Below are 144,179 nucleotides of genomic sequence, written 5' to 3' on the forward strand. Positions count from 1 at the left end.
AGAGTCCTCTCCCCATCCCACAAACCTCTTCATCTGCCTCCAACACTCTCACTCTATCTGGGTGCCTCCTCTGGCCTTTAACCTGCACTCGACCTGTTCATTGAGAATTTTCGACATGACATAAGTTTCCTTAGGTTCAAATAGGTGAGGGCAGCAGAGAAATTATTTCCCTCTGGACTCCACATTCCCAGATCCAATGCTGACTTTGTCATTAACCTGCCACCAAGGGTGGTGCTATTGCTTGTTGTCTGGTGTACTGACATCGACATCGTGGAGGCTGAGAGCCAGTTTTAAGACATCTCCTCCTGTCCTGTCCTGTAACATGAGCCCACGATTTAGCATTTTGTCCATGACTGTCACCAACCTCATCTCATCTGGGGATCTCCCCACAACAGCCTCCCAGGCCATATCCACCAACCCCATAAGCTCGTCAAGATCCCCAAGATCTGCAACAGGAATGCACAGGCAAACCATTTATTTCTGCCTCACAGAACTTATTTCTTTCCACATCGACTGTATTTTTTTCTCCCTTGTCTAGCCCCTCCCCACTTACATCTGCGATTCTTCTGACACTTTACATCAGTTATGAAGTTTCTAGTTCATGGACAGCAGCACTCTCTCTTCAACACGGACGTGTAATCCCTTTACACATCCATCCCCCATCAGAATGGTCTCAGGGCCCTCCATTTCTTCCTGGAAGAAGGGCCTGAACCGTCCCCATCCACCATCCCCCTCCTTCACCTGGCTGAGCTTGCCCTCACTTTGAACAACTTCTCCTTTAACTTGTCTCATTGTCTTAAGGCCAGAGGGATGGCCTGGGTACTCACACAGATCCCGGTTCTGCCTGTCTTTGTGGGGTTCATGGAACAATCCATGTTCCAGTCCTACTCTGGACCCCACCTACAACTCTTCCTCTGGTATTTCAATGATATCATCGGTGCTATCTCCCTCTCTTGGAGCAAGTGAGGACTGCAGATGCTGGAGATCAGAGTTGAAGAGTGTGGTCCTGGAAATGCACAGCAAGTCAAGCAGCATCCAAGGAACAGGAGAATCAACATTTCGGGCACAGGCAAACCAGGATTATGTCTGAAACGTCAATTCTCCTTCTCCTCGGGTGCTGCCTGTTCTCTGTGCTTTCCCAGCACTACACTCTTCAACTCTACCTCCATCTCTTGTCTGGAATTGAAACAAATGATCAATTTTATTTCTAATTTCCACCCTGCCCTCACATTCACATGGTAAAAACAATGACTGCAGATGCTGGAAACCAGATTCTGGATTAGTGGTGCTGGAAAAGTACAACAGTTCAGACAGCATCCGAGGAACAGGAAAATCGACGTTTCGGGCAAAAGCCCTTTATCAGGATGAAGGGCTTTTGCCTGAAACATTGACTTTACTGCCTCACATTCACATGGTCCATCTTCAACACCTCCCTTCTCTTCTTTGACATCTGTGTTTCCATTTATAGGGATAGGCTGGCCACCAATATCCATTATAATCCCACCAACTCTCACAGTTACCTTGGTACCTGCACTTACCTCCCATAAGGACTCCATCCCACTGTCCCAGTTTCTCCTTCTCCATTGTAACTGTTCTGATGATGCCACCTTCTGCAGGGGAACCTCACAAATGTCCACCTTTTTCCTCAGCCAAGGATTCTCCAATACCATGTTTGACAGGGACATCAGTTGAGTCTGTCTCATTTCCTGCACTCTGCCATTTGGGGTATCGTTATTTACGCTCTGCATTATCATCAACTCGCACTATACCTGGAGGGTTTCCCTGGTCCTTGCTAATCACCCTGCAATAACTCCACTGAGTATCCCATTATCAAGATATCCTTCATTTACAAGTGAAGGGTTCTTAACACTGATCCAACTCCCTCAAAGCCAGCTCAGAGTGAACAGAACATCTGACACTCCTGTCAGCCAGGACTCCCTGATTGGGCCAGGTTAACCGCCCCAATCTGAGAACTCATATTCTATGAGGTCCACCTGGCTGACCTCATTCCAATCACTACATCCCTCCTTCTCTGAGTCCGAGGATAGAGGCTGGTTCTTATGCTTGTACCTCCTCCTGACGTGTTTTAGCACCAAATCAGGTCCCTCTAACTCTGCCTCTGATGTGGGTGGCAGGTAATTAGATTACTTACAGTGTGGAAACAGGCCCTTCGGCCCAACAAGACCACACCGACCCGCCGAAGCGCACCCACCCAGACCCATTCCCTACATTTACTGCTGCATCTAACACTACGGGCAATTTACCATGGCCAATTCACCTAACCTGCACATTTTTTAGAGGAAACCGGAGCACCTGGAGGAAACCCACGCAGACACGGGGAGAACGTGCAAACTCCACACAGTCAGTCGCCTGATGCGGGAATTGAACCCGGGTCTCTGGCGCTGTGAGGCAGCAGTGCTAACCACTGTGCCACCGTGCCGCCCACTATACAGTAATGTACAGTAATGTACAGTAACTTGCCTCTCGGAAGAAATTCATTCTCTTCTTTAGGCAACAAAGTGTCAAAGCGGTGACATCTGATGTGTCCATCTTAGATTTCGGGATATCTTCAACGCTTGATGGAGAGGGAGGACCCAGAGGTTCCGGAACTATCAGAGAGGCAGTCAAGCCAGGCACATTCTGCTCCCACAATATGTGCATGTTTGCAGCTTTCATATGGTCTATGTGTTCATTCAGGACAATTGCTCCATCCCAAACTTTTGATATCACTGGACCTGACTTCACATCGGCTATGTCTGTTACCCAGGCAGGGCCATTCCTGTAGTCCCCACACCAAACTGCATCTGCTGAAGGAAATAGTCTGTCTTTCTTAGCGGAGTCTTGTGTCCGACATTGGTGTTCCTAATGCTGTTTCACCTCCCCTCCAGGTCCAAGAAGATCAGATTTAAGCTAGTGCAGAGTCTTCTCTCCATTAGCAACCCTGCTGGAGCTATTCCAGTAGTCACACGAGGGGTGGTTCTATAATCAAATTGGAACCGGAACAGTTTAGTGTCTGGTGAAGCTGCAGGCTGTTTCTTTAAGCCTGGCTTCAAAGTTTGGACTGCTCTTTCTGCCAGACCATTGGATGATGGATGGTATGAAACTGACCTTATATGTTGAAAGCCATTCAATTTTAGGAAATACACAAACTTCCTGCTGGTAAATGATGGCCTGTTATCTGTGGCCAATACTTCTGGGTGCCTGTGTATAGAAAAAGGTGCGCTCAGTTTTTCTATCATCGTCCTTGTGTTTGATGAATGAACTCTATGCACATCCAACGACTTTGAGTGGGCATCCACAATGACTAAGAACATTGAGCCCATGAAAGGACCTGCATAATCGATGTGTAACTGTACAAGGATTACCTGGCCATTCCCACAATGGTGGGGGAGCTGCTGGTAGTAATTTTTATCCTTGGCACTCTGGGCACTGCCTCACCAATGCAGCTATGTCTGCATCCAGTTCTGGCCACCAGACATAACCTCTTGCGAACATCTTCATTTCGGAAATCCCTGGATGATCCTGGTGGAGTACAACCAGTACCTTTGCTCGGGACAATGGCTGTTGCTCCCCATAATAATATGCCATCCCCTATTGTGATCTGGTCTCTCTGGGTCCAAAATGGTTTCAATTCTGGTTGTAACACCCTTTGGTTTCCCCCCATCACCACCAGCTGTTTCAGTTTGGCCAGGACAGGATCTTGTTGTGACCAAAGTCTGATATTGTCAGCTGTGACTGAATGTGTGTCCAGAATGTTTAAAACCGTTATGGACTCTTCCAGTGGTGGTACCACTGGTGGTGAATCAGCCAGTGGGGGGCAGCTGAATACATCCACATTGGCTACTTGGCCTCCTGGATGGTGTTCCAACTTGTAATTATATGCATTTAGTTTTAGAGCGCACTGGTGAAGTCAGCCTGAAGCGGCACGGTGGCACATTAGTTAGCACTGCTGCCTCACAGCGCCAGAGACCCGGGTTCATTTCCCACCTCAGGTGACTGACTGTGTGGAGTTTGCACATTCTCCTCGTGTCTGCGTGGGTTTCCTCCGGGTGCTCCGGTTTCCTCCCACAGTCCAAAGATGTGCAGGTTAGGTGAATTGGCCATGGGAAATTGCCCGTAGTGTTAGGTAAAGGGTAGATGTAGGGGTATGGGTGGGTTGCGCTTCGGCGGGGCGGTGTGGACTTGTTGGGCCGAAGGGCCCGTTTCCACACTGTAAGTAATTTAATCTATGGGTGGCATAGAACTAGCAGGAGTTTGTGGTCCATTATTGTTACAAATTTATGTCCGTAAAGGTATTGGTGGAACGTCCTCACTACAAATATAACGGCCAAATCTTCCTTCTCTATCTGGGTGTATTTACGCTCTGCATTAGCCAAAATCCTGGATGCCGACATTATTGGGCGTTCCTCTCCATTGGGCCATCTATGAGCTAATACTACCCCGGTGCTGTACAGGGAGGCATCACATGTCAATATCAGATTTTGGTTAGGATCACAGTGTGCCAACTCCTGGGTGGATAATAACTGCTACTTCACTTTCCTGTAAGCTATTGCTTGGCTGCATGACCATTTCCAAGGATGACCCTTTATTAAGAATCAATGCGAAGGTGTCAGGATGGAGGAAAGGTTATGTATGAACTTTCCATAATAATTCACCAGCATGAGGGAAGACCTAAGCTCCAGTACAGATGTGGGAGCCTTTCATCTTCCAATGAGTGTAATTCGGTCTTGTCAATTCTGTAGCCCACAGAAGTCACTTAGGGTGCCTGGAACACACATTTTTTTTCTTCTAAGGCATACTCCCCCCTGCTGAATGGATTGTACAGTTACCCAGTGAGTGACCCTTTCACCCTGCTGAATGGAACGAACAGTTACCCAGTGAGCGACCCTTACCCCCTGCTGAATGGATAGTACAGTTAACCAGTGAGTGACCTTTATACCCTGCTGAATGGATCGTACAGTTAACCAGTGAGTGACCCTTCCAGCCTGCTGAATGGATAGTACTGTTACCCAGTGAGTGACCCTTACACCCTGCTGAAAAGATTGAACAGTTACCGTGTGAGTGACCCTTACCCCCTGCTGAATGCATTGTTCAGTTACTGATTGAGAGACCCTTACACCCTGCTGAATGGACAGAAATTGCACAACTGAAGCTGTAATTTATCCAACGATTTTCCATTGCTGATTGGAATCTCTCTTTGTGATTTATTTGTAAAAGTTTTGAATGATGAATTTCAGCTGCTACCCCTCCGCCATGGAGCCAGCCTCCACCAAGACTCTCTCCTTGTCTTGAACTCACTCCCTTTCTCTAATGTCTCTCTTCTTTTCATCCATACTCTCAACTGCTGAATACCCACTTTCCTTCCTGGCCCCATTATTAGCTGATTTTGTTAATAGTTCCTTTACGATAGATACTGTTCCCCAATTTTCAAGTCAGTTAGCGGAACACCACGATCTATCCTTCAATCCTCACAAATGGATCCCATTTCCTCTCTCTCTTTTCTTGCCATATGATCAGATTAGATTCCCTACAGTGTAGAAACAGACCCTTCGGCCCAACAAGTCCAGACTCTGAAGAGTAACCCATGCAGACCCATTTCCCTCTGACTAATGCCCCTAACACAATGGGCAATTTAGCATGGCCAATTCACCTGACCTACACTTCGTTGGACTGTGGGAGGAAACCGGAGCACCCAGAGGAAACCCACGCAGACACGGGGAGAATGTGCAAACTCCACACAGACAATCACCCGAGGCGGGAATCGAACCTGGGACCCTGGTGCTGTGAGGCAGCAGTGCTAACCACTGAGCCACTGTGCCGCCCCCTTGAATGTGCTGTTGACAAGCAAGTCTGTGCCAATCTTTGCCAAAAGAGATGTGTGCAACCCTTCAATCAGGTTTATCCCCACCCCACAGTCACTGTTGTCATGCCTCACTGACAATGAGGCCTGTTATTCCTGGAGTAGTCATGAAAGGCAAAGATTTTAAGAGTATGCAAATTCCCCATTTGCCTGACTTTTAGTCTCAGGTTGACAGAAAGCGTGGATCGTGTTTCTTGATAACAATGATTATTCATTACAAATAAATGGATTCTAATAACAGATAAGCAATAATAAAATCGTCATATAGCTCTTCTCGTTAAAACTGTGACCCCCTTATAAACTCTCCCTCTCTACCCACACATACAAACAGGGAAAAAAAACAACATAGAAACGTAGACAATAGGTGCAGGAGCATGCTATTCAGCCCTTAGAGCCTGTGCTAGCATTCAATACGATCGTGGCTGATCATACAATCTCAGTATCCCATTCCTGCCCTCCCCCGTACCCCTTGATCCCTTTAGCCCCAAGTTCCATGTTCATCTCCCTCTTGAATCTATCTAATGAACTGGCCCCAACAGCTTCCTGTGGGAGAGAATTCCACAGGTTCACAATTCTCCGAGTGAAGAAATTCTTCCTCATCTCAGTCCTGAATGGTTTGCCCCTTATTCTTGGACTGTGACCCCTAGTTCTGGACATTCCCAAGATCGGGAATATTCTCCCCACATTCTATCCAGTCCAGTCCCATCAGGATTTTATATGTTTCTATGAGATTCCTCCTCATTTTTCTAAATTCCAGCGAGTACACACCAAATCGAACCAGTCTTCCCTCACGTGTCAGTCCTGCCATCCCAGGGATCAGTGTGATGAACCTTCGCTGGACTCCCTCAATAACCCGATTGTCCTTCCTCAGACTAGGAGACCACAACAGCACACAATACTCAAGGTGTGACTTCACCAAGGCCCCGTACAATGGCAGTAAGGTATCCTTACTCCGATACTCAGAATCTCTCACTGTGAAGGCCAGCGTGCCATTAGCTTTCCTCACCGCCTGCTGCACCTGCGTGCCAACCTTCAGCCACTGTTCCACCATGGCAACTAGATCTTGTTACACCTCACCTTCTCCTAAACTGCCACCATTCAGATAATAAGCTGCCTTCCTGCTTTTGCCACGAAAGTGGATAACCTCAAATTTATCCACATTATATCGCAATTGCCAAGTTTTTGCCCACTCAGCCAGTCTGCCCAAGCCATCCTGCAACCTCCCAGCACATTGCCACCCAACTTAAGGTTGTCTGTCAGTTTGGAGATATTAGATTAGATTAGATTAGATTACTTACAGTGTGGAAACAGGCCCTTCGGCCCAACAAGTCCACACCGCCCCGCCGAAGCGTAACCCACCCATACCCCTACATCTACATTTACCCCTTACCTAACACTATGGGCAATTTAGCATGGCCAATTCACCTGGCCTGCACATCTTTGGACTGTGGGAGGAAACCGGAGCACCCAGAGGAAACCCACACAGACACGGGGAGAACGTGCAAACTCTACACAGTCAGTCGCCTGAGGCGGGAATTGAACCCGGGTCTCAGGCGCTGTGAGGCAGCAGTGCTAACCACTGTGCCACCGTGCCGCCCAAATGGCGTTCAATTCCTTAATCCAAATCGTTAATGGTCTCCCAGCACCAAACCTTGCTGTGCCCCACCCGTCACTGCCTGCCACTCTGAAAAGGATCCATTTATTCCAACTCTCTGCTTCCTGTCTGCCAACCAGTTCCCTATCCATGTCAATACATTACCTCAGTTACCATGAGCTTTACTAATTTCTTGTGCGGAACCTTGTCAAAAGCCTTTTGAAAGTCCAGATGCATATCTTCTACTGAATCACCCTTGTCCACTCTCCTGGTCACATCCTCAAAACATTCTGGAATATTTGTCAAGCAGTTGAACCCATGCTGACTTGGCCCGAATCTGTCACCGCTTTCCAAATGCTCTGTGTTACATCCTTAATGATTAACTCCAGTATTTTCCCCACCACCAATGTCAGGCTAACCGATCTATAATTCCCCATTTTCTCTCTCCCTCCTCTTTTAAAGAGTGGGGTTACATTAGCCTCCAATCCATCTGAACTCTTCCAGTGCCTACAGAATCCTGGAAAATGATCACCAACGTGTCCGCTTTTTCTAGGTCCACTTCCTTAAGTACTCAGGGATACAGTGCATCAGGCTTATCTGCTTTCATTAATCCCATCAATTTCTCCATGCCATTTCCTGACTAAAAAGGATTTCCTTCAGTTCCTCCTTTATGCTGACCCTCTGTCCCGAGCCTTTCCTGAAGATTATTTGTGTGCTCCTCAGTGAAGACAGATCCAAAGTATTTGTTCAACTGGTCTGCCATCTCCTTGTTGTCCATTATGAATTCACCCAATTCTGACTGCAAGGGACCTACATTTGTCTTCACCAGCCTTTTTCTCTTCATATATCAATAGAAGCTTTTGCAGTCAGGTTTTATGTTTCCGCAAGCTTACTTTCATATTCTATTTTCCCTGTTTGTCCTTCTCTGCTGAGTTTTAAATTTCTCCCAGGATTCCGGTTTGCTGATTTTTCTGACCAACTTATATGCCTCCCCTTTGGTTTTAACACTATCCCTGATTCTTTTGTGAACGAAGGTTGAGCCACCTTCCCTGTTTACGGTTATGCCAGACAGGTACAATCGTTGAAGTTCATCCATGTGTTCTTTAAATGTCTGTCATTGCCTATCGATCGTCAAACCCATAAGTATCCTTGGCCAGCTTAACCTTGCCAATACATGCCTCATATCATCAAAGTTAGCTTTCTTTAAATTCAGGTGTAGTTGGCAGAGGGAAGGACTGTGATCAGAAAGCTGCTTAACTCAACAGTGAGTTCTCCAATTTCAAATAACCTCCGCCCCCATCCTGAACTCCCTTCCCAGCCCCTCCCCCTCCCTTCCACCCCCTCCCTGCCACCTACCGGATTCATTCCTCCTCTTGACCAACCAAGTTGTACCCTCTACCTGTCTTCACCTATTCCCACTTCACCACCCTGCCCCCTCCTCCCCCTTTATCTGCAGCTCTCCCTACACCCACTCCCAGTCCTGAGGAAGAGTTACGCCCGAAATGATGACTTCTCCATCTCCTGATGCTGTTTGGCTTGCTGTGTTCTTCCAGCCTCCTGCCCGCCTACTTTGGATTCCAGCATCTGCAGTCTTTTTATTTCTAGATTTCTCTTCCCCAAATACTTTTACTTGGTTACAGGAGACACAGAGTGACTGATTCACACTTGCAAAGGTCTCTGACGTATTGACTAAGTGGCATGTTTTCTACTGCAGAGCAAAACTAGCCCCTTCCCTGAGAGGTTGATGTCTTCTACAGGTTGCACAGTTGTCAATCACATAGCTGTTGGCAAGCAGTACTCTATTGTCATTGATTAGTGTTCACCAATCCACAGACCAATCAGCTATTTGTCACTAGCCAAAGCTCCATTCATACACAGCCCTTGCCCCCAGCTCAACTACAAAGATTTTTACTATTCCCTGAACATGCAGCATGTTAACACTCCTCACAATAAAGTCAGGCTGTTTTATTTTAAAAGGTGCAGCAATTCCTTCTACAATCTTTGCTTTTCAAAATAGTTCTTTTCCAATTTCACAAACAAAATTAAAACAAAATTGTCTTTACACAGTAACAACACAATCCTTATCGAAGTTACAACTTATTTCTTATGTAACTTTCAAAAGCAATTCCTCTATATCTTTCTTGACCCAACTGCACGTTTTGACAATGATGATCTCACCATCCTCCTCCAGGGCCTCTCCTCCATTATCCAACTGGATGGTTCTTCACTTACCTCACTCTCTTCTTATCTGTCCAGTTACAGACAGAGATGTAGAATCCTCTTGCATCATTACCTCTAGAATCTCTCCAGGAGCTAACCTGGATCATGTCCTATTTCATACCAGCATTTGCCTATTGGACACATTATCTGAAAATACAACCTTAGTTTTGACACACTTACTAGTGGCCCACAGCTCTCCCCCCTGTTCACTACTGCTCCACACTTTTTGCTTTGTTACATCATTTATCTGACATCTAACACAGGGTGAGCTGAAATTTCCTTCTTTAAATATTGGTAAATTTGAAGCCATTGCTTTCAGTACTCATCAAAAACTCTACTTTACAGCACCCTGTGGAATAAAATGTTACTTATACTGAGTTTGTGTGATCTGCCATAGAGTGAACTGCCATATATACAAATCTCATCATGGAATCCCTACAGTATGGAAGCGGGCTATTTGGCCCATCAAGTCCACACCGACCCTCTGAAGAGCATCCCACCCAATCACCCTGTATTTCCCATAGCTAATCCACATAGCCTGCAAATCCCTGGACACTATGGGGCAGTTTAGCATGGTCAATCCACCTAACCTGCACATCTTTGGACTGTGGGAGGAGCACTAGGATGAAACCCACACCAGCACGGGGGAATGTGCAAACTCCACACAGACAGTCGCATAAGGCTGGAATCAAATCCAGGTCCCTTGTGCTGCGAGACAGAAATGGTTACAACTGAGCCACCTTGGCACCTGGTCATGACATTAGATTAGATTTGTGGGCGGCATGGTGGCACAGTGGCTAGCACTGCTGCCTCACAGCGCCTGAGACCCGGGTTCAATTCCCGCCTTAGGCGACTGACTGTGTGGAGTTTGCACGTTCTCCTCGTGTCTGCGTGGGTTTCCTCCGGGTGCTCCGGTTTCCTCCCACAGTCCAAAGATGTACAGGTCAGGGGAAGTGACCATGCTAAATTGCCTGTAGTGTTAGGTAAGGGGTAAATGTAGGGGTATGGGTGGGTGGCGCTTCGGCGGGTCGGTGTGGACCTGTTTGGTCGAAGGGTCTGTTTCCACACTGTAATGTAATCTAATCTATGTGGAATTGCAGCCTGAATTTATAGGGTTCAAGAAGATGTTCTTTATTCCCACCCCACTGTAAAATGCAATATTTATTCAAGCCTGTTAATATTCACCAACCTGAGTGTTGACCTCATCTTACTACATGGTGTCAGTGGTGATCAGACCCATGGAGCTGGAGGCAAGTATCAAGGAGCGCTTGAGGTTATGTCTGGAGATGGCAGAATGCTGTAGGTGGAGAATGAGGCCAGCCCAGTGAATGTACTCCAGAGGGGACAAGTAGCTGAAACAAAGCTCAGGGTTGACAGGGTTGACAGTGAGTGACTCACTTCAGGCAACATCTGGGGACCTGAGTTGAAGAGAGGGATATGGTGTGCCAAAGCTCAGAAAGCCCATGGCAGGGACGACTGCAAGCAACAAGAAACAATGAATAACACAAGTGATGCATTAAAGAGATTCAAGGAAGAAGACTCTTTTTTTGTAGAAATATTCTGAAGTCCAAGATCACAGGCAATGCTTAGCTGAGGAAATGCCTCCGATGGCAACTAATAAATGCTGATTTTCTGTTTGAAAACATTTTGAGAAAGAGTGAGAACAAAAATCATTTCTTAGCTTTGAAGAAAACTATTATGTAGAAGCAAGCCTTTGCTGATGATATAGATCAACCATGGAATGTTATATTGTTACATGGGAACCTCTTACAGATCCTGCAGGTCAGTGTCACACAGGATGCCCTTATAGATCCTACAGACCACAGTGCTATTGAGTTCTGTGCAGGAACCTCTGATTTATCGTGGTCTCAAAGTCTTGTTTCTTTATCAATGTGAAAGCACTTCTACTCTCTGAGGGAGGTCCAGAAATGTTCTTGCCTGAAGAGAAGCTGTCATCCACTTCCACTCTGTGCTCCCTCTCTCAGACACAGACAAGAGTGCACACACATCCAATACATCCTACAAGAGAGCCCGTGACTGTTGCTTGAAATGTACACCTGAAAAACAAGTGATCTGTTGGGGGTGGATGGAGGGAGCAGTTGGAAATGAGAGTATGGAGGCATGTATTAAAAGGAAGAACATAAAATGACTCGAGGAGCTAATGTGCTGTGAAGAGTTAATTTAAAGGCACAAAGCATGTGCGTGAGGAGCTCTGTCACAGTGACATCAGATCATATAGAACTGGAGATTGAGTATGTTGGGTTCTGGAAGTTGTCCTCTCTTACTGTGCCTTGGATAAAGTCCTATTTCATAAAGCTTATTTATGTTCACTTCCAGGAGTGTAGACATCATCTCGGGTCAGTCTCATCTCCACACCTTGAGCCTATAGGTGTCTGACACTGAACAGGAACGTTCCCAACCTTGGTGTCATACTTGGCCACACAATAAGCTTTCACTGACACATCCATGCCATCATTAAAGGCAGTCCACTCCCAGCTCTGTAGAATTACCTAACTCCACTGCTTCAAGTCATCTACTGCTGAAATCCTCATTCCTGACTTTGTCACTTCTCACTTGACTACTCTGTTAGACGTGTTCTCAACTTCTGTCCTCTGTAAATGTGCACACCGAATGCCCTGCTGTCTTGTCCCAATTTTCATAAAATTCCACCTAGCTGTCACCTCAATTCTCTCTGATTTCCACTCTGACAAAGCTCCAACTTAAAATCTGCCCTCTGTGATTTCCACTCCCTGCTGGGTTTCACCTTCCTTCACTTCTGTCACCTCCTCCAGCTCTACAGTCTTTCAGTCTCTCTGCACTCACTAATGTGTGCCCCTTGTACATTTCCAGTGTTAGTTTCTGCACTATTGGTGGCTGTGGTTTCAGCTGCCTGACCTGACCCCCCCCCCCCCCCCCCCAAGCTCAGGAATTCTTTCTTTGAGCACATCTGCCTCTTCACAGCTTCCTTCACTTTTAAGATGCCCCTAAAAATGTGCCCTTTTAACAAAGATGTTGTCACTTGGCCTGCAATCACATTATATTACTGAGTGTCAATGGATGATTGATAATGCCGCTGTGTAGCACCCAGGGATGCTTACTCTGTTAAAGATACCACATGAATATAAATTGGTGTATGAAATAACTACAATGTGGATGTAGTAACGGGGTTAAGCTTTACTCAGTCCAGCGAATTTGTTTTGCCTGTAATAAATATGAAGTGACTTGGCATCCTTTAACTGAACATCAGCCAAAGATTTGTTGAAATGTTCAACATATTGGAATCCAGTGATGAATATATTTTTGAACTGAAGAGATTTGCAAGCAGCTTTTCCCAATGATGGGAGTTTTTGTTACTGGAATTTGCTGTTTTCAAGTGGCCTTAGTTTTGTGTTGCTTGGCCATTGTTTCAGATGTGGGGGTGGACCCCACATGGTGAGTCCTTACCGTACAAGATTACAAATTTCATCTCGCTAAATCTCGCTCTATGCAAGTTTGAGATACTTCTGAAATTCATTAAATCTCCACAATGTGGAAGCAGACCATTCGGCCCATCAGGTCCACACCGACTCTCTGGAGAGCATCTCACACAAACCCACACTACCCTATCCCAATAATCCTGCATCCCCCGTAGCTAATCCATCTAACCTTCACATCCCTGAACACTATGGGCAATTTAGCCTGGCCAATCAGCCTAACTTGCACATTTTGGACTGTGGGAGGAGACTCCCGCAGACTTGAAGAGATTCCAGACAGACAGTCACCCGAGGCCGAGAATCAAACCCAGGTCCCTGGTGCTGTGAGGCAGTAGTGCCAACCTCTGTGTCACTGTGCCACTCATTCTCAAGCAGGTAATCCCTAAGGTTTTCTGGTTGTCTTGTGAACATCTACAATTACCCAGCGTATTATTTCATATAATAAATGTGCATTAAATGTGGGAATTGCTGGTAAGGCTAGAGTTATCGCACATTTCATGTTGTCTTTGTATTTCAGACAGAAATTCAGAGTTAACCACTTTGGCCACATGTGTAGGCCAGACTGGTTAAGTAGGTTTTGTTCTCTAAGGGACACTGGAGCAGCAGTTTGGATTTTACCCATAAAGGACTGACAACTGCAGTCATTTGCCAAGGCTTAGTTTATTTTTGAAAACTGATTTCAAATTTGGCAACTTCCACAATGGAATCTGAACTCCTATTCTTGTAATTACGAGCCCGGTATCATAAATGGTACATTTACCAGAACCAGGAATGGTGGTGTCAAGTCCTATTATGCAATGCTGGCTAAGATTGGTGCGAAGGTGGTGCATATCATGAACAAACACCGATGGAAAGAAAGATGTGAAATATCATGTCTTTTTCAGCACAAAATGTTACTTATGAAGTTATATGACAGATTATATAATTATAACATAATGCATTATATAATTATATTTAATTATATAATTTCAAATAGATTGGACAATTTAGATGAACGCAGTTTCCAGTTTCTCATGGATCTAGAATGAGGAACCATAAATTCAAAAGAGTCATGTTATGGATTTAGTAGGGGATGTTGGAGCAATGTTGTCAATGACTTTAGACAATGGAATTCCCATTCCAAGACTGGAATTTGTTTCAGGAGCAACACTTACATTTAAGATTGGTTTGGATGGGCGCATGGTTAAGGAAAAAGGAAATATAGGGTTTTAGGAAGTGATGGAAAGATGAGAAGTATTTGCTCATGTGAAAGGTAAACATTGCCATGTACTGTAATAGGTTGGCCCTGTCTAGTGATTAAGCTACATAGGAATTATGGGATGGAAAACGACAGGGTTTGTCCTGGAAATTGTATGATACGAAGATAATGGGCTGATGGCGCACAGGAAACAGTCACCAATCAGTGCACAATGAACCCAGACATGACACAAGGAAAACTGCACGTTTGGAGAACTATGGGCCCAGAAATCACTTGCTCCTCTCAAATATCCCCAGTCAGCAAATGTCACGCAATAAATTAATGTTATCATGCGTCTGTGAATATTTTTGGAAGTACGCTGACCTAACACATAATTGTAACAATCGATAGTTGTTGCTCTCTCTATCTCTAGAGATAGTCACATCAACTAACAAACAGCTCAGGTGACTGAGTTTGCACGTTCTCCCCGTGTCTGCGTGGGTTTCCTCCGGGTGCTCCGGTTTCCTCCCACAGCCCAAAGATGTGCAGGTCAGGTGAATTGGCCATCCTAAATTGCCCGTAGTGTAGGTAAGGGGTAGATATAGGGGTATGGGTGGATTGCGCTTCGGCGGGGCGGTGTGGACTTGTTGGGCCGAAGGGCCTGTTTCCACACTGTAAGTAATCTAATCTAATCTAAAAATCTCTTTGAGATTCTCACCCAGACTCCCGACTGGCAGCATTTGCCACAATAATTCTCTGAGAAACTGATGCAGGCATGAAGATTAAATGCATTAACAGATTAACATGACTAGAATGAAGCTGAGCTCGGCCATTCATGGTTTGGTGAAAAGGCTGTAGATGCCAAGACCCACTGCCCTCACCCCAACTCTCCCCTGTACGCACCCCCATCTCCCCTGCCATCACTCCCACTCTCGTTCAATCTCACGCCCACTCTCCCCTGCCCTCACTCCCACTCTCCCCAGCCCTCCATCGGACTCTCCACTGCCCTCACTCCAACTCTCCCTGCCCTCACTCCAACTCTCCACTGACCTCACCTGCATCTCCCCTGCCCGAACTCCCACTCTCTCCCACCCTCACTATCACTCTCCCCCAGCCTCACGCCCACTCTCCCCTGCCCTCACCTCGACTCTCCCCTGCCCTCACCCCCACTCTCCCCTGCCCTCCTCCCACTTTCCCTGCCCTCACTCCCACATTTCCCTGCCCTGACTCCCACCGTCCCCAGCCCTCCATTGGACACTCCACTGCCCTCACTCCCACTCACTCCTGCTCACATCCCCACTCTCCCCCGACCTCATCCCCACTCCTCCCCACCCTCACGCCCACTCTCCCCCACCCTCACTTCCACTCTCCCCTGCCCTCACTCCTACACTCCACTGCCTCACTCTCTCTCTCCCCCGCCCTTACTCCCTCTCTCCCCTGCCCTCACTCCCACTCACTCCTGCTCACACCCCCACTCTCCCCCGACCTAATCCCCACTCCCCCCCGACCTCAACCGCATCTCTCCCACCCTCACTCCCACTCTCCCCTGCCTTCACTCCCACACTCCAGTGCCCTCACCCCCATTCTCCACTGCCCTCACCCCCACTCTCCCCAGCCCTCCTCCCACTCTCCCCTGCCCTCACCCACACTCTCCCCTTCCCTCACCCCCACTCTCCCCTGCCCTCACTCCCACTCTCCCCTGCCCTCACTCCCACTCTCCCCTGCTCTCACAACCACTCTCCACTACCCTCAGCCCCATTCACCACTGCTCTCACCCCCACTCTGCCCTGCCCTCACTCCCACTCTCCCCTGCCCTCACTCCCACTCTCCCCTGCCCTCACACCCACTCACCCCTGCTCTCACACCCACTCTCCCCTACCCTCAGCCCCATTCACCACTGCCCTCACCCACACTCTTCCCTGCTCTCACCCCCACTCTCCCAGCACTCACTCCCACTCTCCCCTGCCCTCACCCCCACTCTCCCCTGCCCTCACTCCTTTTCTCCCCTGCCCTCACTCCCACTCTCCCCTGCCCTCACACCCACGCTCCCCTGCTCTCACACCCACTCTCCCCTACCCTCAGCCCCACTCACCACTGCCCTCACCCACACTCTTCCCTGCTCTCACCCCCACTCTCCCCTGCACTCACTCCCACTATCCTCTGCTCTCACTCCCTCTCTCCCCTGCCCCCACTCCTTTTCTCCCCTGTCCTCACACCCACTCTCCTCTGCACTCAAACCCCATTCTCCCCTACCCGCAGCCCGACTCACCACTGCCCTCACTCCACATCTCCCCTCCATTCACTCCCACTCTCCCCGCCCTCACTCGCACTCTGCCCTGCTGTAACCCCCACTCTCCCCTACCCTCAGAACCAATCGCCCCTGCCCTCACTACCACTCTCCCCTGCCCTCACTCCCACTCTCCTGCGCCCACAATCACTCTCTCACCCACCCTCAAGCCCACTTTCCCCTGCCCTCACCCCACTCTCCCCTGCCCTCACTCCCACTCTCCTCTGCCCTCACTCCCTCTCTCCCCTGCCCTACACACTCTCCTCCACCCTCACTCCCACTCTCACCTACCCTCACTCCCTCTCTCTCCCACCCTCACTCCCACAATCCCCTGCCCTCCATCCCACTCTCCCCCACCCTCACTCCCACTCTACTCCGCCGTCACTCCCACACTCCCTTGCCATCCCTCCCACTCTCCTCTGCCCTCACACTCACTCTCCCCTGCCTTCACTGCCAGTCTCCCCTGCCCTCACTCCCACTATCGCTTGCTCTCACTCCCTCTTTCCCCTGCCCCCAATCCCCCTCTCCCCTGCCCTCAATCCCTCTCTCCCCACCCTCACTCACACTCTACTCTGCCTTCACTCCCACTGTCCCCGGCCCTCACCCCCACTCTCCCCTGACCTCACCTCCATCCCTCCTGCCCTCACTTCCACTCTCACCCACCCTCACTCCCACTGTCCCCATCCTCGCTCTTACTCTCCCCCCGCCCTCACTCCCACTCTCCTCCACCCTCACTCCCACTCCCCACTCTCCCCTGCCCTCACTCCATCTCTCCCCTGCCCTCCCTCCCATTCTCCCCTGCCCTCACTCCCACCCGCCCCTGCTCCCACTCCCTCTCTCCCCTGCCCTCACACCCCCTCTCCCCTGCTCTCACCCCCGCTCTCCCCTACCCTCAGCCCCACCCTCCCCTGCCCTCACTCCCACTCTCCCCCTCCCACAGTCCTTCTCTCACCCACCCTCACACCCACTCTCCCATGCCTTCACCCCCACTCTCCACTGCCCTCAGCCCCATTCACCCCTTCCCTCACCCCCACTCTCCCCTGCCCTCACTCCCACTCTCCCCTGCCCTCACTCCCACTCTCCCCTGCCCTCACTCTCTCTCTCTCTCCTGCCCTCACTCCCTCTCTCCCGTACCCTCACTCCCATTCCCCCTGCTCTCACCCCCACTCTCCCCTGCACTCACTCCCACTCTCCTCTGTTCTCACTCCCTCTCTCCCCTGCCCCCATTCCCTTTCTCTCCTGCCCTCACCACCACTCTCCCCTGCTCTCACCCCCACCCTCCCCTACCCTCAGATCCACTCGCGACTGCCCTCACTCCACCTCTCCCCACCACTCACTCCCACTCTCCCCGCTCTCACCCCTACTCTCCACAACTCTCGGCCCCTATTCTCCCCAACCTTCAGTCCCTCTCGCCCCTGCCCTCACTCCCACCCGCCCCTGCTCCCACTCCCTCTCTCCCCTGCCCTCACACCCCCTCTCCCCTGCTCTCACCCCCGCTCTCCCGTACCCTCAGCCCCACCCTCCCCTGCCCTCACTCCCACTCTCCCCCTCCCACAGTCCTTCTCTCACCCACTCTCACATCCACTCTCCCATGCCTTCACCCCCACTCTCCACTGCCCTCAGCCCCACTCACCCCTTCCCTCACCCCCACTCTCCCTTGCCCTCACTCCCACTCTCCCCTGCCCTCACTCTCCCTCTCTCTCCTGCCCTCACTCCCTCTCTCCCGTACCCTCACTCCCATTCCCCCTGCTCTCACCCCCACTCTCCCCTGCACTCACTCCCTCTCTCCCCTTCCCCCACTCCCTTTCTCTCCTTCCCTCACCCCCACTCTCTCCTGCCCTCACTCCCTCTCTCCCGTACCCTCACTCCCATTCCTCCTGCTCTCACCCCCACTCTCCCCTACCCTCAGATCCACTCGCCACTGCCCTCACTCCACCTCTCCCCACCACTCACTCCCACTCTCCCCGCTCTCACCCCCACTCTCCACAACTCTTGCCCCTATTCTCCCCAACCTTCAGTCCCTCTCGCCCCTGCCCTCACTCCCACCCGCCCCTGCTCCCACTCCCTCTCTCCCCTGCTCTCACCCCCACTCTCCACAACACCCACTCCCATTCTCCCCCGCCCTCACTCCCACTCTCCCCTGCTCTCACCCCCGCTCTCCCCTACCCTCAGCCCCACTCTCCCCTGCCCTCACTCCCACTCTCCCCCTCCCACAGTCCTTCTCTCACCCACCCTCACCCCCACTCTCCCCTGCCCTCAGCCCCACTCACCCCTTCCCTCACCCCCAATCTCCCTTGCCCTCACTCCCACCCGTCCCTGCCCTCACTCCCACTCTCCCCTGCCCTCACTCTCTCTCTCTCCTGCCCTCACTCCCTCTCTCCCGTACCCTCACTCTCATTCCCCCTGCTCTCACCCACACTCTCCTCTGCACTCACTCCCACTCTCCTCCACCCTCACTCCCACTCCCCACTCTCCCCTGCCCTCACTCCATCTCTCCCCTGCCCTCCCTCCCACTCTCCCCTGCCCTTCTCCCTCTCTCCCCTGCTCCCACTCCCTCTCTCCCCTGCCCTCACACCCCCTCTCCCCTGCTCTCACCCCCACTCTCCCCTACCCTCAGCCCCACTCTCCCCTGCCCTCAATCCCACTCTCCCCCTCCCACAATCCTTCTCTCACCCACCCTCACACCCACTCTCCCATGCCTTCACCCCCACTCTCCCCTGCCCTCAGCCCCACTCACCCCTTCCCTCACCCCCACTCTCCCCTGCCCTCACTCCCACTCTCCCCTGCCCTCACTCCCACTCTCCCCTGACCTCACCTCCATCCCTCCTGCCCTCACTTCCACTCTCACCCACTTTCACTCCCACTCTCCCCACCCTCACTCCCACTGTCCCCATCCTCGCTCTTACTCTCCCCCCGCCCTCACTCCCACTCTCCTCCACCCTCACTCCCACTCCCCACTCTCCCCTGCCCTCACTCCATCTCTCCCCTGCCCTCCCTCCCATTCTCCCCTGCCCTCACTCCCACCCGCCCCTGCTCCCACTCCCTCTCTCCCCTGCCCTCACACCCCCTCTCCCCTGCTCTCACCCCCGCTCTCCCCTACCCTCAGCCCCACCCTCCCCTGCCCTCACTCCCACTCTCCCCCTCCCACAGTCCTTCTCTCACCCACCCTCACACCCACTCTCCCATGCCTTCACCCCCACTCTCCACTGCCCTCAGCCCCACTCACCCCTTCCCTCACCCCCACTCTCCCCTGCCCTCACTCCCACTCTCCCCTGCCCTCACTCCCACTCTCCCCTGCCCTCACTCTCTCTCTCTCTCCTGCCATCACTCCCTCTCTCCCGTACCCTCACTCCCATTCCCCCTGCTCTCACCCCCACTCTCCCCTGCACTCACTCCCACTCTCCTCTGTTCTCACTCCCTCTCTCCCCTGCCCCCACTCCCTTTCTCTCCTGCCCTCACCACCACTCTCCCCTGCTCTCACCCCCACCCTCCCCTACCCTCAGATCCACTCGCCACTGCCCTCACTCCACCTCTCCCCACCACTCACTCCCACTCTCCCCGCTCTCACCCCTACTCTCCACAACTCTCGGCCCCTATTCTCCCCAACCTTCAGTCCCTCTCGCCCCTGCCCTCACTCCCACCCGCCCCTGCTCCCACTCCCTCTCTCCCCTGCCCTCACACCCCCTCTCCCCTGCTCTCACCCCCGCTCTCCCCTGCTCTCACCCCCACCCTCCCCTACCCTCAGATCCACTCGCCACTGCCCTCACTCCACCTCTCCCCACCACTCACTCCCACTCTCCCCACCACTCACTCCCACTCTCCCCGCTCTCACCCCTACTCTCCACAACTCTCGGCCCCTATTCTCCCCAACCTTCAGTCCCTCTCGCCCCTGCCCTCACTCCCACCCGCCCCTGCTCCCACTCCCTCTCTCCCCTGCCCTCACACCCCCTCTCCCCTGCTCTCACCCCCGCTCTCCCGTACCCTCAGCCCCACCCTCCCCTGCCCTCACTCCCACTCTCCCCCTCCCACAGTCCTTCTCTCACCCACCCTCACACCCACTCTCCCATGCCTTCACCCCCACTCTCCACTGCCCTCAGCCCCACTCACCCCTTCCCTCACCCCCACTCTCCCTTGCCCTCACTCCCACTCTCCCCTGCCCTCACTCTCCCTCTCTCTCCTGTGCTCACTCCCTCTCTCCCGTACCCTCACTCCCATTCCCCCTGCTCTCACCCCCACTCTCCCCTGCACTCACTCCCTCTCTCCCCTTCCCCCACTCCCTTTCTCTCCTTCCCTCACCCCCACTCTCTCCTGCCCTCACTCCCTCTCTCCTGTACCCTCACTCCCATTCCTCCTGCTCTCACCCCCACTCTCCCCTACCCTCAGATCCACTCGCCACTGCCCTCACTCCACCTCTCCCCACCACTCACTCCCACTCTCCCCGCTCTCACCCCCACTCTCCACAACTCTTGCCCCTATTCTCCCCAACCTTCAGTCCCTCTCGCCCCTGCCCTCACTCCCACCCGCCCCTGCTCCCACTCCCTCTCTCCCCTGCTCTCACCCCCACTCTCCACAACACCCACTCCCATTCTCCCCCGCCCTCACTCCCACTCTCCCCTGCTCTCACCCCCGCTCTCCCCTACCCTCAGCCCCACTCTCCCCTGCCCTCACTCCCACTCTCCCCCTCCCACAGTCCTTCTCTCACCCACCCTCACCCCCACTCTCCCCTGCCCTCGGCCCCACTCACCCCTTCCCTCACCCCCACTCTCCCTTGCCCTCACTCCCACCCGTCCCTGCCCTCACTCCCACTCTCCCCTGCCCTCACTCTCTCTCTCTCTCCTGCCCTCACTCCCTCTCTCCCGTACCCTCACTCTCATTCCCCCTGCTCTCACTCACACTCTCCTCTGCACTCACTCCCACTCTCCTCCACCCTCACTCCCACTCCCCAGTCTCCCCTGCCCTCACTCCATCTCTCCCCTGCCCTCCCTCCCACTCTCCCCTGCCCTTCTCCCTCTCTCCCCTGCTCCCACTCCCTCTCTCCCCTGCCCTCACACCCCCTCTCCCCTGCTCTCACCCCCACTCTCCCCTACCCTCAGCCCCACTCTCCCCTGCCCTCACTCCCACTCTCCCCCTCCCACAATCCTTCTCTCACCCACCCTCACCCCCACTCTCCCCTGCCCTCAGCCCCACTCACCCCTTCCCTCACCCCCACTCTCCCTTGCCCTCACTCCCACCCGTCCCTGCCCTCACTCCCACTCTCCCCTGCCCTCACTCTCTCTCTCTCTCCTGCCCTCACTCCCTCTCTCCCGTACCCTCACTCTCATTCCCCCTGCTCTCACTCACTCTCCTCTGCACTCACTCCCACTCTCCTCCACCCTCACTCCCACTCCCCACTCTCCCCTGCCCTCACTCCATCTCTCCCCTGCCCTCCCTCCCACTCTCCCCTGCCCTTCTCCCTCTCCCCCCTGCTCCCACTCCCTCTCTCCCCTGCCCTCACGCCCCCTCTCCCCTGCTCTCACCCCCACTCTCCCCTACCCTCAGCCCCACTCTCCCCTGCCCTCACTCCCACTCTCCCCCTCCCACAATCCTTCTCTCACCCACCCTCACACCCACTCTCCCATGCCTTCACCCCCACTCTCCCCTGCCCTCAGCCCCACTCACCCCTTCCCTCACCCCCACTCTCCCCTGCCCTCACTCCCACTCTCCCCTGCCCTCACTCCCACTCTCCCCTGACCTCACCTCCATCCCTCCTGCCCTCACTTCCACTCTCACCCACTTTCACTCCCACTCTCCCCACCCTCACTCCCACTGTCCCCATCCTCGCTCTTACTCTCCCCCCGCCCTCACTCCCACTCTCCTCCACCCTCACTCCCACTCCCCACTCTCCCCTGCCCTCACTCCATCTCTCCCCTGCCCTCCCTCCCATTCTCCCCTGCCCTCACTCCCACCCGCCCCTGCTCCCACTCCCTCTCTCCCCTGCCCTCACCCCCGCTCTCCCCTACCCTCAGCCCCACCCTCCCCTGCCCTCACTCCCACTCTCCCCCTCCCACAGTCCTTCTCTCACCCACCCTCACACCCACTCTCCCATGCCTTCACCCCCACTCTCCACTGCCCTCAGCCCCACTCACCCCTTCCCTCACCCCCACTCTCCCCTGCCCTCACTCCCACTCTCCCCTGCCCTCACTCTCTCTCTCTCTCCTGCCCTCACTCCCTCTCTCCCGTACCCTCACTCCCATTCCCCCTGCTCTCACCCCCACTCTCCCCTGCACTCACTCCCACTCTCCTCTGTTCTCACTCCCTCTCTCCCCTGCCCCCACTCCCTTTCTCTCCTGCCCTCACCACCACTCTCCCCTGCTCTCACCCCCACCCTCCCCTACCCTCAGATCCACTCGCCACTGCCCTCACTCCACCTCTCCCCACCACTCACTCCCACTCTCCCCGCTCTCACCCCTACTCTCCACAACTCTCGGCCCCTATTCTCCCCAACCTTCAGTCCCTCTCGCCCCTGCCCTCACTCCCACCCGCCCCTGCTCCCACTCCCTCTCTCCCCTGCCCTCACACCCCCTCTCCCCTGCTCTCACCCCCGCTCTCCCGTACCCTCAGCCCCACCCTCCCCTGCCCTCACTCCCACTCTCCCCCTCCCACAGTCCTTCTCTCACCCACCCTCACACCCACTCTCCCATGCCTTCACCCCCACTCTCCACTGCCCTCAGCCCCACTCACCCCTTCCCTCACCCCCACTCTCCCTTGCCCTCACTCCCACTCTCCCCTGCCCTCACTCTCCCTCTCTCTCCTGTGCTCACTCCCTCTCTCCCGTACCCTCACTCCCATTCCCCCTGCTCTCACCCCCACTCTCCCCTGCACTCACTCCCTCTCTCCCCTTCCCCCACTCCCTTTCTCTCCTTCCCTCACCCCCACTCTCTCCTGCCCTCACTCCCTCTCTCCCGTACCCTCATTCCCATTCCTCCTGCTCTCACCCCCACTCTCCCCTACCCTCAGATCCACTCGCCACTGCCCTCACTCCACCTCTCCCCACCACTCACTCCCACTCTCCCCGCTCTCACCCCCACTCTCCACAACTCTTGCCCCTATTCTCCCCAACCTTCAGTCCCTCTCGCCCCTGCCCTCACTCCCACCCGCCCCTGCTCCCACTCCCTCTCTCCCCTGCTCTCACCCCCACTCTCCACAACACCCACTCCCATTCTCCCCCGCCCTCACTCCCACTCTCCCCTGCTCTCACCCCCGCTCTCCCCTCCCCTCAGCCCCACTCTCCCCTGCCCTCACTCCCACTCTCCCCCTCCCACAATCCTTGTCTCACCCACCCTCACACCCACTCTCCCCTGCCCTCAGCCCCACTCACCCCTTCCCTCACCCCCACTCTCCCCTGCCCTCACTCCCACTCTCCCCTGCCCTCACTCCCACTCTCCCCTGCCCTCACTCTCTCTCTCTCTCCTGCCCTCACTCCCTCTCTCCCGTACCCTCACTCCCATTCCCCCTGCTCTCACCCCCACTCTCCCCTGCACTCACTCCCACTCTCCTCTGTTCTCACTCCCTCTCTCCCCTTCCCCCACGCCCTTTCTCTCCTGCCCTCACCACCACTCTCCCCTGCTCTCACCCCCACCCTCCCCTACCCTCAGATCCACTCGCCACTGCCCTCACTCCACCTCTCCCCACCACTCACTCCCACTCTCCCCGCTCTCACCCCCACTCTCCACAACTCTTGCCCCTATTCTCCCCAACCTTCAGTCCCTCTCGCCCCTGCCCTCACTCCCACCCGCCCCTGCCCTCACTCACACTCTCCCCTGCCCTCACTCCCACTCTCCCCTGCCCTCACTCACCCTCTCCCCTCCACTCACTCCCACTCCCCTGCTCTCACCCCCACTCTCCCACACCCTCACTCCCACTCTCCCCTGCTCTCACCCCCACTCTCCCACACCCTCTCTCCCACTATCCCCTGCCCTCACTCCCACTCTCCCTTGTCCTCACTCCCACTCTCCCCCACCCACAATCCCTCTCTCAGCCTCGTCACCCCCAATCTCCCATGCTTTCATCCCCACTTTCCCCTGCCCTCACCCACACTCTCCCCTACCCTCACCCAACTCTCCCCTGCCCTCACTCTCTCTCTCCCCTGCCTCACTCTCATTCCCCCTGCTCTCACCCACACTCTCCCCTGCACTCACTCCCACTCTCCTCCACCCTCACTCCCACTCCCCACTCTCCCCTGCCCTCACTCCATCTCTCCCCTGCCCTCCCTCCCACTCTCCCCTGCCCTTCTCCCTCTCTCCCCTGCTCCCACTCCCTCTCTCCCCTGCTCTCACACCCCCTCTCCCATGCCTTCACCCCCACTCTCCCCTGCCCTCAGCCCCACTCACCCCTTCCCTCACCCCCACTCTCCCCTGCCCTCACTCCCACTCTCCCCTGCCCTCACTCCCACTCTCCCCTGCCCTCACTCTCTCTCTCTCTCCTGCCCTCACTCCCTCTCTCCCGTACCCTCACTCCCATTCCCCCTGCTCTCACCCCCACTCTCCCCTGCACTCACTCCCACTCTCCTCTGTTCTCACTCCCTCTCTCCCCTTCCCCCACTCCCTTTCTCTCCTGCCCTCACCACCACTCTCCCCTGCTCTCACCCCCACCCTCCCCTACCCTCAGATCCACTCGCCACTGCCCTCACTCCACCTCTCCCCACCACTCACTCCCACTCTCCCCGCTCTCACCCCCACTCTCCACAACTCTTGCCCCTATTCTCCCCAACCTTCAGTCCCTGTCGCCCCTGCCCTCACTCCCACCCGCCCCTGCCCTCACTCCCACTCTCCACTGCCCTCACTCACCCTCTCCCCTCCACTCACTCCCACTCCACTGCTCTCACCCCCACTCTCCCACACCCTCACTCCCACTCTCCCCTGCCCCCACTCCTTCTCTCCCCTGCCCTCACTCACCCTCTCCCCTCCACTCACTCCCACTCCCCTGCTCTCACCCCCACTCTCCCACACCCTCACTCCCACTCTTCCCTGCCTCCACTCCTCTCCCATGCCTTCACCCCCACTCTCACCTGCCCTCTCTCCCACTCTCCCCTGCCCTCACTCCCACTCTCCCTTGTCCTCACTCCCACTCTCCACCGCCCACAATCCCTCTCTCAGCCCCGTCACCCCCAATCTCCCATGCTTTCATCCCCACTTTCCCCTGCCCTCACCCACACTCTCCCCTACCCTCACCCAACTCTCCCCTGCCCTCACTCTCTCTCTCCCCTGCCTCACTCTCATTCCCCCTGCTCTCACCCACACTCTCCCCTGCACTCACTCCCACTCTCCTCTGCTCTCACTCCCTCTCTCCCCTGCCCCCACTCCCTTTCTCCCCTGTCCTCACACCCACTCTCCTCTGCACTCAAACCCCATTCTCCCCTACCCGCAGCTCGACTCACCACTGCCCTCACTCCACATCTCCCCTCCATTCACTCCCACTCTCCCCGCCCTCACTCGCACTCTGCCCTGCTGTCACCCCCACTCTCCCCTACCCTCAGCCCCAATCGCCCCTGCCCACACTCCCACACTCCCCTGCCCTCCCTCCCACTCTCCCCTGCCCTTCTCCCTCTCTCCCCTGCCCCCACTCCCTCTCTCCCATGCCCTCACACCCACTCTCTCCTGCTGTCATTCCCACTCTCCACAACACTCACTCCCTTTCTCCCCCGCCCTCACTCCCACTTTCCCCTGCTCTCGTCCCCACTCTCCCCTACCCTCAGTTCCACTCAACCCTGCCCTCACTCCCACTCTCCCCCGCCCACAATCCCTCTCTCACCCACCCTCACCCCCACCCTCCCATGCCTTCACACCCACTCTCCCCTGCCCTCACTCCCACTCTCACCTGCGCTCAATCCCTCTCTTCCCTGCCCCCACTCCTTCTCTCCCCAGCCCTCATTCCCACTCTCCCCTGCCCTCACCACCACTCTCCCCTGCCCTCACCCTCACAGTCCCCTTCCCTCAATCCCACTCTCCCCCACCCTCACTCCCATTCTCCCCTTCCCTCACTCCCACTCTCCTCTGCTCTCACTCCCTCAATCCCCTGCCCCTACTCCCACTCTCCCCTACCCTCAACCCCACTCTCCTCAGCCCTTACTCCTACTATCCCTTGCCCTCACCCCGACATTCCCCTGCCCTCACTCACACTCTACCCTACCCTCACTCCCTCTCTCCCCTGCCCCCACTCCTTCTCTCCACAGCCATCACTCCCACTCTCCCCTGCCCCCACTCCCACTCTCCCCTGCCCTCACTCCCACTCTCCCCTGCCCCCACTCCCACTCTCCTCTGCCCTCACTCACCCTCTCCCCTCCACTCACTCCCACTCCCCTGCTCTCACCCCCACTCTCCCCCCCCACTCCTTCCATCACCCCCACTCTCCCCTGCCCTCACTCCCACTCTCCCCTGCACTCACTCCCACTCTCCTCCGCTCTCACCCCCCCTCCCCTACCCTCAGCCCCACTCACCCCTGCCCTCAATACCACTTTCCCCTGCCCTCACTCCCACTCTCCCGCACCCACAATCCCTCTCTCACCCACCCTCAAGCCCACTCTCCCCTGTTCTCACCCCCACTCTCCCCTGCCCTCCTCCCAGTCTCTCCTGCCTTCACCCCCACTGTCCAGTTCCCTCACCCCCACTCTCCCGCACCCTCAGTCCCACTCTCCCCTGCCCTCACTCCCACTCTCCTCTGCTCTCACTCCCTCTCTCCCCTGCCCTCACTCCCACTCTCCCCTGCTCTCACCCCCCACTCTCAACAACTCTCACCCCAACTCTCCCCTACCTTCAGCCCCACTCGCCCCTGCCCTCACTCCCACCCGCCCCTGCTCTCACCCCCACTCTCCCCTGCTCACACCCCCTCTCTCCCCTATCCTCAGCCCCACTCTCCCCTGCCCTCATTCCCATTCACCTCCGCCCTCAATCCCTCTCTGACCTGCCCTCGCTCCCACTCTCCCCTGCCATCACTCCCACTATCCCCTGCCCTCACTCCCAAACATACCCGCCCTCAATCCCTCTCTCACCCACCCTCACTCACACTCTACCCTGCCCTCACTCCCACTCTCCCCTGTCCTCACTCCCACTCTCCCCAGTCCTCAGTCCCACTCTCCCCTGCCCTCACTCCCACTCTCTCCTGCCCTCACCCCCACTGTCTCCTGCTCCCATGTCAGTTTACCTTCTTTCCACCACATCCCATACCAAGACTGTCAACTCGTATAATGAGCTGATCTTGTGAGAATTCCCAATTTTTTTCCTTCTTCTGACTGTAACAAACTCCATAAAAAACCGAAGCTCATTTCTTGCGGTACAACTGGGCGGTTAATGCTGATTTGGGTAACGATTGCTGTTGAACAACTAATTTGATCTTATTTTATATTTGTGGAACGCTCTTCAATTTTTCCATTATGATAATAATTGCAAGAGTTTTCATGACAGTGATTAAAAGATTTTTTTAAACATTGTACCTGATGATTAGCTTCTTCCTCAATGACAGGGATATGGCCCATTCATTACTTCATTTCGTATAGGTGTGGTGCCTAGAATGTTTTTCAGAAGGTGTCAAATGTCTTGAGTGCTGTTGGAACTGCATTCATGTCGGCTGGTGGGGACTATTCCATTACACTCCGGACTTGTGCCTGGTAGATAGGATTATGGTAAACATAGTAAATAGTAAACAGCAGGTCATTTGGCTGTTTCAGCCGCTGATCATTGAACTTTGTGCCCTGTTTTTGCTTTCTCGCTCATTCACATACAGGATAAGGGTGTCACTGGCTAGGTCAGCATTTATTGCCCATCTCTAATAGCCCAAAGGGCTGTTAATAGTCAACCACATTGCTGTGGGTTTGGAGTAAGTAAGGATGGAAGTTTCCTTCCCGAAATAACCTGAGTGAATCAGATTGTTTTTCCAACAATCCACAGTGGACTCCTTGTCATCGTTAGACTTTCAATTCCAGATTTTTAAAACTTGAATTCAATTTCCATCACGGTGGGTTATGAGACTTGGTCCTCAGACCATTACCTGGGTCCAGCGATAATACTACAACAGTCCAGTGTTAACGCCACAGGATTGCCTTCCCCTACCCTTCTCTCCATCCCTTTCAATCCCTTTCACCCGAAGAACAATATATAACTCCTTTTTGAAAACATTCAATGTTTTTGCCTCACCCATTTCCTGTGGCAAAGAATTCCGCAGGCTCCCCATTCTCTGGGTGAGTAAGTTTCTCCTCATCTCACTGCTAAGTGGTATACTTCATATCCTCAGTCGACGAACCTAAGTTCAGGACACCTCGGTCATCAGGATCATCTCCTTCTGCATTTACCCCGTCTAATCCAGTTCGAATTTTATTGCTTACATGAGATCCCCACCTCATGCTTCTAAACTCTGGTGAACGTAGTCCTAACTCATCCAGTCACACATCAATTCTACCATCCCAGGAGTCAGACTGGTAAACCTTTGTTGCACTCCTGGCATAGTCAGAACATCCATCCTCAGCTAAGGAGACCAAAACTTCACACAATACTCCAGGTATGGTCTCACCAAGGACCTGTCCAGTTGCAGCAAGTTATCCCTCTTGTACTCGAATCCTCTTGTTGTGGAGACCAATATACCACTTATCTTCTTCATTGCTTGCTGTCCCTGCGTGCTTCCTTTTAGGGAGCAGCGCACAAGTATACCCCAGGTCTTGTTTCATCTCCCTCTTTCCCAGACTATTGTCATTCAGATAATAATCCACTTTCCTGTTTTTGCTACCAAAGTGGATAACCATGTACTTATCAACATTATACTTCATCTGCCATGCATTTACCCACTCACCCAACTTGTTCAAATCACACTGAAGTATCTCTGCATTGTCCTCACAGTTCACCCTTCCACCCAGTGTTGTGTCATCTGCAAACTTGGAGACATTATGTTTAGTTCTGTATCTAAATCATTAATGTTTATTGTAAAAAGCTGGGTTCAAAGCACTGATCCCTGTGGTACATCATTTTGTCCATGGCTGCCACTTTGATAAAGACCCATGAACTCTTGCCCTTTGTTTCCTGCCTGTCAACCAATCCTCTACCCTTGTCCGTACACTACGCCTAATCCCATGCCCTTTAATGTTACGCTCCAATCCCTTATGTGGGACCGAACAAACACTTTCTGAAAGTCAATAGACAATAGACAATAGACAATAGATGCAGGAGTAGGCCATTCAGCCCTTCGAGCCTGCACCGCCATTCAATATGATCATGGCTGATCATTCCTAATCAGTATCCTGTTCCAGCCTTATCTCCATACCCCTTGACTACACTATCTTTAAGAGCTCTATCCAATTCTTTCTTATATGAAACCAGAGACTGGGCCTCCACTGCCCTCTGGGGCAGAGCATTCCACACAGCCACCACTCTCTGGGTGAAGTAGTTTCTCCTCATCTCTGTCCTAAATGGTCTACCCCGTATTTTTAAGTTGTGTCCTCTGGTTCGGCATTCCCCCATCAACGGAAATATGTTCCCTCCTGCCAGAGTGTCCAATCCTTTCACAATCCTATACGTTTCAATCAGATCCCCTCTCAGTCTTCGAAACTCCAAGTAAATCACATCCACTGCTTCGACTCTATCAACTCTACTAGTTACATCCTCAGAAAATTCCTGTAGATTTGTCAAGCATAGTTTCCCTTTCATAAATCCATGTGAGCTCGGTCCGACTCTGTCACTGTTTTCCAAGTGCTCTCCTATTAAATTTTTCATAACCAACTCTAGTAAGTTCCCCACTGCCAATATAAGGCCAACCAGACAATAATCCCCTGTGTTTTCTCTACATCCTCTTCTTTTAAATAGTGAGGGCACTTTAGCTATTTCCGATCTATAGAAAGTGTTCCAGAATCTGTCGAATGTTGAAAGGTGATCAGCAATGTATCCATTATTTCTAGGGTTACCCTAGAGTGTGGAACGGGCTTTGGGGGACCCGAGAGGTGAGTTATTTGCTGCATGGTTCCTAGCCTCTGATTTGCTCTTGTTGTCACAGTGTTTATCGAGTGAGTCCAGTTCAGCTTCTGGTCGATGGTAACCCCCAAGATGTTGGGGGATTTAGCAATGGCAATGCTATTGGATATCAATGGGCAATGGTAAAACTTCCACACTTGCCAGAGATGTTGTCTGGCATGAATGTTACTGCCACATTTCAGTCCAAACCTGAATATTCTCCAGATCTTGGTGTATAAGGGCAGTGATTGCTTCAATATCAGTGAGCTATGAGCACTGGACACACATCAAGCCATGTTTCCAGTTCAATGCCAGTGTGTAGTAGATGTCATGGAGCAGCAGGCTCTGAAGCACAAGTCTTCAGTTATATTGCCAGAATGTTATCAGGGCCCAAATCATTTGCAGTATTCAAGGTCTTCAGCCCTTTTTTGCTATTATGTGAAATGAGATTCAATTGGCTAAAGATTGGCATCTGTAATGGGAGGGATCTCAGGAGGAGGCTAAGATAGATCATCTAACTGGCTTCTGACTAAACATTGCTCTGATGTTTTGGGCCCTTCTATCATTATGAATGGGGATATTTGTGGGGCTTGCACCTTCTGTGAGTTGTTTAATTCTCCATTCGGATTCACAACTGAAAGTGGCCAGGCTGCAGAGCTTAGATCCGATCCAATGATTGTGGAATTATTTAGCCCTGCCTATCATTTGTAACTTCTGCTGGTTGACATGCAAGAAGTCTGGCTCATTCTTTAGGTAGGCCTGGTGCTGCTCCTGGCTTGCCCTCCTGCATGCTGCATTGCAGCAAGGCTGATATCCTGGCTTGATGATAATGGTTGAGTGGGGAATATGTCAGCTGCAGATTGTGCTCGAGTACAATTCTGTTGCTGTTGCTGGCCCACAGTGCCTCTTGGATGCCCAGTTGCTCGATCTGTTCCAAGTCTGTCCCATTTAGCATGGGAGTGATAGTGCCACACAACATGATGGAGGGTATTCTCAATGTGAAGGGGGACTTTGACTCTACAAGAATTGTGTGGTGGTCACTCTTACTGATACTGTCACAGCAGATTGGTAAGGATGAGGTCAAGTATGTTTTTCCCCTTGTTGGTTCCCGTATCACCCAATCTAGCAGCTATCCTTTAGGACTTGACCAGTTCAATCAGCAGTGCTAGTCCCGAGCTACTCTTGGTGTTGGACATCATAGGTCTCATCCAGAGTACATTCTGTGCCCTTATTGTCCTCAGTGTTTCCTCCAGGTGGTGTTCAACATGGAGGAGCACTGATCCATCCTGAGAGGTAGGGGTACATGGTCATCAGTAGGAAGTTTCCTTGCCCATGCTTGGCCTGATGCCATGAGACTCTTGGGATGTTGAATCAATGTTGACCACTCTCAGGGCAACTCCCAACTGAGTATATACCATTGTGCCACCACCTCTGCTGGGCCTGTCCTGCCAGTATAGTGGCAATATTGCTGGATTTGTTATCATGACCCCAGTCTATAACGTTCTGGGGTCATGGGTTTGCATTTTATCATGGCAGATATTGAAAGAACATTCAATAAAAATCTCGAATCAAAAACCAGCAACATAACAGAAGACTATCACAAAAACTCATCTAGCTCACTAATGTCTGTATCTGGTCTGACCTACATGTGACCCCAGACCCACAGCAATGTCGTTGATTCTTAACTGTCCTCTAAAATGGTCCCAGCAAGCCACCCAGTTCAAGGGAAAATTAATGACGAGCAATAAATGCTGGCACAGCCGGTGACCTCCACGTCACATGAACAAATATAAGAAAACACACTCAATGTTAGAATGGAGATGCTGCTGTCTGGAACATTGACTGGTTATGATTCTGTGATATGACCATGTCTGGCTGTTGCCTGACTTGCCTGCGAGACAGCTCTCCCAAATTTACCACTGAGCCCCAGATATTGGGAAAGGAGGACTTTGCAGGGTCGACATGGTTGTTCCCGCTGATATCATTTTTGGTGTCCAAGTCCCATGCCAAGCTGTCTGGTTTTATTCCCTTGAGACTTTTTGGCAGTTTGACACCTTGTGACTTGCTCGAACATTTACAGGGCCTATGAGAGTCAGCCACATTGTCACATGTAGGCCAGACCAGTAAGCATGGCAAATTGCCTTCCTGAAAGAGCATCAGTGAAACAATGTGTTATTACAACAATAGACAATCATTTCATAATCACCAATAGACTTTAGATTTTGTAAGGTTCAAATTCCACCATTTGCCATAGTGGGATTCAAAACTATGTTTCCAGAGAATTATATAGATCTTTCAATTCCTTGTTCAGCGATAATACCACTATCATTGTGTGACAATCCTGTGGCTTTAAGAGATGTGTTTTGTCTTGGTTTCTTTTAGAGACAGATTGGGGAACAGGTGTCGAGCAGTCTTTGAGAAGGTAGACAACTTGTGAAACCTTTGTTTTGTTTTTAAAGTTAGAACAATAGAAGCAGATGGAGTGGGTGTGATCAATCTCTGTGAATTTTAGATTTCAGCAGCAGTTGCTGTTAGAATCTTGAAGAAGTGAAAGCTAATTTTCCTTCTCTTGTTTATTGCCAAAAGCTGGGGATTGTCTTCCTGGGCTGCTTGATTGCATGTGAGACAAAATCTGTTTTCTGAATTTGCCTTTTACCAAAGGGCGAGTTTATGGGATGTTACTATATTACAACAGTTAATTAGTAATAGTTACTCTGTCTATTATTCTGTTAGGTTTTCCGATAGAATTATCTTATTCCAGGTTCTTCTTTCTTTTGTTGTATTTTAACTATAGTGTTTGAATAAAGTATGTTTTGCTGAACAACGAGTTAGTTTGACCAATCAAATTGCATTTGAAACACAGCACAGACATTTACATTTAAAATAAGAAACAGTTAGAGTCTAGGATACCTTCTTAACATATTTTGAGGGGATCTATTCCCCCATGACTTCTGCATATTGATTTAATCCAAAGTCCTTTGTAATCCTGTACCCTCCCATGTTAAACATTCCAACCCGTCCCTCTCAATACATCAAGTAGTGGGTCATCCAGTGGTGGAAATATTTTTCTAATCAATCTGGATGTATTATTACACACCTCTGGAGAGGGTGGGACTTGAGCCCGGGCCTCCTGCTTCAGAGATAGGGACACTGCTTCTGCACCACAAGAGCCCTCCTGCCAGCGGTATATGGCAGGTTTGACAACTTGAGGGCATCAGAGAACAGCTGTACTATGTTCTACAACCGATACAAGATTGCATCCAGAAGATATCTCAGTCCAGTAGGTGGCAGAATAGACCAAGGTACATCAGATGAGCCAATTGACATTGTCCCTGTTTAACGGTTAATGAGGAGGATAATAGCAGTTGTCAAAGAAATAAGAAAGGAGCAAAATTGCTAATGAGAGGCAGTGGGCTCAGGCAAGAGCTTTTCAAAGCCCTTAATTACATTGCAGGTCATTTTTTTGGTTGTTAATTCATGACAGTTGGCAATCAACTGATTTTGATCCTGACCCTCATTTAGAGTTCCAATTTGATTTGATTCATTATTGTCACATGTATTGAGATACGGTGATAAGTATTGTATTGTGTGCTAACCAGACATGTCATGCCTTGCATAAGTATGATTTGGAGGTGCCAGTGTTGGACTTTAGTTTATTTGGAAATACACCTGTTGGACTATAACCTGGTGTGGTGCTATTTTTAACTTTACATAAATACATCAGGGTAACAGAACAGATTCCAGAATATAGGGTTACAGCCACAGAGAAAGGTGCAGAGAAAGACCATATATTAGATCATTATAACAGCAGGGAATAAGCTGTGGTTAAGTCTATTGGTATGCGTTTTCAAACTTTTAAATTGTTTGCCTGATGGAAGGCAGTGGAAGAGAGTATAAACGGGGTGGGAATGGTCTTTAATTAAGTTGGCTGCCTTCCTGAGGCAGCAGGAAATATAGATGGAGTCAATGGAAGAAAGCCTTGTTTGTGTGATGGACTGGACAACAGTCACAACTCTCTGTCATTTCTTATGGTGTTTGGGCAGAACAAAGTGTTAAGTGAGCTGTTCACATGAAAACTATTCCCCTGAATCAGCAACTCTCCCCTGCTGTGACCTCCTTGTGGCGTAGGGATAGTGTCATGACCTCTGGGCCAGGAGGTTCAAGTCCAATGTACTCGAAAGGTGTGTAGTAGCATCCTTGAGCAGGTTGATTAGGAAAATAGGTTGATTAGAAAAGTGGTAGTGTCCCTACTCCTGGACTGGGAGACCTGGGTTCAAGTCTCACCTGCTGCAGAGGCGTGTAACAACATCTCTGAATAGGTCAATTAGAAAAATAAGTTAAATTTCAAAATAACTGTCCTGTGCTGATTGTGTCCGGCGTGGGGATGAGTCAGTGGGTGAGGTTGCTGTGGGAGGTTGGGTGTGCGCAGCATAATAAAGCAGTCTCTTTGAGCAATGGGTGGGAGATTAAGCAGCACGTGAGAACATGAGGCAATAGGCTTGTATAATAGGCAGCTGCAGGTATATAACATGGGAGACCTCGAGGCTTGAAATCCATGGAACAGCCAAGAAAATTCGGCTTTCCCCAGTAACTATCACAGGGATTGGCCACATTGGACTGAGAGTCATAAATAGTGACTTGACAGTAGTCAGACTGGGTGAGATAAAAACAAAGGGAGCTTGAGGAGGTATTAACTGCTCAACCTGACCACAATTTATACACCGATGTGAGATTCGTCCTGTTTTTGAACTGGAATTTAGAAACCAGCTGGATATCTGTATGAAAATAACTTCCGAACATGGAGATCAGCAGACGGTAGAATCTCTACAGTGTGGAAGCAGGCCATTCAGCCCACACTATCCCTCCAAAGAGAATTCAACCCAGACCCACCCCATCCCTGTAGCCCTGCATTTCCCATGGCCAATCCACCCTAACCTGCACATCTTTGGACTGTGGGAGGGAACTAGAGCATCCGGAGGAAACCCACACAGACACGGGGAGAATGTGTGAACTTCATACAGACAGTTAGCAAGGTGCAATCGAATGCTGGTCCCTGGCGCTGTGAGGCAGCATTGCTAGTCACCATACCATCCTAATGGTGCAGCAGTTTGGAAATGGCTTTCCCCAAAACCAAATTAAACTTCAATCAATTTGTAATGCTTTTATATTGCTGATCTTTTACCTATGAAACTTTGCTTTACCTATGAAACTTTACCTATGCAACATAAAAAGCATCACTTTTCTTGATTCTTTCTGTTCTGAGGACTCACAACAGACTCGAAATATGAACTCTCTTTCTCTCTCCATTGATGTTATTAGATCTGTTGAGTTTTTCTAGCAATTTCTGCATTTTTTTGCTGATTTCTAGCATCCTCAAAACTTTGCTTTTGTGTTGTTATTGTATTATTTTATTCTTATTTTTTGAAACTGAGGAACAAATATGTAGAGGGATCGCAGGTATAAGTAAAAATAATAAGGTTGTAATAGTAGATGATTTTAATTTTCCAAACACTGACTAGGACTACCATTGTGTAAAAGATGTGGATGGTAAAGAATTTGTTAAATGTGGTCAAGAAAATATTCATTATCAGTATGTGAATGCTCCTACTGGAGAAGAAGCAAAATTTGACCTTCTCTTGGGTAATAAGGCAAGTGACTGAAATGATAGTAGGGGAGCACTTGGGTCTAGTGATCATAATTCTATTTGTTTTAAAATAGTTATTAGATTAGATTCCCTACAGTGTGGAAACAGGCCCTTCAGCCCAACAAGTCCACATTGACCCTCCAAAGAGAAACCCACCCAGACCCATTTCCCTCTGACTAATGCACCTAACACTATGGGCAATTTAGCCTGGCCAAATCACCTGACCTCCACATCTTTGGACCATGGGAGGAAACTGGAGCACCTGGAGGAAACCCACGCCTTATGAAAAATACTTTCATAAAAATTAAAGCATGTAACTGGAGTAAGGCAAATTTTAATTGTATGAAACAAGAGCTTTCAAAAATCAGTTGGAGTAGACTTTGCAGGAAAGGAACATCTGAAAAGTAGGAGGTTTTCAAAAGTGTGATGATTAGAGTTCAGAATCACTATATTCCTGTTAGAGGGAAAGATAAGGCTGGTAGGATTAGCAAATAAAGGATGAATAAAGATATTGAGGTTAAATGAATATTTTGCATCAGTTTTTATTGTGGAGAAAGAAATGTAGACTATGGAACTCGGAAATAAATATTGATGTTTTGGAAACAGCTCACATTGCAGAAGAGGAAGTGCTGGAGGTCTTAAAAAATATAAAAGTGGATAAATCTCCATGACCTGATCTAATGTACCCAGGATGTTGTGGAATTTAGGGAGGAAATTGTGAGGATTCTTACAGAAAAATTATTATCTATAACAACGGGTGAGGTGCTGGATGACTGGCGAGTGGCTAATGTTGTGCCTTTTGTTGAAGAAGGGATATAAGGAGAAGCTTGGGAACTATAGATCTGTGAGCCTGACATTGGTGGTGGGTAAAGTGATTTTGAAAGATAGGATTTCTTTGCATTTGGAGAGGCAAGGAATGAGTAGGGATAGTCAGCATGGCTTTGTGTGAGGGAAATCATGATTCACAAACTTGAATGAGTTTTTTGAGGGAGTAACCAAGAAGATTGATGAGGCAGAGCAGTAGACATTGGTTACTTGACGAGTAAAACTTTTGACAAGGTTCTGCGTAGTAGACTAGTGAGTAAAGTTAGATCACATGGGATTCAGGGTGAGTTTGCCAATTGGATACAAAATTGGCTTAATTGCAGGAGACAGAGTGATGGTGGAGGGTAGGCTTTCAGACTGGAGGTCTGTGACCAACAGAGATTGGTGCTGGATTAACTTTTGTTTTTCATTTATGTTAATGATTTAGATGGCTAGTAAATTTGTGGGTGACACCAAAATAGGTGGTATAGAGGGCAGTGAAGAAGGTTAAGTAAGATTACAAAGAGATCTTGATCACTTGGGTCAATGGGCTGAAGAGAGGCAAATGGAATTTAATTTGGATAAATATGAGGTATTGTGTTTTGATAAAGCAATGAGGACAAGATTTATACAGTTATAAGTAATGTCTTGGGTAGTGTTGTAGGATCTACTGTAGATGTCTCTCTTCCCATGCTCATTCTCGACTATCTTTCTTGTACCCAATCTCAGAGCCAAGTAATCAGTTACATTGTTATGGTTTATGTCAGTCTGTGTATACCATAACAATGACCAGGTCACTTGTTTTTTGTGATGTTAATTGATGGGCAAATGTTGACCAGGACACCTGGAATAAATTTCCTGCTTTTATCTAAAATAAAATAGTGGGATCCTTAACATCCACCCAAGTAGCAGAGGGATGTTGACTACCAGAGTTGCTCTTGCAGAGACCAGCAGAGACACAATGGGCTGAATAGCCTCTTGCTTTATATCCAGTCTGTGTTTAACTGTAATACCGTTACATCTGAATCCACCTTCTCCCTCTTCTATCATTTTACAGTCACTGCCTCATGAGGGTTCCTTCACCTTAAGCTCCCTTATCGAGTCTGCCTCATTGTACAACACTAAATCCAGAATTGCTTGTTCCCTAGTGGGCTCCACCACAAGCTCCTCCAAAAAACCATCTCGTAGACATTCCACAAATTTCTTTTCTTGTGATCCACTACCAACCTAGTTTTCCCAGTCCACCTGCATTTGGAAATCCCCCATGATCACTGTAACTTTGCCTTTCTTATATGCCTTTTTATGGTGTATGTTTGCCCCAAATCCTGCCTACTGTTTGCAGGCCTGTAGATAACTCCCATTATGGTTTTCTTTCCTATGTGGTTCCTCAACTCTATCCACAGACATTCTACATCATCGGTCCCTACTTGGTTTATTGCTATTGATTTGATTTCAATTTTTAACTAACAAGGCGACCCCACCCCCTCTGCCCACCTGCTTGTCTTTTCAATAGGATGGATATCCTCGGATATTCAGCTCCAAATCCTGATCTCCTTGCAGCCATGTCTCCGTGATGCTCACCTGTCAATTTTGATCTGTGCCACTAGCTCATTTACCTTATTTCATATACGGCGCACATTCAGATACAACACCTTCAATCCTGTATTGACCATCCCTCTTCTCATTGTTATTCCTTTTTCCAATGTGTTTGAAGTTTGATTCCTAATCCTTTCTAAACACTCCGTCGTGTTTTGTGTGATGCACACTTTAAGAACCTCTCCTGAGTTCTCCTGTCTTTTAATTTTTTTCATATTTTTCAATGCAGTTGAATGCACCCTTACAGAAGTTAACCTGCAGTGTTGCTTCTCATTGGTCATTATACTTCCTGGAGACTAACCATTCCCATCCCCCCCTCTCCCCAACCACCCCAGTTCCTAGTTTAAAGTCCTGTTAACCACCCTATTTACCAGTTTTGCTAGAACATAGTCCCAGCTCGGTTCACATGAAGACCATCCTAATGATACAGATCCCTTCTTTTCCAATACTGACATCAGTGCCCCATGAAATGGAACCCCTCTTTCCCACACTACTCTTTTAGTCATGCGTTTACTTCTCCTATTCTCATGTCCCTGTACCAACCTGTATGTGGCTTGGATAGTAATCTGGAGATTATAACTCTTGAAGACCTGTTCTTTAGTTCCTCGAGGAATTCCTAGTTCATAATCATCCCTAAACAGATCCTCTCTCCTTGTCTTGTCTATGTGGTTTGTCCTGACGTGGACCACAACAACAGAATCCTCCCTCTCCCTCTCAATATCCTTGCAGGCTGGTCAGAGGTGTCCCTCAGTCTGGCACCAGGCAGGCAACATACCATGTGGGACTCTCGATCCTACTTATAAAGGATACTATCCATGCCCTTAATTATAGAATCCCCAACGACTACCACTTGTCTTATTCCGATCCCCTCTTGAATGGCCTTCTGCACCATGGTCAGCTGGCTCATGTTCCCTACAGTCCTGTTCCTCATCCACACAGGGAGCAAGTAGACCTATCTGTTGGATAAGGCCAAGAACTGAGTCTCCTCTACCTGGATCCCTCTACCTGCCTCACTTGCAGTCACATCCTGCTGTCTCTGGCCACTGACTGAATTTGTGATACTTACTCTACCAGGTGTGACTGTCTCCTGAAACTATTGCGCTTATCAATGATGTTCTCTGCATCCCGGTTGATCCTGAGTGCATCCAGCTTCGGCTCCAATTCCTTAACGCAGTCTGTCAGGAGCTGTAACCGGGTGCACTTCTCACTGGTGTAGCTACCAGGGACATTGGAAGACTCCCTGATCTCCTACATCCTGCGAGAGAGAGAGAGAGAAAGAGAGAGATTGTGTGTGTGTGCGTGTGTGTGTGAGAGAGTGTGACGGAGTATAACCTTGTGAGAGGGTGTGCACGTGGGTGAGTGTGTGAGGTGTATGTGTGTGTCTAAATGGCAGCGTGTGTATGAGAGAGGGTCAACACGAGTGTGTGAGCACGTAAGAGCATGTGTATGTGTGCTTGTGTGTGTGTGTGTAGTGCGGTGGGGTTACCTATAGTGCGACATGAACCCAAGGTCCTGGTTGAGGCCATCCTCATGGGTACTGAACCTGGCTATCAGCCTCTGCTTGACCACTTTGCATTGTTCCCTGTCCTGAAGTCTGCCTCGGAGAACAGTCACCCAAAGATCCGAGGCAGAATGTCCTTGACTGCTGAAGTGTTCTCCGACTAGGAGGGAACATCCTTGTCAGGTGATTGTTTCACGGTGTCCGTTCATCCGTTATCATAGAGTCTCTCTTCCACACACACACTCTCTCTCTCCATCTCTCTCTCTTTCTCTGTCTCTCTCTCTCTCTCTCCCCCACTCCCTCACATGCACGCACACATATTGGTCTATGGGGTGAATTTGCATTTGCAAAATTCTAATTGCAGATATTTTCTGTTTTGTGCACAAAGCACACAATCTGTAGGCAGTCAATCCATGTGACATTTTCTATTTCTACTTTGGAAACAGAACTAGTCTGTCTCAAGAATGGAATTCAGACAGACTCTAACCACACACATTTAAGGCATTGTCTGAGCTGAGATGTTACCTTTTTTTATAAAACCTTACGTTATCTTGGGAATGTGACTTGAAAGAAGTTCTGAGATTTACATATTAATGAATCAAAACCTGCAACCCCATTCTAAAAGATGAAGGACTTAACAGCAATCTAGGTTTGTTCAGTATATTGTATCAGTTGCATGACATTATGATCTTTTGCAAGAAAGTCTGTGTCTTATGATCCTGCTGTAATAGTTTCCTGATGAAGGAGTAGCGCTCTGAAAGCTAGTGCTTCCAAATAAACCTGTTGGATTGTAACCTGGTGTTGTGTGATTTTTAACTTCGTCCAACTTTATCTTGCCAGCCGTCCTCTTCACAGAGCCTATTTATTTACTTACTTATATTTCAAAAATATACTTTATTCATCGAAATCTTGGTACCTGATGCCTTTCAGATTTAGAGGAGAAAGTGAGGACTGCAGATGCTGGAGATCAGAGCTGAAAATGTGTTGCTGGAAAAGCGCAGCAGGTCAGGCAGCATCCAAGGAGCAGGAGAATCGATGTTTCGGGCATCAGCCCTTCTTCAGGAATGAGGAAAGTGTGTCACACTTTCCCCATTCCTGAAGAAGGGCTGATGCCCGAAACATCGATTCTCCTTCTTCTTGGATGCTGCCTGACCTGCTGCGCTTTTCCAGCAACACATTTTCAGCCTTTCAGATTTATTCTGTCTTTACATTCAGAGAACAGACTGAGTCATTGGTATTTATAATTCTGTATGTTAACCATCCAGCCTCTTGGCATTTAACTAAGGCATCAGAGGGGCTCAATTACTGAATGGGCCTCCCATTATTCTTCAGCTGCACGCCTTACATGGCGGTCTTGCCCCAAGCTTCAGTGTGTCCCTCAGCACATTGTCCTGGACCTTGGAATGTGCTAGTCTGCAACACTCAGTTGGGGTCAACTCCTTCAGCTGGCTTCAGGCAGACCAAAGAGTGTCTACCACCGAGTTGATAGTCCTCCAGGCGCAGTTGATGCTTGTTTCAGTGTGTGTCTCAGAAAACAGATCATAGAGCACGGAGTCCCGTGTCACGAAGCTGCTCGGGACGAACCTTGACAAACACCACAGAATTCCTTGCCAGACTTTCTTCACATAGGCACATTCCAGAAGGAGGTGTATGACAGTGTCATTCCTTCCACAACCGCTTTGAGGGCAGTGTGCAGTAGCACAGAGAGTCCGGGCATGCATGGAGGATCTCACAGGCAGAGCCCTTCTCACCACAAGCCAAGCCATGACTTGGTGCTTGTTGGAAAGTTTTGGTGATGAGGCATTCTACCAAATGGCTTTGACAGAGGGAACCACTCAACAGGATCTGCCCTCTTGTTTTCCCGAAGGGTCTCAAGGACACTATGTGCTGACCACTTCCTGATGAACTTGTGGTCAAAGATGTTTTTCTTCATAAATTCCTCCACAAAGGACAGGTGATACAGAACAGTCCAACTACGAGGAGTGTTCTGCGGCATTGAGGCCAGGCCCATCCTTCACAACACCGAGGATAGGTAGAACCTCAGTACGTAGTGACACTTGGTGTTTGCGTACCGGGGATCCACGCACAGCTTGATGCAGCCACACGCAAAGGTGGCCATCAGGGGGAGAGTAGTATTGGCTGGGCTTTCCCCACTTTGTTCAATTCTTTGTACATGGTGTCCCTTTGGATACAGTGCATCTTTGATCTCCACGTGAAGTGGAAGATGGCCCGGGTGACTGTGACAGTGCAGGTTCAGGGAATTTATTTGGGCAGAGGAGGAGGGGAGATGGGAAACACCAACATAATATTTCTGGTTTAATGACACCTTGACGCCAGGTTCTCTCTGACTTGCTGTACAGACATGACGACTGTGGCACGTCTCCCAGAATTCCACCGTGATGACTCTCAGCCCTTCATCGCTGTCTCATGGCGGGGATGTCCTGTAGAGGTTCTTCTGGATAGTCGTGGTGACTGTGGTGCTGTCTCCCAGAATGTACTTGCCTCATGTCTGAAACGTGATCTTTCAGCACCCACCTCTGGGTATATTAATGACTGGTTATATAATACAGATTTAAACCAACATTGCACATTGCTTTCCTATGCTTTTTAGGTAAAGACTATGGGAAAACAATTCAATCCATCAATTCTGCAGCCAAGCTGAGAATGCATGTGTGAGTCAAGGCTGAACGTGACCGTGCCAATATCTCATGGAGCTCCCCACTCCCCCGACCTGCACTCCACACAAATACTGGCCTGGACCTTGTGACTTCCTGATGATCCGCTAGCTCTCAGTCACAGTAAAGGGATCTCTTTGCTGGATTACCTTGACCACTCTTATACCCACATCCATTCTTTGCCTGGTTTAGGAATTGAATAAAGTTGGATGCCATGTTTTTGTTGTCCACTTACTACCATTGTAGAGCACTTCATTGTGATGCATGTGGGGTTCTAACCAGAGTCTTTGTGAAATAGGTCCCATTCTACAATTGCGAAGAAGCACCGTATTGTTACACAGCAATGCAGTTGGAAGAGAAACATTTTAAAGCATAATGTTAACGAAAGCTTATGTCTGTCCTTAGGAACCCACAGAGGGTAAGAACAAGGACACTTTCTGACATCAATTGTATTTTGATATTTGTCCCTTGATATCACTGATAGAAATGCCTACTGCAATCTCAAGTGAGTTATTCACTGGTCAACAGCTACACTGTACTATCAGTATTGCCAGCTCTTGGTCTTTATTGCAAGGGATTAGAATATAGGAATAAGGAAATCTGGATATATTTGTCCATAGTTTTGGTAAGACTGTATGTAAAATATTGTACATAATTTATGGGGAAGTGATGGCCTCATGGTATTATCACTGGACTGTTAATCCAGAGAGACCCAGGTCATGTTCTGGGGACCTAAGTCTGAATCCAGCCTGGGCAGATGGTGGAAGTTAAATTTTAAACAAATCTGGAAATAAAAGTCTGAAACCAGACTTGTTGGAAAAGCCCATCTGGTTTACTAAAGTCCTTAAGGAAAGGTAACTGCCATCCTTACTTGGTCTGGCCTACATGTGACTCCACACTCACAGCAATGAAGTTGATTCTTTCCAGACAATTCAACCATAAGATATAGGAGCAGAAATTAGGCCATTCAGCCCTTTGAGTCTGCTTCACCATTCAATCATGGCTGATAGGTTTCTCAACCTCATTCTCCTGCTTTTCCCTCATAACCCTTGTTCCTCTTGACAATCAAGAACCTATCTATCTCAGTCTTAAATACACTCAATGACCTGGCCTCCACAGCCTTTTGCAGCAGTGAATTCCATAGATTCACCGCTGTCTGGCTGAAAACGTTTCTCCTTATGGCTGTTCTGCAAGGTCTTCCCTTTCCTCTAAGGCTGTGCCCTCGGTTCCTAGTTTCTCCTATCAATGGAAACATCTTCGCAACATCTACACTGTCCAGACCATTCAGTATTCTGTAAGTTTCAATTAGAACCCCTCATCCTTCTAAACTCCATTGAGTATAGTCCCAGAGTTATCAAACATCCCTCATATGTTAAGTTTTTCATACCTGGGACCATTCGTGTGAACCTTCTCTGAACCCGCTCCAAGGCCAGTAAGTTCTTCTTGAGATAAGGGACACAACACTGCACACAATATTCCAATGTGGTCTGACCAGAGAGTTATAGAGCCTCATAAGTGCATCCCTGCTTTTATATTCAAGTCCTCTCATTTGCCTTCCTAACTACTGACTCAACCTGCAAGTTTACTTTGAGAGAATCCTGGACTAGAACTCCCAAATCTCTTTGCACTTCAGGATTTTCTCTCCAGTGAGAAAATAGTCCATGCCTCTATTCTTTCCACCAAAGTACATGACCTCACACTTTCCCACGTTGCACTCCATCTGTCACTTCCTTGCTCACTCTCCTAACCTGTCCAAATCCTTTGCAGTTTCCCTCCTCCTCAGTGCTACTTATCCCTATGCCTATCTTTGTATTGTCTGCAAATGTGGCCAGAATGCCCTCAGTTTCTTCATCTAGATCATTAATGTATAAAGTGAAAAACTGTCGTCCCAACATGGAGGCTCGTGGAACACCATTCATCACCGGTGGCCATCTTGTAAAGGACCCTTTCATCCCCACTCCCTGCTTTCTGTCAAACAGCCAAGCTTCTACCCATGCTAGAATTAGGGATGGGTAATAAGTGCTGGCCTAGCCAGCGACGCTGTCATCCCATGAACGAAGAAAAAGAAAATAAAAGTCTCTGTATTTAAAGGAAGATTTACTTGTACTAGAGGCAGGAGAGTGAAGGGTCACTGGATTGATTCCTGGGATGAAGGGTGGTCCTATGATATGGTGGTGAGTAAACTTGGTCTGTACTTTGTGGAGCTTAAGAAAATGAGAAGTGATCTCATCGAAGCATTCATGATTCTGAAAGGATTTGAGAGGATAGACACTGAGAGCTTGGGGCCCTCCCGAGCTGGGGAATTTAGAACATGGGGGCATAGTTTCAAGGTGATGACTGAGGTGAGAAGAAATTTCTTCACTCAGAGGGTCATGATTGCTCCACCATTAAACATATTCAAGGTGAGGTGTCAAGAATGTGGGGAGGGGGTGAGTAAGTGGTGTTGATGTAAAGGATTAGTCAGGGTCGTATTGAATGATACGGCATGCTCAATGGGCCGAATGGTGCACTGTTGGTCTTATTTCTCTTATTCCTACCTTCTCGTAAGTTTAAATTGCTATCATTTCCTGTGTTAGAGCTCCCATTGGTCAGGAAGTGGTTAATTCTTGTTTCTGAGGCAGATAACAGTGGGATCAAATCTCACGAGAGAGAGAATATAGCACAAAATCTGGGTACTGAGGGGAAGGCTACAGTGTCAGAAGTGCTTTCTTTTGGAGAAGACATTAAACCGTCTGAACTCTTAGATGGATATTAAAAATGAATATTGCAGCACTATTACGAAGAAGCGTACTGGTCATCATATTAAGTGAAGGATCTTAACGTGTTAGAGGCATTTCGGAGAAAATTTCCGAGACTAATACCTGTAGTCAGCAGATTGTCTTATGAGGAAAGGCAAGACAAGTTAGGCCTGTATCCTCTGAGGTTCAGAAGAGTCAGAGAGAACTTACTTGAGACAAATAAGATCTTGAGGGGATTTGACCAGTTGGATGTGGAGAAAATATTTCCTTTTGTGGACAAGTCCAGAACTAAGAAGTCATAGTTCAAAAAATTAGGGGCTGCGCATTTAAAACAGATGAGGAAACACTTTTTTCCCCTGAGGGTTGTCAGTCTCTGGAATTCCCTTCCTCAAAAGGAAGTGCAGAATCTTCAAATAGTTTTAAACCTGAGGTAGATGCTTGCTTGCCAAGCAGATGAAGGATTATTGAGGATATGCAGGAATGTTGAGCTCTAGGTTAAAATCAGGTCAACTATGATTTTAATGAGTAGTGGAACAAGTGTTATTCCTTGTTTGTACATTTGTAAAAGGGAATGTTCTTTCCAGCATCTAGGTCGACTCACACTCTTCATACAACATCTCTATATTAGAAAGAAAATGGTTGCCTAGCTGTTGTATCATTGCTGTTTGTGGGATCTTCCTGTGTGCTGTGGTTCTACACGTTAACTTAACTATGGCTTGAAATCTGAAATAAGAAGCGAAATTGACATGGGTTGTCTGACAATTGAAATGTCAATTTCTAGCCTGAGCATTTCAAGTAAATCCAGGGTTTCAGGGCTGCTTAAGCCTTTGAGAGTTTGTTCCTCAGGGAGGCTGACACAAGAAATCAATCGGGGCCTCAACAACCTCCAACTGCATCTGGGTGTTAAACTCACTCAAATGACACTCAGAAATAGTTGGAACTTTAAGTGGTGGGAACATTGTTTATTCTATGGCATTTCAGCTGTTTAATCCTGAGGAGCAGCTGCTTTCAGTTGGCTGAACAGTCAGGGATTGGTCAACGCTAATATTTTAATATATGTCCTTCCAGTTGTTCTGGATGCCACTGCATCACTGCCTGGTCTGTCACAGTTTTGCAACTTTTTTGACGGGTGAGGCTAAGATGATAAGCCCCCTTTGTTTCACTATTTTGTTCATTGTTGGTATGGGTGGTCCTGATTGATCATTCCAACCAGCCCTAACTGACCACTTTAGGGTCCACTTTAGAGGTTAATTAATGGGCAAAAGGTTGGCAAATGAGCTAGACTGAGATTAGATCCTCTACAGTATGGAAACAGGCCCTTCGGCCCAACAAGACCACACTGACCCTCTGAAGAGTAACCCACCCAGATCCATTCCCCACATTTACCCCTGACTACTGCACCTAACACTATGGGCAATTTAGTATGGCCAATTCACCTGACCTGCACATCTTTGGACTGTGGGAGGAAACCCACAACGACACGGGGATAATGTGCAAAGTCCACACAGACAGTCACCCGAGGCTGGAATCAAATCCAGGTCCCCGGTATTGTGAGGCAGCAGTAATAACCACTGAGCCACTGTGCCAACTGTGGGAAAGTGTAAAGTTGCTCACTTTGGAAAGGAGGACAAAAGAACTGAGCATTATATAAATGGAGGAAAACATCATAAAGCTGCAGCACAAAGGGACTTGGTGGAACTTAAGCATAAAACACAGAAATCTGGCAGCAAGTAATCAGGAAGGCTAATGGAATGTTGGCCCTTACTTCAAGGAGGTTGGGGTGTAGGAGTAGGAAAAACTTACTGCAACTCTACAAGATGCTGGTGAGAGTGCATCTGTAGTGCTGTGAGCAGCTTTGGTCCAATTGTTTCAGGAAATGGAGGCAGTTCAGAGAAGGTTCCCTAGGATGATCCCTCAGATGGAGGATTGTCTTATAAGCAAACGTTAAACAGGCTAGGAGTTTAGAAGAATGAGAGGTGATCTCATTGAAATATATCAGATTCTTAAGGGGCTTGATAGGGTAAATGCTGAGAGGATGTTTCCCCTCATGGGAGAGTCTAGGACCAGAGGGCATAGTCTCAGAATAAGGGGGCACCAATTCAAGACTGAGATGGGGAGGAATTTCTTCTCTCAGAGGGTTGGGATTTTATTAAACACCTTTCCACAAAGAGATATAGTGGGGCAGAGTCTTTGCGAATATTTAAGGCTGAGATTGATAGATCCTTGATCAGTTGGGTAATCAAGGCTCCTGGGAAAAGGGCAAGAAAGTGGATATGAAGAATCTCGGATTAGCCATGATCCTATTGAATGGTGGAACAGGTTTGAGAGGATGAACAAATTTGGTATGGACTGGCAGTAACATACAGGCCAAACTGAGTAAGGCTGTAGAAAGATTCCTCAAAAAGATCTGCTGTTCCCCTAGAAATTTAAGAAAAATGGAGAACACATTGCTCCAACTACATCTCAGATATAGTGTACAGAGCAATAACTTCACAAGTCCCACCATCACGAACAATGGCAGCTATATAGAAGCATCAGCCAATGCAAGCCATCCTCTCCTCCACCACTGAGTGACCTAGCGTTAACCCCCTAACTTCTGAGATCATAAATTCGATTCTGCATCTTAAGTGAGCTGCAGATCACTCAACTGAACTCAACCCCAGCTCACCAACACCTTCCTCTGAGGTATTATTTAACAGCTATTGGTTTCATGCAATGTATTGCGTAGTTATGGTCTGGAACAAACATTTGCTGTTATGAATTTAAATTCTTTGTAAAATGTTTTTTATAAGAACAATATAAATAATTTACTGGATTAAAAACGAACCTACCAACTCTTGCGTAACCAGCAATATAAATGCGTCAGATTTAAGGTTAACATCGCTCATGTCAGACAGGACAGCACACAAATAGACAGTAGGAATAAATATTAACAAGCTTCCTGAATTTATTCACGTCACAGCAGTAAACAATGCCTTGTCAAAAGCACAGGTCAACCCAATCTAGGAAACACTCACTACTGCTCTCTCTGATAGCTGTGATTCTGTGATCACTCACTACTGTCTCGCTTTAATCACTCTGACCCTGTGATCTCTCATTACTGCTCTCTCTTGATCACCATGACTCTGTGAACACTCACTACTGCTCTTCTTGATCGCAATGATCCCGTGAACATTCACTGCTGCTCTCTCTGATCAAGCAGATCACCTTTTCATTAACATTTGAGCTTGCTGGGTTCCAATGAGCTGCAAGATTTTCTGCAGTACAGCAGAGCCCACACATTTGCATTCGTTCTGCATGGAGGTGAGGAAAGAAGATGGTATACAACTGCCATTGGGTCCATTCTCCTTTTCCACAGTGTAACTTGCTGAATCAACTTGTCTCTTGTTCAATGTAGAGTGCACAAGGACATGCCCGGAGCTGCACTGAGCAATCCCAGAAATGAGGGGTCAAACTGGAGAAGCTGCAGAACATGGATGTACATTCACATTGAACCAGGAGCAGGAATATGCCATTCTTACCCTGAGCCTGCTCCACCATTCAATAAGATCACAGCTGACCTAACTCTAACCTCATACCCTCATTTCTGCTTCCCCTGATAACCTTTCACCCCCTTACTTAAAAAGGATATATCTATCTCTGCCTTAAAAATATTCAAAGTCTCTGTTTCCATCACCTTTTTGTAAGGGAATTTGAAGACACATGCCCCCCCCCCAAAAAAAACTTCATCTGTTCTGAAAGGGTGACCCTTGATTTTTTAAACAATGTCCCCTAAGTCCTATATTCTCCCTCAAGGGAGGGCATGCTCTCCATATCCGCCCTATCCAGACCCCTCAATCAAGTTGCTCTTACTTTTCTAAGCTCCAGTAGATTCAAGCCTCTCCTGTTCAACCTTTCCTCATAAAACAACGGGCCTATTCCAGGTATCATTCTAGTAAAGCTTCTTGTAGTTATTGCAATGAGGTCAACAACGTGAACCTCGGAGAGTATGAGTTCTCTGACTTGGGCTATTAACTTGGAGTGTCAGAGGTTCTGTTCACACTGCAAGCTGGCTGCGAGTGAGTTGTGACAAGGACTTTCCATGTGTAAACAAAGTCATAGAGACATACAACCTTCAGTCCAACCAGTTCATGCCAACCACGTCCCCAAACTAAACTTGTCCCACTTGTGCAGTGATTGTAATGAGGCCAGCCAGGTGGATCTCACAGAGTGAGTCCCCTGATTGGGCCTATTAACCTGGTCCAATTAGGGAGTCCTGGCTGACAGATATAAATAGGATGGTCAGATGTTCTGTTCACTCTAGGATCTGTGCTAGCTGGGTAGCATGCATGTATAAATAAAGGGTGACTTGGTGATGGGGATACTGACCTTCATGGAGTTACTTCAGTGGTGCTGAGAGAAAACCACGCTCCTGAAGAGACTCTCTTACATAGCCATCTTTGAATTGGGGTAAGCATTTCTGGCATCATGCCGATATTTGGGAAGCTTAACTCAGTCGACTCTGCTGTTGAAGACTGAGCCCAGTATGTGGTAGAAATGTGCTATTTTTTTCTGGGCAAGTGACATTGGGCAGACAAAAAGCAATGAGTAACACTCCTGACAGTATGTGGACCCGTAGCTTTTTCAGTTATTAGGAGCCTAACTTTTTCTAAGGTACCAAGTACTAAAACCTTTCAAAAGTTGACGGATTTAATTAAGGGACATTGCAATCTCAAGCATCCTCTAATTCTGAGACGCTATCAGTTTTACTCGACCATTCAAGAACCAAGGGAATCCGCATTTGGATTCTTGACGAGGTTAAGATGACTGGCTGAGGCATGTGGTTTGGTTTAACAGTAAGTGAGAAACTGTTTGGTCTGTGGGATTAATGATGTGACCATCCACCTACTAAGTGAGGCCCAACTGGACTTAAACAGGGACTACAATTGGCTTTGTTGTCAGTCAATGTGGCAAATGGAGCTCATGTGTTGCAGGTTATTCCAATGATGATGGAGACCCTCACAGTCTGACTGAGCTTGGGGGACACTACTTGATTGAAGGCAATTCCATGTGCTCACTCAGGACATATCCTGAACAGAGGCAGTCTAGGTCAGCCCACAGCAACAACCTAAAACAAGGCAAAGCATTGGCCAAATGGTTAAAACTTTCTTCAGAATCCAGGCTGACAAGGCATTGTAGTTGCTGCTGGTATGCAGACTCAAGACAGTAAAAAAGTCCTACTCAGCCTGAATTGAGTAAGAGAACTTCCATCCAGGAGAGTGCACTGTCTAGGAAGTCCAACTACATCTGGTTTGGAACTGTTAAATTACCTTGTAACATCAAATCAGAACCAATCAAAATAAATGTTGAGTTGAATGATCATCCAGTTCTAATGGAGGTCAATACCCGTGCAGTCATATCAGTGATTGCACAACACTGTTTTGACAACATTCGCTCTGGATGCCAACTCTTACATTTGCACAAGACCTCAGACAAGCTGAGAACCTATAACAGGGAATCTTTACAGGTTAAAGATAAAACTTTAGTTCTGGTCTCTTATGAGAAACAGCTGGCTCAGTTGCCTCTGATTGTAGTAAAAGGCTCAGGCCCGGGTTTGGTGGAGCAAAAATTGGTTCAGAAACATTTACCTAGTTTGACTCAACATTTTCCAACTAGAAAATGGCTGCCTGAGTGAAGTCCTAATAAAGTACCTGGAGGTTTATCAGGAAGGTCCAGGGACGATCAGAAGAGACAAGACCTATTTGCTTTGTTGACTAGGAAGCAATTCCATGATTCTGCAAGGCCCACCCAGTCCCATTTGCCTTACAGGCAAACGTAGAGGCAGAAATCAGAAGGCTGGGAAGCGAAGGAATCTAAAGACCGGTCCAATTTGTGGAATGGGCAGCACCAGTCACACTAATTTTGAAACTTGATGGGTTAGTTTGCCTTTGTGGGGATTTTAAACAAATAGCAAACTGATTTTTGCAGTTGAAATAGTGCCCAATCCCTCAGATAGAGGATTTATACACAAAGCTAGCAGGGGGTTGTCCTTCACAACGTTGGACATGGGCCATGCATACTTGCAAGTGGAGTTAGATGAAGATTCCCAGACTTATGCTACAATAGATACCCATAAGGGTATATACCAATACATGAGACTTCCTTTTGGGGTTTTGTCAGCCTGTTCAATTTTTCAATGGACAATGGAGACCATTTTGCAAGGGTTATCCTATGTCACCACTTATCTAAATGATGTTGAAAAATGTGGTGCTAGAAAAACACAGCAGGCCAGGCAGCATCCGAGGAGCAGGAGAATCAACGTTTTGGGCATAAGTCCTTCTTCAGGAATTCTCCATTGATTCCTGAAGAAGGGGCTTATGCCCGAAACGTCGATTCTCCTGCTCCTCGGATGCTGCCTGGCCTGCTGTGTTTTTGCAGCACCACATTTTTCAACTCTGATGCTCCAGCATCTGCAGTCCTCACTTTCTCCTTATCTAAATGATGTGTTAACAATAGGGAAGACTAATTAGGAACACTTAGAGAATTTAGACATAGTCCTTAGATGTTTTTCTGAAGTGGGTGTATGTGTGTTCCTGGCACCCCAAGTGACCTATTTGGACTACGGAGTCAACAAGACCAGGAAGATAAAGTGAGAGTGATCAAAGTGCCCCAGCTCCCACATCTGTACTGTATCTTACGGCTTTCCTTGGGCTTGTGAACTATTAAAAAAAGTTCATACATAACCTTTCCTCCCTCTTGACAAGTTTGTATCAACTCTTAAAAATGCGTCAGCCTTGGAAATGGTCATGTAGCCAAGTCATAGCTTTCAGGGAAGTGCAGAAACAGCTGTCATCCATGAAGGTGTTGCCTCCCTATAATCCCAAGCGAGATCTGGTACTGACATGTGATGCCTAGCTGTGTAACATCGGCAAGTAATTAGCTAATGGGTGGCCCAATGGAGAGGAATGCCAGAAGAGTATGACTTTGGCTAATGTAGAATATAATTACATCAAGATAGAGGAAGAAGGATTGGCAGTCATACCTGTAATTGGGAAGTTCCACCAATACCTTTATGAATGAAAATTTGTAATAATAACCGACCACATACCCCTGCTAGGTCTGCTTACAAAGGACAAGGCAGTGTCTCCCGTAACTTCAGGCTGAATTCAGTGGTGTGCTGTATTATGGAATACAAGAGTGATTATCTCAAGCAAAGGCCATTGCCAGACACTGGCTGAACTCCATCAGATCATCCAGTAATTTTCAAAATGAAGATGTTGGCAAGAAGTTATATCTGGTGGCCAGGCTTGGATGAAGACAAAACCACATTGGTGGGACCGTGTCCAGGATGTCAACAAGGACAAAATTTACTGACAGCAGCTCCTTCCCATTCATTGGAATGGACTTGGTTACACATCTACTATGCAGGTGCTTTCATGGGTTCAATGTTCTTAGTCATTGTAGACGCCCATTCAAAGCAGTTGGAAGTACATCCAGTCTATTCATCAAACATGGAGATGGAAATAGAAAACTGCAGACATGTTTTAGATGGACTCATGGAAGTGTTGGCCATCACTTACCATCAAAGAATTTGGACATTTCATAAAGTCAAATGGAATTTGACATATAAGGACAGCTCCATATCATGTAATGGCCTAGCAGAAAGAGTAGTCCAAACTTTAAAGGCTGTGTTGAAGAAACAGCTTATAGCTAGATAATCAAGCTGTCATTGTTCTTATTTGATTATAGGACATCCCCACATACAATTACAGGATAGCACCAGCAGAGTTGTTAATGGGGAGAAGACTTCGCACCAGGTTATCTGATCTCACCAGATCTAGCAGGAAGTTTGAAATGGCCTCAGGAACGTCATTGCTGAGCACAAGACTTCTGCAAGCGAGACAGGCAGTTTACGTTAGGGGAAGAGGTTTGGTGAAGGAACCACAGGAATGGCCCTGTCTGGGTAAGAGGCATGGTTGGTAGGAGATCAGGACCAGTGATGTTTAAAATTCGGCAAGGCAGAAGGTACTGAAGCTTGATCATACGCACCAGCAGGCTCAAGAACAGCTTCTTCCCTGCCATTACTGGATTGATGAATGGCCTCTGTAACTTTAAATAATGTTGATCTTGTTAGTGTTGTTCTTGCCTCGCGTATGTCCTGCAGGGTGTAACCTGTAAGCCTCACTCTGTCCAAGTTTTTTTCACCTACTATGATCTGCCTGTGCTGTTAGCAACAAAGATTTTCATTGTACATCGGTACTTGTGACAATAAATAAATCAAATTGGGTGTGACAGACCTGAACAAGCACATGGATCATACGAAAGCCTCAAATGCACAAATGGTGCAGGAGTAGAACACCTTGGCTTCCTGTAGTGCACCCAGCATCACAGAATCTGCAAATACTGTAAAGGTTATGAGCCCGACCACATTCCTGTAGACCTGTTCTCCTGAACTTGCTACTCTCCGAGATAAACTGTTCCAGTCCAGCTGCACCAGTGTTATTCACCATACAATGTGGAAAATTGGCCAGGTATGTCTTGGACAAAAAAAGCTGGTACAGTCCTAGGGAGTGTTGCTGAACAAAGAGAGCTTGGAGTGCAGGTTCATAGCTCCTTGAAAGTGGAGTCGCGGGTAGATAGGATAGTGAAGAAGGCGTTTGGTATGCTTTCCTTTATTGGTCAGAGTACTGAGTACAGGAGTTGGAAGGTTATGTTGGGGCTGTACAGGACATTGGTTAGGCCACTGTTGGAATATTGCGTGCAATTCTGGCCTCCTTCCTATCAGAAGGGTGTTGTGAAACTTGAAAGGGTTCAGAACAAATTTACAAGTATGTTGCCAGGTTTTGAGCTATAGGGAGAGGCTGAATAGATGGGGGGCTGTGTTCTCTGGAGCGTCAGAGGCTGAGCTGTGACCTTATAAAGATTTATAAAATCATGAAGGGCCTGGACAGGATAATTAGACAAAACCTTTTATCTGGGGTGAGGGAATCCAGAACTAGAGGGCATAGGTTTAGGGTGAGAGGGGAAAGATATAAAAGAGACCTAAGGGTCAACTTTTTCACGCAGAGGGTGGTACGTGTATGGAATGAGCTGCCGGAGGAAGTGGTGGAGGCTGGTACAATTGCAACATTTAAGCGGCATTTGAATGGGTATATGAATAGGAAGGGTTTGGAGGGATATGGTTTGAGTGCTGCCAATTGGGACTAGATTGAGTTGGTATGTCTGGTCGGCATGGACAAGTTGGACTGAAGGGTCTGTACATCTCTATGATTCTATAAGTTTAACCCGTCCAATTACCTCCCCAGCAGTCTACCCTTGATCATCTGCAAAGTGATGGAAGGTGTCATCAACTGTGCTATCTAACAGCACCTGCTCAACAATAATCTGCTCAGTGATGCCCAATGTGGGTACCACCAGGGTCACTCAGCTCCTGGCCTCATTACAGCCTTTGGTTCAAACATGGACAAAATAGCTGAATTCCAGACAGGAGGGGAGAGTGACAGCCTCTGACACAAAGGCTGCATTCAACTGAGTGTGGCATCAAGGAGCCCTAGCAAAACTGGAATCAATGGATATCAGGGGATAACCCTCTGCTGGTTAAAGTCCTGACACATAGGAAGATGCTGGATTAGTGGTGCTGGAAGAGCACAGCAGTTCAGGCAGCATCCAAGGAGCTTCAAAATCGACGTTTCGGGCAAAAGTCCTTCATCTTTTATTCCTGATGAAGGGGACACAGCAATTCAGGCAGCATCCAAAGAGCTCTGAAATCGACATTTCAGGCAAAAGCCCTTCATCAGGAATAAAAGATGAAGGGCTTTTGCCCGAAACGTCGATTTCGAAGCTTCTTGGATGCTGCCTGAACTGCTGTGCTCTTCCAGCACCACTAATCCAGAATCTGGTTTCCAGCATCTGCAGTCATTGTTTTTGCCACATAGGGAGATGGTTGTGGTTGTTGAAGGTCAATCGTCTCAGTTCCGGGACATCGCTACAGGAGTTCCTCAGGGTAATGTCCTTGCCTCAACCACCTTCAGTTGCTTCATCAATGACCTTTGGCGAATATCCCACCTCTGATCTTATGTTGGAGAGAAGTCTGAACAATTTTCAGCACCATTCACGACTCCTCAGATACCGAAGCAGTCCATGTTCAAATACAGCAGGACCTGGACAAGATCCAGGTTTGGGCTGACAAATAGCAAGTAACATTTGTGCCACATTTGTGCCTGGCAATGACACTGTCCAGTAAGAAAGAATCTAGCCACATTCCCTTGATGTTCAAGAGCTTGCCCATTATTGAACACCCATAAATCAACAAAATGGAGTTGCTGTTGACAAGAAATTGAGCTGGATCACCTATATAAATACTTTGACTACAAAAACATGTCAGAGACTAGGAATCCTGTAGTAAGTAACTCACCTCCTGACTCTCCAAAGCCTGTCCACCATTTATAAGGCACCAGCCAGGAGTGTGATGGAATACTCTCCACTTGCCTGGATGCGTGCAGCTCCAACACTCAAGAAGCTTGAGACCAGCCAGGACAAAGCAGCTTATTCAATTGCCCCATTCACCACTTTCAATATCAAATCCCACCAATCTTATCTGAAAACAGCAGCAATGTGTACCATCTACAAGATGCACTGTGGAAATGCACCAAGGTGTTCTGGGTATTGAAGAGGCCACTGGATCGAGATAGGAAGGATATTATTAAGCTGGAGAGGGTTCAGAAAATATTTACTAGGATGTCGCCAGGACTGGAAGGTTTAAGATATAAAGAGAGCCTTAATAAGCTGGGACTTTTTCACTGGAGCATAGGAGGTTGAGAGCTGAACTTGTAAGAGGTTTATAAAACCAGGAGGGGTAGAGATAAAGTAAATAGCAGGTGTTTTTTTTTCCCCCTAGGGTAGGGGCTTTCAAGACTGGGGATGTATTCTTAAGGTGAGAGGAGAAAGATTTTAAAACATTTGAGCAACAACTTTTTAAGACAGGGTGGTTTGTGTGTGAAATGAACTTCCGAAGGAAGTGGTGGATGCAGGTTTAAAAAAGACATTTGGATAAAAACATGAGTAAGAAATATTTCAGGAGATATGGGTCAGATGTGGGCAGGTGGGACTGCTTTATCTAGGATTATTGTGAGCATGGACTGGTTGGGAGGGTCAGTTTGACTCTCTGACTCTATGGCTAGTCAGATAGCACCTTTCAAGCACACAACAACTATCATCGAAAAGATCAAGGGCAGCAGGTATATAGGGACACCACCACCAGCAAGTTCCCCTCTAAACTGCACACCATTCTGACTTAGGAATATGTTGCTGTTCCTTCAGTGTCCTAGGTTAAACAATTGAATCTCCCTTCCCAACAGGGTTGTATGTGTCCCTTCACCTAATATACTACAGCGATTCTGGGTGTTCAGGTTTCCACCCACAGTCCGAAGATGTGTAGGTCAGGTGAATTGGCCATGCTAAATTGCCCATAGTGTTCGGTGCATTAGTCAGAGGGAAATGGGTCTGAATGGGTTACTCTTCGGAGGGTTGGTGTGGACTTGTTGGGCCGAACGGCCTGTTTCCACACTGTAGGGAATCTATTCTAATCTAAATCTAAATCTAAATCATATTCTCAAAGGCAATTAGGGATGTGCCGTAAATGCTGGCCCAGCCAGCAGCTCCCACATCCTGTAAGCAAAATCTTCACTAAAGCTTCACTACTTGTTCACCTCTGCCGTCAGATCCAATGATGCGTTGGGCTCTAATTTAATGCTGAAGGCATATGCCAAAGAAAGTTCTTTTTTTTGGGTCTACTGAGGATAGTGAGAAAAGAGCATGTGGCATCATTGACCCTGGCACTCAACAATTATTTGATGCCAGCCCTCTGCCAGTCCACTTGCAGGCACACAGAGCCTCTTGAACACTGAAGAAACATATTTCCAGTTGCCACATCCATTTCCAGAGGCAGAGGGAGCTGGATAGTCCAATGTGTTTCTTTGCCATCGGGGTAAGAAGTCTGACTGCCCCCCCAAGGCCTGACATCAGCCCACAGTTGTTCCAAGAGTTTGTACTAATTCTTTGAATTCACCATGAGCAGCTTCTGGAAGATGTCATGACTGAGTCCCACAGGAGGAATTTTCTGGAAATTCAACTATTCGGAGATTTCCAGTATTTGCAGAACAAAGCATCTCTCGTGAACATGATCATTGACAGCACATACAGACATCTGCTGCTGCCTGAGATTGTTTGGAATGTACAGTGACAGAAAGCATCATCGACATGTGAGGCATTGCAAGACTAAGCTCAGTCAGAACTCAGCCTCTGTAACCTGGGGCCTAGCAGGAGATAGCTTGGACAAAGCTTCCCCTCAGCTATCCATATTTGCTCCAATTCCACCCAGGATTCTTGGAGGATTGATGAAGTACCTGAATGGAGAAAGGGGCCGTGTGCATCCATTCTGGATGTCACTCCCACCATTCCAGGACCATTACAACCTCAACAGTGTTGAAAATCACACAACACTGTCAACCACCTGATCAAGGAGCAGCACTCTGAAAGCTAGTGCTTCCAAATAAACCTATTGCACTATAACCTGATGTTGTGTCATTTTTAACTTTGTCCAGCCCAGTCCAACGCCAGCTCCTCCAAATCATGGCAACCTCAACAGTGCTCAGCTCATTGGTATCTGTCCCGACTAAGGTATGATTGATACAATCTTCAGTGACCTGGTAGGACAAGTGTAGCTTATAAAGAATGGTGACTGTACTTAGGGCACATACTTAATGTAACAGGCACACAAATATCTAGGCACCTTATTGCAAACCTAATCAGTAGATTGCATGAAGGAGAACCAATAGATGTCACATATCTGGATTCCCAAAAGGGGTCAACAAGGTGCTACACAGAAGGTCATTAGATAAGAACTAGTGGAACTGGGGTAATATATTCTCATAGATCAAAGGACAAGAGACAAAGAGTGGGCATAAATGAGGCATTTTCAAGTTGGCATGCAGTGACTGGCAAAATGTCATAAAGATCAATAGCCTCAGTTATTGACAATATATCCTAATGACTGAGATGAAGAGAAAAATATTAATATATTAGATTTCACTGGTGACACAAAGCTAAGCCGAAATGTTAGCTATGTGGAGGACATAGAGGCTGCAGTGGGATATGAACAGGTTAAGAGAGTGTGCAGATAGTAGATGAAGATTAGAACATAGAATATAGAACATAGAACAACACAGCACAGAACAGGCCCTTCAGCCCACGATGTTGTGCCGAACATTTGTCCTAGAGCGGTGCTGAAAAAGCACAGCAGGTCAGGCAGCATCCAAGAAGCAAGAAAATTGATGTTTCGGGAAAAGCCCTTCATCAGAATGAAGGCAGGGAGCCTCCAGGGTAGACTTTAATCCTGATGAAGGGCTTTTGCCTGAAAAGTCGATTTTCCTGCTCCTTGGATGACCTGCTGTGCTTTTCCAGCACCACACTCTAGACTCTGTTCTCCAACATCTGCAGTACCCGCTTTTGCCGAGATGGTAGATGAAGTATAGCATAGTCAAGTGTGAATTTATTCACCAATAAGAATAGAATAGCAGAGTATATTTTAAAAGGTGTGAAGCTTAGAAATAAAATATTGCTGTTCAAAGAAACTTGGGTGAGTTCATATAGGAACACTGAAAGTCAGCATGCAGGTGCATAAAGAAATTCAAAAGGGAGATGGCGGGTTGGTCCTGATTGCAAAGGGATTGGAATGATGAAGAGGTCTTGCTAAGACTGTTTTGGTGAGACCACATTTGGAATACTGTTTGTAGAAGGTCTCCATATGTACAGAATCAGACAGTACAAAAGGGGACCTTTTGGCCCTTTGGGTCTCTATCACCAAACTATACTAACCGCACTAGTCCCACTTTCCCGAACTAAGGCCCTCAACTTTGAATGCCATGACACTTCAACTGGCCATCCAAGTACTTTTTAAAGATTGTGAGGTCTCCTGCCTCAGCTACCCCCCCCCCAGGCAGTGTATTCCACCACCCTCTGGGTATAAAGATTGTTCCCCTAAACCTCTTCAATTTCACTTTAAAATTATGCCCCCCTTGTTCTTGACCCTTTGGCGAGGGGTGCGGGGGTGGAGGCAGCTGCTTTTTATTCAGTCTGTCTGTGCCTCTCATAAGCTCACGCACTTCTGTCAGATTCCCCCCCCATTAACCTTCTTTGCTCCAAAAAAAACAGTCCGAGCTTATCCACTTATCCACTTATCCACTTATTGAAGTGTTCCATCCCAGGCAACATCCTGGGGATCTTTTCCACAATCCCTCCAGGGTAATAATATCCTTTCTATAGTGACCAGAACTGCCCCCAGTACTCCAGCTGCAGCCTAACCAGAGTCCTGTACACTTCCTTCACTACCTCACTGCTCTTATAATCTATGCCTTGACTGAGAAAAGCAAGTGTGAAGAGTGTGTTGCTGGAAAAGCGCAGCAGGTCAGGCGGCACCTAAGGAGCAGGAGAATCGACCTTTCAGGCATAAGCCCTTCATCAGGAATAAGGCTTGTGGGCCAGGGCCCTCTTGACCTGTCCATTGTCTTTCCCATCTATCCGCTGCAATCCCATGGGATTACTGTAGATTTCACCAGTTTCCTCATTTCCCCTTCCTCCACCTTCTCCCAGTCCCAAGCCTCCAACTCGGCACTGCCCTCTTGACCTGTCCATCGTCTTTCCTATCCACCTTCTTTCCTATCCACCTTTTCCCTCCTCTCTGACTTCTCACCTTCTCCCCCACCTTTATCTACCAACTGCATTCCCAACCACCCCCACCCCCCCACCCTGCTACCCCGCCACCCCGCCACCCCGCCACCCCGCCACCCCGCCACATTTATCTCTCAGCCCCCGGCCCACAAGCCTCATTCTGGATGATGAGGCTTATGCCCGAAACGTCGATTCTCCTGCTTCTCGGATGCTGCCTGACCTGCTGTGCTTTTCCAGCACCACACTCCAGACACTGATATCCAACATTTACAGTCCTCACTTTCTCCTGATAAAGGCAAGCTTGTTCTTATGATTAGATTAGATTACAGTGTGGAAACAGGCCCTTCGGCCCAACAAGTCCACACCGACCCGCCGAAGCGCAACCCACCCATACCCCTACATTTACCCCTTGCCTAACACTACGGGCAATTTAGCATGGCCAATTCACCTGACCTGTACATCTTTGGACTGTGGGAGGAAACCGAAGCACCCGGAGGAAACCCACGCAGACACGGGGAGAATGTGCAAACTCCACACAGTCAGTCGCCTGAGGCGGGAATTGAACCCCGGTCTCAGGCGCTGTGAGGCAGCAATGCTAACCACTGTGCCACCGTGCCGCCCACTACTGTATTAAACCTATTCTTAATTGTCCTGCTGCCTTCAGGGACCTGTGGACAAGTGCTCCAAGATCGTTCTGAGTGAAAACATTAGTGAAAGGATGCACTTGCCTTGGAGGCAGTACAGTGTGGGTTCACCGGATTGGTCCCTGGGATGAAGGAATGGTAAGAAGGCAAATGAATTGGGTCCGTATTCTCTAGAGATCAGAAAAATGAGAGGTGATCTCATTGAGATAGATAAGTTTCTTATGGGCAGTGACAGTGGCACTGGTCTCAATACAAGGAGTCAATTGCTTAGAAGTGAATTGAGGAGAAATTCCATCACGTAAAGGATTGTGAATCTGTGTGATTCTCTCCCTCAGAGGGTTGCGGATACTCTAACGGTGAACATATTTAAAGCTTGAATTGATTGGACTAAGGATTGATGGTCCCTTGGGGAATGAACGATATGGGGAGGAGGCAGAAAAGTTGAGGTAAGGCTGATGATCAGCTCTACTCATATTGCATGGCAGAGCAGACTCACTGAGCCAAATGGTCCTGCTCCCAACTCTTGTATTGACTTGGCTAATAAGATTAGATCAGATTACTTACAGTGTGGAAACAGGCCCTTCAGCCTAACAAGTCCACACCGACCCGCCGAAGAGCAACCCACCCAGACTCATTCCCTTACATTTACCCCTTCACCTAACACTACAGGCAACTTAGCATGGCCAATTCACCTAACCTGCACACCTTTGGACTGCGGGAGGAAACCGGAGCACCCGGAGGAAACCCACGCAGACACGGGGAGAATATGCAAACTCCACACAGTCAGTCGCCTGAGGCGGGAATTGAATTCAGGTCTCTGGCATTGTGAGGCAGCAGTGCTAACCACTGTGCCACTGTGCCGCCCTGATGGAGGTAGTAAGTGCCTGGGAGAGGACTTATTGATTAATAACACTTCACCTCCACAGAGTCAATGTTTGGCTTGATTCTCAAGGGCAATAAATGAACTTTTCAGAGCAAGGGAGGTTTGGTCAGTGACCGAGGGCATTCCTGCTCATGGCCTGCTTCTTGCAGCTCCCTCTTCTATGTCAAGTCCTTCCTTCTTCCTGCAGCCCATGGACGCCCCAAAATCACATGTTTATGTAGCATGGTCTCCATTGGACCTCTCAGGGCCCTAGAACTGCGGCACTTTAAAAACAGCTGATACTGTGGGGATTTGAGGTGGGAATGGGGGGCTCTGTAAAATCCCTTGGAAGGCTGTCCTGACCACACTCTCTGCCCACTCCAATCCATCCACAGGGGCAGGCAAGGCTCCAGTTAAGTGGCTAGTTATTTCCTGCCTTGGTGTAGCCTCCCTGCTGGTCCTGAGTTCTGAGGCCGGCCGGAGCAGCTGAGAATTGGGCCTGACAGGTCCCCCTGCTTGTGTGAAACAGGAAGGTATGCATTTTGAGGGTGTCTGCTGAAAATTGGATGTTTTCTGTAGCCCTCCACCCACCTTAGCCCTATAGCTTTGTCTGTCTGTCTGTGGGTTCTACCTCTGTAACCCACCAACCCCTTCCCACCCCACTTCAGAGACACCCTTATCCAGCAACACCTCCAAACCCCACCTTTTGGGTCTCCCCCCCACTGACCCCTGGATTCCAGGCTGAGGAGATGGGGACTCCCTGTAGTCCCAAACCTGGCCATTGCCATGGGTGATGACAGAGCTGCTGAGTTGACACAGGCTGATAACTCCTTCCTTGGAGTGTAAGGTGATTGTGGGGATATGGTGCTTTTTGGAAACACAGTCCTAGACTCATAGAACTCCTACACTGCCGAAGTGGGCTCACACTGACCCTCTGAAGAGCATCCCATCCCAAACCTGCCCCACCTCCATTCCCCCACATTTCCTATTGCTCATTCACCTAGCCTGTATATCCCTGGGCACTATGGGCAATTTAGCTTGGCCAGTCCATCTAACCTCCACATCTTTGGACTATGGGAAGAAACCCACGCGGACACAATGAAGAATGTGCAAAGTCCACACAGACAGTTGCCCGAGGGTGGAATCAAACCCTGGCATTGTGAGGCAACAGTGCTACCCTCTCATTGACTCTTCAAGTGACATCCCACTCTCTGGAAAACCATTCCCCATTTATTCAAAAGATTAGAGGGGTGGCAATAGTGTAATGGTAATGTCACTGGATTCCAGAGCTCCAGGTTAATGTTCTGTGGTTTGAGTCCCACTATGGCAGATGGTGAAATTTGAATTCAGTAAAATCCAGAATGAAGGGCTGGCATTGTAGCTCAGTGGTTAGCACTGCTGCCTCTCAGTGCCAGGGACCTGACATTGATTCCAACTTCGGGCAACTGTCTGCGTGGCTTTTCTCCGGGTGCTCTGGTTTCCTCCTCTCACAGTCCAAAGATGACCAGATTAGGTGGATTGGCCATGCTAAATTGCCCCTTATTGTCCAGGGATGTGCTTTGTAGGGATAAACTCAATAAATCTGCTCCCACACTGTAGGGAATCTATGGTTTTAAGAGTTGGCCCAATGGTGGCCATCTAACTATCTTTGACAATTGTGAAAACCCATCTGGTTTACTAATGTCTTCAAGGGAAGGACATCTGCCATCAATACCTGGTCTGGCCTACATGTGACTCCAGTCTCACAGCAATTTTGGCTAACTCTGTGAATAATTATTAGCTGAGTTGCAGGAGTGCCTGGGTATTAACATCAGTTATATTCACCTTGAGCACTTCTCTCAGTCCACAAGTGCCTAGCTTCAACAACAAGCATTTAGCCCGATGGTAGCTGCGCAGTCAGGATTCTGAAGGATGGATAACTGTCAGAGTGAAACCAATTAGCTCTTAGCTCTTCTGAAATATGTGTTGAAAGAGGCAACTGCAGAGGTAATACAATCGGAACCAAGTCATAACTCAGAGAGTGATTAACAAAGGCTTCATTTTGTAGAAAATGAGGAAAGATATCTTAAAAGTTCACAAAAAGACAACTGTGGCAATTGTGTATTTCATAAATGATAAAACAATGCAATACAAGCTGAACATGGTGTACATAAAGTACAGTAATTCCCATTGCAGTGTAAATGAGTCCAGATGTTTGAGTGGCAAACATATAATGCATACTGTATTGAAATTAAACAACTGGTTTGAATAACAGCAGCTGTGTATGTTACACACTGGTCGATGTCCTGAGATTGCCCAACACAGCTCAATCTCTGATTGCCACAAAAAATGTGAGTGTAATGAGAGCCAGCTGACTGGAAGGTGGTAGCTGGCTAGCACTGCATCAGAACAGAGAGTGTGCAGTACAGGGACACTGACTCATGGTGCTGTCTTCCACTGTCACAGCACTCTGCGATGTACAATGGCTGACAAACATCAACTCAAAAAATTGGGAGCTGACGGAGCAGAAGCAGCTGCTCTCTCAGCTCCTGCAGCAACAGGGACAGGTCTGTAGCTATCCGCAGTGAGCTTGCTCAGTTTTCCCAGGACGTATGGGGTGGTCTCACATGCTGCCACATATGTGTATGATGTTGATAGTAATGCTCTCCTAGTAGTGAAAGATGGAGTAGCATGTTACATTGAGTATGTGTAGGACAGGAAATCTTTAACTCGGAATGTATGTTAGTATTATGTAAGATAGTGGACTAGAATATTTAGAATGTGGAACAATTGGCAGAGAACAGGTGATATAGTAGCCACAGGAAGTGTAGGATTCAATAACACTATCACAAAACCACATAAATGTACTGGATGTATACTATCACTGTAGCTCAGTCTCTAGCTTTCTCATGTATGGAGTCTCAAGATTTGTGGTTTAAGTCATTCCAGAGGCTGGGTGCTTAAAACCAAGACTGACACTCCAGCACAGTACTGAGAGAGCACTGCATTGTTGGAAGGTCAGTACTGAGGGAGCGCTGCACAGCTACAGGGTTAGTGCTGAGGGAATGCCATACTGTCAAAGAATCAGTGTAGAATCATGCAGTACAGAAGAGGCCTTTCAGACCATTGAGTCTGTACTATCAAAAATACGCTACAATCTACACTAGTCATACTTTCCCACACTAGCCTTGAATGCTATGATATTTCAGGTGATCATCCATGTACTTTTTAAAGGTTGTGGTGTTTCCAACTTGAACCACTCTCCCAGGCAGTGGATTCCAGAACTCCACCATCTTCCAGGTGAAATCAATTTTCCTCAAATCCTTTCTAAACCTCCCGTCTTCCACTTTAAAATTATGTCCCCTTGTAATAGACCCTTCAACTAAAGGGAACGGCTGCCTTCTGTTCACAAACAAAGGCAAAAGCTTGCTGGGGAAACTCAGCAGGTCTGGCAGCATCTATGGAGGGAAAGCAGAGTTAGCATTTCAAGTTTAGTGACTCTTCATCAAAATGGATTCACTGATAGTGAGTTTTGAGAAGAATTGTTGCTCAGGTTGAGGTTCTGAATGTAGGTTTGCTCACTGAGCTGGAAGGTTCATATTCAGACATTTCATCACCCTACTCGGCAACATCTTCAGTGAGCCTCCGGAAGAAGCATTGCTGATGATTCCTGCTTTCTATTTATATGTTTGAGTTTCTTTGGGTTGGTGATGTCATTTCCTGTGGTGATATCATTTGCTATGGTAATGTAATTTCCTGTTCTTTTTCTCAGGGGGTGGAAAATCGGGTCCAAATCAATGTGTTTGTTGACAGAGTTCCGGTTGGAATGCCATGCTTCTAGGAATTCTAGTGCGTGTCTCTGTTTGGCTTGTCCTAGGATGGATGTGTTGTCCCAGCCGAAGTGGTGCCCTTCCTCATCTGTATGTAAGGATATTAGTGAGAGACGGTCATGGCGTTTTGTGGCTAGTTGATGTTCATGTATCCTAGTGGCTAGTTGTCTGCCTGTTTACCCAATGTAGTGTTTGTTACAGTTCTTGCACGGTATTTTGTAAATGACATTAGTTTTGCTTCTTGTCTGTATTGGGTCTTTCAAGTTCATTCGCTGCTGTTTTAGTGTGTTGGTGGGTTTGTGGGCTACCATGATGCCAAGGGGTCTAAGTAGTACTCAGGTCCTTGCCTCGTTGGACTTTTTACATACTGTGACAAGAACCCCCCCCCCCCCCCCCCCCCCCGAGTGATCCTGAAATAAGGAGAGGGTACAGAAAAGGTTTGCCAGGATGGGGAATTTTAGCTATGAAGAAACATTTTATAGACTGGGCTTGTTTCCACTGGTATGCAGGAGGTTGAGGGGTGACCTGATAGAAGTTTATAAGATTGTGAATGACAAAGACAGAGTGGAAAGTATGAGGCTTTTTCCCAGGATGGAGGGGTAAATTATTAGAGAACACAGGTCCAAGGTGCAGGGGGAGGAATTTTAAAAGAGATGTGCGAGACATTTCTTTCACACAAAGGGTGGTGAGAGCTTGGGACACGCTGCCAAAAAGAGGTGGTGGAAGCAGATACAACAGCAGCATTCAAGAAGCACCTGGACGGATACATGAATAGGAAGGGAATAGAGTGATACGTGATAGAGTGTAAGTGAAGACAGTTTTAGTATGGAAGGGCAAATTGTGTCAGCACAGACTTGGAGGGCCGAAGGGCCTGTTCCTGTGCTGTATTCTTCTTTATGTTCTTTGTTCTTTGAAAGATATCAGTCCATTGGAGGCTGTTCAGGAAACGTTCACTGGGATGATCCTTTTATGGAGGGATTTTCTTATGAGTAAAAGATATAGAGGCTGGCACTCTATTCACTGGCATGTAGAAGAATGAGAGGTGATCTCATTGAAACATAAATGTTCCTAAAAGGGCTTGACAGGGTAAATGCTGAGAGGATGTTTCTCCTCATGGGAGAGTCTAGGACCAGAGAGAGAGAGCTGTGGGGCAGAGACCTTGTACATGTTTCAGGCTGAGATAGCTAGATCCTTGCTCAATCGGGGAATCAAACATCATGGGGAAAAGGCAGGGAGGTGGACATGAGGAATGTCGGATCAGTCATGATCCCATTGAAAGGAGGGCTGACTGAGCTATTCCTGTTCCTATTTCTTATTATCTCATGGTAGTATAGTGTTCTCATCCTGTTGTCACACCTGTGTAATGTCTATCAGATTATACTTATTCACTTCATTCTGGAAAGATTCCATGAGACTTGAGCAAAGCAAATATAACCCCTCGCCTCAAGAAGGGAAGAAGGCTGGAATGTGTACATCAGTTAGATTGATGTCTGTGTGAGGAAGCTGTCACAATTAACCATTACTGAGAAGATAGCTGTGTACTTAGCAAAACTCAAAGTGATTTGGTAGAGTCGGTATTGTTTCATGAAAGGGAAATCCCTATTTAGCCATTTAATTGGAATTCTTTGAAGGATAATATGTGCTGTGGTTAAAAAAGGTTATTGTGGAAAATTAAGCTAATGGTATAGGGGATGACATATTAGCATGAAGAGAAGATTGGCTCACCGGCAGAAAACAGAGTGCATAGACAAATGGGTCTGTTTCAGATTAACAGGATTCGACAAATGATATGCTGCAAGGGCCTATGCTGGGCCATAGCTTTTTACAATTTATATTAATGATGCAGTTAGAGGGACTTTAGACATGGTGGCTAAATTCACAGAGGGCACAAAGGCAGATGGGAAAGTATGTTGTTAAGATGACATATCATGGATATGGAGAGATTTGGATTCGTAGAATGAATGAGTAAAACATCTAGCAGCTCCATGCTATAAGAAAGACGTTGTTAAAAGTGAAAGGGTTCAGAAAAGATTTACAAGCATGTTGCCATGGTTGGATGGTTTGTGCTCCCAGGTGAGACTGAATAGGCTGGGGCTGTTTTCCCTGAAGTGTCAGAGGCTGAGGGGTGACCTTATAGAGATTTATAAAATTATGAAGGACATTGATAGGGTGAATAGCCTTTTCCCCAGGGTCAGAGAGTCCAAAACTTAGAGGGCAGGATGAAAGAATAGAGAGGAAAGATTTAAAAGGGACCTAAGGGGCTTTTTTTCCCCTGCAGAGAGTGTTGTGGGTATGGAATGAGCTGCCAGAGGAAGTGGTGGAGGAGGTTGGTACAATTACAAGATTTAAAAGGCATCTGAATGGGTGCATGAATAAGAAGGGTTTAGAGGGATATGGGCCACATGCTGGGACTAACTTAATTTAGGATACTGGTCAGCATGGACAAGTTGGACTGAAGGATTTGTTTTATGCTGTACATCTCTATCACTCTTTAACTCTAAGAAGCATAATGTGGGAAAATATGACATTGTCCACTTTGGCTTGGAGAATAAAAAGCAGACTTTTATTTAAATGGAGAAGGACTGCAGAATTCTGTGGAGCAGGGTGAGTGAGCACACGAGTCTTGAAAGGCTGGTATGTGATCAGGAAGACCAATGGGATGCTACTTTTTTATTATGAGGGGAATTGAATATAAAAGTGTTGACATTGTTTTGTTGTTGCACAGGGCATTGGAGAGTCAACATCTCGAATATTTGTGCAGTTTTGGTCTCCCTGTTTAAGAAAGGATATAAATGCATTGGAGGTGGTTTAGAGGAGGATTACTAGGTTGATATCTGAAGTGAGAGGGTTGCCTTATGAGAAAAGATTGGACAGGCTGATCTTGTTTTTGGCAGAATTCAAAAGAGTAATGGTGATTTGATTAAAGTTTAAAGGATCCTGAATAGTCTTGAGAAAGTGGTTATGGAAAGGGTGTTTCTTCTTATGGTGAATCCAGAACTCGGAGAAGTGTTGAAAATCAGGGCTTGCCATCTTAGGATCAGTACGAGGAGAATATTTTTCTTCAGTGTGTCGTGTGACTTTGGAACACTCTGCCTCAGAAAGTGATGGAGGTAGGTCATTGGACATTTTAAAGGCAGAGGTTTTTGTTAGGGGTCAAAGGTCATCAAGGGCAGATGGGAACATAGCATTTGGAGCCCCAACAGATCAGCCATGACCCTTCCTGAATTGCAATACAGACTCAAGAGTGAAACAGTCTATTTAGAAACATAGAAAAAATACAGCGCAGTACAGGCCCTTTGGCCCTCGATGTTGCACCAATCCAAGCCCACCTAACCTATACTAGCCCACTATCCTCCATATGCCTATCCAATGCCCGTTTAAATGCCCATAAAGAGGGAGAGTCCACCACTGCTACTGGCAGGGCATTCCATGAACTCACGACTCGCTGAGTAAAGAATCTACCCCTAACATCTGTCCTATACCTACCACCCCTTAATTTAAAGCTATGTCCCCCCATAATAGCTGACTCCATACGTGGAAAAGGGTTCTCATGATCAACCCTATCTAAACCCCTAATCATCTTGTACACCTCTATCAAGTCACCCCTAAACCTTCTTTGCTCCAATGAAAACAACCCCAAGTGCCTTAGCCTTTCCTCATACGATCTTCCTACCATACCAGGCAACATCCTGGTAAACCTCCTCTGCACCTGTTCCAGTGCCTCCACATCCTTCCTATATTATGTCGACCAAAACTGCACACAATACTCCAGATGCGGCCGCACCAGAGTCTTATTCAACTGCAACATGACCTCAGGACTCCGGAACTCAATTCCTCTACCAATAAAAGCCAGTACTCCATATGCCTTCTTCACTGCACTATTTACCTGGGTGGCAACTTTCAGAGATCTGTGTACATGGACACCAAGATCCCTCTGCTCATCCACACTACCAAGTATCCGACCATTAGCCCAGTACCCCATCTTTTTGTTACTCATACCAAAGTGAATCACCTCACACTTAGCTACATTGAACTCCATTTGCCACCTTTCTGCCCAGCTCTGCAGCTTATCTGTATCCCGCTGTAACCTGACACATCCTTCCTCACTGTCAACAACTCCACCGACTTTCGTATCATCCGCAAACTTGCTCACCCAACCTTCTAGCCCTTCCTCCAGGTCATTTATAAAAATGACAAACAGCAATGGTCCCAAAACAGATCCTTGCGGAACACCGCTAGTAACTGCACTCCAAGATGAACCTTTACCATCAACTACTACCCTCTGTCTTCTTCCAGCCAGCCAATTCCTAATCCAAACCTCCAACTCACCCTCAATGCCATACCTCCGTATTTTTTGCAGTAGCCTACCATGGGGAACCTTATCAAACGCCTTACTAAAATCCATATACACCACATCTACCGCTTTACCCTCGTCCACCTCCTTAGTCACCTTCTCAAAGAATTCAATAAGGTTTGTGAGGCACGATCTGCCCTTCACAAAACCATGCTGACTATCCTTGATCATATTATTCCTATCCAGATGTTCATAAATCCTATCCCTTACGATTCTTTCTAAGACTTTGCCCACAACAGAAGTGAGACTCACCGGTCTATAGTTACTAGACAGAAGTGACACTTACCAGACTATAGTTACTAGACAAAAGTGAGACTCACCGGCCTATAGTTACTAGAAACTCACCGGCCTATAGTTACTAGTTTCTGCTGCCAATTCAGACAATTGGCAGTTTGTAAGTCCCCACACTGAACATGGTACTTCCAATTTTCCGTGGTACTGGAAACAGGACAAGGCCACACTTTGTTTATGTACAGTCCATGGGGGCAGCTGACCATTCAAATCATCAGCCTGGCAAGTGGGAATGCTGCCTGCTACAAGTGCAAAAATGGAGATGCACCAAGTGGAACCAATAAAATCAGATTGGAATTTGCTGCATTTCATTGGAAATCCAGTCAGATCTTTTATACCGATCTTTTGGATATGGTCCCAGGATAACTTTGGGTAAAGTCAGATACCTTTGGTAGAGGTGATGCATCCTTTGAAAGTTTGAAAATTGGTGGGAATAAGACTATAAGGAGCAGCATTAGGTCTTTCTGCCCACTGAGTCTGCTCTTACATCCAATGAAATCATGGCTGATTTGATAATCCTCAACTTCACTTTCATGCCTTCTCCCATTGATCGATCTGTCTGCCTCAGCTTTAAATACATTTAATGACCCAGCCTCGGCAGTCCTCTTCAGTAAAGCCTTCCATAGATACACCACCTTCAACAAATTCAGCCTCATTTCTTCCTTAAATTCAGAAACTATGCACTCTGATCATAACTATCCCACAAAAAGAAGTAACATTTCCATATGTACCCGTGACAAATTCCATATGAATCTGATATGTTCCAATAAAGTCACCATTCACTATTCTGAGAACAGGCCCAACTTACTCAACATCTCCCAATGGACAGGGAGAGTCCCTCCATCCCTGAAACATTCTCTGCCTGTGGTGAACCTTCGCTGGATTGCCTCCAATGCCCGTCTACCTTTTCTTCAATAAATGAATCAAAGCTGTGGTCTGAATAGTGTCTTAAGTAGTTTTGGTACAAGCTCCCTATTTTGATATCCTATTCCCTTTGACATAAAGGCCTATATTCTATTTGCCTTTCCGCCTACCTGCTGAACTTTGATGTTAGCTCTTTGTGGTTAATGCATGAGGGATGCTAATTCTCTCTGCACTATAGCTCTCTTTAGTCTTTTTTCCATTCAAAGAATATTCAGCTGCTTTAGCCTTCCTGCCAAAATGTATAATTTCACATTTCCCCATATATTGTACCCCATCTGCCCACTTGCTTAACCTGTCTATATCCCTCTGCACACTCTGTGTCATCTTTACTATTTACCTTGTGACATGGTGGCACAGTGGTTAGCACTGCTGCCTCACAGCGCCAGAGACCCACGTTCAATTCCCGCCTCAGGTGACTGACTGTGTGGAGTTTGCACGTTCTTCCCGTGTCTGTGTGGGTTTCCTCCGGGTGCTCCAGTTTCCTCCCACAGTCCAAAGATGTGCAGGTCAGGTGAATTGGCCATGCTAACTTGCTGTAGTGATAGGTAAGGGGTAAATGTAGGGGTATGGGTGGGTTGTGCTTCGGCGGGGCAGTGTGGACTTGTTGGGCCGAAGGGCCTGTTTCCACACTGTAATGTAATGTAATCTAAAACAATGGGTAGATCTTTATTATAACAGGAGTTTTGATTCACTCAGTTATACTAGGATGAATTTGATCAGAAGACTGATGCAATCAGTTGGATCAAGAACAATGAGACACAGAAAGCGATCCTGTGGATGGCTACACTTCTTGTGAGCGGTGTCCAACTTTAATGTGTTTTCTACAAACTCAGGCTGTGAAAATGGTGATTTCTTGAGTGGTCCTATTTGGAATTCCAACTTTAATGAGTTTCAGCTTTGTGCAAATAACTTCAACTGGGTCCCAAACCCACAAAACTATTTTCTTTCATAAGTATTTTTGAATGCTAACTAAAGATTGTCCAAGCTAGATCCAGATGGCGTTGGGGTCAATTAGAGGCAGAGGGAGGGTGTTCTGGATTTATTTAAACCGTTGTTCCTCTGATGATGCAAGCGGCTTTTGCTTTCTGATCTATTTTGGTTTTCCCCACCATCTGGTTTTGAACTCATCTCCTTCCCCAGATTGCACTTTGCATCTCATTCATTGCGAATGGTTCAGTTACTGGATGAACCACGATAACTGTCTTCACACGATCATTCTGTGGACCTCACCTTCTCCACCCAATGATGATCTAACAGTCAGGCTAACACCCATTCCCAAGCCTAGGTTGTGGATACATTCCATGTGTTGTTCTGTATGATGGGACCCATTTGTAGGTAATTGGCATTCTCCAGTTATGGGTTTGCTTCTTGGCTACGTGCCCTCCATTGGGAACCAACAATGCAGCAGACCAAACAACCTCTAACCCAAGTGTTCATTGCAGACAGTAGAAGGATTGCAGAAGGCTTCGGGGGTACACAGCCAGGTATATTGGGAGGGGAGAGCAATCGCCCTTTTTATATCTCCTGTGTTTCTTGCTTATTCAAATTGGCAGTGGCTGCTTTAAATCTTTTTAAGGCAGAGAAGACAGATTCGTGATTATCAAAGAGGTGAAAAGATTGTCAAAATAAACAGAAACGTAGAGTTGAGGTTAAAGTCAGGCCAGCCATGACCTTATTGAATCATGACGGAAGGGCTGAGTGGCATACCCTCAATCACTGCAGAGATGTCAGAGAAGGTGCAAGGCAGAGACTTAGGTGGAGGCTCTGAGTCAGGCTTCCGGATCTTTGATCATAAAGTTGTCAGACATCAGCTGCTTCTGAGTAAACCTGCTTTTAGATGGAAGAAGCATCCAACCCCTGCAGACGCCACAACCCCGCAGCTCTGGTGAGAGGAATAGTGTTACCGTTTGGATTGACGTGTTTCTATCAGAACATATTTAAGATGTCATCAACGTTGAACAAGATAGGAAACTAGCAGAAGGCAAGGTCAGTGATTGGACAGGAGAGGCTATGACATGACAAAAGAGTTGGTGATGCAGGATCATGTCTCTAGTGGAGATTTGAATGGCAAGGTCTGGAATAGCTGCTATCTAAAGGCAAAACAAAAAGGACGAGAGAAACAAATGGGAGAGGAACAAAAATAAGCAAAGCAAAAGGAAACAAAATGAGGGAAAAATTCATAATCTAAATTTGTTGAACTCATTGTTCAGTTCACAAAGCTGCAAAGTGTTGAAATGGGCTATTCCTCAAGCTTCAAAGAAGCATATAATCTAAACAATGAGAGGTTGCAGAGCTCTGAGATGGAGTGGGATCTGGGTGTCCTTGTGCAGAAACCACAGAAGGTTAGTTGCAGGTACAGCAAGTAATCAGGAAAGCTCATAGAATATTATGTTTTATTGTGAGGGGTATTGAATGCAAGAGGAGGAAGGTGATAATTCAATTATACAGGGCATTGGTGAGACTGTATCTGGAGTAATGAATACACGAATGGTTACTATATGTAGGGAAGGATATTAATACCAGAACCAGTTCAGAGAAGGTTTACTAGACTAATACCCAGAATGAGCCAATTGCTTTATGAGGAAAGGTTAGACAGACGAGACCTATTTCCTTTGGAATTTAGAAGAGTCAGAGGTGATTTAATTGAAACTGGATCAGGTGGAAGTGGAAAGAATATTTCTCCTTGTGGGAGAATCTAGAACTAGCAGTCACTCATTTTAGACAGAGCTGAGGAAATGTTTTTTCTCTCAGAGGGTTATGAGCCTTTGAAATTCCCTTCCTCAAAAGACCGAATCTTTAAATATTTTTAAGGCAGAGGTAGATAGAGTCTTGATTACCAAGTGGATGAAAAATTATCATGGATATGTAGGAATGTAGAGTTGAGGTTAAAGTCGGGTCGGCCATGATCTTATTGAATGGCAGAAATGGCCGACTCTTGTTGTTTATTGTGTTGTCGGATTGCATTGTGGCAGCAAGCCAAGGACAGGGTGTTCAGAGTTGGTGCAGGGCAGAGAACTCGATGCAAACTGGAAGCTCTGAGTCAGGCTGGCAAACTGAGTGGAGGTTTTCCTCAAAGTTGTACACCCATTGTACACCTGACAGGTACGAATATTTGCCAAGATAGAATTTCAGATTCCCCGACCTCTTTGTCCTACACATTACTCTTTATATCTGGGAAAATGAAAACACAAATCAAGAGGGAATGCACAGAGCAGAACGTGGATGCATACAACTGCAGCAACACTCAGTAGCTGTAAAATTGATATGGCACGACACATTTTGAGATGAATGAACACAGTAAAGCTTCACTTGCTGTCTATATCAATCTCAGAGGCTCCCTATTCAGTCTGCATTCAATCTCCTCAACATCGAGGAGACCTCATAGACTGGACCACAATTTGAACAGCCAGTGCCGTTATCTAAATTGAAATAAGGACAAGCAAATCACTGTCTTAAAAGTAGAAGGAACATTTAAGGCCTTGGGCAGTAAGGTGGAAGGAGGTAAAAGGCTGGTGTCCTGTATTTACATGGCAGAACATCATGCTGGGATAGTGGGGTGGAAGATGAGGACAGGAGAAACCATCTTGAGGTGCTAGGAGAGAGAGGAAGGGATGAGGTGCGAAATATGGGAAACAGCATTGACATGGTTCAGAGTCCTGACCCTATCCACCAAGGTGGGGAAGGTGTACACTTGGTTCAAGAACAGGAAAATAATAGTGAACAGGCTAATATGGAAGGTTACTGGATTAGTGGTGCTGGAAGAGCACAGCAGTTCAGGCAGCATCCAACGAGCTGCTCGTTGGATGCTGCCTGAACTGCTGTGCTCTTCCAGCACCACTAATCCAGTATTTGATTTTCAGAATCTGCAGTCATTGTTTTTACCTAATATGGAAGGTTGCCTCATCTGAACAGATTTGATGGAGTCAGAGAAAGTAGAGAATGGAATTAATCATTGTAGGAAAGCAGACATGGGGAAGAGTAATCGAGTTATTGGATATTTATGGATAGTCTAATCCCCAGACAGAGATGTTAATAAAAGGACGAAAGTAACACTGAAAGAAAGATTGAAATTGAATGACCAGTTCAGAGTCAGAACAAGAAATGGCACCAATCCAGTCATCAATATTATAGAAGCTGGGTTGAGGGAATACAGCATATCCCACAAAAACGTAGACCATTCTTGGAACTAAGTGGGTACTCTTTCACCTGAAGGAAGTGAGAAAGAATCCCTACAGTGTAGAAGTAGGCTATTCAGCCCATTGAGTCCACACCAACATTCCCAAGAACATCCCATACAACCCTGCATTTCCCATGAGCAATCCACCTAACCTGCATATCTTTGGACTGTGGAAGGAAACCAGAGCACCCAGTGGAAGCAATGCAGACGTGGAGATTATGAGCAAACTTCACACAGTCACCCAAGGGTGGAATCAAAAGCTGTGAGCTCGCTTTGTTACCCAATGAGCCACCGCACTGCCCGAGATGGGATAAATGAAAAATACAAAGAGAGAGAAAATTTGGCCGCGAGGAGGAGGAGGGTGATGGCTGGGGATTGTGTGGGCCTTTTCTCTAAGATGGGGACTGAGGTGTAGAGCCATTGAGCATTGATAAGAAAATCTTTTGTAATTTTATAATTGTATGTCAGGTTTCTAAAATTCACAATATTTTGCTTTTGTTTGGAGGAACTCTGTTACCACTGGAGATGATGTGGCTTGGCATCTGTGACCTGTCATAGAGTCATAGAGGTGTACAGCACAGAAACAGACCCTTCAGTCCAACCTGTCCATGCCGACCAGATATCCCAACCCAATCTAGTCCAACATGCCAGCACCCAGCCCATATCCCTCCAAACCCTTCCTGTTCATATACCCATCCAATCCCTTTTAAATGTTGCAATTGTACCAGCCTCCACTACTTTCTCTGGTAGCTCATTTCATACATGTACCACCCCTCATGTCCCTTTTATATCTTTCCCCTCTCACCCTAAACCTATGCCCTCTATCTCTGGACTCCCCAACCTCAGGGAAAAGACTTTGTCTATTTATCCTATCCATGCCCCTCATAATTTTGTAAACCTCTATAAGGTCACCCCTCAGCCTCCGACGCTCCAGGGAAAACAGCCCCAGCCTGTTCAGCCTCTCCCTGTAGCTCAGATCCTCCAACCCTGGCAACATCCTTGAAAATCTTTTCTGAACCCTTTCAAGTTTCACAACATCTTTCTGATAGGAAGGAGACCAGAATTACACGCAATATTCCAACAGTGGCCTAACTAATGTCCTGTACAGCCACTACATGACCTCCCAACTCCTGTACTCAATACTGTGACCAATAAAGGAAAGCATACCAAATGCCTTCTTCACTATCCTATCTACCTGCAACTCCACTTTCAAGGAGTTATGAACTTGCACTCCAAGGTCTCTTTGTTCAGCAATACTTCCTAGGACCTTACCACTAAGTGTATAAGTGCTGCTAAGATTTGCTTTCCCAAAATGCAGTACCTCACAGTTATCTGAATTAAACTCCATCTGCAATTTCTCATCCCATTAGCCCATCTGGTCCAGATCCTGTTGTAATCTGAGGTAATCCTCTTCACTGTCCACTACACCTCCAATTTTGGTATCATCTGCAAACTTACTAACTGTACCTCTTATGCTCACATCCAAATCGTTTATGTAAATGACAAAACGTAGAGGGCCCAGCACCTATCCTTGTGGCACTCCACTGGTCACAGGCCTCCAGTCTGAAAAACAACCCTCCACCACCACCCTCTATCTTCTACCTTTGAGCCAGTTCTGTATCCAAATGGCTAGTTCTCCCTGTATTCCATGAGATCTAGCCTTGCTAATCAGTCTCCCATGGGGAACCTTGTCGAACGCCTTACTGAAGTCCATATAGATCACATCTACTGCTCTGCCCTCATCAATCTTCTTTGTTACTTCTTCAAAAAACTCAATCAAGTTTGTGAGACATGATTTCCCACGCACAAAGCCATGTTGACTATCCCTAATCGGTCCTTCTCTTTCCAAATACATGTACATCCTGTCCCTCAGGATTCCCTCCAATAACTTGCCCACCACCGAGGTCAGGCTCACTGGTCTATAGTTCCTGGCTTGTCCTTACCACCTTCTTTAAATAGTGGCACCACATTAGCCAACTTTCAGCCTTCTGGCACCTCACCTGTGACTATCGATGATACATGTATCTCAGCAAGGGGCCCAGCAATCACTTCCCTAGCTTTCCACAGAGTTCAAGGGTACACCTGATCAGGTCCTGGAGATTTATCCACCTTTATGCGTTTCAAGACATCCAGTACTTCCTCCTCTGTAATCTGGACATTTGTTTAAGCGATCACCATCTATTTCCCTACCTCCATATCCTTTTCCATAGTAAACAGTGATGCAAAATACTCATTTAATATTTCCCCCATCTCCTGCGGTTTCACACAAAGGCCGCCTTGTTGATTTTTGAGGGGCCCTATTTTCTCCCTAGTTACCCTTTTGTCCTTAATGTATTTGTAAAATCCCTTTGGGTTCTCCTTAATTCTATTTGCCAAAGTTATCTCATGTCCCCTTTTTGCCCTCCTGATTTCCCTCTTAAGTATACTCCTACTGCCTTTATACTCTTCTAAGGATTCATTCAATCTATCCCGTCTATAACTGATATATACTTCCTTCTTTTTCTTAACCAAACCCTCAATTTCTTTAATCATCCAGCATTCCCTATACCTACCAGCCTTCCCTTTCACCCTGACAGGAATATACTTTCTCTGGATTCTCGTTATCTCATTTCTGAAGGCTTCCCATTTTCCAGCCGTCCCTTTACCTGCGAACATCTGCCCCAATCAGCATTTGAAAGTTCTTGCCTAATACCATCAAAATTAGCCTTCCTCCAATTTAGAACTTCAACTTTTAGATTTGGTCTATCTTTTTCCATCACTATTTCAAAACTAATAGAATTATAGTCACTGGCCTCAAAGTGCTCCCCCATTGACACCTCAGTCACCTGCCCTGCCTTATTTCCCAAGAGTAGGTCATGTTTTGCACCTTATCTAGTAGGTACATCCGCATACGGAATCAGAAAATTTTCTTGTACACACTTAACAAATTCTTCTCCATCTAAACCCTTAACACTATGGCAGTCTCAGTCTATGTTTGGAAAGTTAAAATCCCCCAATAACCACCCTATTACTCTTACAGATAACCAAGATCTCCTTACAAATCTGTTTCTCAATTTCTCTCTGACTACTTGGGGGGCTCTATAATACAATCCCAATAAGGTGATCATCCCTTTCTTATTTCTCAGTTCCACCCAAATAACTTCCCTGGATGTATTTCTGGGAATATCCTCCCTCAGCACAGCTATAATGCTATCCCTTATCAAAAAAGCCACTCCCCCTCCTCTCTTGCCTCCCTTTGTGTCCTTCCTATAGCATTTGTATCCTGGAACATTGAGCTGTCAGTCCTGTCCATCCCTGAGCCATGTTTCTGTAATTGCTATGGTATCCCAGTCCTATATTCCTAACCATGCCCTGAGTTGATCTGCCTTCCCTGTTAGGCCTCTTGCATTGAAATAAATGCAGTTTATATTATCAGTCCTATCTTGTTCCCTGCTTTGTCCCTGCCTGCCCTGACTGTTTAACTCACGTCTTTTCTCAACTGTACCAGTCTCAGATTGATCTCTTTCCTCACTATCTCTCTGTGTTCCCCCCCCCCCCCCCCCCCCACTCCCCCACCTTAATAATTGAAATCCTCCTGAGCAGCTCTATCAAATCTCCCTGTCAGTATATTATTCCCCTTCCAGTTCAGGTGCAATCTGTCCTTCTTGTACAGGTCACTTCTACCCCAGAAGATATTCCAATGGTCCAAAAATGTGAATCCTTCTCCCATACACCAGCTCCTCAGCCATGCATTCATCTGCTCTATCCTCTTATTCCTGCCCTCACTAGCTCGCAGCACCGGGAGTAATCCAGATATTCCTACTCTCGAGGATCTCCTTCTAAATTCCTGCCTAACTCTCTATATTCTCCCTTCAGAAACTCATCCCGAAGCTGAGAAGCACGATTAAATGGAGAGAAAATGGACAGTATAGGATGTACACAACTGCAGAACACTCAACAGGTTATTGGTGACACGGTGCAACACGTTTTGAAATGTATGAACAAAGTTCAGATACTGCAAGGCTTCACTTACTGCCCATGTCAATCTCAGAGACCACCCCCCCTGCCCTAAGATGCTCCAGCCCTCAGTAACATATGGCTAGTTGGTCTCAGCAGGAAAATGGGAGCCTTAGGGAAGCCTGTGGGCTCTAGCTGCCACAGAACTGGGGGTCCAGGTTATCATCTGGGCCGAGAAATAGCTAGGTTCTAAAGAGGAATCTACACCTTATCAGGGAACATCATTGTGATTGTGGCTGAGATTGTTCTTACAAAGCCCTGCAGAGTATTTACTGTATGTCTCCACAGATCATTAATGTTTAAAGAGGAATTTAAACAGCCAATGCTTAATCGAAAGTAACTACGTCACAAAGTTTCACATTTCTTAAACAAAATCAAAGTTTACTGCAGAAAAAAACAAAGCAGACACTAATAATTTGGCTCTATATTTTGGCAAAAATCAAGTGTAAGTACAGTCTGGAAGTGGGGGGTGGGAGTGTGGATAAGGGGGCTGCTGGCCCAGAAAGGAGACGTGTCAAGCTGTTCTTGCCCTGGGGGCTCCAGGCTGGAGGAAGGAGGATGAAAATTGGGAAGGGGACAACAGTATCTGCGTGCCGGCATATAGTAAAGCCGGAGTGGGAAAGGGGTCATGCCCAAAGTGACATCAGCCACAGTGAGGAGCGCCCAGACATCAAAGGGGTGTGGGACGTATATGACAGGCCCATGGCATCCCCTGGCATCCTCACCTGCAATCCTGAGGGGAGGGGTGAGGAGGTGTGCCACATGTCAGTGAGGCCTAGTCCTGGGAATCAGCAATGTCTCCCCGCCTTGGGGCAGGGACCCTCTGGGATTGACATGGACAGTAAGCAAACTCCCGCTGTGCCTGCATATTGTTCACTCATCTGGATATATGTTGCACCATGTCAGTTTTACAGCTTTTGAACATTGCTGCAGGAGGTGGGTTGTGTGGGGACCTGGGGAGGTGTACAGCTTTATCAGGTTTTCAGAAAGGGCTAACAGTGTTGTCGTTGTAAGAAGGTCAGAGAGCTAGACCTCATAAAACAGCCTGACTGGGGCTGTTAATCTGGTCCAATCAGGGAGCCCTTACAGATAAGAACAGGAGTGTCAGAAGCTCTGTGCACTCTGAGAGACGGCTCTGAGAGACCTGGATCTGTGTCCAGGACTCTCCATGTGTACATAAAGGGTGACCCGGAGATGGGATACTGGCCTCTGTGGAGTTATTTCAAACAGGAAGGGGATTTGTACGGGGTGCGGGGTTTCACCAACACCAAGACATAGAGTCTGGAAACGCAAGTACAGAACAATGAGGAAGATGGCTGTGACCAGATTCAGAGTTGGCAGGGTAAGTGTCTCACCCTGTGATGGAGTGGGGCACTGATGTGAGGACCTGTAAAGGGAAAAAACATTATAATTACATTACAGCATAACCAATGCATGCACTTCCTTGCCCTAGAAATTGCTAAATATTAACATACTAACTTACTCACTTATGGGAGGTAATGGTCAGTGGTATTACTGCTAGATTACTAATCCAGAGATCCAGGTAATGTTCTGGGGACCTGGATTCAAATCTTGCAATGGCAGATGATGGAGCTTGAATTCAATTTTTAACAATTGGAATTAAGACTCTTATGATGACCATAAGCCTATTGCTGATTATTGAAACAACCCAGCTGTTTCACTAATGTCCTTTAGGGAAGGAAACTGGCCTGGTCTAGCCTACATGTAACTCCAGACCTAAAGCAATGTCTGACTCTTAATTGCCATCTGAGCAATTGGAATTGGGCAATAAACCCTGGGCTAGGCAACAACACTGACATCCTGATTTTAAAAAAACACTATCACCTTCAGACACAAGCCAGTGAAATATTTGGGATGATGTAGAGGACAGACAATGGCATCAGGAAGCCCTGTAAATGCTTAGTCCCATTTGTTTCCAGATGCTGTAGCATGATCCATGGTATATGCTGTGTGGCCATTAAGTGGCCATTGAATTCATGGGGAAGTGATGTGTGAAGGAGCTGGGGTGCCCTCAATGCTGAGGGACAGAGGATGGAGACAACACCATCCAAATGTTTGTCTGTCTCAGTTCCTTCAGGTTTCACAAAGAACATTTTAATCACTCCCATTGCAAGTGATCTTGGACAATGCCTTTTCGAGTACAGAGAAGGGAGGGCAAGCTACATGTGCCAGTCTCCATGTCCCAGAGTGGCAACGTTAACACTGGGCACTGGCATAAACATTCAAGGAACAGTGAACGATAAAACAACATCGCTGTGGAAGAAACAAAGAAATGTCCTTAATTCACCAGGAACCAACAATGTGTGCTGACCATAAGTCATGTCAGTATGTTTAATTCTCTGATCAAGTTAGTCCCTGCAAATAATGATGCCACAGGTGAATAAAGTGATGCCAATATTACGTGAAATATTTGCATATGTATTTCAAATGTGAAAAACGTTCGATTAAGCATTAGCTGTTTAAACTCCAATTCAAACATCAATTGTATGTGCAGAGAGACAGTAAATTCCATGTGTTCTCAATAACCAGGGGTTCACTGGAAGGAAAAGACTAGACAGTTAGCGAGAGACTAGTCGGTGTTCTGAAGAAGGGTTACTGGACTTGAAACATTAATTCTTCTTTATCTCCTCAGATGCTGCCCTGAGATTTTCCCAGCATTTTTGATTGAGAGGCCAATTTTGCCTTCTTTGCTGAAAGACTCTGAAAATATGAGTCAATGGGGCAATTCACAAGCCATTAGTAGCCTTTCAGAGAGGAAACTCCCTTGGGATTGATGGGAGGAGGGGAAGATGACACTTCTTGCTGCCTCGGGAACATAGCCAACATAAACCTGTCCTGGTCATATTTTCTTCCACCCGCTCTCATTGGGCAGAAGATATAAAGTTTGAAAATACATATCAGCAGATTTAAGAACAGCTTCTTCCCCTTTGTTGTCAGCTTTATGAACTCTCCCATATATTAGAATTGATCTTTCTCTGCATTTTCACTGTAGCTGTAACACTATATTCTGCATTCTGTTCTATTACCCTGATGCACTTATGTAAAGTATAAATTGTCTGAATACCACTTAAACCAATACTTCTCTCTGTAACTCAGTACATGTTACAATAGTAAATTAAACCAAATCAAAATGATGCTGGGGGCCTTCATGCATCAGGATTTGTGGGGATAAGGATGGAGGATGGTCCCTGTGTACAACAAACATAAATAGTTGGCTCCCACTGTTCCCATCTTCTTGTGGAGATCAATGGCTCTCTCTATCTGCTCAAGCTTGTGGATAATGCATGATTCCCATCAGCTACACACTCTGTAAATGTTTTTCAAGATCCTGGCTATCACACTGAGGCTCTGAAACCTTCTCTCAAGCAAAGCAACATAGATGTCAACGTGTGGGAGACCCTTATTCAGAAGAAAACAACTTGGAGGATGTTCCTGTATGAAGGGACATGATTCCATTGCCAGGAGGAAGTCTAGAAAAGGAACTGGGGCAAGAGGTGCCAGCAGTCTCTTGGCCAAGGACCAATTCCATCTCCCAGAATCACCTGCCACACATGCAGTTGGAGATGTGGCTCCAAGCCTCGACTCATCAACCACGTAAGGACTCACGGAATCCATGGAATTTCCAAGGTGGACTATCAAACTCCTTACCGAGGCATTGCTAATGATCAAACAGTTGCTGCATTTCTGGTTTTAAAGGTTTAAGCTGCAGGTCATTCTTTGGAAGACTGTATTACCATACACAGCAAGGCTGTTTTTATTTTCTTCATTGTGCAAACTTTCAAGGCACTGCAGTACTGATGCTGTTCATTTTTATCCGTTCAAAGCTTTAAATTTTGCATTATTGTAGCACGGCATTATTTTCTTCAATTTAGACTTTTAACGCTGTTAAAAAATTAACATTGTATCTCTGCATTGATTCCAGGAGGTTGAGACTGCGGTCCCGGAAAAGCACAGCAGGTCGGGCAGCATCCGAGGAGCAAGAGAATCAACGTTTCAGGCAAAATCCCTTCATCAGGAATTGATTCCACGAAGCCATCCCACCCTTTATGATCAAATGGAGGTTTTTTCCGCCTTCTGTAGACAAAGTTAAGGTTTCGGTTCTCCAAAAGCAAAATGGACACACTCTCGTCTTTCATGGTCGAAAACATAATAAACACTGCCTTCCATGATACTCCAATAAAACCTTTTGGCTTTCAGCCTTGATAAATCTTCCCACTAGAATTGTGCATTAAATTATTAATGTACCCTTCTTATCTTAATTTTAGAAGTTGCCTTTCATGAGACTCTCTCTTTCATTGTTTCAGATCGCCCCCTTCTCACGTTAGATCTTAATTTCCAAAGATGTAACCTCAAAATAAATTAAAACCTATGGTCCTTGACTTTGCTACCATAACTGTTTATCATGATGTATATTTGCCATGGCGATGGTGCTCATTCCGAGTAGTAACCATTTCTTTCTTAACTTCTATCTTTGGCAACTTGCTTCTTTGCCCTATTAATTAACAATTTCTCTCCTTGTCTGCCAGGATTCTTTTTTTACTTTACTCATAGAGCTCTGAAACAGTTGCTTCCCAGCCAAACCTCAAATTGGGGCTATCCCTATAGAGCTTTATTCTCTCGGGACTCTGTCAGTGCCAAGAATGACTAGTTGCTTTAAGCTCTCTCTAGCTCACACTGTTTGTCCTGCATTGCTTACCATGTCTGACGTGAAGGTTTCAGCCCAAGTGTTGATTCTGTTCTGTCGTTCCTTCTATCAGTTTTGCTGAATGCTTTATTAATTATGAATTACTTTATGAATGCTATATTGTCAAGAGCTTGCAGCTGCTGATTGACTGTGGTTACTGCGTCAATTTAAAACTTCCTCTGGCTCACCAAGAATTTTAAGCTTTACTCACAGACCTTCCAATGTCTGTACATTCACTGCCGATCCCTGACTTGACTGCTCCTACAGCAATGAGATAGCTGGTGAATAGCATTACCTTCTGGAACTGATGAATTTCTAACTAATGTAACTCAGAGCATTGAAAAAAAATAGCTATGATAGATTCAAGTTGGATGATAGGTGCAGAGGTGACTCGGAAGAGACAAATTCAAGCAGAATAGTTAACTTCTTTGATAAAGGTCTAGCCAAACCAGAAGCAATCTTCAAAGTTCAGAACTGAAGAAGTGAATGTGGTAATTTCACCAATAATTCAATCAGTTTGATTTGATTTATTATTGCCACTTGTACTGGGATACAGTGAAAAGCATTGCTTTGTGCACTATCCAGGCAAATTACATATGTACATCAGAGTAATGGAACAGAATGCAGAATATAGTATTACAGCTATGGAGAAGGTGCAAAAAAAGATCATTTTTAATATATGAGGTGTCTGTTCGTAAGTCTGATAAGAGTGGGGAAGAAGCTGTTCTTAAATCTATTGGACAAAGTTTGAAATGACACAATAGCATGTTGTAGTCCAACAGGTTTCGTATCTTCTGCCCGATGTAAATATGTTAACCAAGATGGGAAAGTTCTTTGATTATGGTAACTGTTTTCCCGAGGCAGCGGGAAGGGTAGATGGAGTCAATAGATGGAATGCTGGTTCTTGTGGTGGACTGGGCTGTGTTCACAACTCTCTGTATTTTCTTATGGTCTTGGGCAGAGCAGTTGCTATAACCAAGCTGTGATACATCCAGATAGGATGCTTTCTGTGGAGAATACAAGCCATCAACTTGTTAAAATCAAATCTGTGGGTGAATTGAGAATAAAAATCTGCTGATGCAGATTGAAGGTGTGGTGCATAGAACTTGGTGGAAGCCAACACTGAAAAGGAATGACCCAATTGGGTGGCATGGTGGCACAGTGGTTAGCACTGCTGCCTCACAGTTCCAGAGACCTGGGTTCAATTCCTGACTCAGACTGACTGTGTGGAGTTTGCACATTCTCCCTGTGTCTGCGTGGGTTTCCTCCGGGTGCTCTGGTTTCCTCCTGCAGTCCAAAAATGTGCAGGTCAGGTGAATTGGCCATGCTAAATTGCCCGTAGTGTTAGGTAAAAGGGTAAATGTGGGGGAATGGGTGGGTGGCGGGTCAATGTGGACTTGTTGGGCCGAAGAGCCTGTTTCCACACTGTAAGTAATCTAATCCAATATCCAACAATTCCAGACATGGAAAGGAAGAAATCATCAGTTTTAGAGATTCAGGAAACAGCAAAGAAACAATTGTCTGGTTGCAGCAGGGAAGGCACTTCCTTTGCAAAGGAACTCCAAGGAATTAAAGGTTTACCTCTACAAACATCAGACTATCAGGAAGACAGCTGCCTTCCACCGACCTACAAGTCTCCCATGTTTGAAGAGAATAGTGCAACCTTCACATTGCCTGAATTTGTCAATGCAGTGTCTTGGTGGGAGATGGGATAGTGGTAAATGTAACTACTATTATTAATAATGCAAAATAAAAGCTTGGGAGATTGTGGAAATGTTGTAAATAGATCTGAAAGTGTTTCAAGGGGCTAATGTTGAGGAGTACCACAAGTAAAGCAGCACCCATTATGTTGAGGTCAGATGAACCTATGGACAGAGCAGCTTAGAACCTTGAAGGAGTGAGACCGAACGTCTGATGCTCCTCAAAGTTTGTCTAACCAAGTCTATCATATTAACGTAACCAGTTACTAATTTGGAATAAACCGTTTCTTCATAATTACACAAGATTATTCCTGTCAGTCCAGGATGGGGCTTTCCTGCCCCACACCAGACCAAGCAGACCATGTGGCTTCCTACAATTAAAGAGGAAGGTGGCAGTAACGTTCATCATGAGCAGCAGTTCAAACAGCACACTGAGCTGGCATGACCATTCAATAGCCCTCAGAGTTCCCACCCACAATTTTGTGTCATAAACTCTTGCGTGGCTCTTAGTTGAACACTTCTTGAAAAGCCAAATACCCTTCATTCACTGGTTCCCCCTTAACTACCCTGCAAGTTACATAATCAAAAATTGTAATGGATTTGTCAAACACAATTTCCCTTTCTGCCTGAGAATATTATGTATTTCTAAATGCTAGTTGCAACATTTAAAAGGCATCTGGGTGGGTATGTGGAAGGGTTTAAAGGTATATCGATCAAATGCTGGCAAATAGGACTTGATGAATTTAAGGTATCTGGTCAGCATCCATGAGTTGGGCCAAAGGGTCTGTTTCCAAGCTGTGTATCTCTATGACTCTATGACTCTGTTGTCACCTGCTAAAAAATAGATTCTGTTCCTGAAGTTGATTGATTAACCTGTAGTTCCCATTTTCCCTTCCCTCCTTCCTTGAAATTGGGATTATGTTTGCTACTTTCAAATCCATTGGGACTTTTCCAGAATCCAGGCTACTAGAAGATCAAAGCCAATGCATCTATTGAATAACATCACTTTCCATCACTGCTGACCTTTTTTTGAATGGTTGTGATGGATGCTTACATATTAAACACACATATAATAGACCACTGATGGGAACAAACACAATGACATACCTTTTGTATTCCTTTCATTATCCTTTTGACTGGAGCTAAAAACAGCTCCTGATCACTGTATTAATTTGAGTCTTCCTTATTTATAACAAAACAAACTAAGACCAAGACACTCTTGAAAATGTTGATGGCTAAGCGTTAACCACTAAGCACCCATTACAAATATTAATGCCAGCTTTAATAACATTGGGTAATCCATACCTGGAATGCGGCACTCAATATGTGTAAAGTTGTAGCTGTTCAAATTTTTTTCTCCATGGAACTTCCAGTAAATATTGAGCCAGTTCCTGATGGTTCGAAGGGGTTAATGTTCATATTACATTTGCTTTGCCCATTCTACTCATGCCATACATAATCTGTGAGTGGAGACAGGAAGCTCTGCTCCAGCTCTCAGAGGGAGTAGATGGGTCTGTAGCAGCTCCTTAAGTTCTTAGCCATGATGCCTGACCAAATGCAGTTGTATCGATCATTATTAGGCAGTAAATTTTGTTTAACAACAGAGTGTCTTCTATAGATAGACAATATATCCTTAATAAAAGTGAGGACTGCAGATGCTGGAAACCAGAGTTTAAATCAGAGTGTTGCTGGAAAACCACAGTAGGTCAGGCAGCATCCAAGGAGCAGGAAAATCGACGTTTCGGGCAAAAACCCTTTCTACTGAAGGGCTTTTGCCCGAAATGTCGATTTTCCTGCTCCTCGGATGCTGCCTGACCTGTTGTGCTTTTCCAGCACCCCTCTGATATATCCTTGGTCACTAATCACTAGATAGGTCTGAGACACAGCAAAGACAAAGTCGGATTAGTGACAGGGAACTACCTCACACAATCATTACCCACTCCCACATACAAAATGCCACAAGGTACCAGCTGTGTTCACCTGTGGCTGTATGAGGCGAGTGAACTCCCAATTTAGGCAGAATGCCTTTAGTTTACATTCCTTCCTCCTCATCTTGTTCCCTGATTCACCAGAAATTTCAAAGTGCATCCCAAACTTGGTACCTAAGATGGCGCAGTACGTGGGGAACTTGAAAACTTTGCATTGTCCTCATGTGACAATAAAGCTAATTCCAATTTCAATTCTGAATGAGTGGTGAGGAAGGTTTCAGTAAGTAAGTCAACTATCTGTGTTAAGGGCATATCAGTACAATTTGCACTTCCTCTGCATTGTATGGTGCTGTCTGCTTCTAACTATCTCCATCCGTTGCACCAGAAAAGAAATAGCATTTTGTATAGTTTGTGAATGAGCTTTTATTCATACAATGCCCAATTTGCTCTCTTCCTCTGGCTGAGGATGTGGTTTAGTTGAGTCCTCGTGCTATGTAGGATGAATGAAACTTGCGTGATCTGCTACATCTGGTTATTGTGTATCTTTCCCCACCCAGGGGGAGCGGGTTGTTGGATCAAACATGAGGAAGCCAGAATTACTGTTTGCTTTCCACAGACTCTGCGCACTTACAGATATTGATGTGACAAGTGTTTTGGAATCGCAGCAACTCTGGAATGGTGTCCCCGAAGTAGTGAGATCCGGAGAATTGGCACTCATCAAATCTTAGCCAAGTTTCTTGATGTCAGTTCATATAAATAATTACAACTTATACTCATTGCTCAGAAGAGCCATTAGGGAAATTAAGATTAAATTAAAACACTTTGAGTCTTGAGTAACTCTACATTTATTCATTGCTCAGAGCTCAGGGATATTTTATATAAATGTTTGCTCTCAGGTTGCATGTGACACTGGAAATTTCCACATTGTGGGCAGCACGGTGGCTCAGTGGTTAGTACTGCTACCTCACAGCGCCAGGGATCTGGGTTCAATTCCAACCTCAGGCGACTGTCTCTGTGGAGTTTGCACATTCTCCCCATGTCACTGTGGGTTTGCTCCGGTTTCTTCTGGATGTGAGCATAAGACGTATAATTAGTAAGTTTGCAGATGACACCAAAATTGGAGGTGCAGAGGACAGCAACGAAAGTCACCTCAGATTACAATGAGATCTGGATCAGATGGGCCAATGGGCTGAGGAGTGGCAGATGGAGATAAATGAGAGGTGCTTCATTTTGGAAAAGTAAATAAGAGCAGAACCTATACACTTAATGGTAAAGTCCTGGGGAGTGTTGCTGAACAAAGTGAGCTTGGAGTGCAGTTTCATAGTTCCGTGAAAGTGGAGTCACAGGTAGATAGGATAGTGAAGACAACATTTTCGTAGGCTTTCCTTTATTGGTCAGAGCATTGAGTCTAGGAGTTGGGAGGTCATGTTGAGGCTGTACAGGACATTAGTTAGGCCACTGTTGGAATATTGCATGCAATTCTGGTCTCCCTCCTATTGGAAGGATGTTGTGAAACTTGGAAGGGTTCAGAAAAGATTTACAAGGATGTTGCCAGGGTTGGAGGGTTTGAGCTAAAGGGAGAGGCTGAACAGGCTGGGGCTGTTTTCCCTGGAGCATCAGAGGCTGAGGGGTGACATTATAGAGGTTTATAAAATCATGAGAGGCATGGATAGGGTAAATAGACAAAGTCTTTTCCCTGGGGTGGGGGAGTCCAGAACGAGAGGGCATAGGTTTAGGGTGAGAGGGGAAAGACATAAAAGAGACCTATGGGACAACTTTTTCACATAAAGGGTGGTGTGTGTATGGAATGAGCTGCCATACGAAGTGGTGGAGGCTGGTACAATTGCAACATTTAAAAGGCATCTGGATGGGTATATGAATAGGAAGGGTCTAGAGGGTTTACAGCCTGTTGTCTGTTCCCTTAACTGCTCGATACATTACGACAAATTACTTGCCCTCAGTATCGAATACTTGGGCTAAGGAGGTGAATTGTGGTTAATAACAATAACAATGACTGCCGTCTGTTGTAAAACATCCAAAGGGACTTCAAAGAGCATTAGAACATTACAAATATGGAAATAGACACTCTTAATGATAACACGATGGGATCAAATATGATAACAATGTTATAGATTGCTTGGCTTGTTCTCAAGCAGAGAAATGGAGCCAGTGACAAGGGAATAGAGTTTGTGGCAGTAGCTACAGTCTTTCCAAAATATAATTGGATGTGATATCTGCTATGGGATATTGGATAACAGTCTGATGATTTAGATGTAATAGAGGGTAGACATTGAGAGGTTAGTAAAAACTAAATCTATGTTTTCTGATACTGTCACTAAACATGTAGATAAGAACTAGAAGTGGATCAACGATAGATCCAGAGATGTTATTCCATACCTCTGGAGCAGGTGGGACTTGAACACTGACCTCCTGGTCCAGAGGTAGGGACACTACCACCACACCACAAGTAGGCCCCTCTTTTTTTTGTTACTTTAACCCATTTTTCTAATCAACCTGTTCAGAGATTTTTTACACACCTTTGGAGTAGGTGGGACTTGAACCTGGACCTCATGGTCCAGGGGCAGGGACGCTACCACTACAACACAAGAGGGCCCATGTTCTTTATTTGCGAGACAACTAAAATAAACCTGAGTTACACTGGGGAGGCTGGCAACATCTCCCCTGTTGAATTTGAGGATTTCCCAGAGCTCTGATTCCTGTGTGTTGTTAGCAATTATCATCTCCTCCTTGGGCCACACATGTTGTGCTGGTTTGTGCAGAATAAGAGCTGAATCATAATAAATATTTCAAAGTTTAGGCTGGACACTGGGTTTTTGTAAACTGTTATTCTGAATGTTAATCCATGACACGCACACTGAATCCTACTCATTCACCCCAGGAGCAGTGTGTCTATGGGCATCCGAATATAACAGCTGGCATTTATACTGTTTCTTTATGTACTCTAAGATACTAAGGTGCCTCAAGGGTGTGTTTGCTATCAGATGAGGTTTGTCATAGAGAAACATTGAAACCAGTGATCAAAGGCTTGTCTTAAAGAAGTATGTTATAAAGAGGATCTTAAAGCAGGAGAGGCAGGAAAGGAGGAACAGTTTTAGGCAGGTAAGTCCTGACTTGGGAGTCAAGGCTGCCAATGCATACATGAACAGACAAAAGTCATCACTTGTAAAGAGACGGAGGGGGGTTGAGCAGCAACTAGGTTGTGTCCTAAGGGGGACAGGATAATGGGATGTCGAATGATGGCAGTGACCAGCAGGAGCATATTCTGAAAACATGGATGCAGTGTCACGCAGAATATATTGACCTCACAATGGCACCAAAGGTGAATGGCATCTCCCTTTCATGCAACAATCTCCCCTCTCTGATTTCCTCAGAACACTCCTCGTACCAACAATTCAACTCATTCCCCTCTCTCTAACCATCTCTCCAATGGAGCAGCCAACACTCACCCTCACCCTCATCTTGTCATCGTTCCCTTCCCTTCATCCCTCACAGTCACTCCTCACAAATGTTATCTCCACACATTCCATGTCCCGGAGGCAGAATTCTCTGCTTCCTCTCATCTTTGATCAAATGTTGCAGTGGAGTGGCAGAGAATTGGGGTGAGCCATAGAATCATAGGATCCCTATAGGCCGTTCAGCTCACTGAGTTCACACCAACCTTCCAAAGAGCATTCCTCCCACACCCAACTCCATACCCTATCCCTGTAACTCTGCAATTCCCATGGCTAACCCAGCGAGCCTGCACATCCCTGAACACTATAGGGTATTTTAGCATGGCCAATCCAACCAACTTGTGCATCTTTGGACTGTGGGAGGAAACTGGAGCACCTGGAGGAAACCCACGCAGACACGGGGAGAATGTGCAAACTCCGCACAGACAGTCGCCTGTGGCTGGAATTGAACATGGATCTCTGGCATCATGAGACTCCAGCCTTCTGGCTGCCAAAGCTCCTTCAATGCTGACAGAACAACTGGATTCAGAAAGGTGCATGCAGTGTGAGGAAGCACAAACAGAGGGCTCCACTGTGCAGCTCCCCAGCTCACAGGAACAGGAATGTTCCCAACACTGGGGACTTGGGGAGAGATTGCTGCAGCAGCAGTTGGAGAGGGGATCGCTGTTGAATAACGCTGCTGGAAGGTGAAGGGTGCTCTGGCTCTGCTCAAACAGAGGCTGAAACTTACACTCAGATGGGAGACGGTGTTAAGTGCGACATTTGGAAACAAAAATAACAAGGAAGGTTATTCCCTTGCAGTTTTGATTTTTTCTTTACTTCATTTGTCAACAGTTCTCTCTATCTGTCCTGCCACTTTTAATTAGGAGAACGTGAGGCCTGTAGATACTGGAGATCAGAGTCAGAGGGTGGTGCTGGAAAAGCACAGCAGGTCAGGCAGCGTCCGAGAAGCAGAAGAATCAATGTTTCGGGCATTCTAATGAATGGCTTATGCCCGAGATGTTGACTGTCCTGACTGACCCACTGTGCTTTTCCAGCACCACACTCTTGACTCTGCCACTTTTAATGATTCATGTCCATATATTTCCGGGTCCCTATGCTTCTGCACACCCTTTAGAACCGTACAGTTATTTATATTGTCTCTTTGTGTTCTTTCTACTAAAGTGCAACATCTCACAATTCCCACATGGAACTATATCTGCTCACGTCACCAATTTTTGAAGTTCTAACCGTCCTACTCACAGTTTATGATTCCTCCAAGTTTTGTATTATGTGCAGACTTTGACATTGTCCTTGTATATCAAGATGAAAATCATTTATTTATATACATTGCATTACTGAACCCTTCCTCAGGCCTGAAAACCATTCAGTAATCCCGCACACTCTGTGTGACAAAGGTCCATCAAACTCTCTCTCTCTCTTTCTGTCTCACTGACACATGTCAATCACTGTCTCTCTGAAACGTGTCCATCAGTATCTCTTTCTCTTTGACTGATATCCATCTTGCTCTACCACTCTCACAGATCTCTCTCTCTTTCTCTCTGACAGATCTTTCTCTTCACTCTCTCTGACAGGTTTTTTTCTCTCTCTCTCTGACAGGTTTATCTCTCTCTCTCTCTCCCTCACTCTCTGACAGGTTTCTCACTCTCTGACAGGTTTATCTCTCTCTCTGTCAGGTTTATCTCTCTCTCTCTCTCTCTCCCTCTCTCTCTGACAGGTTTCTCACTCTCTCCCTCTCTCTCTGACAGGTTTCTCACTCTCTGACAGGTTTATCTCTCTCTCTCTCTCTCCCTCTCTCTCTGACAGGTTTCTCACTCTCTCCCTCTCTCTCTGACAGGTTTCTCATTCTCTGACAGGTTTTTCTCTCTCCCTCTCTGACGGGTTTCTCTTCCTCGCTTTCTCTCTCTCTGACTAGTTTTTCTCTCTCTGACAGGTTGTTTTCTCTCTCTCACAGACTGGTTTCTCTCTCTCCCTGACTGGTTTCTCTTTCTTTCTCTCTCTCTCTGACAGGTTTCTCTCTTTCCCTCTCTCTAACAGGTCTCTCTCTCTGTGACAGGTCTCTCTCTGTGTTTCTTTTTCTCTCTCTCCCTCTGCCTCTGACAAGTTTTTCTCTCTCTGGCAGGTTTCTCTCACTTTCTTTCTGACAGGTTTCTCTTTCTCTCTCTCTCTTTCTCTCTCTCTAGAAGGTATCTCCCTGACAGGTTTCTCTCTCTGACAGTCAAAATGTGGGGCTGGAAAAGCACAGCAGGTCAGGCAGCATCCAAAAAGCAGGAGAGTCGACATTTTGGGCATAAGCCCTTCATCAGGAATGTGAAGGGGGAGGGGGTCTGAGAGATAAATAGAGTGGTGGGGGTGGGGCTGGCGGCAAGGTAGATGTGAAGGCAATAGGTGAGTGCAGGTGGGGGGGTGATGGTGTTTTGTTGGTGGGGAAGGTGCAGCGGATAGGTGGGAAGGAAGCTGGGCAGTTAGGACAGGTCAAAAGGGCTGTCTGTCTGACAGTCCTCTCTCTCTCTTTCTCTCTCCCTGAAAAGTCTCTCTCTCTCTCTCTGACAGGTCACTTACTCTCTGACAGCTTTCTCTCTCATATCAGATGTGAAACTGAAAAATTGCTTGTTGAGCTGGTGGACTCTCTGTTGCATGTAGAATAGTAGTCCGTCACATGTTTGGGAAAGGGAGACCTTGAGCTGGGGGAGGGATGAGGAAACGGAAAAGAGGGTGGTGCAGAGAATCTGGAGAGACAATTATTGGTGGAGGTGTTGGAGGGATTGCAAGTATGGAGCATCAAAGATGGGTCCAAATTTGGAGGGTTTAAAATGTACCTGTAGGTCCTGCAGAAGGGTTACACCTGGACTGTTGACTTCTCCACCTCCTGATGCTGCCTGGCTTGCTGTGTCCTTCCAGCCTCCTGCCTGTCTACTGGAAAAGCCTTGTGTCTGGCATTGCTACTCCTCATGCTGTTTCACCGCCCCCCCCCCCCCCCCCCCAAGGTTCTGGGAGATCAGGTTTAATCTGGTGTTAGGTCTTCTCCTCATTAACAATTCTACTCAACACTTCAACTCCCCCTCCCACTCCACCAAGGACATACAGGTCCTTGGACTCCTCCATCACCAGACCATAGCAACACGACAGTTGGAGGAAGAGCGCCTCATCTTCCGCCTAGGAACCCTCCAACCACAAGGGATGAACTCAGATTTCTCCAGTTTCCTCATTTCACCTCCCCCCACCTTGTCTCAGTCAAATCCCTCAAACTCAGCACCGCCTTCCTAACCTGCAATCTTCTTCCTGACCTCTCCGCCCCCACCCCCACTCCGGCCTATCACCCTCACCTTGACCTCCTTCCATCTATCGCATTTCCAACGCCCCTCCCCCAAGTCCCTCCTCCCTACCTTTTATCTTAGCCTGCTGGACACACTTTCCTCATTCCTGAAGAAGGGCTCATGCCCGAAACATCGATTCTCCTGCTCCTTGGGTGCTGCCTGACCTGCTGCGCTTTTCCAGCAACACATTTTCAGCTCTGTGTACTAGAGGAGCCTTGTGTCTGGCATTGCTACTCCTCATCCTGTTTCACCACACCCCCCCCCTCCCCAAGGTTCTGGGGGATCAGGTTTAATCTGGTGTTAAGTCTTCTCCTACCCCTGTACAAAGAACAAAGAACAAAGAAAATTACAGCCCAGGAACAGGCCCTTTGGCCCTCCAAGCCTGTGCCAATTCAGATCCTCTACCTTAACCTAGCGCATATTTTCTAAGGATCTGTATCCCTCTGCTCCCTGCCCATTCATGTATCTGTCTAGATGCACCTTTAAAGGACGCTATCGTGCCCGCCTCTACCACCTCTGCTGGCAACGCATTCCAGGCACTCACCACCCTCTGTGTAAAGAACGTTTCACACATATCTCCCTTAAACTTTTACCCTCTCACCTTGAACTTGTGACCCCTTGTAATTGAGTCCCCCACACTGGGAAAAAGTTTCTTGTTATCCACCCTGTCTATACCTCTCATGATTTTATAGATCTCAATCAGGTCCCCTCACCTAACCTCTGTTTTTATAATGAAAATAACCCTAATCTACTCAACCTCTTTTCATAGCTAGCACCCTCCATACCAGGTAACATCCTGGTGAACCTCCTCTGCACCCTCTCCAAAGCGTCCACATCCTTTTGGTAATGTGGCGACCAGAACTGTACACAGTATTCCAAATGTGGCCGAACCAAAGTCTTATATAACTGTAACATGATCTTGTACTCAATACCCTGTCCGATAAAGGTAAGCATGCCGTATGCGTTCTTGACCACTCTACCAACCTGCATTGCCACCTACAGGGTGCCTGAACATCCAGATCTCTCTGTACATCAATTTTCCCCAGGGCTTTTCATTTGCTGTATAGTTTACTCTTGAATTAGATTTTCCATTACACACCAAGTCGCATTTGCCCGGATTGAACTCCATCTGCCATTTCTCTACCCATCTCTCCAGTTTATCTATATTCTGCTGTATTCTCTGACAGTCCCCTTCACTGTCTGCTATTCCACCAATCTTTGTGTCATTTGCAGACTTGCTAATCAGACCACCTCTGCCTTCCTCCGGATCATTTATATATATCACAAACAACAGTGGCCCCAGCACGGATCCCTGTGGAACACCACTGGTCACAGTTCTCCATTTTGAGAAACTCCCACTCCTACTTGCTGTCTCCTGTTGCCCAGCCAGTTCTCGATCCATCTCGCACATCCTGGACCCCATGTGACTTCACTTTCTCCATCAGCCTTCCATGGGGTTCCTTATCAAATGCCTTACTGAAGTCCACGTATATGACATCTACAGCCCTTTCCTCATCAATCAACTTTGTCACTTTCACAAGGAATTCTATTAAATTGGGAAGAGATGACCTTCCCTGCGCAAAACCTATCACTGATAAGCCCAATTTCTTCCAAATATAAATAGATTCTATCCCTCAGTATCTTCTTCACCACTGACCTCGGGCTCACCGGTCTATAATTACCTGGTTATCCCTGGTCCCCTTCTTAAACAAGGGAACAGCATTAACAATTCTCCAGACCTCTGGGACCTCACTCTAGATTAGATTAGATAACTTACAGTGTGGAAACAGGCCCTTCGGCCCAACAAGTCCATACCAAACCGCCACCCACCCAGACCCATTCCCCTACATTTACCCCTTCACCTAACACTACGGGCAATTTAGCATGGCCAATTCACCTAAACCGTATATTTTTGGATTGTGGGAGGAAACCAGAGCACCCAGAGGAAGCCCACGCAGACACGGGGAGAATGTGCAAACTCCACACAGAGAGTCGCCTGAGATGGGAATTGAACCCTGGTCTCTGGCGCAGTGAGGCAGCAGTGCTAACCACTGTGCCACTGTGCCGCCCAGGATGTCCTAGGATGCTGCAAAGGTATCTGTTAAGGCCCCAGTTATTTCCTCACACGTTTCACTCAGTAATCTGGGACAGCTATATAGAACACAGAATCCCTGCCATGTGGAAACAGGCCATTTGGCCCAACAAGTCCACACTAACCCTCCAAAGAGTAACCCACCCAGTCCCATTTCCCTACGCTATTACTCTACATTTCCCCTGACTAATGCACCGAACCCACACATCCCTAGACACTATGGCCAATTTACATGACCAGTTCACCTAACCTGCATATCTTTGGATTGTGGGAGGAAACTGGAGCACCCAGAGGAAAACCACACAGACATTGGGAGAATGTGAAAACTCCGCACAGACAACCACCCGAGGCTGGGATTGAACCTGGATCCCTGGCGCTGTGAGGCAGCAGTGCTGGCTGTTGAACCAAAGAACCTGTTTCCACACTGTAGGGATTCTAAGCAAAAATTCCAATCAGATATCTATCCCTCTCCTCAAAATCCATCACATCTTTCTCATATATGAATACCGATACAAAGTACTCATTAAGAACCTCATTCTTTTTCTCAGACCCCATGTATAACTTCTCTCCTTTGTCCTTGAGTGGGCCAACCCTTTCTCTGGTTACCCTCTTGCTCCTTATATATGAATAAAAGGCTTTGGGATTTTCCTTAACCCTGTTTGCTAAAGATATCTCATGACCCCTTTTAGCCCTCTTAATTCCTCGTTTCAGATTGGTCCTACTTTCCTGACATTCTTCCAAAGTTTCCTCTGTTTTCAGCTGCCTGCACCTTATATCTGCTTCCTTTTTCCTCTTAGTTAGTCTCACAATTTCACCTGTCATCCGTAGTTCCCTAATCTTGCCGTTTCTATCCCTCATTTTCACAGGGACATAACTGTCCTGCACTCTAATCCACCTCTCTTTAAAAGCCTCCCACATATCAAATGTGGATTTATCCTCAAACAGCTGCTCCCAATCCACATTCCCCAGCTCCTACTGAATTTTGCTGTAGTTGGCCTTCCCCCAGTTTAGCACTCTTGCTTCAGGACCACTCTCGTCTTTGTCTGTGAGTATTCTAAAACTTAAGGAATTGTGATCATTATTCCCAAAGTAATCCCCTATTGAAACTTCAACCATCTGGCTGGGCTCATTCCCCAACACCAGGTTCTGTATGGCCACTTCCTGAGTTGGACTATTCACATACTGCTCCAGAAAACCCTCCTGGATCCTCCTTACAAATCTGGCCATCTAAACCTCAAACACTAATTGAATCCCAGTCAATGTTGGGAAAATTAAAATCTCCCATCAACACCAGCCTGTTGCTGCTACATTTTTCCATACTCTGTTTACATATTTGTACCTCTATCTCACGCTCGCTGCAGTACAGCCCCAACATTGTTACCAAACACTTCCCACCTCTGAGCTCTGCTCTTATTGCCTCACTGCTTGAGCCCTCCATACTGCCCACTTTCAGCACAGCTGTGATATCCTCTCTGGCCACCAATGCAACTCCACCACTCCTTTTACCTTCCTCTCTAACCTGCCTGAAGCATCCTGGGATATTTAGTTGCCAATCGTGACCTTCCCTCAACCAAGTCCCAGTCATAGCAATAAAATCATACTCCCAGGTACGAGTCCAAGCCCTAAGTTTATCTCCCTTACCGATACACTTCTCACAGTAAACAAATGCATCTCAGACCATCTGTCCCTTTGCATTCATTGGCTGCTCCCTGCCCACTCTTCCCCTTAGTCCACAGACTTCATTATCTAGTTCCTGCCAGGCTTCAGTTACTGTCCATTAACGTCCTCACTTGGTTCCCATCCCCCTGCCAAATAAGTTTAAACTCTCCCCATCAGCCAAAGCAAAAACACCCCCAAGGACATTGGTTCCAGTCCGGCCCCAGTGTAAACCGACTATTTCTGATAGTCCCACCTCCCCCAGAACCGGTCCAAATGTCCCAAAAATCTGAACCCCTCCCTCCTGCACCATCTCTCAAGCCACGCATTCATCCTGCCTAGTCTTTCATTTCTACTCTAACAAGCACGTGGCATTGGTAGCAATCCTGGGATTACTAACTCCGAGATCCTACTTTTTAACTTGGCTCCTAACTCCCGATAGTCTGCCTGGAGGACCACATTCCGTTTTTTAAAAATCTATATCATAGGTGCCTATATTCACCATGACAGGAGGCAGATCAAAGAAATCAAATCCAACACCATCCCAGAGTGCAATTAAACCACTCACGCTCAGCTCGTCACTCTCCCCACTTCCACTCAGCTCCTCACTCTCCTCGCTCCCACTCAGCTCCTCACTCTCCTCGCTCCCACTCAGCTCCTCACTCTCCTCGCTCCCACTCAGCTCCTCACTCTTCTCGCCCCCACTCAGCTCCTAACTCTCCCCACTCCCACTCAGCTCCTCACTCTCCCACTCAGCTCCTAACTCTCCCCACTCCCACTCAGCTCCTCACCCTTCTCGCTCCCACTCAGGTCCTCACTCTCCCCCCTCTCACTCAGCTCCTCACTCTCCCTACTCCCACTCAGCTCCTCACACTCCCCTCTCCCACTCAGCTCCTCGTTCTCCTCGATCCCACACAGATCCTCACTCGCAATGGTCCCACTCAGTTCCTCACTCTCCTCGCTCCCACTCAGTTCCTCACTCTCCTCGCTCCCACTCATCTCCTCACTCTCCCCGCTCCCACTCAGCTCCTCACTCTCCCCGCTCCCACTCAGGTCCTCACTCTCCCCACTCCCACTCAGCGTCTCACTCTCCCCATTCCCACTCAGCTCCTCACTCTCCCCACTCCCACTCAGCTCCTCACTCTCCCCATTCCCACTCTACTCCTCACTCTCCCATTCAGCTCCTCACTCTCCCAATCAGCCCGTCACTCTCTCCACTCCCACTCAGCTCCTCGTTCTCCTCGATCCCACACAGATCCTCACTCGCAATGGTCCCACTCAGCTTCTCATTCTCCTCGCTCCCACTCAGCACCTCACTCTTCTCGCCCCCACTCAGCTCCTCTCTCTCTCCACTCCAACTCAGCTCCTCACCCTCCCCTCTCCCACTCAGCACCTCACTCTTCTCGCCCCCACTCAGCTCCTCTCTCTCTCCACTCCAACTCAGCTCCTCACCCTCCCCTCTCCCACTCAGCTCCTCACTCTCCTCGCTCCCAATCAGCTCCTCACTCTCCTAGCTCCCACTCAGCTCCTCACACTCCCCTCTCCCACTCACCTCCTCGTTGTCCTCGATCCCACTCATCTCCTCCCTCTCCCCGCTCCCACTCTACTCCTCACTCTCCCAACTCTCACTCAGCTCCTCACTCTCCTCACTTCCACTCAGCTCCTCGCTCTCCCTGCTCCCACTCAGCTCCTCACTCTCCCCTCTCCCAATCAGCCCGTCACTCTCCCCGCTCCCAATCAGCCCGTCACTCTCCCCTCTCCCAATCAGCCCGTCACTCTCCCCGCTCCCACTCAGCTCCTCACTCTCCCCACTCCCACTCAGCCTCTCACTCTCGCCACTCTCACTCAGCTCCTCACTCTCCTCGCTCCCACTCAGTCTCTCACTCTCTATGCTCCCACTCTGCTCCTCACTCTCCTCACTCTCCCACTCAGCTCCTCACCCGCCCCACTCCTAATCAGCCCGTCACTCTCTCCACTCCCAGTCAGCTCCTCGTTCTCCTCGATCCCACACAGATCCTCACTCGCAATCGTCCCACTCAGCTCCACACTCTCCTCGCTCCCACTCAGCACCTCACTCTTCTCGCCCGCACTCAGCTCCTCACCCGCCCCACTCCCAATCAGCCCGTCACTCTCCCCACTCCCACTCAGCTCTGCACTCTCCCTATTCCCACTCACCTCCTCGTTGTCCTCGATCCCACTCAGCTCCTCACTCTCCCCACTCGCACTCAGCTTCTCACACTCTCCACTCCCAATCAGCTCCTCGCTCTCCCCGCTCCTACTCAACTCCTCGTTCTCCCCGCTCCCACTCTACTCCTCACTCTCCCAACTCTCACTCAGCTCCTCACTCTCCTCACTCCCACTCAGATCGTCACTCTCCACTCCCAATCAGCTCCTCGCTCTCCCCGCTCCTACTCAACTCCTCATTCTCCTCGATCCAACTCAACTCCACATTCTCCTCGATCCCACACAGCTGCTCACTCTCCCCACTCCCACTCAGCTCCTCACTCTCCCCACTCCCACTCAGCTCCTCACTCTCCCCACTCCCACTCAGCTCCTCACTCTCCCCACTACAACTCAGCTCCTCACTCTCCCCACTCCCAGTCAGCTCCTCACTCTCCCCATTCCCACTCAGCTCCTCACTCTCCTCGCTCCCACTCAGCTCCTCACTCTCCCCACTCCCACTCAGCTCCTCACTCTCCCCACTCCCATTCAGCGCCTCACTCTCCCCATTCCCACTCAGCCTCTCACTCTCTCCACTCCCACTCAGCTCCTCACACTCCCCACTACCATTCAGATCCTCATTCTCCTCGCTCCCACTCAGCCCCTCACTCTTCTCGCCCCCACTCAGGTCCTCACTCTCCCTTCTCTCACTCAGCTCTTCACTCTCCCCTCTCCCAATCAGCCCGTCACTCTCTCCACTCCCACTCAGCTCCTTGTTCTCCTCGATCCCACACAGATCCTCACTCGCAATAGTCCCACTCAGCTCCTCAGTCTCCTCACTCCCACTCAGCTCCTCACTCTCCTCGATCACACACAGATCCTAACTCGCCATGGTCCCACTCAGCTCCTCACTCTCCTCGCTCCCACTCAGCTCCTCACTCGCTCCAATCCCACTCAGATCCTCACTCTCCTCACTCCCACTCAGCTCCTCACTCTCCTCACTCCCACTCAGCGCCTCACTCTCCCAACTCTCACTCAGCTCTTCATTCTTCCCTCTCCCAATCAGCCCGTCACTCTCTCCACTCCCACTCAGCACCTCACTCTTCTCGACCCCACTCAGCTCCTCACTCTCCCACTCAGCTCCTCCATCTCCCCACTCCCACTCAGCTCCTCACTCTCTCCAATCTCATGGTCCCACTCAGGTCCTCACTCTCCTCGCACCCACTCAGCACCTCACTCTTCTCGCCCCCACTCAGGTCCTCACTCTCCCCTCTCTCACTCAGCTCCTCACTCTCCTCGCTCCCACTCAGCCTCTGACTCTCCCCACTCCCGCTCCGCTCTGCACTCTCCCTACTCCCGCTCATCTCCTCACTCTCCTCATTCCCACTCAGCTCCTCACTCTCCTCATTCCCACTCAGCTCCTCACTCTCCTAGCTCCCACTCAGCTCCTCACACTCCCCTCTCCCACTCACCTCCTTGTTGTCCTCGATCCCACTCATCTCCTCACTCTCCACATTCCCACTCAGCTCCTCACTCTCCCCACTCCCATTCAGCACCTCACTCTTCTCGCCCCCACTCAAGTCCTCACTCTCCCCTCTCTCACTCAGCTCCTCACTCTCCTCTCTCCCACTCAGCCTCTCGCTCTCCCCACTGCCATTCAGCTCCTCACTCTCCCACTCACCTCCTCACTCTCCCCACTCCCATTCAGCTCTTCACTCTCCCTACTCCCACTCAGCTCGTCACACTCCCCTCTCCCACTCAGCTCCTCGTTGTCCTCGATCCCACTCATCTCATCACTCGCCCCACTCCCACTCAGCTCCTCACTCTGCACGCTCCCAATCGGCTCTACTCCACCCACTCCCACACAGCTCCTCACTATCCCCACTCCCTCTTAGATCCTCTCTCTCCCCACACCCACTTAGCATCTCACTCTTCCCGCTCCCACCCAGCTCCTCACTCTCCCCACTCCCACTCAGCTCCTCACTCTCCCCATTCCCACACAGCTCCTCACTCTCCCCATTCCCACTCATCTCCTCACTCTCCCCATTCCCACTCATCTCCTCACTCTCTCCTCTCCTTCTCCGGCCCTAACTCTCTCCACTCGGACTTAGCTCCGCACTCTCCAAGCTCCCAATCAGGCCCTCACTCTCCCCACTCCCACTCATCTCCTCACTCTTCCCCGTCCCACTCAGCCCCTCGCTCTCCCCGTTCCAACTCAGCCCCTCACTCTCCCCACTCCCACTCAGCTCCTCACTCTCCCCACTCCCACTCAGATCCTCACTCTCATTGCTCCCACTCAGCTCCTCACTCTCTCCGCTCCCATTCAGCTCCTCACTTGCCCCACTCCCACTCAGCTCCTTACTCTCTCCACTCCTGCACAGCTCCTCACTCTCCCCACTCTCACTCAGCCCTTCACGCTCCACGCTCCCAATCGGCTCTACTCTACCCACTCCCATTCAGCTGCTCACTTTCCCCAATCCCACTCAGCTCCTCACTCTCTCCGCTCCCACTCAGCTCCTCACTCTCCCCACTCCCACTCAGCTCCTCACTCTCCCCACTCCCACACAGCTCCTCACTCTCCCCACTCCCACTCAGCTCCTCACTCTCCACGCTCCCAATTGGCTCTACTCTACCCACTCCCATTCAGCTGCTCACTCTCCCGACTCCCACACAGCTCCTCACTCTCCCCATTCCCACACAGCTCCTCACTCTCCCCATTCCCACTCAGCTCTTCTCTCTCCCCACTCCCACACAGCTCCTCACACTCCACGCTCCCAATTGGCTCTCACTCTCCCCACTCCCACTCAGCGCCTCTCACTCTGACCGCTCCCACTCAGCTCCTCACTCTCCCCACTCCCACTCATCTCCTTACTCTCTCCACTCCTGCACAGCTCCTCACTCTCCCCATTCCCACTCAGCTCCTCACACTCTTCGCTCCCACCCAGTTCTTCTCTCTCACACTCAGCTCCTCACTCTCCCCATTCCCACTCAGCTCCTCACTCTCCCCACTCCCACTCAGCTCCTCACTCTCCCCACTCCCACACAGCTCCTCACTCTCCCCACTCCCACTCAGCTCCTCACTCTCCCCATTCCCACTCAGCTCCTCACACTCTTCGCTCCCACTCAGTTCTTCCCTCTCACACTTAGCTCCTCACTCTCCATGCTGCCAATCGGCTCTACTCTACCCACTCCCATTCAGTTGCTCACTCTCCCCACACCCACTCAGCTCCTCACTCTCCCCATTCCCACTCAGCTCCTCACTCTCCTCACTCCCTCTAAGATCCTCTCTCTCCCCGCACCCACTTCGCATCTCACTCTACCCGCTCCCACCCAGCTCCTCACTCTCCCCACACCCACTCAGCTCCTTACTCTCTCCACTCCTGCACAGCTCCTCACACTCTTCGCTCCCACTCAGTTCTTCTCTCTCACACTTAGCTCCTCACTCTCCACGCTCCCAATCGGCTCTACTCTCCCCACTCCCACTCAGCTCCTCACTCTCCCCATTCCCACTCAGCTCCTCACTCTCCCCATTCCCACTCAGCTCCTCACTCTCCTCACTCCCTGTTAGATCCTCACTCTCCCCGCTCCCATCAGCTCCTCTCTCTCCCCACTCCCACACAGCTCCTCACTCTCCCCACTCCCACTCAGCTCCTCACTCTCCCCACTCACTCTTAGCTCCTCTCTCTCCCCACTCCCACTCAGCTCCTCACTCTCCTCACTCACTCTTAGCTCCTCACTCTCCCCACTCCCACTCAGCACCTCACTCTCCTTGGTCCCACTCAGCTCCTCACTCTCCTCACTCTCACTCAGCTCCTCACGCTCCATGCTCCCAATCGGCCACTCACTTTCCCTGATCCCACTCAGCTCCTCACTCTCCCCACTTCCACTCAGCTCCTCACTCTCTCCGCTCCCACTCAGTTCTTCTCTCTCACACTCAGCTCCTCACTCTCCCCAATCCCACTCAGCTCCTCACTCTCCCCGCTCCACTCAGATCCTCACTCTCTCCACTCCCACTCAGCTCCTCACTCTCCTCGCTCCCACTCGGCTCCTCACTCTCCATGCTCCCAATCGGCTGTGTTCTACCCACTCCCAGTCAGCTGCTCACTCTCCCCACGCCCACTCAGGTCCTCACTCTCCTCGGTCCCTCTTAGCACCTCTCTCTCCCGATACCCACACAGCTCCTCACTCTCCCCATTCCCACTCAGCTCCTCACTCTCCTCACTCCCTCTAAGAACCTCTCTCTCCCCGCTCCCACTCAGCTCCTCACTCTCCCCATTTCCACTCAGCTCCTCACACTCTTCGCTCCCACTCAGTTCTTCCCTCTCACACTTAGCTCATCACTCTCCATGCCCCCAATCGGCTCTACTCTACCCACTCCCATTCAGTTGCTCACTCTCCCCACGACCACTCAGGTCCTCACTCTCCTCGGTCCCTCTTAGCATCTCTCTCTGGCGACTCCCACACAGCTCCTCACTCTCCCCATTCCCACACAGCTCCTCACTCTCCCCAATCCCACTCAGCTCCTCACACTCTTCGCTCCCAATTGGCTCTCACTCTCCCCACTCCCACTCACCTCCTTACTCTCCCCATTCCCACTCAGCTCCTCACTCTCCATGCTCCCAATCGGCTCTACTCTACCCACTCCCATTCAGCTGCTCACTCTCCCCACGCCCACTCAGGTCCTCACTCTCTTTGGTCCCTCTTAGCACCTCTCTCTCCCGACTCCCACACAGCTCCTCACTCTCCCCATTCCCACTCAGCTCCTCACTCTCCTCACTCCCTCTTAGATCCTCTCTCTCCCCGCACCCACTCAGCTCCTCACTCTCCTCACTCCCACTCAGCTCCTCACACTCTTCGCTCCCACTCAGTTCTTCCCTCTCACACTTAGCTCCTCACTCTCCACGCTCCCAATTGGCTCTCACTCTCCCCACTCCCACTCAGCTCCTCACTCTTCCCACACCCACTCAGCTCCTCACTCTCCACGCTCCCAATCGGCTCTACTCTCCCCATTCCCACTCAGCTCCTCACTCTCCTCACTCCCTCTTAGATCCTCTCTCTCCCCGCACCCACTTAGCACCTCACTCCCCCCGCTCCCACCCAGTTCCTCACTCTCCCCACTCCCACTCAGCTCCTCTCTCTCCCCAATGCCACTCAGCTCCTCACTCTCCTCACTCACCGTTAGCTCCTCACTCTCCCCACTCCCACTCAGCACCTCACTCTCCTCGGTCCCACTCAGCTCCTCACTCTCCCCACTCTCACTAAGCTCCTCACACTCCACGCGCCCAATCGGCCACTCACTCTCCCCACTCCCACTCAGGTCCACACTCTCCTCGGTCCCTCTTAACACCTCTCTCTCCTGACTCCCACACAGCTCCTCACTCTCCCCATTCCCACTCAGCTCCTCACTCTCCACGCTCCCAATTGGCTCTACTCTACCCACTCCCATTCAGCTGCTCACTCTCCCGACTCCCACACAGCTCCTCACTCTCCCCATTCCCACACAGCTCCTCACTCTCCTCACTCCCTCTTAGATCCTCTCTCTCCCCGCACCCACTCAGCTCCTCACTCTCCCCACTCCCACTCAGGTCCACACTCTCCTCGGTCCCTCTTAACACCTCTCTCTCCTGACTCCCACACAGCTCCTCACTCTCCCCATTCCCACTCAGCTCCTCACTCTCCACGCTCCCAATTGGCTATACTCTACCCACTCCCACTCAGCTCCTCACTCTCCCCATTCCCACTCAGCTCCTCACTCTCCCCATTCCCACTCAGCTCTTCTCTCTCCCCTCTCCCACACAGCTCCTCACACTCCACGCTCCCAATTGGCTCTCACTCTCCCCACTCCCACTCAGCGCCTCTCACTCTGACCGCTCCCACTCAGCTCCTCACTCTCCCCACTCCCACTCATCTCCTTACTCTCTCCACTCCTGCACAGCTCCTCACTCTCCCCAATCCCACTCAGCTCCTCACACTCTTCGCTCCCACCCAGTTCTTCCCTCTCACACTTAGCTCCTCACTCTCCATGCTCCCAATCGGCTCTACTCTACCCACTCCCATTCAGTTGCTCACTCTCCCCACGCCCACTCAGGTCCTCACTCTCCTCGGTCCCTCTTAGCACCTCTCTCTCCCGATACCCACACAGCTCCTCACTCTCCCCATTACCACTCAGCTCCTCACTCTCCTCACTCCCTCTAAGATCCTCTCTCTCCCCGCACCCACTTCGCATCTCACTCTACCCGCTCCCACCCAGCTCCTCACTCTCCCCACACCCACTCAGCTCCTTACTCTCTCCACTCCTGCACAGCTCCTCACACTCTTCGCTCCCACTCAGTTCTTCTCTCTCACACTTAGCTCCTCACTCTCCACGCTCTCAATTGGCTCTCACTCTCCCCACTCCCACTCAGCTCCTCACTCTCCCCATTCCCACTCAGCTCCTCACTCTCCTCACTCCCTGTTAGATCCTCACTCTCCCCGCTCCCATCAGCTCCTCTCTCTCCCCACTCCCACTCAGCTCCTCACTCTCCTCACTCACTCTTAGCTCCTCACTCTCCCCGCTCCCACTCAGCTCCTCACTCTCCTTGGTCCCACTCAGCTCCTCACTCTCCTCACTCTCACTCAGCTCCTCACGCTCCATGCTCCCAATCGGCCACTCACTCTCCCTGATCCCACTCAGCTCCTCACTCTCCCCACTTCCACTCAGCTCCTCACTCTCTCCGCTCCCACTCAGTTCTTCTCTCTCACACTCAGCTCCTCACTCTCCCCAATCCCACTCAGCTCCTCACTCTCCTCGCTCCCACTCAGTTCTTCCCTCTCACACTTAGCTCCTCACTCTCCACGCTCCCAATTGGTTCTCACTCTCCCCACTCCCACTCAGCTCCTCACTCTCCTCGCTCCCACTCGGCTCCTCACTCTCCATGCTCCCAATCGGCTGTGCTCTACCCACTCCCATTCAGTTGCTCACTCTCCCCACGCCCACTCAGGTCCTCACTCTCCTCGGTCCCTCTTAGCACCTCTCTCTCCCGATACCCACACAGCTCCTCACTCTCCCCACTCCCACTCAGCTCCTCACTCTCCTCACTCCCTCTAAGAACCTCTCTCTCCCCGCACCCACTTCGCATCTCACTCTACCCGCTCCCACCCAGCTCCTCACTATCCCCACTCCCACTCAGCTCCTCACTCTCCATGCTCCCAATCGGCTCTACTCTACCCACTCCCATTCAGTTGCTCACTCTCCCCACGACCACTCAGGTCCTCACTCTCCTCGGTCCCTCTTAGCGCCTCTCTCTGGCGACTCCCACACAGCTCCTCACTCTCCCCATTCCCACTCAGCTCCTCACTCTCTTCGCTCCCACTCAGTTCTTCCCTCTCACGCTTAGCTCCTCACACTCCACGCTCCCAATTGGCTCTCACTCTCCCCACTCCCACTCACCTCCTTACTCTCCCTACTCCCACTCAGCCCCTCACTCTCCCCATTCCCACTCAGCTCCTCACTCTCCATGCTCCCAATCGGCTCTACTCTACCCAATCCCATTCAGCTGCTCACTCTCCCCACGCCCACTCAGGTCCTCACTCTCTTTGGTCCCTCTTAGCACCTCTCTCTCCCGACTCCCACACAGCTCCTCACTCTCCCCATTCCCACTCAGCTCCTCACTCTCCCCACTCCCACACAGCTCCTCACTCTCCCCATTCCCACTCAGCTCCTCACTCTCTTCGCTCCCACTCAGTTCTTCCCTCTCACGCTTAGCTCCTCACACTCCACGCTCCCAATTGGCTCTCACTCTCCCCACTCCCACTCACCTCCTTACTCTCCCTACTCCCACTCAGCCCCTCACTCTCCCCATTCCCACTCAGCTCCTCACTCTCCATGCTCCCAATCGGCTCTACTCTACCCAATCCCATTCAGCTGCTCACTCTCCCCACGCCCACTCAGGTCCTCACTCTCTTTGGTCCCTCTTAGCACCTCTCTCTCCCGACTCCCACACAGCTCCTCACTCTCCCCATTCCCACTCAGCTCCTCACTCTCCCCACTCCCACTCAGCTCCTCACTCTCCCCACTCCCACTCAGCTCCTCACTCTCCTCACTCCCTCTTAGATCCTCTCTCTCCCCGCACCCACTTAGCACCTCACTCCCCCCGCTCCCACCCAGTTCCTTACTATCCCCACTCCAACTCAGCTCCTCACTCTCCTCACTCACCGTTAGCTCCTCTCTCTCCCACTCCCACTCAGCACCTCACTCTCCTCGGTCCCACTCAGCTCCTCACTCTCCCCACTCTCACTCAGCTCCTCACACTCCACGCGCCCAATCGGCCACTCACTCTCCCTGATCCCACTCAGCTCCTCACTCTCCCCACTCCCACTCAGGTCCACACTCTCCTCGGTCCCTCTTAACACCTCTCTCTCCTGACTCCCACACAGCTCCTCACTCTCCCCATTCCCACTCAGCTCCTCACTCTCCACGCTCCCAATTGGCTCTACTCTACCCACTCCCATTCAGCTGCTCACTCTCCCCACGCCCACTCAGGTCCTCACTCTCCCCATTCCCACTCAGCTCCTCACTCTCCTCACTCACTCTTAGCTCCTCACTCTCCCCGCTCCCACTCAGCACCTCACTCTCCTTGGTCCCACTCAGCTCCTCACTCTCCTCACTCTCACTCAGCTCCTCACGCTCCATGCTCCCAATCGGCCACTCACTCTCCCTGATCCCACTCAGCTCCTCACTCTCCCCACTTCCACTCAGCTCCTCATTCTCTCCGCTCCCACTCAGTTCTTCTCTCTCACACTCAGCTCCTCACTCTCCCCAATCCCACTCAGCTCCTCACTCTCCTCGCTCCACTCAGATCCTCACTCTCCCCAATCCCACTCAGCTCCTCACACTCTTCGCTCCCACTCAGTTCTTCCCTCTCACACTTAGCTCCTCACTCTCCACGCTCCCAATTGGTTCTCACTCTCTCCACTCCCACTCAGCTCCTCACTCTCCTCGCTCCCACTCGGCTCCTCACTCTCCATGCTCCCAATCGGCTGTGCTCTACCCACTCCCAGTCAGCTGCTCACTCTCCCCACGCCCACTCAGGTCCTCACTCTCCTCGGTCCCTCTTAGCACCTCTCTCTCCCGATACCCACACAGCTCCTCACTCTCCCCACTCCCACTCAGCTCCTCACTCTCCTCACTCCCTCTAAGAACCTCTCTCTCCCCGCACCCACTTCGCATCTCACTCTACCCGCTCCCACTCAGCTCCTCACTCTCCCCATTCCCACTCAGCTCCTCACTATCCCCACTCCCACTCAGCTCCTCACTCTCTTCGCTCCCACTCAGTTCTTCCCTCTCACGCTTAGCTCCTCACACTCCACGCTCCCAATTGGCTCTCACTCTCCCCACTCCCACTCACCTCCTTACTCTCCCTACTCCCACTCAGCCCCTCACTCTCCCCATTCCCACTCAGCTCCTCACTCTCCATGCTCCCAATCGGCTCTACTCTACCCACTCCCATTCAGCTGCTCACTCTCCCCACGCCCACTCAGGTCCTCACTCTCTTTGGTCCCTCTTAGCACCTCTCTCTCCCGACTCCCACACAGCTCCTCACTCTCCCCACTCCCACACAGCTCCTCACTCTCCCCACTCCCACTCAGCTCCTCACTCTCCCCACTCCCACTCAGCTCCTCACTCTCCACGCTCCCAATCGGCTCTACTCTCCCCATTCCCACTCAGCTCCTCACTCTCCTCACTCCCTCTTAGATCCTCTCTCTCCCCGCACCCACTTAGCACCTCACTCCCCCCGCTCCCACCCAGTTCCTTACTATCCCCACTCCCACTCAGCTCCTCACTCTCCTCACTCACCGTTAGCGCCTCTCTCTCCCACTCCCACTCCGCTCCTCACTCTCCCCACTCCCACTCAGCACCTCACTCTCCTCGGTCCCACTCAGCTCCTCACTCTCCCCACTCTCACTCAGCTCCTCACACTCCACGCGCCCAATCGGCCACTCACTCTCCCCACTCCCACTCAGGTCCACACTCTCCTCGGTCCCTCTTAACACCTCTCTCTCCTGACTCCCACACAGCTCCTCACTCTCCCCATTCCCACACAGCTCCTCACTCTCCACGCTCCCAATTGGCTCTACTCTACCCACTCCCACTCAGCTCCTCACTCTCCTCACTCACTCTTAGATCCTCTCTCTCCCCACTCCCACTTAGCACCTCACTCTACCCGCTCCCACCCAGCTCCTCACTCTCCCCACACCCACTCAGCTCCTTACTCTCTCCACTCCAGCACAGCTCCTCACTCTCCCCACTCCCACTCAGCTCCTCACACTCCTCGCTCCCAATCGGCAACTCACTCTACCCACTCCCATTCAGCTGCTCACTCTCCACGCTCCCTCTAAAATCCTCGCTCTCCCCACTCCCACTCAGCTCCTCACTCTCCATGCTCCCAATCGGCTCTACTCTACCCACTCCCATTCAGTTGCTCACTCTCCCCACGCCCACTCAGGTCCTCACTCTCCTCAGTCCCTCTTAGCACCTCTCTCTCCCGATACCCACACAGCTCCTCACTCTCCCCATTCCCACTCAGCTCCTCACTCTCCTCACTCCCTCTAAGATCCTCTCTCTCCCTGCACCCACTTCGCATCTCACTCTACCCGCTCCCACCCAGCTCCTCACTCTCCCCACACCCACTCAGCTCCTTACTCTCTCCACTCCTGCACAGCTCCTCACACTCTTCGCTCCCACTCAGTTCTTCTCTCTCACACTTAGCTCCTCACTCTCCACGCTCCCAATCGGCTCTACACTCCCCACTCCCACTCAGCTCCTCACTCTCCTCACTCACTCTTAGATCCTCTCTCTCCCCGCACCCACTCAGCTCCTCACTCTCTCAGCTCCCATTCAGCTCCTCACTATCCCCACTCCCACTCAGCGCCTCACTCTCACCTCTCCCACTTAGCTCCTCACTCCCCCCACACCCACTCAGCTCCTTACTCTCTCCACTCCTGCACAGCTCCTCACACTCTTCGCTCCCACTCAGTTCTTCTCTCTCACACTTAGCTCCTCACTCTCCACGCTCCCAATTGGCTCTCACTCTCCCCACTCCCACCCAGCTCCTCACTCTCCCCATTCCCACTCAGCTCCTCACTCTCCTCACTCCCTGTTTGATCCTCACTCTCCCCGCTCCCACCCAGCTCCTCACTATCCACAGTCCCACTCAGCTCCTCACTCTCCTTGGTCCCACTCAGCTCCTCACTCTCCTCACTCTCACTCACCTCCTCACGCTCCACGCTCCCAATCGGCCACTCACTCTCCCTGATCCCACTCAGCTCCTCACTCTCCCTGATCCCACTCAGCTCCTCACTCTCCCCACTCCCACTCAGTTCCTCAAAGTCTTCGCTCCCACTCAGTTCTTCTCTCTCACACTCACCTCTTCACTCTCTATGCTCCCACTCAGCTCCTCACTCTCCCCACTCCCACTCAGCCCCTCACTCTCCCCATTCCCACTCAGCTCCTCACTCTCCCCATTCCCACTCAGCTCCTCACTCTCCATGCTCCCAATCGGCTCTACTCTACCCAATCCCATTCAGCTGCTCACTCTCCCCACGCCCACTCAGGTCCTCACTCTCCTCAGTCCCTCTTAGCACCTCTCTCTCCCGACTCCCACACAGCTCCTCACTCTCCCCATTCCCACTCAGCTCCTCACTCTCCTCACTCCATCTTAGATCCTCTCTCTCCCCGCACCCACTCAGCTCCTCACTCTCCTCGCTCCCACTCAGCTCCTCACTCTCTCCGCTCCCACTCAGCTCCTCACTCTCCTCACTCCATCTTAGATCCTCTCTCTCCCCGCACCCACTCAGCTCCTCACTCTCCTCGCTCCCACTCAGCTCCTCACTCTCCTCGGTCCCACTCATCTCCTCACTCTTCCCACTCTCACTCAGCTCCTCACGCTCCACGCTCCCAATCGGCCACTCACTCTCCCTGATCCCACTCAGCTCCTCACTCTCCTCACTCCATCTTAGATCCTCTCTCTCCCCGCAGCCACTCAGCTCCTCACTCTCCTCGCTCCCACTCAGCTCCTCACTCTCCTCGGTCCCACTCATCTCCTCACTCTTCCCACTCTCACTCAGCTCCTCACGCTCCACGCTCCCAATCGGCCACTCACTCTCCCTGATCCCACTCAGCTCCTCACTCTCCTCACTCCCACTCAGTTCCTCAAAGGTCTTCGCTCCCACTCAGTTCTTCTCTCTCACACTCAGCTCTTCACTCTCCACGCTCCCAATCGGCTCTACTCTCCCCACTCCCATTCAGGTCCTCACTCTCCTTGGGCCCTCTTATCACCTCTCTCTCCTGACTCCCACTCAGCTCCTCACTCTCCTCACTCCCTTTTAGATCCTCTCTCTCCCCACACCCACTCAGTTCCTCAATCTCTCTGCTCCCATTCAGCTCCTCACTCTTCCCACTCCCACACAGCTCTTCATTCTCCCCATTCCCACTTAGCACCTCACTCTCCCCACTCCCACTTATCTCCTACCTCTCCCCACTCCCACCCAGCTCCTCACTCTCCCCACTCCTAGTCAGCTCCTTCCTGTCCCGACTCCCAGCGCTGCTGGAAATGAAGAAAATGTAGTTGCGTGAGGAATTGTCCATTAATCATATTGGAACTGCATCAGTTGGTAACAAGTGAATCTGTGGGCTGCTTCATTAATCTGCTTTTAACGTTTGGACTGCTCTTTCCTCCAGACCTTTGGATGGTGGACGCTATGGAGCTGTCCTTACATGTTGAATGCCATTCAACTTTATGAAAGACTCACACTTCCTGCTGCTAGATGATGCCCTGTTGTCTATAACCAACAGTTCTGGCAACTCGTGTCTTGCAAAAGCTGCTCCCAACCTTGTATTCACCTTTCCCGTGCTTGACAAATGCTGTCTGGCACTTTGAATGGGCATCCACAGTATGTAAAAACTAGACCCCATGACAGGACTGGCATAGTCGATATGTAACTGAGTCCGGGTTTACCCAGTCATTCCCATGAAGGTGGGGGAGCTGCTGGATGTCATTTCTGTCCTTGTTGGCACTCTGTTGGCACCCCACCCATATGGCTTATGTCAGTATCAATCGTGGCCAGCAGGCCTCTTGCCAACATGTTTCATTTTGGAAACCCCTGGTTGAATGTGGTAGAGTTCAGCCAGGATCTGGCAGTAACCATTGCTCAGGGCAATCACTCTTGTTCCCCATAATACTATGCTCTCTCCTACTGGGATCTGGTCTTGTTGGGTCCAGAAAGGTTTCAGTTCTGGTTGTGATGGCTGTTTTGTTTCCCCTTTCACTGCCGGCTGTGTCAGTTTGGCCAGATTATGACCTTTTTTGCATCCACAGTCTGATATTGCCAGTGGTGACCGGAAAGGTGTCCAGGAAGTTTAAAACCAGAATGGAGTTGGCTAATATGGCACCACCATTTAAAAACGGTGGTAAGGGAAAGTCAGGGAATCATAGACGGGTGAGCCTGACATTGGTGTTGGGCAAGTTGTTGGAGGGAATCCTGAGGGACAGGATGTGCATGTATTTGGAAAGACAGGGACTGATTCAGGATAGTCAACATGGCTTTGTCATGGGAAATCATGTCTCACAAATTTGATTGAGCTTTTTGAAGAAGTAACAAAGAGGATTGATGAGGGCAGAGTGGAGAATGTGATCTATACAGACATCAGTAAGGCATTTGACAGATTTCATCATGGTAGACTGGTTAGTAAGGTTAGATAACTTGATATACAGGGAGATCTAGCCATTTGGATACAGAACTGGCTCGTAGGTAGAAGGCAGAGGATGGTGGTGGAGGGTTGTTTTTCAGACTGGAGGCCTGTGACCAGTGGAGTGCCACGAGGATCGGTGCTGGGTCCTTTACTTTTCGTCATTTATATAAATGATTTGGATGTGAATGTAAGAGATATAATTAGTAAGTTTGCAGATGACACCAACGTTGGAGGTGTAGTGGACAGCAAAGAGGATTACTTCAGATTACAACAGGATCTTGATCAGATGGGCCAATGGGCTGAGGAGTGGCAGATGGAGTTTAATTCAGATAAATGCAAGGTGCTGGATTTTGGAAAAGCAAATCAGAGCAGGACTCATACACTTAATGGTAAGGTCCTAGGGAATGTTGCTGAACAAAGAGACCTTGGAGTGCAGGTTTATAGTTCATTGAAAGTGGAGTTGCAGGTAGATAGGATAGTGAAGAAGGCGTTTGGTATGCTTTCCTTTATTGGTCAGAGTATTGAGTACAGGAGTTGGGAGGTCATGTTGCAGCTGTACAGGACATTGGTTAGGCCACTGTTGGAATATTGCATGCAATTCTGGTCTCCTTCCTCTCGGAAAGATGTTGTGAAACTTGAAAGGGTTCAGAAAAGATTTACAAGAATGTTGCCAGGGTTGGAGGGTTTGAGCTATAGGGAGAGGCTGAACAGGCTGGGGCTGTTTTCCCTGAAGCATCAGAGGCTGAGGGGTGACCTTATAGAAGTTTATAAAATCATGAGGGGCATGGATAGGATAAATAGACAAAGTCTTTTCCCTGGGGTGGGGGAGTCCAGAACTAGAGGGCATAGGTTTAGAGTGAGAAGGGAAATATATAAAAAAGACCTAAGGGGCAACTTTTTCATACAGTGGGTGGTGCATGTATGGAATGAGCTGCCAGAGGAAGTGGTGGAGGCTGGTACAATTGTAACATTTAAAATGCATCTGGATGGGTATATGAATAGGAAGGGTTTGGAGGGATATGGGCCAAGTGCTGGCAAATGGGACTAGATTGGATTGGGATATCTGGTCAGCTTGGACGAGTTGGACTGAAGAGTCTGTTTCCATGCTGTACATCTCTATGGCTCTTCCATCGGTGGTGTATCTGTCAGTGGGAAGCAGCTCAATGTGTCTGCATTTACTATTTGGCTCCTGGACAATGTTCCAACTTATGACACACTTAGAATGAGAGCCCACCGCTGAATTTGACCTGAAACTGTGGGCAGCATATCCTTGTCTTCTTTAAGTAATCTGAGCTGGCATGTGTGATCTGTTACTATTACCAATTTACATCCATAAAAGTATTGGTGCAACTTTTTCACACTAAAGATGACCACCAAACCTTCCTTCTCTATCCGGACATAACTTCACTTGGCATCAGGCGAAGTCAGGGAAGCATACACTATTGGGTGTTCCTCTCTGCTGGACCACTGTGAGTCAACAACAACCCAATATCATTCAGGGTGACATCACATGTCCGCACCAGATCTCGCTTGGGATCTTGGGTGCCAAGACCTTTGATGATGACAGCTGCTTCCTCACTTCCCGAAATGATGCTTCTTGGCCTTGGGACCATTTCCAAGATTGAACCTTTCTCAGTAACAGGTGTAAGGTGCCAGGATGGAGGCCAAGTTACAGTTGAATTTTCTGTAATAATTCACCAACCCATGGCAAGACCCAAGCTTGGAGGGGGGGGGGGGGCACACATGGGAGCTGGACTACTTTTGATAACCCTCTCTCTTCTAATGGGTGTAACCCGGTCTTTTTGACTCTGTCATCCAAGTAGGTCACTTGTGCTAGCTGCAACACATTTTTTCACTCTGAAGGCATGCACCCACCTTGGAGAAATGTTTATGCATCATGTCCAAGTGCTCTCAGTGCTCGTTATTGGTCTTCCCTGTTTATTAGCATGTCGTCCAGAAAAATAGCAACCTTGTAAAATGTTCTCCGTCATCTGCTGAAAAATGACTTTGGCTGATGATGCCCCAAAAATTAGTTTCATACATTGGTACAAACCCTTATGGGTATTAATTGTAGCATACTTCCAGGTATCCGCATCCAATCACAATTACAGGTTCGCATGGCTCATTCGCAGCTTCCTGAAAGACAGCACACCCCTACTCTGCCAGCTTCACGTGTGAATCCCCTGTGTGAGGGATTGGGTATTTATCTGCCTGTGAGAAGCATTTTGCTTTGTTTAAAATCATCACAAAGTTGAACTGATGATTTGGGTTTCACAATCGGTCCAACCAATGCTGCCCATTCCACAAACGGGACTGGTTTGATGATTCCTTTACTTTCCAGCTTCCTGATTTCTGCCTCTACTTTAGCCCGTAAGGCATGTGGTACCAGCCAGGCCTTGCAGAATCATGGACTTGCTTCCTGCTCAATACTCAGGATGGCATTGGTCCCTTTGATAGTCCCTAGACCTTCCTGAAAAACCTTCAGTAATGTCAGAAATGACATTACCACAGGAAATGACATTACCAACCCAAGGAAACACATAAATAGAAAGTGAGCTACACCATCAGTGCTTCATCCGGAGGCTCACTGAAGATGTTACCTAGTATGGTGACGAAACATCTGAAAATGAACCTTCCAGCTCAGCGAGCAAACCTACATCCAGATTGTCTGTCTTTTCTGACCAGCGCCCATCATTTTGTTTCTCTCTGACAGTTGTCTGTTGTTTTTCTCTCTTTCCTTGCCTGTTGCCCATCAAACTCACACTCTGTCTCCCTGACAGATGTTCATCGCTGTCTCTCTCTCTCTCTCTGACAGGTGTCATTACTCTCTCTCTTGTTGATGGGTTTTCATTATTCTCTTTGTTTTTGATAGCTGTACACCACTGTCATCCTCTCTGTGACAAATGTCCATCGCTAGGCCTCTCTCTCTGAAAATTATCCATCAATCTCTCTCTGTCTGACAAGATTCTCTGGTGCATCTGCAACTTTAGAACATAGAACATAGAACAATTTAGCGCAGAACAGGCCCTTCGGCCCTCGATGTTGCGCCGACCTGTGGACTTTTCTCAGCTCGTCCCCCTACACTATCCCAAAATCATCCATCTGTTTATCTAAGAATTGTTTACATTTCCCTAATGTGGCTGAGTTGACTACCTTAGCAGGTAGGGCATTCCACGTCCTTACCACTCTCTGTGGAAAGAACTTGCCTCTGACATCAGTCTTACAGTTTCTCTGACAGATGTTCGTCACTGACTCTCTCTCTCTCTGCCAGGTGACCATTTCTCTGGTTTTTTTTGCTGCCTCTCTATTTGTGGCTGATGCCCATCACACTCTCTTTCTATCTGATAGGTGTTCGTTATTTCCTCTGTCTGTGACTGTGGTCCCTCTTTCTATTTCTCATTCTGTATATCTCACTGACCATCACTCAGTGTCCTTCCTGTTGATATGCCGACAGTGCAGTTTAGATGAAAAAGACTGCCTCTTGCTTTGAAAAAGTTTTGGAAATCTTCTTGTTGTGAGATGTTCTGATCAAATGCAGGCCTGTTTCTCAACATTTTAAATAGCTTTGTACTAAACTCAAAAATTGCATCATCTTGCGTGTAACGATGAAGAACAATATAGAGTCTGCCTACAAATATCAAGTGACAAATCTTTCAAGTATCCTTTGAGATCTGTGAAATAAACTTGCCTAAGTGTTGTGTGGTCAGATAGTATTCAGCAGACATCTTCATGGGGGGGGGGGGGAAGGAGGTGGGGGGGGGGGGGGAGTGGGGATGAAATGGACTGAAAAATAAACAAGCTTGTCTTGTGGGCAGCCTGAGGCCATTTCATGTTCAGTAAACAACAACTTGAGGTAGTTGAATCCAGTCAGTCTGGAGGTCAAATACCAACGATCACACAGAGTGTTACGTTGTTGGAAGCAGCACACATTGCTGAAGTTGTTTAGGAGCAGAACAGTGCATTCCTGTGGCTCACAAATTGTTTTGAAAAGCTGGTCCTTAGCAATTTGCAATGAAGTCATGTCCCTCTTGCAACCTTCAGAGCACAATTGTCAACAGCCTTCGCTTTACTTTTTAAAAAAAAATCCATGTACAGGAGCTGGCCTGACAGGCAACAGCATCATGTTGTGACCACCTCTCACTTCCTTTGAGGAGCTGGTTGTGGTGAGCTACTGCAGTCTGGGTGCTCTATGTGCTGGATGGAAGGCATTTAGACCAGTGACAGTCAAACCTCAATGATACAGTTACACATCCATTTTGTGTAGGACCTGGAGGGAAACTCAGTGTAATCATAAACCTGTTGCCCCTTGTTCTTCTGGAGGAAGTGGAAAATGTTGTCAAAATAAAAACTTGGCAACTTTCTGCACTGCCCATTGCACAAGCAGAAACTAAATGAAGCCTTTTGTTATATGAGTCAAGATGTTAATGTTCATAAGGCCATAAAACACAAGAGCACAAAGGGACCATTCAACCCATCCAGTCTGTTCCACCATTCAATGAGATCATGGCTGGTCTGATAATCCTCATCTCCACTTTCCTCCCTTTTCCTCACAACTCTTGATACTCTTCCTAATTAAAAGTCTGTCTGTCTCAGCCATGAATACACATAATCACCCAACCTTGGCAGCCCTCGAAAGAACTCTATAGAGTCACAATCTTATGAGAGATAAAACATTCCTTGTCATCTCTGCCTTAAATGTGTGACCCCTTATTCTGGGATGATGCTCTCTGGTCCGACAAGGGAAAATAGCCTTTCCACATCTGCCCTGTCAAATCCTCTAAGGAACTGGTAAGCTTCAATCAGGTTGTCTCTCATTTTCTGAACTCCAATGAGAACATGTCTAACCTATTCAACTTCTCCTCATTAGACATTTGCAGGGATACCTGGGATCAGCCTTGTCTGGACTGCCTCTGATACCAGAATGTCTGTCATAGAGTCATAGAGATGTACAGCATGGAAACAGACCATTCAGTCCAACCCTCCACGCCGACCAGATATCCCAAACCAATCTAGTCCCACCTGCCAGCACCCAGCCCATATCCCTCCAAACCCTTCCTATTCATATACCCATCCAGATGTCTTTTAAATGTAGCAACTGTACCAGCTTCCACCACATCCTCTGGCAGCTCATTCCATACACGTACCACCCTCTGTGTGGAAAAGTTGCCCCTTAGGTCTCTTTTATATCTTTCCCCTCTCACCCTAAACCTATGCCCTCTAGTTCTGGATTCCCCGACTCCAGGGAAAAGACTTTGTCTATTTACCCTATCCATGCCCCTCATAATTTTGTAAACCTCTATAAGGTCACCCCTCAGCCTCTGACACTCCAGGGAAAACAGCCCCAGCCTGTTCAGCCTCTCCCTGTAGCTCAAATCCTCTCAACATCCTTGTAAATCTTTTCTGAACCATTTCAAGTTTCACAACATCTTTCCGATAGGAAGGAGACCAGAATTGCACGCAATATTCCAACAGTAGCCTAATCAATGTCCTGTACAGCCACAACATGACCTCCTAATTTCTGTAATCAATACCCTGACCAATAAAAGAAAGCATACCAAACGCTTTCTTCACTAGCCTATCTATCTGCGACTCCACTTTCAAGGAGCTATGAACCTGCACTTCAAGGGCTCTTTGTTCAGCAACACTCCCTCGGATCTTACCATTAAGTGTATAAGTTCTGCTAAGATTTGCTTTCCCAGAATGCAGCGCCTCGCATTTATCTGAATTAAGCTCCATCTGCATGTCCAAAAGGTCCAAAGAGGTCCAAAACTCTTCGCAGTATTCCAGCTGAGGTCTGAATATAGTCCATGCTATATTGGATCCAGCCATTTGACTGGATGATGTAACGCAGTCTGGTATTGTATTTAGGGACTTCTCCGTAGTGTCTGGAGTGTACAGCTAAGATGTATTTGTACCAGCTCCCTAAGGTCCTAAAATGTGTCTGTCCCAATTGTATTGCTACCTTGCGATAAATCCTATTATCTAAAAACAGTGTATCTTCTGGATAGACTCTATGGCGATGTACACTCTCCCACTAGTCACCAGACAGTACCAAGGCTAACTGATGGTATAGGTGGAGGTGGTGGCAAATGGCCTCAAATAACCTTTACCAAGTTCCATGGGCTGGGGGAGGTGGCAAATATGGCAGGGTCACCAGGATTTGCCATCTGAGAAATAACCATGAGGCTGTAGCATGTCCCCAGCACAAGGAGAAAAAATTCAAAATATCTAAAGAGAAGATAATTAGTTCAACTGAGAGACTCAAGCATGTTGGAAGTGTTATCACTTTCAGAAGGTACAGGCAGTCAGCCAGTGATAACCAACAGAGAAGGAGATAGCAGCAGTTGGATTTTAGTAAAATTCCACGTTGGTTAAGCAAACAAGGGCAGGACTTATGACATTAAAGTAGGGCCTTGAGTCGTGTTGGGGAACAGAGAAACCTAGACATTCAGGTACATCATTCTTTAAAATTTGCATTACAGGTAGACAGGGTGGTGAAGAAGGCATTTAGTATGCTCAGACTTTTGAGCGTAAGAGTTGGGACGTCATGGTGAGATGTTGGTGAGCCTCTTTTGGAGTATTGTGCACAGTTCTGGTTGCCTTGCTAGAGGAAGGAGATTATTAAACTAGACAGGGTTCAGAAGAGATTTACCAGGATGTTGCTGGGAATAGAGGGTTTGAGTTAGAAGGAGAGGCTGGATAGGTTGGGACATTTTCACTGGGGCATAGGAGGTTGAGGGGTGACTTTACAGAGTTTATAAAATCATAAGCGGGATAGATAAGGTGAATGGTAGGTGTCTTTTCCCTAGGGTGGGAGATTTCAAGACAATTGGAAAAACTTTAAGGTGAGAGGAGAGTGATTTAAAAAGGACCTGAGTGGAAATGTTTTAACACAAAGAGTGGTTTGTGCAAGGAATGAACTTTCAGAGGAAGTGGTGGATGCAGGTACAGTTACAGTGTTTAAAAAACATGTAGGTAAGTATATGAATAAGAAGTGTTTGGAGGGATATGGGCCTAGCACTAGTTTAGCTTGGGATTATTGTTGGCAATGGACTGGTTGGATTCGTGGTGCTGGAAGAGCACAGCAGTTCAGGCAGCATCCAAGTAGCTTCGAAATCGACGTTTCGGGCAAAAGCCCTTCATCAGGTTCCTGATTCCTGATGAAGGGCTTTTGCCCGAAACGTCGATTTCGAAGCTACTTGGATGCTGCCTGAACTGCTGTGCTCTTCCAGCAACACTAATCCAGAATCTGGTTTCCAGCATCTGCAGTCATTGTTTTTACCTAATGGACTGGTTGGACCGAAGGATCAGTTTCAATGAAAAATCAGCACTCCTACATTCAGAGTTAGTAAGAAGTTAGGATTAGGGTTAGGGTTGGGGCAAGACCATTGGTTCGGGAAGAGAGAAAAGCCAAATTGAAATTAGAGTGACCTCAGTAACTGAAGGGTCCAGCAGGTAATCTTAGAAATCCCTAAAGGGCAAAAGGAATAAACTTATTAAAAATGGCACTGGGACCAGAAAGAGAAGGCAAGGGAGTGTAAAAGAGAGTTCTCAACTTTCAAAGTGAACTTTGCTGCTGTTGACATTAGACTTGAAAAGGTGCAGCTACAAGGAACAGTGAAAGAAGTTTAGCCTGAGGCTAGAGCATTTGGATAGCCTCAGAATTTACTTGAAGTGGAAATGAGCAAATTTAAAGTGATCTAGTGAAAGACACCAACAGAATAAGAACAATAAAGATTTCAAACTGATACTCAGTAATTCAGATACGATTAATATGGGAAGATTTATAAAGTCTACCATCAAAAAACTTGGTGAAAATATTTTGTGTAAACGAAAGTGCTTGATGTTTTAGCTTGTGAGAGAAGGGGAAATGTCTATTGTACCCTGGAAGAAGTGGGAAACACTATCTTGGAATACCCTCAGACAATTTTCACTGTATCTCGGTACATGTGACAACAATAAATCAAACTCATCATCAAGTCACAGGTAGCCACCGTCCTGATCGTTTAACAATATAAGGAAAACAGCAGGAATACTCCGTAAGCAGTACAGAGATGTAATAGTACAATGAAACTGATTTAAAAAGCTTTTTCATACTAAATTACCATAGAACAGTCAGTATTACAATGTGGAGCTTTATTGAAGAATTCAACACAGTATTACAGGAATTTTGCAGCATTGCTCTCATATTGGGTTTAACAAGCTCAACAGTGAGTTCAATTGAATACGGCATTGGTGCATGTATGAATGCAAGCTTTAAGAACAGCTGATTTTATTGAAATGATACAGTTATAAACAACCTTTACAGCAATAAAATGAATGGGATGTTGAGAAAAGATGGAAGAAGACATAGATTGCACAACAGATTCAAGCGAAGGACCACATTGAACACAAGATTGCTCTTTGTGGATGTGACAGATCTTAAGGTATTGCAATACCTCAAAATTAAGATTGAAACTGAGTAAATGAATACACTATTATATTCAAGTAAGCAAATGATGTTATTGACAGACAAATATCAAATAGAGTACTGACACTTTTTGGAGATGTCCTAAAAGCTTTTGATGGTTATTTCAAATTAAGGAAAAATAACATTCATGAGCAATCAAGATTTAACAGATGATTTCAGCTTTCAGGGAAATCTCTAAACCAATTTCATAATTGTCCTCTATAGCTTTAATGAAAATCTGTAAATATAGACTTTGAAATCAGAATTCATAAGAGACAGAATTGCTGCTGGAATTCTTGATGAAACATTATCAGATTTCTTAAAGTCTAAAGATGTAAATTTCTGTGTAAATTGTGCTTGTAGTAGATCAGAAACTAGATCCGAAGAGGAGAAGATTAACACCTCCTCAAGATGTGTCATTTAAATGGAAACACCATCGAGCACATTACCAACCAAAGCAGAGAATGAATCAAGTAACAGATCTAAGAACTAGTGTTAGTGCTATTGGGTAACAAGACACCAGAGGCACTGACCCCATTCAGTCACTGCAAAGCAGTGCTACATTTGTAAAACTATAGGTCACTCCTAGAAGTAAGACCGAACGGTGGAAGTACTTGTGGTCACCCACATAAAAAGGCATAGACAGTAGAACACACTTAGAAAATATATTTGCATTTGATTAGATAGTTCCATTGAAGAAGGTACCCGAGGCAAACCTAGTGGAACTAACTAATCCAGGTGAACCAGAAGAGACAGAAGTTGTCTGTGTGAATTGACAACCTGTTGATTTTCCACTTGCTACAAGATCAAGTGTTGCTACCTAACAGACCAGTTACCATGACTGAAGAAGCAGAACCAACGGCCCATGGAAAGATTTTTTCACACAGTGAATTGTTAGGGTGTGAACTGTACTGCCTAGGGGTGTGATAGTGGCAGGTTCAAATGATGTATTCAGGAGGGTCATTGGATAATTATTTGGATTAATGTTGTGCATGGTTATGTGGGCGACATGGTGGCACAGTGGTTAGCACTGCTGCCTCACAGCGCCAGAGATCCGGGTTCAATTCCCGCCTCAGGCGGCTGACTGTGTGGAGTTTGCACATTCTCCCCGTGTCTGTGTGGTTTTCCTCTGGGTGCTCCGGTTTCCTCCCACAGTCCAAAGATGTGCAGGTCAGGGTGAATTGGCCATGCTAAATTGTCCATAGTGTTAGGTAAGGGGTAAATGTAGAGGTATGGGTTGTTTGTGCTTCGGTGGGTCGGTGTGGACTTGGGCCGAAGGGCCTGTTTCCACACTGTAAAGTAATCTAATCTTAAAAAAAATTGGCATTAAGGAATAGAGCTGTTGTAGGCAGGATGGACTGAATGGCCTCATTTAATTGGTTCTGTGAAGAATGCATGGTACAAGTGGAATACTGTCAGAAACATTGGAGTGCTATGAGTTATATGAGCAAAGAGAGTTGAACATGTGAATATTATTTGTAGTTAACTCACATTACCCTTGAGCTTGTATTGGCTGGAGCATTATCAGAAGAGGGTGAGGGGACCAGCAGCTTCCCAGAGAACAAATTGATCTCAAAACAAACTGCCCTTGACTAACCAGACAAATGGCAACCAGTAGAAGACTTTATCGTGCTTGCTGGGTTCATGGTGGAACATAAAAAGAAACAAGAATTTGTTCAGATTGCCTACAATACCGTAAAAGAAAATAAACAGTGGCTAGCAAGTCAAAAGGTGCTCACCCAAAATGGACAAATCTAAATGAATCATAGAATCTCTCCAGTATGGAAGCAGGCCATTCAGCCCACATTAATCTTCCAAAGAGAACCTCATCCAGACCCACACCTATCCCTGCAACCCTGCATTTTCCATGGCTAATCCATCTGGACTTCACATCCCTGGACACTAGGGACAATTTCCCATGGCCAATCCACCTAACCTGCACATCTTTGGACTGTGGAAGGAAGCCGAGCAACCAGAGGAAACCCACACAGACACGGGGAGAACATGCAAACTCCATACAGTTGCCCAAGTGTGGAATCAAATCCATGCCCCTAGCACTGTGAGGCAGCAGCACTAACCACTAAGCCACCATGCTGCCCAACATTCAAGAAGAACCAAGGGTGTGTACCATTTGCTGGCACTGTGTGGAAGGATGGTCAAACTAAAGAACCAGCAAGTTGGCTGAGAACACATACTTCAAGCACTGACAATGTTTCATAATCATTGATGATTTACTCATGCCTGACAGAAGATTAGTCATTGCAGTGCCCCTTTGGGAAGATATTTTGGAAGGATATACTGCAGACACTGAGGAATTGCTCAGTGTACAGTCAGGATTCAGTCACCATTGTGGGGGACAGAGATCACAAACAACTTTAATCCCTACAGATCCTGACTAGTCCCAACACTCGCTCTCCCAACCTGACCTGACACCTCCCCCTCAATGACTCTGTACTCCTGATTGCCATTGGACTCCAGGACCAACAACTCCACTCCAACCTACTTTCATTGGTTTTGATTTGATTTTGCATTGTCACATGTGCCAAGATACAGTGAAAAGTTTTGTATTAGGCAAAAGTGAGGGCTGCAGATGCTGGAAACCAGAGTTTAGATCAGAGTGGTGCTGGAAAAGCACAGTAGGTCAGGCAGCATCCGAGGAGCAGGAGAATCGACGTTTCGGGCAAGAACCCTTCATCAGCATTTCTGATGAAGGGCTCTTGCCCGAACATCGATTTTCCTGCTCCTCGGATGCTGCCTGACCTGCTGTGCTTTTCCAGCACCACTCTAATCTAAACAAAAGTTTGGTATTACCTACTAACCCGAGAAATCACACCTTACACAAGTACATCAGGGTAATAGAACAGAATGCCGAATATAGTGTTACAGCTACAGAAGACGCAGCCCTAGAATTAGAGGGGGTAAATTCAGAACTGAAATGCAGAGACATTTCTTCAGCCAGAGAGTGGTGGGCCTGTGGAATTCATTGCCGCAGAGTGCAGTGGAGGCCGGGACGCTAAATGTCTTCAAGGCAGAGATTGATAGATTCCTGTTGCCTCGGGGAATTAAGGGCTACGGGGAGAATGCGGGTAACTGGAGTTGAAGTGCCCATCAGCCATGATTGAATGGCGGAGTGGACTTGATGGGTCGAATGGCCTTACTTCCACTCCTATGTCTTATGGTCTTATGGTTTTAGGAGGTGCAGACAAAGATCTCTAGTATATAAGAGATCCATTCATAAGTCTGATAACAGCAGGGAAGACGCTATTTTTGAATTTGTTCGTATGTGTTTTCAAATCTTTGTACCTTCTCCCTGATGGAAGAGGGTGGAAGAGAGTATAATCTGGGTGGGAGGGTGTTCCATTACGTCAGTTGCTTTCTGAAGCAGTGGGAAGTGTAGACGGCGTCAATGGAATGAAAGCTGGTTTTCATGATGGGCTGGGCTGCGTTCACAACTGTCCGTAATTTCTTGGACAGAGCAGTTGCCATATCACACTGTGATGCATCTGGATAGGAAGCTTTTTTTGCTGCATCCATAAAAATTGGTAAGAGGTTTTGTGGACATGTGAATTTCCAGAGGCTTCGGAGGAAATTGAGGCATTGCTGTGTTTGCTTGACTGTAGCGTCGATGTGGATGGACCAGGACAGATTGGTGGTGATATTCACTCTGAGGAACTTGAAGCTCTCAACCATCTCCACCACAGCACCATTGATACAGACAGGGGCGAGTCCTCCATTCCAGTCCCTGAAGCTGATGACCAGCTCTTCATTTTGCTGATGTTGAAAGAGAGATTGATGTCTTTATACCATGTCACTAAGCTGTCTGTCTCTTTCCTGTATGCTGTCTGATTGTCGCTTGAGATCTGACCCACTATGGTGGTGTCATCAGCAAATTTGTAAATGGAGTTGGAGCTGAATATGGCCATGCAGTTGTAAATGTATAAGGAGTACAATAAGGGGCTGAGTACAAAACCTTGTGAGGCACTGCTGTTGAGGATTATCATGGAGGAGGTGTTGTCACCCACCCTTACTGATTGCAGTCTATGGATCAGGAAGTCAAGGACCCAGTTTTGGATGGGGGAAGACACTCCTAGGTTGTTTGGAATTATGGTGTTGAAGGAGGAGCTAAAGTCAATAAATAGGAGTCTAATGTAGGTATCCTTGATATCCAGATGTTCCAAGGATGAGTGTAAGGCCAGGGAGACTGCGTCTGCCATGTACACATTGCATTGGTAGCTGATTGTAGTGGATCAAGGCAACTGGGAGGATGGAATGGACGTGCGCCATTGCTAACCTCTTGAAGCACTTCATCATGATGGATTATGGAGCCATGGAATGGTAGTCATTCAGGTATGCTGCCTGGTGTTTCTTTGGCACTGAGATGATGGTGGCCTTCTTGTGGGACCTTCACATCGGACAACGGGGAGGTTAAAAATGTCTACGAATACTCCGTCAGCGGGTTCATGCAGGGTCTGAGTGCATGACCAGTAACTTTATCTGGGCCAGTCGTTTTCTGTGGGTTCATCCTCAGGAAGGCCAGTCTAATGTCTGTGGGTACTGGTGCACCTGAGGCTATCAGGCTATCACATCATTTCACTGACCTTCTGGTCAAAAGGTACATTGAATGCATTGAGCTCATTGGGGTGGGATGCACTGTTGACAGTGATTTTACTTGACTTCACTTTGTAGCCTGTCATATTGTGGAAGCCTTGCAGCAGTCGTCGTGTATTTGTGTGGTAGGTCTGGGCCTCTAGTATAGTTTAGTATTGTCACTTGGCATCCCTTATGGCTTTGTGAAGATCATACCTAGATTTCTTGTCTCGGTCAGGTCACTCAACTTGAACTCACAAGATCCTTGATACAACCTCCCCTGGCCCAGTACGTTCAGCCTTTGGTACTACAGAAGACTCTAACCAGCAGAGAGTTTTTCCCTGATTGCCATCGACTTCAATTTTCAATTTTACTAGGATTCCTCAGTATGACGCTCAAATGTTCTCTTCATATTCAGCCCTGAGGAAGGGTCACAACCAAAACGTTGAGTTCTCCAGCTCCTGATCTGGCCTGATTTGCTGTGTTCTTCCAGGCTCCTGCTGGCCTACTTCATACTAAAAATGTGTTGAGGGCTCATGCCCGAAGCGTCAATTCTCCTGCTCCTTGGATGCTGCCTGACCTGCTGCGCTTTTCCAGCAACACATTTTTAGCTCTGATCTCCAGCATCTGCAGTCCTCACTTCTTCCTTCATACTAAGCCCGGTGCAGTCTGGAGTCAAGGCCTGGTGCAGACTAGAGGCTAGGTGCTAGCGTGGACTGGGGAATGTTCTTCTGAAATTTTTATTGCTTTATTTTTCTAATTATTTTTCCTTAAGAATTTGTACATAAGAATCTGTACCTTAGGTACCTCGTGAACCTCGTGGTGGTGGCAAATGTGTTCTTACATACTTTTCTGGGGTTAGCACATGGTCTGGCATTGGAATTAGTGTCTGCTGCATTGGTGGGGGTGATGTCCGTGGGGACGGCCCAGTGATGGAAGCTGGCACCTGAGGATCGGTGACCTTGATGTTGGTTGGGTCTGATGTAGACAGTGGTGAGAAGGTGGAAGTGGGAAGGTGATGCAGGCATCATTGATAATAAGCTGGCTCAGAACTGGTGGACTCTTCTTAAACTATATTTTAATTTCTTTTCTCAGTCTTAAAACTATGCAAAATGGTTCTGGATTGCATCCACAGTGGGAACCTTTTCATTGTATTTTAATGTTTTTCTCACTTTAAATACACATGACGATAAAATTCTTCATTCGTTCAAACTAGGAGGAACAGAAGAAACAAAGGAGTTTCTGAAATCTCAGAGCAGTGGACCCTGTCAATGAGGCCGAAGCACAGATCACTGCCGTGGGTCATCCAGCATGTTAATCACAGGGGAAGTCTGCAGGGGTCATCCACAATCTGCCTCAGCTTGTGCAGGAGAAAGTGAGGACTGCAGATGCTGGAGATCAGAGCTGAAAATGTGTTGCTGGAAAAGCGCAGCAGGTCAGGCAGCATCAAAGGAGCAGGAGAATCGATGTTTCGGGCATAAACCCTTCTTCCTGAACAAGGGCTTATGCCCGAAACGTCGATTCTCCGGTTCCTTGGATGCTGCCTGACATGCTGCGCTTTTCCAGCAATACATTTTCAGCTCAGCTTGTGCAGGAACTTGTTGAAGGTACCACACCAGGTGAGTAACCAGCACATGCCAGGGAGAAGCAGGTACCTGTATGCCAACGACATTCCCGCAACCCTGCTCACACATCAAATGCTGAATGCCACACTGTATTGAGCACAGACAATGGTTACATGACAGATGAGTCCACCAACATGTGACCCACACTTGGAAGTTGCACCAATCTGAAGTTCCCTTCAAATCTTTTTGACCATCATTGCTGCTCACTTTAAAATTCCTGAGATGTCCCAGTTCAAGGTGCAAGCCTGAAGAAGTTGGGACTGTTCTCCTTGGAGAGAAGAATGCTGGGAGGAGATCTAATAGAGGTTTTAAAAACTGCGAGCACATGGATTAGATTACTTTTTTGTTAGATTAGATTACTTACAGTGTGGAAACAGGCCCTTCGGCCCAACAAGTCCACACCGCCCCACCGAAGCGCAACCCACCCATACCCCTACATCTACCCCTTACCTAACACTACAGGCAATTTAGTATGGCCAATTCACCTGACCTGCACATCTTTGGACTGTGGGAGGAAACCGGAGCACCCGGAGGAAACCCACGCAGACACGGGGAGAACGTGCAAACTCCACACAGAGAGTCGCCTGAAGCAGGAATTGAACCCGGGTCTCTGGCGCTGTGAGGCAGCAGTGCTAACCACTGTGCCATCGTGCCGACAGAGTGGATAGTTAGCAGCTGCTCTGTTTGTAAAAGAAAAAATGAAATTAGAGGGCATTGATTTAAAGTGATGGACAAATGCAAGAATAAAAGATTTCTTACACAGCTAGTTGTTAGGGAAGGGAAGTACGTTCAACTGAGGCATTCAAAAGGGTATTATTTGGATAGAAACCATGTATAAGGGTATGGGGGAGAAAGCAGGACATTGGCACAAGGTAATGATGTTCATTTGAAGAGTCAATGCAGGCAAAATGGACTCTTTCTGTGCTGTTACAATCCTGTGATTCTAAGCAGCCTCAACCTGAATGTATATGAAATGCAATGATTCCAAATTCACTTTGCAAATGGGCGCTTCATGTTCTTGTTGGTAAAATGTCATGGCATCCAGCAAATGTAGGTCCCATGCTTTTGGCCGTCAAACTCACACTGATTCTGCCCACCCTGAGTGGTGGCCCAGCCCCGCACATTGATAGGAGGGAGTGTTCGGGCTGACATCACAGATGGTGCTGGGTACTGGGACTACTGTGCACCCCTCAACCCCAGCTTGCATGTCCTCTATTACCTCAGACTACCCTGACAGCCAGTTTTGACCCATCCCCTCCCCAATGTGAAGAGTTACCACATCGTCTACAACTGTCCTTCTTGCCCCCAAACCCTGGCATTACACCTTGTGCATGCCCATCATGTTCAATTCCCCTCCCCTTGTGGACAGTCAATGATCTCCCTCCTGTGGCTCAGACCTTGTTCTGAAACTACACTGCCCCCTCCCACCCATTTCAATTCAAACTTCTCCTCATCACAGTGGCTCAGTGGTTAGCCTCATGGCATTGGGGACCCGGGTTTGATTCCACTTTCAGGTGACTGTCTTTGTGGAGTTTGCACATTTTCTCATGGCTGCATGGATTTCCTCCAGGTGTTCCAGTTTTCTCCCAGTCCAAAGATGTGCAGGTTAATTGGGTTGGCCATGGTAAATTGCCCAAAATGTCCAGGGATGTGTAGGCTAGGTGGGTTAGCCATAGGAATTGCAGGGATAGGGTGCAGGACGGTGGGTCTGGGTGGGATGCAGTTTGGAGGATCAGTGTAGACTTGTTGGGCTGAATGGCCTGCTTCCACACTTTAGGGAATCTATGATTTTGTGAACATCTTTATCCCCACAACTATAACGTCTCTGCCCTCCACCACCCATAGCTTTGAATCCTCCACCACTTCTAGCAAGGCAAGCAAAAACCAGAGTTGTGCAGCTAGGGGCAAAACAAGTGAGCCCTAAGAGAGCAAAGATGCAGCCCTAGTGTATTTAAGAGCAGCACGGTGGGTGGCACGGTGGCACAGTGGTTAGCACTTGCTGCCTCACAGAGCCAGAGACCCGTGTTCAATTCCCGCCTCAGGCGACTGACTGTGTGGAGTTTGCATGTTCTCCCCGTGTCTGCGTGGGTTTCCTCCGGGTGCTCCGGTTTCCTCCCACAGTCCAAAGATGTGCAGGTCAGGTGAATTGGCCATGCTAAATTGCCCGTAGTGTTAGGTAAGGGGTAAATGTAGGGGTATGGGTGGGTTGAGCTTCAGCGGGGCGTTGTGGATGTTTTGGGCCGAAGGGCCTGTCTCCACACTGTAAGTAATCTAATCTAAAAAAGAGTGAGATCCTTGTTTGCACATGCAAAGTCTCCTTGCTGTAAACTTCTGAATGCTAGTTATTGCTGCACCCTGCCATGCATATCTGTGCCTTGTCAGCATTCTGCTAGTGTACTGGGGATGGTCATGATAGGGTTGACAGATGCCATGACTGGGGCCCATGGAGTGTCAGCTGACGCCCATTATTCGAGATGGAGATGGTTCGGAGCAGGCAGTGATTTGAATCAACCAGGTACATCCTCTGTTTCCTTATTGAGTTTTCACAACATCAAACTTGTTTGCAGAGTTAGACTCAGAGTGTCATAGTCATACAGCATGGAAACAGGCTCTTTGGACCAACTTGTCTGCACTGACCACAAATCCCATTCTGACCCAGTCCCACTGCCAGCATTTAGTTATATCTCGCCAAACCCTTCCTATCCATATACCCATCCAGATCCTTTTAAATGTTATAATTGTACCAGCCTCCACCACTTCCTCTGTCAGCTCATTGTATACACGCACCACCCTCTGTGTGAAAACATTACTCCTCAGGTCCTTTTTAAATCTTGCCCCTCTCACCTTAACCCTATGCCCTCTAGTTTTGAACTCCCTTAACCTGGAGAAAAGACATTGTTCAGTAGCCCTCCCCAGGACCCTATCCATGCTCCTCATGATTTAATAAATTTCTGCCAGGTCATCCCTTAGCCTCTGACGCTCCTGGGAAAACAGCCTCAGGCTATTATAGCCTATAGCTCAAGCACTCCAATCTTGGCAACATCCTTGTTAATCTTTTCTGAATCCTTTCAAGTTTACCAACATCTTTCCTATAGCAGGGAGACCAGACTTGAACGCAATATTCCAAAAGTGGCCTAACCAAAGTCCTGTACAGCCGCAACATGACTTCCCTCCCAACTCCTATACTCCACGCACCGAACAATAAAGACAAGTGTACCGAAAGCCTTCTTCACCACCCTGTCTACCTGTGACTCCACTTTCGTGAAACTATGAACCTGCAATCCAAGGTTTTTTTGTTCGGTAGCCCTCCCCAGGACCCTACCATTAAGTGTATAAGCCCGGCTCTGATTCCATTGAAGTTGAAAAAACAGAGCACACTATTTGAATATCTTCTTCCCTGACTTGCTATCAACAATCCTTTTGGCTGCATACCCTTTTTTCTGTCTCTGAGCTCTGTCTCCAGCTTCCTGCTCACTCTCTTGCTCCCCCCCATCCCCCACCACTCCACCACCTTCGGTCGTCAGCATAAATAGCACCTTTTCCTAGCTACTATCAGTCCTGAATGGACCTGAAACATTAACTCTGTTTCTTTCTCCACAGATACTGCCAGACCTGCTGAGTTTCTCCCAGCAATACGTTTTTCTTTGTTTCAGATCTTGATTTCTTTCCCAATGTTTTGCATGATGATTGTAACAAGTGGATAAATGGTGAGTCTATGCCCAATTTGAGATCATAGCGGACATTGATGAGGCCTTTTCTGGAATGCTGTGTCCAGTTCTGGTCACCCTGTTATAGAAAGGATATTATTAAGTTGGAGAGGACTCAGGAAAGATTTAGCAGGATGTTGCCAGGAATGGAGGGTTTGAGAAACCAAAGTAGACTAGAAAGACAAAGACTGTTTTCACTGGAGTGTCCGAAACTGAGGGTTGAACTTATTGAGATTTATAAAATTATGAGGGACACAGATAAAGAGAATGGCATGGGTCTTTTCTCTAGAATGGGGGAGTTCAAAATTAGGGAGCATAATTTTTAAGTGAAAGGAGATGAGTTTAAAAAGGAAATGAGGGACAATGTTTTCACACAGAGTGTGGTTCATGTGTGGAATGAACTATCAGAGAAAATGGTGGATGTAGATCCAGTTAAAACGTTTAAAAGACATCTAATTGTACATGAATGGGCAAGGTTTGGAGGGATATGGGCCAAATGCAGGCAAGTGGGACTAGTTTAGCTTGGGAACATAGACGGTGTGGACTCGTTAGACGGAAGGGTCTGTTTCCATGCTGTATGACTCTATGACTGAGGCTTTGAAAAGTTGCTTTGAAACTCATTGGCAATTTTGCAAGAATGTTGCTTTCAGATGATGACTCGCAGATTCTGTTAGAAGATTTTGAAAGATTTCTGACTAAGATTCCAGAAAGATGTGACATATCTGTTTGGTGACAAGCTGGGCAGTAATTCCCAGGCAACGCAGTCTCCCGCTCTCATATGGAATAACCCCACAGTCTGCAACTGGTTGCTCACTTACAATTTATGCTTAACTATGTGCTAGGGTAATCTTAACTTGCGAAGCATGGTGCCAATGGAAAAGTAAGGGAAAAGTAGACAAATTGTTTCATGGTGTTTCATGATGCACAACCCATGAAGCTTGGAGAGTTTAGTACTGGTTAGAAGATGATATTAAAAACCCGTAAAGTGACAAGAAATCTATGATGGAAGTTGTAAAGAGGCAATGTGCGCTCACCTATCCAGTACAAATGAGAGAGACTTTGTCAGTATCACGCAGATCATTTCCTTGAAGGAAGAAAGTTGACAAAGGGAGAGCATGAGAACCTTTCTAAAGTTCAAATTCTTGTCCAATCAGAAAGAAAGCAATAGGCACATAGAAACAGAGAGTTTGCAGCTATTCCAGAATCCACTGGGAGACTCAAGTGAGACAGAGTCTTTGTTAAGACCAATCAATCAACATCACAATCCAAAACATTGGTGCAGTTCATTGTCAAAGTTGAAGTTTCACATTTGCAGAGCCAAAGATGGTGAGTTAGCTTAATGAAAAAAAAGTCAGATACAAACAGAAAAGTAAGACAAGTAAACTCGTAATTTTAGATTACTTACAGTGTGGAAACAGGCCCTTCGGCCCAACAAGTCCACACCGATGCGCAACCCACCCAGACCCATTCCCCTACATTTATCCCTTCACCTAACACTACAGGCAATTTAGCATGGCCAATTCACCTAACCTGCACATTTTTGGACTGTGGGAGGAAACCGACATAGACACGGGGAGAATGTGCAAACCCCACACAGTCAGTCACCTGAGGCGGGAATTGAACCCAGGTCTCTACTACTGTGAGGCACCAGTGCTAACCACTGTGCCACTGTGCCGTTCCTTTCATTATGAATTGTCATGCGATAGTTTTGTTAAATACACCCCAATATTGGTGTTAAGATAACACTGTTTTTATATTTAACATGCTCTGGTAGAATTGACTATGTATGTTGTGATTAGATTAATAATCATGACAATCTGTTAAATTTCAGATATTGCCGATGTTAGCTTATTTTGAGAATCTTAGTGTTAGTCTCATTTCACCTTGTAAAGTATAAGGTATTGTTTTGACATGGGGATAGAGTTTTCTATTGTATTAGTCAATTTGTTATACTGCCCTTTCAGCTACTCTCTCTATTTGGGAAATATAAATAAAGTTAGTTCAAGAATGGTAGCTTGTATTGAATCCATGTGGTGAGTCTTTTTCCAATACAATGTACAAATATCCCTTACAAACATTCGATTTTTAAGACTTTAGTCTCCTGGTTTAGAGCTGGGATGGAAATACAGGATACATGGACCCCATCACAAAATTCCAAAGGGAGAACAGCCCCAGTTTAGATACAGATGAAGGCTCCCTCCTCAAATCCCCATCAAGCACATCCAGGACAGGTGTAGGCTGCTGTTAGATAAAGAGTAGTGCTTCCTCTATACTGTACTTGATATAACTTCACAGATTCCGGTATCCTGTCACCTATATTTAGAAGTCTTAGATACTGATCCAGCTCCCTCAGAACCTGATCTCAGAAAGTACAAAACCTCTGACACTCCTGTTTATATCTGTCAGCCAGGGCTCCCTGATTGGACCCAGTTAACAGCCCCCAATCTGGGAACTCATATTCTATGAGATCGACCTGGCTGACCTCGTACAATCACTACATTCCTCCCTCTCCGAGTCTGTGGATAAAGGCTGGTTAGAACATGGAACATAGAACAGACCAATACAGAACAGTACAGGCCCTTTGGCCCATGATATTGCACCGGCCTTCTATCCTACTCTAAGATTAGACCAACCGACAAACCCTTCATTGTACTAACTTCCATGTGCCTATCCAAGAATCATTTAAATGTCCCTAATATATTTGACTGTACTACCACTGCTGGCAGTGCATTCCATGCATACACCACTCTCTGAGTAAGGAAGCTAACTCTAATATCTCCCCTAAACCTTCCTCTAATCACCTTAAAGTTGTGCCTCCTCGTGATAAACATTTCCACGATGGGAAAAAGTATCCGTCTATTCACTCAGAATGTCAGAAACGTCAATGTTCCTCTCACGAGTGAATACTGAAGCAAAGTATTCATTAAGGACCTCTTCTGACTCCAGGCACAAGTCCCTCCCTGATCAGCCCTACCCTTACTTTGACCATCTTCTTGTTCCTCACATATGTGTAGAATGTCTTCGGGTTTTCCTTAATCCTACCTGCTAAAGCTTTTTCATGCCTCCTTCTGGATCTCCTAAGTCCATTCCTCAGTTCCTTCCTGACTACTTCGTAACCCTCTAAAGCCCTGTCTGATCATTGCCTCCTCAACCTTAAGTAAGCTTTCTTCTTCCTCTGGACTAGATTGCACATCCCTTGTGATTCAACGTTCTTCCAAACCACCATCCCTTTCTTGCTTCAGTGGGAGAAAACTGTCCAGCACCATCAGCAGATGCTTCCTAAACAACCTCCACATTTCTGTTGTACATTTTCCGGAGCACATCTGTTCCCATTTTGGGTGCCCCAGTTCCTGCCTAATTGCATTGTAATTCCCCTCCACCAATTAAATATTTTCCAATAGCATCTATTCCTATCCCTCTCCATGAGTGTAGTAAAGGTCAGGGAGTTGTGATCACTATCACTGAGCTGTTTTACCACTGAAAGAACTGACACCTGACTGGTTTGTTGCCAAGCACTAAATCCAATATGGCCTCCCCTGTAGTTGGCCGATATACATATTGAGTCAGGAATCTTTCCTGGACACACCTGTCAAAATCTACTCTATCCAAACTATTTGAACCTAAGTAGGTTCCAATCAATATTCTGGAAGTTAAAGTCACCCAGGACCACAACCCTGTTACTTCTGCACCTTTCCAAAATCTGCCTCCCAATCTGCTCCTTCATGTCTCTGTGGCTACTGGGGGTCCTGTAGAAAATTCCCAATAAAGTGACTGCTCCTTTCCTGTTTCTGACTTCCACCCATACTGACTCGGTGGACACACCATCCTCGATGATCTCCCTTTCTGCAGCTGTGATACTATCCCTGATTAGCAATGCCATTCCCCCACCTCTTTTACCTCCCCCCCCCATTTCCTTTTGAAATATCTAAACCCTAGAAGGTCCAACAAACATTCCTGCTGCTGTGATATCTAAAACTCCGTAATGACCATGACATCGCAGTTCTAATATTTCTTCCGTGTGTAGCTCCTCCTGGGGTGTTTTAACTCTGCCTCCGTTACGGGCGATGTGTAATGCATAACAGTTCACCTCCTGAGCCTGGAGAGTCTCAGAAGAAATTAATTCTCCTCTTCAGGTGGTAAAAGTGTCAAGACAGTGACACCCAGTATGTCCATCTCAGATTCTGAGGTGTCTTCAGCACTTGATAGAGAGTGAGAAGCTATAGGATCTGGGGCAGTTGGAAAGGCAGTCCGAGCAGCCGGCCATGTTTTTCTCCCACACCGTTTGCGAATTTGCAGCTTTCACATGGTCCATGTTCAGGACCATCACATCGACTTGTACATTATACATCACTGGACCCGACCTCGCGTCGACCATGCCTCTTGCCCATGCGGGGCCCTTCCTGTGGTACCTACATTAAACTTTGTTCCCTGAAGTAAACCGTCTCTCTTGCCTGGTGGAGTCTTATGCTCAGCCTTGGCATTCCTGATGCTGTTTCCCCCAGAGTTTAACCTGGTTCAGAGAGTTATCCCCATTAGCAACTCTGTTGGGGCTATCCCTGTCATTGCATGATGGACGGTTCTAGAATCAAATAGGAACCAGGAAATTTTGGTTATCCTGTGATGTCTCTTTAAAGTCACCTGCAAAGTTTGGACAGCTCTTTCTGCCAAAGGATTGGATAAAGCTCAGTGTGGAGCTGTCCTTATAAAGTCGAATACTGTTCGACTTTAGAAATTACTCATGCAGTTTTTCTATCATCGCCTCTATTTTGATGAATGAGCTCTATGCACATCCAACCACTTTGGGTGGGTGTCCACAATGACTAAGAAAGTTGAGCTGATGAAAGGACCTGCATAATTGACGTGTAACCGAGTCCAGGGTTTACCCAGATATTCCTACGAATGTGGGGGAGCTGCTGCCAGTAATTTTTATCCTTGTTGGCAGCTGTGCCCAATCCATCAGACATAATTTCTCACAAACGTCTTCATTTTAGAAACCCCTGGTGGAGTTCAGCCAGTATCTGGCAGCCACCTTTGCTTGGGATCATCACTCTTGCTCCCCATTATAATATGCCGACCTCTACTGTGATCTGATAACGCTGGGTCCAAAAAGGTTTCAGTTCTAGTTGTGATGGTGTTTTGGTCTCCCCTATCTCACACCAGCTGTTTCAGTTTTGCCAGGAATGATCTTTCTGAGTCCAAAGTCTAATATGGCCAGCTGTGACTAGAAGGGTGTCCAGAAAATTTGAAACCATTACAGACTCTTCCATTGGCGGTACCACTGGCAGTGTATCTGCCAACAGGAGGCAGCTTAATGTCTCTGCATTCGTTGCTTGGCCTCCTGGATGGTGTTCCAATTTGTAATTGTACACACTTAGCTTCTGGCTGAATTTAACGCTGACTCTAATACTAAGGGTGGCACTGCCTTGTCCTTGTTAAGTAGTCTTAACTTGGATTTGCGGTCCATTATTATTACAAATTTACATCTGTAAAGATATTGGTGGAACTTCCTGACTCCAAATATGAAGGGCGTACCTTCCTTCTCTATCTGGGCATATCGACACCCTGTATTAGTCCAAGTCCCGGATGCATACACTTTGGGCATTCCTTTCCATTGGGCGTACATTGATGCCGTACAGGCAGGTATCGCATATCAATACCAAATCTCACTTGGGATCATAGTGTGTGAATATCTTCGACGATGACAATTATTTTTTCACTTCCCTGAAAGACACGGCTTGGATAAATGACTATTTTCAAGGTTGATCCTTTTTTAACAGTTGATGCAAAGGTGCCAGGATGGAGGCCAGGTTATGTATGAACTTTCCGCAATAATTCCCCAGCCCAAGGAAAGACTTAACTCTGGTACAGATGTGGAGCACCTTTAATCACTCTCACCTCATCTTCCAACAGTTCTTGTTGACTCTGTAGCTCAGGTAGGTCACATGAGGTGCCTGGAATACACATTTTTCACTTCTAAGGCATACACCTGCCTGGGAAAAATATCTGAGGACTATGTCCAAATTCACTAAGTACTCCATATTGGTCTTCCCTGTTATGAGCATGGCATCTAAAAAAATGATGACCTTATGAAATGTTCTCCATTGTCCGCTGAAACATTGCACAAGGTGATGATACCCCAGATGGTAGTGTCGTGTATCGATACATACCCTTATGGGTTTTAATTGTAGCTTACATCTGGGAATACTCATGGAACTGCAACTGTAAGTAAGCGTGGCTGATATCCAGCATCGTGAAGGACAGCCCCTCTCCCAGGTTTGTATAGTAATCCTCTGTGAGAGGGAGTGGGGTATTTATCCAGCTGTGAGAAGCAGTTGACTGTTTGTTTAAAATCCCCACAAAGGCAAACTGACTCATCGCGCTTCACAATCAGTATGACCTGTGTTGCCCTGGTTTGGACTGGTTTAATGATTCCTTTGCTTCCCAGCCTTCAGATTTTTGCCTTTACTTTTGTCGTTGAGGCAATTAGAGCTGGGTGGGCCTTGTAGTATCATGCAATTGTGTCCTGGTTAATGTGCAAGGTGGCCTTGGCTCCTTTGATAGTCCCTAAATCTTCTGGAAAAACTTCTGGGTATTTAATTAGGACTCAACCATAATTAGGACAGCCATTTTCTAATCGAAAAATATTGAGCCAGTCAAGGTGAATCTTTCTCAACTAGTTTTGCCACATCAAGATTGGGCCCGAGCCTTCTACTACAGTCAGTGGGAACTGAACCGGCTGTTTTACATAAGAGACCAGAATCGAAGCTGCACTGTTAAACTGCAAAGCTTCTCTGGTGTTGGGTCTCAGTCTGGCTAAGGTCTTGTGCAAACCTAAGGTTTGGAGTGCAGAGTAAATTTTGTTAAAGACTGGTTTTGCAATCATTGAAATGGCTGTGCTGGTATTGACCTCCATTAGAAGCAGGTGACCATTTAACCAGACGTTTACTTTCACTGGTTCTGATTGGGTGTTGCTAAGCAATTTAACTGTTTTAAATCAGACGTAGGCGGGCTTTCCAGGGTATGCACTCTCCAGGATACCAGCCTATGAATCCCCTTACTCAATTTAGATTTAATAGGATTCTATTGCTGACTTGAGTCTGCGTACTGATGGCAAATACTGGCCTGGAACTTGAAGAAAATTTTAACCGTTTGGCTAAGGCTTGACTTTGTTTTGAGATTTTGCTGTGGGCTGCCCTAACGTTCCTCTGTTCAAGGATATGCCCTGATTGAGGTTATGCAATTTCCTTCACTCAAGTTGTGTTCCTCAAGGTCAGTCAGACTGATGAGTGTGTCCACTTCCAGCAGAATACCCTGCAAATCATATGCTCCAATTGTTACATTTTCCAATGATGAAGCAAGTTTTAGTGTCTGTTTGAAGTCCACTTGGACTTTAGCTAATTGCATGGTTACGTCATTAATCCCACATACGAAAATGATTTCTCAGCATCTCATTAAGGGTTAAACCAAAGTCACATGCCTCTGACAGTCACCTTTAACCTCATCAAAAATCCCGATGCGGATTCCCCTGGTTCTCAAATTGCTGAGTAAAACCAGTAACATCTCAGAATTAGAGGAGGCTTGGGGTTGTAATATTCCTGTTGTGAACGAATTTCATCAGGTACATGCCTTTCTCTTGTTAATACTGAAATAGCTCCACAGATGCCGTTATCTCACCACTAAATCTCCTTTATTTACATAGAGAGTCCTTGACAATGAGAGCCAGCTCTCAGAGCTAGCTCTCAGACTGAACATAACCTCTGACCCTCCTGTTTATTTTTTTTTCTTTTTTTAAATTTTTTTCCCCAGCACCAATGGTGTGTGTGTGTGCAGGTGTGAGACACAGTGAGAGACACTCCTGTTTATATCTGTCAGCCAGGTCTCCCTGATTGGGCCAGATTAACAGCTCCAGTCAGGGGACTCATATTCTATGAGGTCCACCTAGCTGACTCATTACAATCACTACAGTACCCATCAAACACCCACAGGACAGAGAAAGCACAAAGTTAGATAGAAAGTAAAGCTTCCTTCAAAAATTGCCATCAAACAGTCCCAGGTACAGCTTGCTGTTCAATACAGAGTAAAATTCACTCTACGCTGTCCCAAGCAAACACTCCCAGGACAGGGACAACACAGAGTTAAATACAGAGTAAAGCTCCCTCTACATTGTCCCCATTATATACTCCCAGGACATGGACAGCACAATGTTAGATACAGAAAAACTCTGATGATGTGATCCACTTCAAATACTCCCAGAATAGGCAAAGTGTGGGGTTAGATTAGAGTGGTGCTGGAAAAACACAGCAGGTCAGGCAGCATCCGAGGAGCAGGAAAATCGACATTTCGGACAAAAGCCCTTCATCATGAATGAAGTCAGGGAGCCTCCAGGGTGGAGAGATGGGGTTAGATACAGTGTAAAGTTCTCTCTACACTGTTCCCATCAAACAGACACGAGCTAGTACAGAATGGGACTCACCCTGAATCAGACTCCATCCCCATTATGCTGCTGTATGAAGGCAGCCTGAATGGACAGACAAATTAAAAGGTCTCTTGTTTGATTCAAGTTTTCCTCTGAGTTTGTTTTCTCACAGTGAGCCTGATCTCCTGCTGTTGGTGCCTGATACCCAGTTTAGGTGCTAGCTGGATAATGGCATATGTACCGCCACTACCCGCTGGTGCTCTGGGAGCTGTCAGCTCTACATAGATTCAGCACAGGGGTTGACTGAACCCATGGTGTCCGAGTGCACAGGCTGTCTCTAGTGCTCAGGTAAAAGTCTGTTCACTACTGCACATCTGGGAGAGTTGAGGGGCCAAACTTTTTGACAAGCTTCAGTTAATCCCTTTTAATTTAATTATATGTTAATATGGTCAAAGGGAAATGAAGGATAGAGAAACCGTTACAAAAATAGGCTGTTTAAACTCTTGGAGATGTTTAAAGCTGAAATTCAGCCAGAAGAGTCAAGGCAGCAGCTTAAGGAGAAGGAAAAGAGTTATTTTCCACGCCAGAAGGTGACCTATAGGGAATATTCTGGCTGTGGAATTGTCGACTCGACAGTCTGTGGAATGCTAACTGGATGTCTTACTATAATACACTTCAAATCTCACACCATCCTGACTTGGAAATATACTGCCATTCCTTCAGTGTCGCTGAATCAAACCCTGGAATTCTCTCCCTTTGGGCATTGTGGGTCAACCTACAGCACGTGGACTGCAGCGGTTCAGGAAGGCAGCTCATGAGCACCTTCTTTGGAAATGAATAATAAATGCCTACGTCCCATGAACAATGGGGTAATTTAACGTAAAGCTAAATGGTATCAGCTTAGGAACTGGAAAAAGTGTGACCTTCAGGGTCACACATCCTTTTTTTTTAGCTTCACTCACAGGATAAGGGCTAGGCTAACATTTATTGTCAATGTCACAGTTAAGAGTCAACTGCGTTGCTGTGGGACTGGAGTGACATGTAGGCCAGACCAGGCAAGGATGGCAGTTTCCTTCCATCACATTCCTCCCCTAACAATCAGTCAATGGATTCAGGGTCATCAGTAATTAATTCTAGATTTTTATTGAATTCAATTTCCACCATCTGCTATGGTGGGATTCAAACTCAATCCCCAGAATATTCCCTGCATCTCTGAACTAACACGAGGCGATCACTTCTCCATCCCACAGCATCCCGAACATTACACTCTATGATCTTCATGTTAGACCCAATGCCTTTTTCCTTTCCGCACCTTATTCCCACTAAGTGAGCTAAACTCAGTACCAATTAGCAGGCCATAAAGTTTGACAAAATCTCAGTTGCCACATTAAGGGATAGTCCTTCTTGGCTGATAGAGCAATTAAACCTTGATGTAGGTTTGCTCATTGAGTTGGAAGGTTTGTTTTCAGGTGTTTTGTCACCATACTAGGTGACATCTTCAGTGAGCCTCCGAATGAAGCTCTGGTGGTGTAGCTCATTTCTATTTATATGTTTGAGTTTCCTAGGGTTGGTGATGTCATTTCCTGTGGTGACATCATTTCCTATGGTGATGTTGTTTCAGGGGGGTGGTAAATGGAATCCAAGTCAATGTGTTTGCTGATAGAGTTCCGGTTGGAATGCCATGCTTCTAGGAATTCTCATGCCTCTCTCTATTTGGCTTGTACTAGGGTGATTGTGTTGTCCCAGTTGAACTGGTGCCCTTCCTTACCTGTATGTAAGGATACGAGTGAGAGTGGGTCATGTCGTTTTGTGGCTACTTGATGTTCATGCATCCTGGTGGCTAGTTTTCTGCCTGTTTGTCCAATGTAGTGTTTGTTGCAGTTCTTGTAAATGACATTAGTTTTGCTTGTTGTCCGTATAGGGTCTTTCAAGTTCATTAGCTGCTGTTTTAGTGTGTTGGTGGGTTTGTGGACTCCCATGATGCTAAGGGGTCTGAGTAGTCTGGCAGTCATTTCCAAGATATCTTTGATGTAGTGCTTCATCCAGAGGCTCACTGAAGATGGTGATGAAACATCTGAAAATGAACATTCCAGCTCAGTGAGCAAACGTACATCCAGAACCTCAAGCTGAGCTACAAATCTTCTCAAAACTCACTAACTAAAACTCTTCAATGGCATCAACAACTTATATTTCTGTATTGCCTTTAGTGTGCTGAACAATCCAAGTAAAATTATTCAACAAAGTTGACATCAATTCAAAGGAAACATAAATAGAGGCAGCTAAAAACAAAGAGGTGAATTTTAAGCAGTATCTGCAAGGGGGAGACCAAGAGTTTGGGAAGCAGTGAGATTTCAAAGGGAATTCTAGTATTCAAAATGAAGGGAATTCACAAGGGACCTGAATTAGAGAAGCACAGATAACTCAGAGGATTCTAAAGCTGGAAAGGGAGAGAAATCAGTTATCGAGGCTTGTGAAGGTTTGTAGCTCAGGTTGAGGTTTAGGGTGTAGGTTTGCTTGCTGAGCTGTAGGTTTGATATCCAGATGTTTCATTACCTGGCTATGTTACATCATCAGTGGCGACCTCCAAGTGAAGCAAAGCTGTTGTCTCCTGCTTTCTATTTATAAATTTGTCCTGGATGGGGTTCCTGGGGTTTGTGGTGATGTCATTTCCTGTTTGTTTTCTGAGGGGTTGATAGATGGCATCTAGATCTATGTGTTTGTTTATGGCGTTGTGGTTGGAGTGCCAGGCCTCTAGGAATTCTCTGGCATGTCTTTGCTTTGCCTGTCCCAGGATAGATGTGTCCCAGTCGAAATGGTGGTTTTTTTCCTCCGTGTGTAGGGCTACGAGGGAGAGAAGGTCGTGTTTTTTTGTGGCTAGCTGGTGTTCGTGTATCCTGGTGGCTAACTTTCTTCCTGTTTGTCCTACGTAGTGTTTGTGGCAGTCCTTGCATGGAATTTTATAGATGACGTTGGTTTTGTCCATGGGTTGCACTGGGTCTTTTAAGTTTGTTAGTTTTTGAAAAAAAAACTCTCTCTGTTCTGCAACACTACCCAGGGCCCTGCCATTAATTGTATCACTCGTGTCCTTGTTTGTTTTACCAAAGTGCAAAAGCTCATATTTATCCAAATTAAACTCCATCTGCCACTCCTCGGACCATTGACCCCATTGATAAAGATCTCTTTGTAATCTTAGATAAGCTCCTTCACTGTGCACTATACCACCAATTTTTATGTCAGCTGCAAACTTACTAACTGTATCTCCTACATATCATCCAAACCAATTATATAACTGACAAACAAAAGTGACCCAGTACCAATCACTGTGGAACACTGTTG

The sequence above is a fragment of the Chiloscyllium punctatum genome, chromosome 45, assembly GCF_047496795.1.
Source record: "Chiloscyllium punctatum isolate Juve2018m chromosome 45, sChiPun1.3, whole genome shotgun sequence".
Lineage (NCBI taxonomy): Eukaryota > Metazoa > Chordata > Chondrichthyes > Orectolobiformes > Hemiscylliidae > Chiloscyllium > Chiloscyllium punctatum.